This window comes from Somniosus microcephalus, chromosome 2 (genome assembly GCF_052327205.1).
Source record: "Somniosus microcephalus isolate GS21.2 chromosome 2, FLI_Smic_1.0, whole genome shotgun sequence".
Taxonomy (NCBI): Eukaryota; Metazoa; Chordata; class Chondrichthyes; order Squaliformes; family Somniosidae; genus Somniosus; species Somniosus microcephalus.
Window position 1 is genome coordinate 275,305,604 of NC_140988.1, and position 144,179 is coordinate 275,449,782.

Consider the following 144,179-nt stretch of genomic DNA (forward strand, 5'->3'; position numbering starts at 1 on the left):
CGATGTGCGCATTCACATTCTGTGCTGGAAGTATGCCACCTACCATATTGGTAAAGGCTGAGGTATAGGCATTGAAGGCCCATGCCAGAAACAAGAGTTAGGCCCTTTGCATATGCAAATAGGGGATCTAACGCCGGTTTCAGGATCCCTTCACAAAATTGGGCTGCCCTGAATACATCCAGCGCTGGGCCTAACCAATTGTCCTTAAAAGACACCAACATAAAGGTAAGTTTTGAAGAAAATACTTACCTGAATGTGGATCTGAGGGAAGCAGGAGTGCCCCTTCTCCCTCCCAATGACCCCTTTCCCTCGTGATTGCCTGAAAAGGAATCTAATTTTTCATGAAAAATATCTTTTCAAGGTGATGGGGGCGGTGGGTTGGAGGAGGGCAGTAAAACCCTTGTCCTGGGAGGGCCCTGACATCCCCTGGTCGGATACCACAGCTGAACCTTCTGCCTCAGACACAATCGCTGGGGCCTAGATGTGTCCCTAGTGGCACTAGGACCCTAGGAAGGACAGAAGATCAGAGGGACCTTGGTGTGCATGTACATAGATCCCTGAAGGCAGCAGGACAGGTAGATAAGGTGGTTAAAAAGGCATATGGGATACTTGCCTTCATTAGCCGAGGCATAGAATATAAGAGCAGGGAGGTTATGATGGAGCTGTACAAAACGCTAGTTAGGCCACAGCTGCAATACTGTGTGCAGTTCTGGTCACCACACTATAGGAAGGATGTGATTGCATTGGAGAGGGTGCAGAGGAGATTCACCAGGATGTTACCTGGGCTGGAGCGTTTCAGCTACGAAGAAAGACTGGACAGGCTGGGGTTGTTTTCCTTAGAGCAGAGAAGGCTGAGGGGGACCTGATTGAGGTGTACAAAATTATGAGGGGCAGAGATAGGGTAGATAGAAAGGAACTCTTCCCCTTAGTAGAGGGGTCAATAACCAGGGGGCATAGTTTCAAGGTAAGGGTCAGGAGGCTTAGAGGGGATTTGAGGAAAAACTTTTTCACCCAGAGAGTGGTTGGAATCTGGAACTCACTGCCTGAAAGGGTGGTAGAGGCAGGAACCCTCACAACATTCAAGAAGCATTTGGATGAGCACTTGAAATGCCATAGCATACAAGGCTACGGACCAAGTGCTGGAAAATGGGATTTGAATAGATAGGGCTTGATGGCCGGCGCAGCCACAATGAGCCCAGTTCCAGGGAGCAGCGAGGAGGAGCCCGGTATAAAAACCGGCGAGAGCACCGAGGCCCGACCAGTTCCAGGGAGCAGTGAGGCGAGGAGGAGCCTGGTATAAAAACCAGAGCGAGCACTGAGGCCCGACCAGTTCCAGGGAGCAGCGAGGAGGAGCCCAGTATAAAAACCGGCGCGAGCACCGAGGCCCGACCAGTTCCAGGGAGCAGTGAGGCGAGGAGGAGCCCGGTATGAAAACCGGCGCGAGCACCAAGGCCCGACCAGTTCCAGGGAGCAGTGAGGCGAGGAGGAGCCCGGTATGAAAACCGGCGCGAGCACCGAGGCCCGACCAGTTCCAGGAGGCAGTGAGGTGCACCAACTCAGCAGCGGGGAGAGAGGTAAAAAGTAATCAGAGTGTGACGTCACCAGGGAGCAGGTAAGTGATTGGTTGGTGAGTATTTCTCTTCTTTAAACTTTAACTCTGTGGTTTATAGTTGCTAAGGTCTTTTCTGGTGTAGCGGGGACTGTAAACCATACAAGCACCTTAGAGTTTATCTTTAATTGGTGATAGTGAATTAATTTAATTTAATTAAAGGGTAAGTCATGTCAGGACAGCCCAGCCCCATGTTGTGCTCCTCTTGCTCTATGTGGGAATTCAGGGACGCTGCCTGTGTTCCTGATGACCATGTGTGCCAGAAATGCATCCAGCTGCAGCTACTAGCAGACCGCATTGCAGCGCTGGAGCTGCGGATGGATGGGCTTTGGAGCATTCACGATGCTGAGAGGGTCGTGGATAACACGTTTAGTGAGGTGATCACACCGCACGTAAGGGCTGCACAGGCAGAAGGGAAATGGGTGACCATCAGGCAGAGCAGTAGAGGCAGGCAGGTAGTGCAGGGGACCCCTGTGGCCAACCCCCTCTCCAACAGGTATACCGATTTGGATACTGTTGAGGGGGATGACTTACCAGAGGAAGGCAGTAGCAGCCAACTTCCTGGTACCAGGGGAGCTTCTGCTGCTCAGGAAGGGAGGAAAAAGAGTGGGAGAGCAATAGTGGTAGGGGATTCTATCGTAGGGGGAACAGATAGGCGTTTCTGTGGCCGTAGACGTGACTCCAGGATGGTTTGTTGCCTCCCTGGTGCCAGGGTCAAGGATGTCACTGAACGGCTGCAGGGCATTCTGAAGGGGGAGGGTGAACAGTCAGAGGTCGTGGTTCACATTGGGACCAATAACATGGGTAGGAAGAGGGATGAGGTCCTGCAGCAAGAATTTAGGGAGCTAGGTAGCAGATTAAAGAGCAGGACCTCAAAGGTTATAACCTCTGGATTACTCCTGGTGCCACGTGCTAGTGAGTATAGGAATAGGAGGAGAGAGCAGATGAATGCATGGCTAAAGAGTTGGTGCAGGAGGGAGGGCTTTAGTTTCCTGGATCACTGGGCCTGCTTCTGGGGAAGGTGGGACTTGTACAAGTCGGACGGGTTGCACCTGAACCAGAGCGGGACAAATATCCTTGCGGGGAGGTTTGCTAGCACTGTTCGGGGGGGTTTAAACTAAAATGGCAGGGGGTTGGGAACCTGAGCAGGGAGACAGAGGAAAGGGAAACAGGGATAAAAGCAAAAGATAGGAAGGAGAAAAACAAAAGTGGCAATCAGAGAAATCAACGGTTTAAATCAAACGTGGCCACAGTAAATAATAATTCTAATAGGTCTAGGAGCGTTAAAAAACAAGCCTGAGGGCTTTGTGTCTTAATGCGAGGAGCATATGTAATAAGGTGGATGAATTGGCTGCGCAAATAGAGGTAAACAAATATGATTTGGTTGGGATTACGGAAACGTGGCTCAAGGATGGCCAAGACTGGGAACTCAACATCCAGGGGTATTCGATATTCAGGAAAGATACGCAAAAAGGAAAGGGAGGTGGGGTAGCATTACTGGTTAAAGAAGATATTAATACAATTGTAATGAAGGATATTAGCTCTGATGATGTGGAATCTGTATGGGTAGAATTGAGAAATACTAAGGGGAAAAAAACATTAGTGGGAGTGGTATATAGACCTCCCAACAGTAAGGCGGAGGTTGGGGATGGCATGAAAAGGGAAATGAAAGAAGCATGCAATAAGGGCACAGCAGTCATCATGGGTGACTTTAATCTACATATAGATTGGGCCAACCAAATTAGTAACAATACTGTGGAGGAGGAATTCCTGGAGTGTTTACGGGATGGTTTCCTGAACCAATACGTCGAGGAACCAACCAGAGATCAGGCCATCTTAGACTGGGTATTATGTAACGAGAAAGGATTAATTAGCAAGCTTGTTGTACGAGGCCCCTTGGGTCGGAGCGATCATAATATGATCGAATTCTTCATTAAGATGGAGAATGAAGTAGCTGACTCAGAGACTAGGGTCCTCAATTTAAATAAAGGAAACTACGATGGTCTGAGGAGCGAGTTGGGTAGGATTGAGTGGGGAATGGCGCTCAAAGGGTTGACGGTGGATAGGCAATGGCAAACATTCAAAGACCGAATGGATGAACTACAGAATTTGTTCATCCCAGTTTGGCGTAAAAATAAAACAAAAAAGGTGACTCAACCGTGGCTAACAAGGGAAATTAGGGATAGCATAAGATCCAAGGAGACGACATATAAATTGGCCAGAAAAAGCAATAATCCTGAGGATTGGGAGCAGTTTAGGATTCAACAAAGGAGGACAAAGGGATTAATTAAGAAAGGGAAAATAGAATATGAGAGTAAGCTACCAGGGAACATAAAAACTGACTGTAAAAGCTTCTATAGATATGTGAAGAGAAAAAGATTGGTGAAGTCAAGCGTAGGTCCCTTGCAGTCAGAATCAGGGGAATTTATAATGGGAAACAAAGGAATGGCAGACCAACTAATTTCATACTTTGGTTCTGTCTTCACAAAGGAGGACACAAATAACCTCCTAGAGATGCCGGGGAACATAGGGTCTGATGAAAGGGTGGAACTGAAAGAAATCAGCATTTGTAGGGAAATGGTGTTAGGAAAATTGATGGGACTGAAGGCCGATTAATCCCCAGGGCCTGATAATCTACATCCTAGGGTACTTAAGGAAGTGGCCCTAGAAATAGTAGATGCATTGCTGGTCATCTTCCAGAACTCGATCGATCCTGGAATGGTACCCATGGATTGGAGGGTAGCTAATGTTACCCCACTATTCAAAAAAGGTGGTAGAGAAAAAGCGGGGAATTATAGACCCATAAGCCTGACATCGGTAGTGGGGAAAATGCTGGAGTCTATTATAAAAGATGTAATAGCAGAGCACTTGGAAAGCAGTGACAGGATCGGACAAAGTCAACATGGATTTACAAAAGGTAAATCATGCTTGACTAATCTACTGGAATTTTTTGAGGATGTAACTGGTAAAATAGATAAGGGAGAACCAGTGGATGTGGTGTATTTGGACTTTCAGAAGGCTTTCGATAAGGTCCCACATAAGAGATTAGCGTGCAAAATTAAGGCACATGGGATTGGGGGCAAGGTATTGACTTGGATAGAGAACTGTTTGGCGGACAGAAAGCAAAGAGTTGGAATAAATGGGGCGTTTTCCGAGTGGCAGGCAGTGACTGGTGGGGTACCGCAAGGATCGGTCTTAGGACCCCAGCTGTTCACAATATATATTAATGATCTGGATGAGGGAATTGGATGTAATATCTCCAAATTTGCAGACGACACAAAGCTGGGTGGGAGGGTAAGCTGTGAGGAGGATGTCATGAAACTCCAGTACAATTTGGACAGGTTGGGTGATTGGGCAGAAACTTGGCAAATGCAGTATAATGTGGATAAATGTGAGGTTATCCACTTTGGTGGCAAAAACAGGAGGGCAGATTATTATTTGAATGGCAATAGATTGGGAGAAGGGGAAGTGCAAAGAGTCCTGGGTGTTCTTGTGCACCATTCGCTGAAGGTAAGCATGCAGGTGCAGCAGGCAGCTAAGAAGGCAAATTGTATGTTGGCCTTCGTAGCAAGAGGGTTCGAGTACAGGAACAAGGTTGTCTTGCTACAGTTGTACAGGGCCTTGGTGAGACCGCACCTTGAGTATTGTGTGCAGTTTTGGTCGCCTTACCTGAGGAAGGACGTTCTTGCCATGGAAGGAGTGCAGCGAAGATTCACCAGGCTGATACCTGGGATGGCAGGAATGACGTATGAGGAGAGATTGTGTCGATTGGGCTTATACTCACTGGAGTTTAGAAGATTGAGAGGGGAGCTCATCGAAACCTATAAAATTCTGTCAGGCCTGGACAGACTAGATGCAGGAAGGATGTTTATGATGGACGGGGAGTCCAGAACCAGGGGTCATAGTCTAAGGATAAGGGGTAAGCCATTTAGGACTGAAATGAGGAGGAATTTCTTCACCCAGAGAGTGGCGAACCTGTGGAATTCTCTGCCACAGAGGGCGGTGGAGGCCAGTTCATTAAATATATTCAAGAAAGAGTTGGATATATTTCTTAAGGCTAAAGGGTTCAAGGGATATGGGGAGAAGGCAGGGACAGGGCACTGAATTTGGTTGATCAGCCATGATCTCATTGAATGGCGGAGCAGGCTCGAAGGGCCGAATGGCCTACTCCTGCTCCTATCTTCTATGGTCCGAAGGGCCTCTTTCTGTGTTGTATAAATCTATGACTCTATGGGGGAAAAATTCAGTATCGCCCCGTTTGGGGTGCGATTATCGGCCGGGCGCAAAGATTAGCACCTGGCGCTAATTATCGGCTCCGACTACAAACTTGGCTTTTATCGCCCCTGGAGGTGATTGGAGCGCTAAATCAGGTGCTTCACACCTGTCTTAAGGCGCAAAGGCTGAGAAGCGAGGCACTACCTCAGAGCACTGCCGGAGCTCATGTGATGTCAGTCAGCAATGGAACACAGACACAATGGCGCCGGCCAGTTCTTAAAGGGGAGGGTTCATCTTGCTCTCCATCCACATCCTACTCATTGCAGCCTTGAATCTCGGCCTGGAGAGACCTGTATATAAAATCTGCTGGAAAGAACAATGGAGAGTCCCAGGGAAAGAGCTCAGAGTGCAGCCCCCACAGTCTCTTCTAAATCGATACAAGGAAGGCCAAATCAAAATGAACCTGCAAAGTGCTGCTCGGTACCCAAAACTCCTTCACACAGCGTTGAATCTCTCCAGAAGTCTCTCTCTCTCAGAATGCGTGGTGCAAAAATGTCACCAACAAAAAAAGGCAGGAAGCGGTCGCCTTTAAATAGCGCTCCCCCAGTCCCTTCCTGACTGCAAAACACTTCCCTCAACCTGTCGTTGCTAGCGGCAGGCGGTAAGGCAGGGGGCGCCACTCAATATCCGGTCCGGGGCGCTACCGGGACATTGCATACTCGACTGACATCATGATCTGCCGGTGCAGGAGATCGTGGTGGTAGTGTTTAGCGCCGCCGCAAAATGTCTAGTTAATTTCGTGAGCAGCGCAAACATCGCTGCGCCCAGGCGCTAGTTGCTTTGCGCCCCATTAGTGCCCTCTTAAGGCACTAACGGGAGACGCAAACCAATTGAATTTTCCCCCCTATGATTCTATGGCGCAGCTGCCTGTCAATGCCAGGCAAATGAAAGGGCCACTTCTCAACCCCACAAACTTTGATGGAAGTCCAGGCAGATGCAGCTCGGCATCCATGCTTCTACCCAACTGCTTCACTAATACCCTTCAGGGAACCTTGTCTGGCTTACATGTGACTCTAGTCTACACTACTACAAGCTGTATAAACAATTGCTATGAAGCAGAAGAAGACACGCCATCACCTTCTCAGGGCAACTTTGAGCAATAAATGTGGTCTTGTCAGCAGACTGGAAACAAATTTTAAAAATACACAAGGGTCCCTTGTGCCCAGTGTTATTAAGGCATTGGATAATGTCAAATATATCAAATAATATATTCCTGTCATTAATGTGTAATTTCAATATTCATATCCATATTTGGACAGATATATTTGGTTCAAGCAAGGAAATTCCTGCATTGGCAGTGGAATGGCTCCCCAGCTCATCTCCTGATCGGACTGCCTGATTACTGCCTGACATATGATGGCAGTGGTATTAAAATCTAGCTCTGTATGTGAGCTTGCCACTGTGAGAAAGTGTAAGATCTGCTATCTATAATGGCTCTCCCCCCAATTAAGGAAATTCTATTTGACTGAGCAATGTTTGTTGATTTTTTTACATCTGCATTTCCTTTTGATGTTAGTCTGTCACGACAAGAAGTAATTCAAAGTGGGACAGCTTTGATTTAATTATGAATTATACCTTTTTATCTTCCATTGTGCCAGCTTGAACATCAAAGCAAAGAGAAACATATAATCAGACGTGTGTTCAATGTTCCTCAGTTTGCTACCTTGTACTATCATTTGAGTTGAGGGCTAATTGGGACTCTGAGCTTTATTTCTCATGCAAAGCTTTTCATCATGGAGTCGTTTTGAAATTTTACTGGAGAACTATTACAACTTTGTAACTTTCATTCTTTTGGAAAGATGGTGAAAGTTAAGTACCATATTTGGTGTTTACCTACCCTTTTAAATGCTTGCTTCTGTATATTTTATATGCCACAATAAATAGTATGAGTAACATTAGCCTGAACCATTTAGTTTGTCAGCGCAGTGTTTTTTGCTAATTCTGAGAGATATGGAAGGCAGGCCATACTACTTATGTGGATGTTTATAGGTATACGGGTTCATTGTTTACCCTTGGGCCTGCTTTCCCCCATACTTCAAGCATAAGGTCAAGTTTCAGTTCATAGCAAGTACAGGCTTGTCTGTAGAAGCTGACTTTTTATGTTGGGCATGAGTAAAGCATACTGGTAAGAAGTTTGAATTGTAGCTCGAGCATTATGCTTTTTTTTTGCTTTTTAACTGCTTATGCAATTAATGTGAAATATGCAAATGAACTGAAGAATTTGTTAATTCCAGCAATGCATTACTTTCTCCTATTTAAAGCTGGTGTTAAAGCACCAGAGGGAGCCAACACAATTCTATTGGTATGTGGAGCAGAGATATTACCTAAAGACTCAGCCTTTCAAAGAACTCTGGAGATTGGGAGTTAAATTAATTCTCTTGGATGTAGGATATTTGATGTTTTGGGTGCAAGATTTACAGGAATTAGTAAACCTTATGCAGCATGTGTCAGCCAAGTATCTTCTCAAACCCGTTAGAATACACCCAAACTTAAAATTATATAAATGTATGTAATTACTTCTGTACTTTCTCTTGTGCAACATGAACTACTTATCTTCCTCTTGTCATTTATTCATGCCTCCCATGAAACAGTGATTCAGCACGACATTGTACTCTCAGAACATCCAATAATTATTTACAACTATTTTATGTTTTTTATAATATCATGTTTAGTGACCGATGATATTTTATTTCAACAACACACACCAGGTGAAGGATACAACTCAACATTTAGTAAAATTATAGAAAAATACTGCAATTTTCTTGTGATTTTAATATGCCATCCAAAAATGATTGCCTTTAAAGATTATGAAAGCTAAGAAATAGAGGCCTAGAAATTCAGTATAGCCACTTTTGGGGCGGTAAAGTCAGGCGGCCGCTAAAGTTTGCGCCCGGCACAAAGTCACGCCCCCTTCGCCAATATTCAGTCGCAACGCCCCAAGAGGTTGCTGCTGCGCTAAAACAGGTGATGCACGACTATCTTTAGGCGCTAAGCCGGCGGTGCTGAGCGATACCACCGAGGCCGGGTGCAGCGCAGGTGCGGCGAGTTTTTGATTGACGGCAGACACTCTGGCGCCGGTCAGCTCTTAAAGGGGGAGGGTCGATTTGTTTGCCTGCCACGCCCTGCGCACTGCAGCCCTCAACCTAGGCCTGACCGCTTCAGCTTCACCTGTACAACGCCCAGGACTATGGAGAAGGCCAGGGAGAGAGCGCAGCGCTTCAGCGACGGTGACCTGAGGGTGCTGGTTGGCGGAGTGGAGCGCAGGTGCCATGTTTTGTACCCAGAAGGTGGCAAGAGGCCGCTGCCCAGCGCCTACCGGAAAGCCTGGAGGGAGGTGTCGAACAGGGTCTCTTCCAACAGCGTGGTTGCCAGGACTGCTGTGCAATGCCAGAAGAAGTTCAACGACCTCACTCGGGTTGTCAGGGTGAGTACCCTTTCCAGTGTCCTCCTCATCCTTGCATGTGCACCTCACATTATGGGCAAAGGGACCTGAAAGCCCTAATGGCCAGCCCTCATCCAGCAGCTATGGGACTAGCATGAAAATCACTTGCACATTCAGCACTTTACACACTGTCCAAGCTATTCGCCCATGGGAGGCAGTGCAGACAAGATCAGGGCTACACACTGTCCAAGCTATTCGACCATGGGAGGCAGTGCAGACAAGATCAGGGCTAAACACTGTCCAAGTTATTCGAGCATGGGAGGCAGTGCAGACAAGATCAGGGCTACACACTGTTCAAGCTATTCGAGCATGGGAGGCAGTGCAGACAAGATCAGGGCTACACACTGTCCAAGCTATTCGAGCATGGGAGGCAGTGCAGACAAGATCAGGGCTACACACTGTCCAAGCTATTCGCACATGGGAGGCAGTGCAGACAAGATCAGGGCTACACACTGTCCAAGCTATTCGAGCATGGGAGGCAGTGCAGACAAGATCAGGGCTACACACTGTCCAAGCTATTCGACCATGGGAGGCAGTGCAGACAAGATCAGGGCTACACACCGTCCAAGCTATTCGACCATGGGAGGCAGTGCAGACAAGATCAGGGCTACACACTGTACTTAGAGGCCATCCTTTCTCTTGCAGGCCAAGGTTGCGCACAACCGGCGCAACCAAACTGAGACCGGGGGAGGCCGTCCTGACATCAAAGAGCTCTCCGACCTCGACCAGCGTGTGGAGCGCATTATGGGAGGCCGGCTGATTGGTCCCGTCGCCACTGGAGATGCCGACCCTGTTCTGGGCACCAATGGTAAGGGCATGACCTTTTGGACCTCTCTCGTTCCACTTGCGCATCAGATCAGCATCCTTTGCCACTGTCCGACCAATGCGGTGAATGGCACCACTCATGCCTCCCTCGCTGCCGCCCTGTCCTCACTCTAAAGCTACTCTTGTGCCTTCCTGCTTTCAGATGGTGAATCGCTAGGTGAGGAGGCGGGCCCTCAAGCTGCCACTGTCAGCCCTTCGGAAGACGAGGAGGAGGAAGAGGAACCCGGCCCATCAGTGCCACCCTCAGCCGCGCCAGCCCATGCCGATGTAGGGGACACGTCTTCCCTGGAGGGGAGCCGGGGGGAAGGGTCGGAGGAGAGTGAAGCTCCGGGGCCCAGCGGCCTGCAGCAACGCGGGAGGGGTGGGGGAAGCTCGGCGGACTTCTCCCCAGAGGGTGAGTGCGGCCTCCAGTCCTGCGACGGTCAGCGCAGAGGAGGTGCGCCTCCTAGAGGAAATGGCCGTCCAGGCTGAGCGCAGGCACACTGAGCTCATGGCTGCAGTGGCACGGATGCCTGACTCCATAGAGTCACTGGCAAGGAGTGTGCAGGAATTCGGGTCAGCACAGGCCAGGAGTCTGCAACAATTCAGTGCAGCACAGGCCAGGAGTCTGGAACAATTCAATGCAGCACAGGCCAGGAGTGTGCAGGACATCAATGCAGCACAGGCCAGGAGTCTGCAGGACATCGCGGCAGCACAGTCGGCTTCTGGCCAAGTGCTCAGTCGTGCCGTCCATTCACTGGCTGGTGTATTGCGGACACAGACCAGGGCCACACGGGCACTAACTGCTGCCACCCTCGCTGGATCAGCCAGGCCTCGCCAGGGCACTCGCCGTGCAGCAGCAGCCCAGCAATCTGCCCTTCAGCTGGTTGCTGTGCATGCTGCACTGCTGGCCCGTGCGAGTGCCGATGTGTCAGGCGACCAGCGAGCACCTGCGATCTGCCAGGTTGCCACCATGGTTTTTTGGTTAAGTCCTGGTTGCCCTGCTCGGCTGAGGGCTTGTGGAGCGGCTACATTCATCTGCTGACATTGGCACAAGCCAGTCCCTGAGAGGGGGCCTAGAACCGACGTTCAATAAGCCGGCGACGGGCGGCCCTTGCACTTTGTGCCTCCCTCCTGTGCTGGTCCTCCTCCTCCTCCTCCTGCTCCTAATCCTCAGGTGGTCCTCCAATGTGTGGTGGCAGTGGCTGAGTCCTGCGGATAGCCAGGTTGTGCAGCATGCAGCAAACGACGACGAAATGGGAGACTCGCTCCGGCGAATACTGCAGTGCTCCCCCGGAACGATCGAGACAGCGGAACCGTTGCTTCAGGACGCCGATTGTTTGTTCGATGATGTTCCTGGTCGATTGATGGCTCTCGTTGTATCGCTCTTCAGCAGGGGTGCTGGGCGCACGGAGCGGGGTCATCAGCCAGGTACACAAAGGATAGCCTTTGTCCCCGATAAGCCATCCTCGTGGGTGAGGCTGGGCCTGGAACATGTCTGCCACAGAAGTCTGTCGGAGGATGAAGGCATCGTGGCTGCTGCCTGGAAAGCGGGCATTGACAGCTAGGATGAGCTGCCTGTGGTCACACACCAGCTGTACGTTCAGCGAATGGTAGCCCTTCTGGTTGCGGTAATCCTCGGCATTCTCCAGAGGTGCCCGCAAAGCCACATGCATACAGTCAATGGCGCCCTGCACCATGGGGAAGCCCGCGAATGCTGCAAAGCCCATTGCACGCTGTTGCTGCTTGGCAAGGGCCATGGAGAAGGAGATGAACTGATGTCTCCTTTTGAAAAGGGCATTGGTCACCTGGCGGATGCAGCAATGCACAGCGAACTGCGAGATGTTGGCAATGTCGCCAGTAGCGGCTTGGAAGGAGCCGGTGGCATAAAAGTTGAGAGCCACCGTCACCTTCACTGCCACCGACAGAGACGTCCTGCACCTCAGCTGTGGCTGCAGATCACCGGCAAGCAGCTGGCAGATATCTGTGACCACCTCCCTTCTGAATCGCAGCCTCCGAACACACTGCTCCTCAGACATCTGGAGATAGGAGAACTGCTGGCGGTATACCCTGGGTGGGTAAGGCCTCCTTTGCCGATGCCTGTTGCCCCCTCTCCGTCTAGCCAGGGCTGCCAGTCTCTCATGGCGCCTCTGAGCCCTTTGGATGTAATTGAGAAAGCCAGCGTTTACACCCATTGCAGCCCCCATAATATGCTGGCAAACAGTGAGATGTCAATGAAGGCAAAAACTTTTGGAAAGCTGTGGCCTGAAGCCAGAAGTACCTGTCCGAGTGTTGGGCCAAAGCAGAAAGCTATCTACCTTGGTCTCTCTCCAAAGATCCGTTTCGCAAGAAGGTGTGCTGCAAAATGGCAGCGTTTTATATTGCAGGATGAGTGCCCTTTAATTTGCGCCCCCCGCGCCCCGCATCGGCTGAGCACCGTTCCACTTCACAGTCGCTAGGGGCGCCAGGCGCACAATGGGGCGGCGCAACTGAAGTTCCGGTTGGGGGCGCACAAAGGGCGTTGCACGAGGAAATGACGTCATGATCTGCGCGCGCAGCTGAGCGCGCGCAAAGACTTTGCGCCGCCGCTAAATCTCTAGTGAAGTTGGGGCGAGGCGCAATTCGCACTTCGCCCAGGCGCAAGCCGCCTCGCGCCCGGAATCTACTCCTCCTAAGGCGCTAACGGCTGGCGCAACCAACTTAATTTCTAGGCCAAAGTATCATATCTGGGAATGTAAACATCCAATAATTTGCATTGAATGCAATGGCTTGCTGGGTGTAATAGCCATAGTAAATTTAATGACTTTAGTGTCGGAACATTTAAATTCTAAAAAGGTCCCATTTCTAAGTTTTCATCCAGTGCTTCGTTTGAAGATAACACAACAAAATATACTGAAGTATTACATAGAATTACATAGAAGATACAGCACAGAAACAGGCCATTCGGGTTAACTCGACTGTGCTAGTGTGAAACACCACATGAGTCTCCTTCCATTCCATCTAGCTCATCTCAGCCTTTCAGCAAATCTTTCTTTTCCCTTTTCTCTCATGTACTCATCTAGTTTCCTTTTGAAAGCATCTAACCACTCTCTGAGTAAAGACATTTCTCCTTATTTCCCTGTTGGATTTCTGAGTAACTATTTTGTATTTATGGTCTCTGGTTTTGGATTCTCCCACAAGTGGAAATATTCTCTCCACAGCTACGCTGTCCAATGTAGACTCATACTAATAAAATTATTAGTAGAATCATAGAATAGTACAGTACAAACAACATTTAGGCTTGGGCAGGTCAGAGGCTAGGTATTCTACAGCGAGTGTCTCACCTCCTGACTCCCCAAAGTCTTTCCACCATCTACAAGGCACAAGTCAGGAGTGTGATGGAATACTCTCCACTTGCCTGGAAGCACTGCAGCAACTCGCCAAGGCTTCTTTGGCAGCACCTCCCAAACCCACGACCTCAACCACCTAGAAGGACAAAGGCAGCAGGTGCATGGGAACACCACCACCTCCAATTTCCCCTCCAAGCCACACACCACCCTGACTTGGAAGTGTATCGCCGTTCCTTCATCGTCGCTGGGTCAAAATCCTGGAACTCCCTCCCTAACAGCACTGTGGGAGTGCCTTCACCACACGGACTGCAGCGGTTCAAGAAGGCGGCTCACCACCTTCTCAAGGGCAACTAGGGATGGGCAATAAATGCTGGCCTTGCCAGCGATACCCACATCCCATGAACGAATAAAAAAAAGAGGCCATTCGGCCCATCAAGTCTGTGCTGGCTCTTTCGAAGAGCAATCCAGTTAGTCCCACTCCCCTGCTCTTTCCCCATATTCCTGCAATTTTTTCTCCTTCAAATATTTATCCAATTCCCTTTTGAAGGGTACTATTGACACTGTATCCACTACCCTATCAGGCAGTGCATTCCAAATCCTAACCACTTGCGTAAAAAAGATTTTCCTCATCTCGCCTCTGGTTCTTTTGCCAATTACCTTAAATCTGTGCCCTCTGGTTATCGACCCTTCAGCCATTGGAAACAGTTTATTTTTATTTACTCTATCTAAACCCTTCATGATTTTAAACACCTCTTTCAAATCTCCTCTTAGCCTCCTCTGCTCTAAGGAGAACAACCTCAGCATCACTAGTCTATCCACAAAATTAGAGTAATTGTAGAACAACATTTCTTGCTGCAGTACTAGGAAACAATTGCTTTTCAGATCAAGGCTTTGACACACTTGAGCCTCCGCACCAAAGCTTTCATACAACCTTTATGAAGAGATAACTGGTTTGCTTTCATCAGCACCCATTTGTGTAACACATTTCCCTTGCAATTTGTATCAGGACAAAATTAATTCTCACTTGGAGAAACATGGGTTAATAAGGGACAGCCAGCATGGATTTGTTAAAGGCAAATTGTGTCTGACTAACCTGATTGAGTTTTTTAATGAAGTAACAGAGATGGTTGATGAAGGTACTGCAGTAGTTGTTGTATATATGGGCCAGAATTTTACAGGTGCTCAGAGGGTTTGGAGGTGGGTCCACTGTCAAAATCACAAAGATTGACCAGGTCGGTATCCCGCTGTAAACCTGCCTTCTTGTCAGTTTCCCAAGTGTCGGGTCTGTCATCCCTGAACAGACCCTGTCGCTTCTGTCATCTCAACCAGGGATCACAGTCTCCAAATAGGGGATTGACTATTTAGGATTGAGATGAGGAGAAATGTTTTCACTCAAAGTGTTGTGAATCTTTGGAATTCTCTAGTCCAGAGGGCTGTGGATGCTCAGTTGTTGAGTATATTCAAGACCGGTATCAATAGATTTTTGGATACTAAGGGAATCAAGGGATATGGGGATAGGGCGGGATGGTGGGGTTAAGGTAAATGTCCCAGTAAAGGATCCCCTTGGAATGAGTGACCATAACATGGTTGAATTCCATATTCAATTTGAGGGTGAGAAGGTTGGATCTCAAACAAGCGTGCTAAGCTTGAATAAAGGAGACTATGAAGGTATGAGAGCGGAATTGAGTAGAGTGGATTGGGAAAATAGATTAAAGGGTAAGACGATACATGATCAGTGGTGTATATTTAAGGAGTTATTTTACAACTTCCAAAAAATATATATTCCACTGAGAAGAAAAGGGTGTAAAAGAAAAGACAGCCATCCGTGGCTAAGTAAAGAAATTAAGGATAGTATTCGACTAAAAACGGGCATATAAGGTAGCCAAATCTAGTGGGAGGATAGAGGATTGGGAAAACTTTAAAAGACAGCAAAAAATAACAAAAAGATTGATTAAGAAAGGGAAGATAGATTATGAAAGTAAATTAGCAAAAAATATAAAAACAGATAGTAAGAGTTTTTATAGTTATATAAAAAGAAAAAGGGTGGCTAAAGTAAATGTTGGTCCCTTAGAGGATGGGACCGGGAAATTAATGGTGGGAAATATGGAGATGGCAAAAACACTGAATGAATATTTTACATCAGTCTTTACAGTAGAAGACACTAAGAATATCCCAACACTAGACAAACAGGGGGCTAAATGGGGGGGAGAAGCTAAACACAATCAAAATCACTAAGGAAGTGGTACTCGGTAAAATAATGGGACTCAAGGCAGATAAATCACCTGGACCTGATGGCTTACATCCTAGGGTCTTGAGGGAAGTGGCGGTAGGGATTGTGGATGCATTGGTAATAATTTTCCAAAACTCCCTGGACTCGGCAATGGTCCCGGCAGACTGGAAAACTGCTAATGTAACACCCTTATTTAAAAAGGGCAGTAGACAGAAGGCTGGAAGCTATAGACCGGTTAGCCTAACATCTGTGGTAGGTAAAATTTTGGAGTCCATTATTAAGGAGACAGTAACAGGACATTTGAATAATCATAATTTAATAGGACAAAGTCAGCATGGTTTTATGAAGGGGAAGTCATGTTTGACAAATTTGCTGGAGTTCTTTGAGGAAGTAACATATAGGGTGGATAAAGGGGAACCAGTGGATGTAGTGTATTTAGACTTCCAAAAGGCATTTGACAAGGTGCCACACAAAAGATTATTGCTTAAGATAAAAAATCACGGGATTGGGGGTAATATTCTGGCATGGATAGAGGATTGGCTATCTAACAGAAGGCAGAGAGTTGGGATAAATGGTTCATTCTCAGACTGGCAATCAGTAACTAGTGGTGTTCCGCAGGGGTCAGTGCTGGGTCCCCAACTCTTTACAATCTATATTAACGATTTGGAGGAGGGGACCGAGTGTAACATATCAAAATTTGCAGATGATACTAAGATGGGGGGGAAAGTAGTGAGTGAGGAGGACATAAAAAACCTTCAGGGGGACATAGACAGGCGAAGTAAGTGGGCAGAGATTTGGCAGATGGAATACAATACTGGAAAGTGTGAGGTTATACACTTTGGCAGGAAAAATCGTAGAGCAAGTTATTATCTTAATGGCAAGAAACTGGAAAGTACTGAAGTACAAAGGGATCTGGGGGTCCTGGTGCACGAAACTCAAAAGGTTAGTATGCAGGTGCAGCAAGTGATTAAGAAGGCCAATGGAATGTTGGCTTTCATTGCTAGGGGGATAGAATATAAAAATAGGGAGGTATTGCTTCAGTTGTACAAGGTATTGGTGAGACCGCACCTGGAATACTGCGTACAGTTTTGGTGTCCATACTTAAGAAAGGACATACTTGCTCTCGAGTCAGTACAAAGAAGGTTCACTCGGTTAATCCCGGGGATGAGGGGATGGACATATGAGGAGAGGTTGAGTAGATTGGGACTCTACTCATTGGAGTTCAGAAGAATGAGAGGCGATCTTATTGAAACATATAAGATTGTGAAGGGGTTGGATCGGGTGGATGCAGGGAAGATGTTCCCGATGATGGGTGAAACTAGAACTAGGGGGCATAGTCTTAGAATAAGGGGCTGCTCTTTCAAAACTGAGATGAGGAGGAACTACTTCACTCAGAGGGTGGTAGGTCCATGGAATATGCTGCCCAAAAAACTGTAGAAGCTACATCATTACATAAATTTAAAACAGAAATAGACAGTTTCCTAGAAGTAAAGGGAATTAAGGGTTACGGGTGTAAAGTCTGTGTGTTGTATAGCGAATTAATACACAGACTACAAAAGTAAACTTTAACAGGACTTTACTATTCGAAGGTCAGGGCGAATCTGCCCAATCACTCATTACACAGCACTTATATACCGGTGTGGTCACCACCGGTATTACAGTATACAGCAGCCAAAATAAAGTAGTGCAACACCTAAAATAGTTCTCTTAAAGGTGGACGGTTACATACAATAGTTCTTTTAAAGGTAGAACGGTTACATACACAACAATCCTCCCTTTTTAGCTTACAACATACTTATTCCCCATTAAACATAACATATATCCAACTTCATGTAAAACAGTTCACAGATGTAGTCTCTGCGGGAAAACAGTTCACAGATTCAGTCTCTGCGGGAAAACAGTTCACAGATTCAGTCTCTGCGGAAACAGTTCACAGATTCAGTCTCTGTGGAGGCGTCTCCTGTGCTTCCTGACTCGGTCCGGACAACGCCTCGGTGTTGTAACAGTTCCCTGTGGTGTAGTCGGTTCACGTTGCTGGAGTGACTCATCCAATAGTCCTTCAATGGACTTAACAGCTTGAACTTCCGTCACTTCTGAACCAGCATTGCTGACTTCTAAAAGCTTGAGTACCTTGGAAAGTTTTTCTACTTCCGAACTGATTTGGCTCCGTTCGGAGGGACCACGTGTGTGATCTGGCAGGTGATAATGGTTCAGATGGTCATCTTCTGCTTCGACTTTTCCTTTTCTGCTTCTTGGAGACTCTCTGGGCTCCACTGTCAGCTGCCAGCTGCATGCACATTTCCTCCTTCTCTTCCTCCTTTTTCCGTAGTAGCGCCACCATCTCCCGGTGTTCCTTAGACTTTTTGTGATTCTTCATGGTTTCTGCACTTTGGGAGTTTTCATCACAAGCTGGGCAGAACAGGTCATCGTAATATTCGGTGTCATCCAACAGGTCATGGTAATATTCGGTGTCGTCCTGAGCTAGGCCAGGGAGAGGGTCTTCTATTTCCTCCATACCCAGCTGGACGTTAGCCAGCTTTTGTTCCAAATCCAGACATTTTTCCTGAAGAGACTTCTTCATGTGTTCAGCTTCATCCAGCTTTTTCTGGGCTTTCTGCAAGTCTTTTACTAATGACATCATTTGTGATTTCAATACTTCAACTTCATTCGGAGATTGATTGATCGGACTATTCAATCCCTCTACTGGAGCAGCTGTTTCAGCCTTCTGTTGTTCTACATTGACGTGAGTCAGCGTACTTTTGGCATCCACGGGCTGCTCTGCTGCAGTCTTCTCAGTCTGTGTTGTCACCTCAGCTATTTCAATAACTTTTGAGAGCTCCGAAACCCTTTCCTTTGAAGATTGAAGCTCGTGTTCAAGTTTTTCCCATTTCAGAGTCTTGTCCCTCAGCATATGAAGGAGTTGACTGACCGTTAACCCTTCTGACATCAGACGTTTCCCAGTATCGTCATCCTGTGTTTTTGACGGATAGGCTGCAGGGCTGTTGGTAACCTTGCACTGGGGTCCCTTTGCTGCTTCTAATTCTCCATCATCTGCAGCTTCCACCATTCGAATTTCAACAAATGAATCGTTCAGTGGTGCTGCACCCAACTTCAGTAGGAGCTCGGAATTCATGGCAACCAAATCAGCCTTTTCTGCCTGCAACCTGCTAACAAGTGCCTTCAGTTGCTGAACATCTTGCTCCACCAGATTAGGGCACGCCCCTTCAGAACCCGAATCAGCTTTGATTCGTTTGGCCTCCTCGTGCAGACGGTTTGTGTGCTCCTGCTCCATTTTCTCCATCAGCTGCTTCTGTTGTCTTTCCAGATTCTCCCACTCTGTATCAAAGAACTTTTTTGTTGCATTCATCTCTTGCTCAAGACGGCGAATCATTTGTTCTAATTGTTGTTGTAGTTTGAATTGGAGTTGAGTTCGAGCCCGGTGTCCCTCAGAAGTGTGCATGTCTGTAGGCTGGACAGACTCAGAATTCTCTGTCAAACTATGTTGTTGTTGCTCAGTGGAATTCTGTTCTGAAACTTTGTTCTCCTCTAAAGCATAAGCATTTATGCACTCCTTCATTTTTCCAACATTAGTCTGCAAGTCCATTTTAGCCTTGTCTTTTGCACATGGGTTGGTCTTACCATCATCAGTTCCAGAGTCTGGGCTGATTATCTTCACCGAGTTCTCACTCTTTATGGTTTTTAGGAAGTGCCAGTCCATATTTATTTTCCTGATCCACTCCCGTCCCAGAAGTGGTGGACCCCCCTGAGGCAGTACATATAAGTCCATTCCTTGGTGTTCTTTGCCCTTGTCTCTCACCTTGACTTTTATCTTTCCGATGGGGTATACTCTTTGCCCCGTGTATGTCTGCAATACAATCTTGGTATCTCTCAAGGGAATATGTGAGAATAGCCTCTTGTAGTCCTTTCGGTTTATGACTGTTAGGGCTGATCCTGTGTCCAATTTCATTTTCACTTGGACTCCGGCTATTTTGAGTGTGACCCAGATAATTTGTAGGTCAACTTCCTTACTCGCATTGTGAATTCTCAGACTATCCAGTTCTTGGCTGTTGGAGTCTGAATCCGAATTCTGTTCATCTGAACTCTTCTCAGTCACCTTGTGTACCTTGCTGTGCTTTTCCTGCGGTGACTTTTTTTTGTTGCTGGTCTTCTTTCCTGACCGGCATACTTTAGCTATGTGACCAATCTTGTCACATTTTCTACATTCCTGGTTTTTACACCAGCATTGGTTCTGGTCGTGTGTTGTCTTCCCACAACGATAACATTTCGTTGTACCCGAAGTCATTTGATTCACGCTGAGTACCGCTGCCTTCAGCTGCATTTCCGCCGTGCCTCTCGCTGCGGCTTCGTGCGATGCTGCAATAAGGACAGCCTTATCAAGTGTAAGATCGTTTTCTTCAAGCAGTCGCTTTTGTGTTCCTTCCTTCGACAACCCGCACACGAACTTGTCTCTCAATGCCTCTGTCAGATTTTCCCCAAACTGACAGTATTTCGCTAGTCTACGTAGTTCAACCAAATATTCCACGTTGCTTTCCTCTTTCCGTTGCGTTCTTGCATAAAATTTGAATCGTTCCACCAACATCAGTGGTGTGGGGTTCAAATGATCCTTCAGGACAGCAACAATATTAGCAAACGTCTGATCCGTCGGTTTAGCCGGTGATAGAAGATACTTCAATAGCCCGTATGTCTTCGCCCTCATTGAGTTTAATAAGGTTAGAGCTTTATCATCATCTGCTATTTTATTGGCCTCACAATATATCTCGATGCGTTCTACATACGTGGCCCAATCTTCTACCTCGGAATCGAAATCGTTGATGTTACCACGCTTAGGCATCTTCACAATCTTTCTAAGAAACAACAATGAAGTTTTCCTTTAACTTTTTTTTTCTAAAATGGCAGTTTCCCGCGCTGATCTTCTTCCTCGCCCACTTTCAAGATGGCGGTTTCGCGCTTGTCTTCTTCCCCGCCTCACTGGCGGCTTCCCGCGTTTCTTCCTCTGGTGGGAGGGGTAAGCTTTGCCCTCGGGCGACGACTGCTGGTTTACGGGGTTTGCAGCCTGCGCGCCGGCTTCAGTTTATTCTGAAGCGCGCGCGAGAACAGCCGATCGCGTTCCCTTTTTCGGCAGGGGCAACCGGCGCTGGGGACAACCAGTTGGCGTCGGACAGCTCCAGCTCCCGGTCCTTCACGGCAGCCGCTGTAAGCCGCTGGCCGGAACCTCGCTCGGCCCCGCTCCCCCCTCGCTCGGGCTCTGTCTCTCCCGCTCGCCGGCACGGTCTCGCTCGCTCTCTCTCTCGGGCTCCGTCTCTCCCGCTCGCTCGGCTCTCCCAGACCTCCCGCAGTCCGGTCCTTTCCTCCCCCGGCTGCGGCCGAGTCCCTCACGGTTTATTTATTTATTTATTGCCTCCGCGCCTTATGATCCCGGTCACAGCGCCTCGCGGCCTCGGTAGGTGCCCGGCCTTTTACCCGCTGCGTTCCCGCTTGTAGTCCGGTCTCTCACACCGGCTGCGTTCCCTGCACCGCGGCTGCCGTGCCCTACGCTGCCCCAGTCTCAGCGCCTCTGGCCCCGACTTCTGTCCGGCTCCTTTCCCCCGACCGTGGTCGAGCTCACCGCCCTTATCCTCCGTTTCTTTTTAATTTTTCCCCCTACTCACAGTCAACGTGGCCGACTTGCTTCTCGTGGCTGATCGACTCACTCACTACCGTGACAGAAGGGACGATCACTGCCTGTTGTTGATGGAAGGCCTCGTGTCAGAATTCTTCCTTCTTCCTTGCTCTGCAGACTCGAGTCTTCTCTCAGCAGAACGACGAGGGCGGATGCCTCTTCTCGATGCTTGTTAACTGCTTCGGATGTATCGCTGCCGCAGGGTAAGATCGAACTCGTCGCCACTGTAAAGTCTGTGTGTTGTATAGCGAATTAATACACAGACTACAAAAGTAAACTTTAACAGGACTTTACTATTCGAAGGTCAGGGCGAATCTGCCCAATCACTCATTACACAGCACTTATATACCGGTGTGGTCACCACCGGTATTACAGTATACAGCAGCCAAAATAAAGTAGTGCAACACCTAAAATAGTTCTCTTAAAGGTGGACGGTTACATACACAACAACGGGGAGCGGGCAGGAATTTGGACATGAGTCTAGGTTCGGATCGGTCATGGCTCTGTGGGTAGCGGAGCGGGCCCAGGGGCCGTGTAGCCTGATCCTGCTCCTATTTCATGTGTCTAATTCTGTTAGATGCAGGAGATGGTTCTGTGATAGTGGATTGGCAGTTAGGATCAGATCAGCCATGATCTTATTGAATGGCGGAGCAGGCTCGAGGGGCCGATTGGCCTACTCCTGCTCCTATTTCTTATGTTCTTATGTTCTAAGGTAGAAGATCAGCCATGATCTTATTGAATGGCGGAGCAGGCTCGAAGGGCCAAATGACCTACTCTTGCTCCTATTTCTTATGTTATTATGCTCTTTTTAAAAATAATTTGCTAACAAACTGGAGGGGAAATGAGCTGAAATGATTTCACACAGAGGGTTATGATGATCTGGAAGACTCTACCTTAAAGGGTGGTGGAATCAGATTCCAGAGGAACTTTCAAGAGGCAATTGGACATGTACTTGAAGAGAATTAATTTTCAGGGTTATGGGGAAAATGTTCTGGCGTGAGACTAAGTTGAACAGCTCTTTCAAAGCTCCGACCAAGGCACGATGGACCTAATGGCCCCCTTTTGTGCTGTAAGTTTCTATGGGGGATAAATTGGTGATCGCCAGCAAAGCAGTTGGTGTCACCGAAATGGCTGCAGCGCTAATCGACCTAAATTGTTGTGGGAGGCATGGAGGTAGGTGGTGCAGCACTAATCTTAGGTGCAATGCCATCCTGGTGGTGTTGCACGTGGGATCCGGGACAGATTTGTAGTCCTGATGCGGCGTTGCTGCTTCCCCTTACGTCTGTGTGCAAGGCAGTGAAGCTCGCAATGCATTGTGGGCAGTGAGTAGCTCTGAAATTTAAAGGGACCATGCACATTGAAGCAAGACAAAATAAAATACACTGATTCAATACATTTTTCAGCTCTTTCTGTCTTTTTACAAATATTCAATATTTAAAAGAAGCCCCAAATGTGATTATTCAGCTCTTAAAGCTGAATTAACTTACTAAACTGAACAAATGGGAAAGTGCCTCAGCACTAACACAAATGGCTCAGCAAGCCAGGGGAGGGGCACTCAGGGTCTCGCACGCAGCACTCCAGCTTTGTGCAGGGGGGTCAACACTGCAAGACTGACCCTCTACCCACAGGGGCCAGGAGACCCTCCAGTAAGAATAATGGGGACCACATCACGGAGGCCGTCACTGCCAGCAGTGTCTCCCCCCACCACCTGGCTCCGGTGCCCAAAGAAGCTTCAGGACCTCAGACCAGTGGTCAAGGTCAGTGAATGCATCTTCAAAAGCCGTCTCCTACCAACTGCACCATTAGCTTCACCCACTACTCAATGCTGGGCCCCCAATCACTCACCTACCAACAATCTGCACCAATGATGAGACACATCTACCATTACTAGCATCACCTCACCCCCTTGGAGGAGACAGTGCAGGCCATTCTTGGCTGCGGCATGGCTGAGCCCTTGGCCAGTAGCGGGGCTGAAAGGATACAAGATGCGGGTATCCTCGTACGTTATCCTCCTTCTGGCATGCACCTCTAGTTTTCCTGCCCTCCTGTCAGCACAACTCCACCCTTGTGCCTTCCTCATTTCACACTCCCAAGAAATGCAGGCTGCCCAACCAGTGGGACTGCAGGCGAATGATTCCATCCTGGGTATCCCAGCCACAAAGGAGCTGTCTGGGATGCATCCTTCCATCTGATTCCTCCTCTCCAGCTTCCTCCTCTTCTGCATCTTCCTCTTCTGAGTCTTCATCTTCTGCATCTTTCTCTTCCCCCTGCAAGCAAATGTGAAATTGCAGCATAAAATGCTGAAATACTCTGTTGGTCAGGCAGCATGTCGACCTGTGATGTGAACTCCATAGATGTAGCATGACCTGCTGAGTATTCGCAGCACATTCTATCTTCTCAAAGGCGTTCACTTACCATCTGAGCCCTTGCAAGCATCCAGCAGCACTCCCAAAACACTTAAAAAACTTTTCACATATATTGCAGCAAGCCACCACGTCAATAAAATCCAAAAAAACAAGGCCAAACTCTTCCATTCAATCTTACCTGATTGATGTGTGTGTCCCTTTAACAGCTGCAGACATCGCCCCTGTCAGCATCTGTCAGCCTGCTTGCACGCTAGGTTAACCTGGAGTGCTTAGGGCCCAGCACTGAATTGAGCGCTTGGGTCGAAGTTCACATAGGTGACGTTAAGTTGGCATTGCACGCCGACTGATGCCACCACACCGTCATTTATTTTACAGGGCGCTGCTGGTTACCAGCAGTGCAAAGGGGCCCACAAATATGGAGGCCGTCGCGGAGACCGCCTCCAGCTGGCGCAAGAGCGGCGGCCGCCATTTTTTTGAAAATCGCTGGTGCTAACAGGTGGCGGTAAGTATATGAATTTCTCACCCTATGATTCTATAACCAATACCACCAATATAGAATAACTATTCAGTCATCTCATTGCCGTTTGTGGAATGTTGCAGAGGCAGAATGGCTGCCACATTTGCTAATCTGGTAGCAGTTACATTAACTTCAAAAGTGACACAATTATATGAAGAGTTTTGAGGCATTTTGACCTGGTAAAGTTGCATATTAATTCAAGTATTTTTTGTATGAGGTGCTACATGTTGGTGAACATTAGACTCCTCTAATTCACTCTGCAACAGTTGTCACATGACCATTTGGCATGGTGACCCCCACGTAGCAAAATTATTTCAGAACTACCCTGAATGATGCTTGGCTGCAGGATGGTCACTTAGCTCTCAATTGTCCATGTGCTCTCCAAACCTCTTTCACCTCAGCACTACTTCTCCAAAATCAGTGACACTTCTGGTGCACTCCCAACACAATGTTGGCAGGGGCCTCCAAAAAGGGCCAAAAACTAGATTTGGACCTAATGTTTCTGGCCTTCTAATGGGACTTCCCGGATGGCTTTCTGGGGGTGGACGCTCCACCCACGCCCCCCCCCTCCCCACCCACCACATAACAAAGTAATTGCCGTAAGATGGAGCGAGACTAGGCTCAGGAGTAGAGACTTCCTACATTGAGAGTTCCTGCTTTCCTGGCCCGCAGAGAGGTTCAGTGTCAAATCAGTAGAGATACACCAAATGACAGAAGTGGGACCCACTTGGAAATCCAGGCTGTGATTACAGCCTGGGCCTCCAAAGAATAATTCAAAAATGTTTTCATTAAGATCTTTGTCACTAGAAGGTGGCCCTGGAGTTGTCACGCATTTGATAAATGGTGATGCACAGATGTGAGTAATGGACTTCTCTACTTTTGCCTTCAGACTTTGCAGCGTGAATGTCGTACCTTCTAATGACTGGAGAATACATTGGTGCTCAGATAGCACCATTCTTTTAAATACAGGGTCCATATGGTCCAGGTATCAGAACTCTGCAGCTGAGGATGGACATGAATCTGGCCAACAAGTTCCTGCTTCTTCTGTTCCTCAACCACTTGCTCCTGATGACTCATGTTCACCCTGTCCACTGCTTCAAATTGTTTATCTAAATTCTCTGAGCTGACTTTACTTCCACTGGTGCTTACTACAGGTGGAGTGAGTGATGTTGAATTCTGTGATGTACCATCGGAGCCTGCAGCTTTATCATTGGAACGCCTGCTGATGGAAAATATTCGTAAGAATGGTGCCTGAAATGCATCCCTAAAACAGAGTGTAACTTGCTAAAATGTATTATGTATGTGTTGCAATGTACATCAGTGATTGAGCAGTGAGTGTAGGAAGAGTAACAAGGAAAATATGATACTTGCCCTAAGCTTTATGGAGGTCTCCAGCTTCACATGGCGCTTTATATTTGCAGATCCCACCATGTCCAGCATGGCTTGTTCATATTGACTGACGGGTCTAAAATGAGGAGCCCTCTCCAATTCTGGTGTGCTTCCTTCTGTTATGTGCCGCTTTGTAAGTGGAGAAGTAGTGCTGAGATGTTAGAGGTTTGAAGAGCACATGGACGAGTGAGAGCTAAGTGACCATCCTGCATCCCAGTTTGGCTGCATTATTCAGGGTAGTTCTCTAGTAATTTTTGCTATGTGGGGTGATCACCATTCCAAATGGTTATGTGACAACTGTTGCAGAGTGAGTTAGTGGCACCACCTGTTGAATTATGGCCATGCCTGTGGAGCCTCAGTCAGGGTGTAACAGGATGTTTAGCAGTCTGAAGGTATAATTATTGTTTCAGTGTTTTGTTTTGTTTTAATGTAAATGTTTAAAGCCCAAGCCAACTAACTGATCACATATGGCATGTCTCTTAGCAATAATTTATGTTGTAATAAATAAGTAATTTATTATTCAATGTAATTAATGATAACTGGATCGTTACGAGAATGTATTAAAAATATCTATCCCTTTTGTCCTTTTTTTGAGCTAACCACTACCTTTCAAAATGTTTTAGTATAATTGTTTTAAAATTAGTGTAACTGTTTCAAAAATGGATTGCTGGAGTCTTATTCTCATAAATATAAACTCTGGAACAATTGTTATGACAGCACAATTGTATATTGACTATTTATTAATTGAGATATATTTGGGTTAAACAATATTTAATGGAACTAAAATATGGCTATATATTTCTCATGTTGTTTTCAACATGTTGAAGGTTATAAGAAGATAAGACATGTAAAAGAACTGCTTTGCAAATCTTAGTCTTTTTTTATTCCGGTCTAAGTCAATAATGTGACACTGGCCCATCAATTAATAATGAGTATTTCCAGACAAACTGAAATAGTTTGGGCAGAAAAGGAGGGAAAACATTAAAGAACATTATGAATCAACCTGCGAGGCAAAGCAAGTGCATCTACCCCATCCATCTTAATCAGGATTGTGCGAGTTATGCCTTTATCTCAGTCTGCCAATTTACTACTATACATGTAAGTCCAATGTCACCTGAAATGACTGAGAGTTTTAGCTGAAACCATGATTAAACAGTGCATCATCTTGTCCTTTTACTCACTGCGGCTCATTGAGTTTGCCTTTATTGGGGAATGTCAGGTGGAGAGTGGAAATAGAAGCAATAAGTGGAACATGCATGATAACCTAGCATAAATTACTGCATCAACAAAAGAGACACTAATACTAAACTGTATTTGGCCAAACTTATTCCAGTTGAAGGTAAAACCAGAATCAACTTGGTGATCCCAGTATATGTGTGTGTGTTTGTAAAACAAATCCAATTAACGCTGCCAGCAATACCTAAAGTGACATTTCCATTTTTTGTTTGGCAAGTTTACTACTGATGTCAGGAGGCATTTCTTCACACAGTGATTAACAACTGGAATATTTTTCACGGTAGGAGAATGGTAGGAAAAATCTCTGGGTTCATTCAAGGGGTGGTTAAATGCTGTGATGAGCATCACAAGTTTCTCTGAAAAGATGGGCTACATGAGTACTGTAAAAATGGGTGCCCAATCACAAACTGTGCTAGTGTATAAGGCTTGCAGGTCATTCAAAGCTGCATTAAGGTGTGATATATGCACTGGATATTACAATCAATGGCCTCAGTAGATTTCAAAAGAATTCTTTAGTCTCAATGTCGGCAATCACACTACCACAACTGAAAACTGAACCGAATGACCTCAAACCACACTAAACTTGGATGTAATGCGACTCCTGTGGGAGCCACCTTTAATGAACTTTGAGAACACCTTTTGTGGCTTTGTGGCATTTCTATTCCACTCAGAGTTTGAGCATTGTGCACACAGTGGTCAAGGCAAGTATAGCAATTCAGAATGGTCTAAATACCTGCGCTGTTTCCTGAATCTTTGCAGTAATACTGCTTCCATGCACTGAAATGCAATACCCTGCCATTTCTGTTTTATAAACATGATTATACAAGTATATTCCAGAAATGTACCTTTTCATAGTGAAGTAATTTGCAAATAGAAAAAAAGCAACATTAAGTAAATAAAGAAAAGTCCATTAAAAATTGACCAAAAGGAAAGGAAACAGTTTTACTCTCTCTTTCCCTTCCCTTCTGGTACTGTTAACCAAACTTACAGTGCACAACATTACAATGGAGTCAATAACCATTTATTCTATCTCAACTTCTATTTGCAGCTTTATAATTTTGCATTTTTCCCTGGCAGTCCCTTACCCCGTTTCTCTTTCCCCATTTCACATTGTTCTAAACGAGACATGCTGCAATATTAAAATAGTGTGGTAAATGGCAAGTGGTAAAATAATATAATTAATGTGTACAGTGCAAACCAAATTTTACATCACGAAGTAGAGCAAAAGCATTTTTTGCAATATGCAAATCAAATAGAATTCAGGAACATATAAAACTTAGTTCTGAGGCAACAGAATACACAAAGTACATCTTGTATATGAACATTGACACATATACATGTGTTGCAAACTACAGAGCTAATTAGCACGTGATTTTATGCAGCTAGCTCACCATCTCCCATTCTATGTTCGTAATCTTCCAAAAATACTAAACGAAACAAACTGCAGTTCATGTGCAAAATGCTCTCTATATATAGTCCTATTGTTCTGCCAGGATCACGGTGAAACACACCTCAGTCATCCCTTAGTAAAATAATAGCATTTTCTGCTTTAACTGCTCGCATATCTGACCATACACTTGGAATTATGCTAGCGTCAGTAAATTATGCCTCTCCCTTTAAAAAGTATTGAATTTTCAAGAGTTTACAATGACATACATATTTTGTGATACCCTTGTATATTTGAATTGCCCTTTCTCCACTTCCATCAGGAGTCCACAGCCATCTTCTTGGCAGTTTTGAGTGGGAAATGGTAAATACTGTCAACACAATTTCAAAATGTTTCATTTTGCATTGCTTTAAAACTGTCCAATAAACCCAGGACAGAGAGCAAATGTTTTTGGCACAGCTGAATACATGTCTTGCATTGCCTAAGATTAGGTCGCAGCTTATTGGCTGCTTATTGATCACTTTTTATTATTCAGGGAAATGATTGCGGGGCCCTGATCAACAATTTTGTTCAAAGCCCTGTTTTTTCTTTTTTGCTGTTAGTTATTGAAATACTATATGTAAGAGAACCTAGCTACATTTGTATCTTCAAACACACTTACTGTAGTTCACATGAAGGGCATCAGATAAGACATTCCTGGACGCAAAAAGAGTTCCAAATATTTACTTAGCACGATGAAACTGTGAAAATGTATAATGGATAGTATCACCACTGACTTTTGTTATAATCGATGTTCCATTGGGAAAATTACTTATTATCATTCATCTTTTCAAGATCATTTTTCTTAGTGCTATTTTAGGATTTTTATTTTTAAAAATCTTAATTAACGCTAAATTACTCTGCAGTACTAAGCTCTAATGTGATATACATGTTCAGCTTAAATATTTCAGAGGGACAGTGTTACGAGAAACAAAACAGTACACAATATACTTTGAAGAACTGCATTAAAAGTCACAACCACTTTTCTCCACACAAGCTATATAATAAAAGAATCAAAACTCACATGTGCAGGCAGTACAACGATGCAAAGTGTTGTACTACTGGTGCATGGTGCCGTAAACATAGGGGAATCGCTCAATCACCCATGTTTCTAAGCTGTTGACCTCAGCCACTGAATTCAACTACAAACTTGAATTGTGATTTGAAGGTATGCTGAAATAAAGAAGTCAAAAGTATCTAGAGTGAAAAGTGTAAAAGAAACCCCAAAAATGAAACACTGTCCCTGGAGGTTTTAATGCTTTCTCCCTTTTAAGTGGAGGGAAGTTTATTGCATCTCTGTAGGTTAAGCTTGTCTGGCCCCGAGTTGAAACTGACCTACCACAAAATAATTCATAAGACTGGTTAAATTACATTTTATTATTTTTAGTCACCGCCGCGATCTGGTGTAAAAATGGTGGCCGCCATTCTAGCGCCCTTCTGTGGCATGGGACACGGCAGCTGCCATTTTGGTGAGGGCCTTAGCACTGCAGCACTGGCCCTGGAAATGTAAATTAAAAGAGGGTGATGTTAGTCGACATGCAACAACAACTTAACGTTACCTCAGCGAACTTGGACTTTAGCACTGAGTTCAGCACTGGGTCCTAAGCTTGCCATGAAAACCCAGCGTCCAGCAGAATGACAGAGTCGCTGTCAGCACCTCTTAAAGGGACGCACACATCTTTCAGGTAAATTTGCATTTAAGCTTTTAGACTGGATTTTTATTATTTTATTGAAGTAGTAGCTTGGTGCAATACATGTTAAAAGGATTTTAAGTGTGCAGGAAGTGCTGCTGGATGCTTGCAATGCATCAGATGGTAAAGGAAGGCCTCGAAGAAGACAGAAAATGCTGGAAATACTCAGCAGGTCATAGATACATAGAAACATAGAAGATAGGAGCAGGAGTAGGCCATTCGGCCCTTCGAGCCTGCTCCGCCATTCAATGAGATCATGGCTGATCATCCAAATTCAGTACCCTGTCCCTGCCTTCTCCCCATATCCCTTGATCCCTTTAGCCTCAAGAAATATATCCAACTCTTTCTTGAATATATTTAATGAACTGGCCTCCACCGCCCTCTGTGGCAGAGAATTCCACAGGTTCACCACTCTCTGGGTGAAGAAGTTCCTCCTCATTTCAATCCTAAATGGCTTACCCCTTACCCTTAGACTATGACCCCTGGTTCTGGACTCCCCGGCCATCCGAAACATCCTTCCTGCATCTAGTCTGTCCAGACCTGACAGAATTTTATAGGTTTCGATGAGATCCCCTCTCAATCTTCTAAACTCCAGTGAGTATAAGCCCAATCGACACAATCTCTCCTCATACGTCATTCCTGCCATCCCAGGTATCAGCCTGGTGAATCTTCGCTGCACTCCTTCCATGGCAAGAACGTCCTTCCTCAGGTAAGGTGACCAAAACTGCACACAATACTCAAGGTGCAGTCTCACCAAGGCCCTGGACAACTGTAGCAAGACATCCTTGTTCCTGTACTCGAACCCTCTTGCTACGAAGGCCAGCATACCATTTGCCTTCTTAACCGCCTGCTGCACCTGCATGCTTACCTTCAGCGACTGGTGCACAATAACACCCAGGTCTCTTTGCACTTCCCCTTCTCCCAATCTATTGCCATTCAAATAATAATCTGCCCTCCTGTTTTTGCCACCAAAGTGGATAACCTCACATTTATCCACATTATAGTGCATTTACTATGTTTCTGCCCAATCACCCAACCTGTCCAAATCGTACTGGAGTTTCACGACATCCTCCTCACAGCTTACCCTCCCACCCAGCTTTGTGTCGTCTGCAAATTTGGAGATATTACATCCAATTCCCTCATCCAGATCATTAATATATATTGTGAACAGCTGGGGTCCTAGGACCGATCCTTGCGGTACCCCACTAGTCACTGCCTGCCACTCGGAAAACGACCCGTTTATTCCAACTCTTTGCTTTCTGTCCACCAACCAGTTCTCTATCCAAGTCAATACCTTGCCCCCAATTCCATGTGCCTTAATTTTGCACGCTAATCTCTTATGTGGGACCTTATCGAAAGCCTTCTGAAAGTCCAAATACACCACATCCACTGGTTCTCCCTTATCTATTTTACCAGTTACATCCTCAAAAAATTCCAGTAGATTAGTCAAGAATGATTTATCTTTTGTAAATCCATGTTGACTTTGTCCGATCCTGTCACTGCTTTCCAAGTGCTCTGCTATTACATTTTTTATAATAGACTCCAGCATTTTCCCCACTACCGCTGTCAGGCTTACGGGTCTAAAATTCCCCGCTTTTTCTCTACCACCTTTTTTGAATAGTGGGGTAACATTAGCTACCCTCCAATCCATGGGTACCATTCCAGAATCGATCGAGTTCTGGAAGATGACCAGCAATGCATCTACTATCTCTAGGGCCACTTCCTTAAGTACCCTGGGAAGTAGACCATCAGGCCCTGGGGATTTATCAGCCTTCAGTCCCATCAATTTTCCTAACACCATTTCCCTACAAATACTGATTTCTTTCAGTTCCTCCCTTTCATCAGACCCTATGTTCCCCGACATCTCTGGGAGGTTATTTGTGTCCTCCTTTGTGAAGACAGAACCAAAGTATGTATTTAGTTGGTCAGGCAACATCCGTGGAGAGAGAGACAGAGTTCACATCTCAGGTCGAGATGCTGCCTGACTTGCTGAGTATTTCCAGCATCTTATACTTTTATTTCAGATTTACAGTAAACAGAAGAGGAGTAAGCAAAAGAGGAAGAAGCAGAAGAGGAGGAAGCAGAAGGAAGGATGCAACCCAGACAACCCTTTTCTGGCTGGGATATCTGGGATGTTATCATCTGCCTGCGGTATCAATGACCACAAGCATAATTCCCCTTTCAACATATTGGGCAGGATTTTCATTCAGGAGTCGGGTGGGAGGCGGAACTACAACTTTCGGAGTTGTAGACCCGCCTCCATCGAGATGCAGCCAATCCACACGATTTTAACTTGATTGATCTTGTTGCTCCTGCCCAGCGGGCTCAGCCGGCCAATTAAGGGCCACCCGGCAACAGGTGATGTAACAGACTGAAATTTCATCTGTCAAGAGGTTTTGACAGAAGAAATATCAGCGTTTCACAGCTGTTTGAAGCTGTCAAACAATGACAGTCTTACTTCTAACATGAGTCCTTCTCCACAGACTCAGTTAGAAATCTCTCCTGCACAAAAAGCTGCAGGCTGTCACTTTTGACAGATTGCAGCCATTCTGCTTTTTGTGCCAGTGAGATGAGGGACTCCCAAAACCTAAAGGAAGGAAGGCTGGAAAGGTAAGAAAAGGTATGTAAAACTTCTTTAATCACTTTACACACACCAAACACACTTACCTTTGCACTCATGCACACATCACTCACCTGAACACCAACATCTTGACCCCTCCAAGTCCTTCAACCCGACAGCCCGCCTCCTCTAACTTGACGTGGTTTGGAGCCATCGGGAATCCCACACTTCAACCTCAAAAATAGGGATGAGGCTAAAAACTGCCTGTTAACTACCTGTTACCAGGCAGTTAATTGGCACTAATCCCTTCCCGCCTTGGGTAGGCGGGTCCCAGTGCGGGGCAGGTATCCGCCTCCTTTGAAACTGGCATGGAGTCTGGTTTGGGTGCGGGATGGGGTCGGGACCCCTGATTTCAGGAATTTAACCCCCCCCCCATGCCTCCAATCCCGACTCCACAGCCCAATGAAAATCCTGCCCCTTACCTTCACTCTATTACTGACCATCACAGCATCCTCTTGGCCACATTGCTGAAATAAAAGCCAGAACAAAGCAAACTTTCCAATCGAACTTTATACACCTATTCATCCAATATGACATCAAGGAATTAACTAATCACCCTTATACATTCCATTCGTGACTGTCTTGTGTGTGCCTTTGCCTATCCTACTGATGTCACGCAGTGCTACCCCAGTGGCTGCAGCATGGCTGGTGGAAGGCTACTGACTTTCAGTGGGGGACACTGCAAATGGCCTTGCTGGTCGACCTTGAGGAGCTGGTGGCTGAGAGTGTGAAATCAAGTGACAGTGTTTCTTCTTCTTCTTCTTCTTCTTCTTCTTCTTCACTCTCCTCTCTCTCTTCTTGGTCAACCACTGGCTGGGCAGGCTGCATTTCTTGGGTGTGTGAAATGAGGAAGGCACAAGGGTGGAATTGTCATGAGGGGAAGGCGGGAAAGCAAGAGGTGCATACGAGAAGGAGGATAACGTATGAGGATACCCGCATCTTATATTCTTTCAGCTCTGCCACTTGCCAAGGGCTCAGCCATGCCCCTGCCAAGAATGGCCAACACCATCTCTTCCAAGAGGGTGAGGTGAAGCTAGGAATGAGAAATGTGCCTCGTGATTCGTACAAATTGTTGGTAGGTGTGTGATTGAGGGGGGGGGGAAGTCATGCATTGAAAAGTGTGTGAGGCTAATGATGCAGTTGGTAGGAGATGGCTTTTGAAGATGCATTCACTGACCTTGACCACAGGACAGGAAGCTTCTTTGGGCACTGGAGTCAGGTGGTGGGGGCAACACTTCTGGCAGTGACGGCCTTGGTGATCTGGTCCCACATCATGCTTTCTGGCGGGCCTCCTGGCCGCAGTGCGTAGAGGACCTCTCTTGCAGTGTTGACCCCCTGCACAAAGCTGGAGTGCTGCGTGTGAGACCCTGGATGCCCCTTCCCTGGCTTGCTGAGCCATTTGTGTTAGTGCTGAAGCAATTTCTGATTCTTTTTAGGTGTGGAAGGCAATTCAGCTTTAAGAGCTGAAGACTCCCACTGGGGAATTCTTTTTAATACCAATATTTATTTCAGAAGGCAGTTGAATGTAAGGGCTAAAAGCTGCATATTTTTACATAATTTTTATTTTGATCACTTCAGAAGACATTGCCCTTTTAAGAAAACAACAATGCATTGCCCTTTTACGATCCCACAGTGCTTTGCAAAATCTCAACGACGCTTGGGCACATTGGGGCCTGATGCCAGGATGAACGCCACCAGGAGAGTGTTACACAGTGAGTTTAGTGCTGGGCTAATAATCATTGGTCCCCAGTGCCAATTTTTCAGTCCTGCTAGCACCACTATTTTCGGCGGCCATTAATCCCCAGCTGTGGTGGCACCGGCAGCTTTCCTGGTGGCCACGAATATCTAGGCCATTAATTTTAACTTCCCTTTGAGGGAAATACAATGGGGATCTGTGGGGCTGGGCTTGCCTGACTGTATTTCAACTAAAATAAGAGTGAAGACTGGTAAAAATGTAATTTTGTTATTTTATTTCTTGTTTAAATATCAAGCATGTATGTCAGCCCTTCTCCTAGTGATGCCTCCCCTTTAAGCAAAGGAAGATGAATATATTCCAGTAGGGTTCGGCTTGCCTAGTCCCACAAATCCACTGACCAACTTAAATAGGGCACAAGGTTAGCAAATTCTCTTCTCATTTCACTCACGATGAAGACATGCCAACCAAATTCAGTGAAGTCAAAGCCACCATCAATCAAGTCCCAGATGAAAAGGTTGCGGTGGGCCATATTAAAATGACTGAAGAGGAACGAGTGGGTAATAGTCACCTGGCTGTTGATTTCTATGTGTCATTGCTCAAGATTAACTGGCAGAAGTTTTGTGCCCTGTACATCACTAGGAGCATGGACCAAGCTGCATTACCTCCATTCAACACCATTGGCCCAGATTTTCCGATCGGAGGCTTCCTGCGTGCGGAGGCCTCCGATCTGGAAAAATTCTGCGGACTTACCTGAGGGCTTCCGAGGTGCGTATACTTCTGTTCCTGGGCCTCTCCAACTCGAAATGTGCAGGGCCCACGTATTCCAGAGGCACATGCGGTTTGCAGCGTCCCTGGGGTCGCGTGGGCCATGGGGAGCCAATAGAAAGGTAGACCTGTCAAATATATGAATGGAGATCACCCCCAAAACACTGTAAAACATTAAATAAAGTGTTTTTAAAAATCACATTTTTAAAATGAGTTGAAATTACAATATATTAAGTATTTTAAACAAAAATTTAATTTACCATTTGTCAATACTTTAGCCCCAGTTTTAACCACCTGCACCTGACTATAGTGGAGTGTGTGTGTGTGTGGGGGGCGTGGGGGGTGGGGGATGGGGGTGTTAAAATAGGACCAGAGTACTTACCTGCCGCACTCTTGCCAGCTGCTATTTTAACTCCTGACTTTCAGGAGATGTGTGACAGGCGAGGGCCTGATAAATATTCCAAAGTCGGGGTCTGATGACATCATTTTGATTTTGATGTAATTTTGACTCCAGGCCGCTTGACTCTTGCTGAGTGCCGAACACATTGGGGAAAGCTGATGGCAGATGGATCCAGTGCCAGAAGAGGCCCAACGAGGTAAATATTTTAAAATTAATAATGGTTTCCTTTGGGCCAGGAAGAGCAAGAGTGCTCCTCTAGGTCCCACAAGTAAACTATGGACTTCCTCTTCTCTGACTGCAAACGCTTCTCTCCCCTCTTCCGATTATTTAACTTAATGCCGGGGACCGTTCGCTTGGCTCCCTGACAGTGGTCCCAGCCACCCAAAATCTAGCTGCTGTCCAATGACCTCAATCGTTATTCCTGCCAGGTTCAAGTGGGAGTCAGTGAAAATCTAGATAATTCATATCACTGGATAATCTGTATCTAGTAGCTTCCTCAAAGATTGCCAGTAGATTTGCGAATTGGTCATATTGTTTCCAACAACCTGTTGACTACTCCTTATGGTCTCTACACACTTTGCATGATCATTGATAGTGCCCTCTAAATCGCCTTTCATCATTTCCCCATCTATTGTTAATCTAACTGGCCTATAATTTCCTAGTTCATGTTTAATTTTTTTGTTGAAAATTGGGATAACATTTATTGATCTCCAGTCCTTAGATAGAATTTCCAAAAAATATTAACCATAGCCTTAGTTATTTATTTCTCTTTCAGTTTATTGACTGGAATGTCCAGCATTTTCTGCTTTTAGAATTCTCAGTTTAATTTTTTTTCCAGCTTTACCTGTTTCCTTGATCATTCCTTTTACTGTAGTAGGTTTTACTGTGTTTGTCAACCTCAGTGAGCAAACCACCAACAACTACCCATTCCAAAAAAAAACTTTCCATAACATTTAGTGACATGCATAGAAATATGTATTACAACAAGCCATTTGGCCCAACCAGTCCATTTTGGCGTTTACCCTCCACACGAGCAAATAGTCCTAATCACAATTACCCAATCTGTTCCCATATCCATTTATTGTTTTTTCCTTCATGCACCTATCCAATCTAATCTTGAATGTTGACATAAGTTCTGCCTCAACCATTAACCCTGGAAATGAATTCCACAGCCTCACAACTCTCGGTATAAAGTTGTTTTTCATGTTCTCTGTTATAAATCTCATACATTTAATCTTGTATCTATGTTGTACGCTCTCTTAAGCTAATATTCTTCCTAATTTGTGGAGTCTAATATTGCACACAGTATTAAGGTCTTATTAAGGTTTTATATTCGGTACATTTTGTAATAAAACCTAGGTTTCCATTTACTTTTTTGCTGTCTTATCAACCTGAAGTGCTGCCTTTAATGTCCTATGAGCCTGTACTCATAAATACCTCTGCTCTTCCACATCACTGCGCCTATTTTCATCAGAGTATAATGACTGCTGTTACTTTTCTACAAAATGTATCACCTCACTAACTCACACTGAATTCCATCTGTCACTTTTTAGCCTATTCCACCATCTTATCAATATACCTTTACAATCTCCTATTTTGGTATCATCTACAAATTTTAACACGATTCCCTCTAGGCCTATTTCCAAATCACTGATACACACAATGAACAGGATTAGCCCCAGAACTGAAGCCACCACAACCCACTTCCAATCACTCTGAAAAAACTGGCCTCAACTCTTACCCTCTGTTTTCTCTTTTCTAAACAATGTTGGATTCGGTTTGCTATCCTCCTCGTAATTCCATACTTCTTCAGTTTCTATAGTAATCTCTCATGTGGTACCTTGTCAAAGGCTTTCCTAAAGATCATATACACTACATCCACTGCATTTCCTCCATCTATCAGCGCCTCAAAGATTTCTATGAGGTTTGTCAAGCACAATTGTCCTTTTTGAAAACTGTGCTGACTATTTCTATTTTCTCTTTATCTAGATAAGTGGTGATTTAATTAGAGACTCTAAAATGTGTCCTACCACAGATGTTAAGCTAACTTGGCCTGTAATTACCTGGATTATCACTGAGTCTCTTTTTAAAAATATGTACTACATTGGCCACTCTCCTGTTTTCTGGCACACATCCAAAGTCAACAGAGCCCCAAAATATAATTTCTAGGACCTGTGCAATTTCCTCCTTCATCTCCCTCAGAATCCAAGGATGTTTGGGCCCTGGAGCTTTGTCTTCCTTTTTTAAAATTCATTCATGGGATGTGGGCATTGTTGGCAAGACCTGCATTTATTGCCCATCCTTAATTGCCCGTGTGAAGGTGGTGGTTTGCCACCTTCTTGAACCGCTGCAGTCCAAGAGGTGAAGGTGAAGGTTTTTTCTCATGGTTTGATACAGCTGAGTGGCTTGCTAGGCCATTTCAGAGGGCAGTTAAGAGTCAACCACATTGCTGTGGTTTGGAGTCACATATAAGCCAGACCAGGTAAGGATGGCAGGTTTCCTTCCCTAAAGGACATTAGTGAACCAAATGGGTTTTTATGACAACCCAGTAGTTACATCGTCACCATTACTGATACTAGCTTTTTAGTCCAAATTTATTTAATTAACTGAATTTAAATTCCCGAGCTGCTGTGGGGAATTTGAACTCACATCTCTGGATCATTAGGTCAGGCCTCTGGATTACTAGTTCAGTAACATAACCATTATGCTACCATTCTGCTTCATCATAATATTGCTCATCTCGCTCTCAGCCACGTCAGGATTCACTTTCTCTCCCATAACCTTCTCTTTAGTAAAGACCAATGCAGAGTACCTATTAAATACCACCACCATTTATTGATCAACATCCACAAATTGACAAGCCCCTCCTCTCAAGGGTCCCCCTTCACTTTTAACAATTCTCTTTTCAACAGAGATAATTGTAAAATACTATTCCTTTTGATGTTTTTTCCCTCATACTCCCTCTTAGCTTTCCTTATCCTGTTATTTTTAGCATATTTTTAAAGAAAAAGCTAGTAAGAAGTATTTCAAGCTGACATACACCAGAATGCCTAAGCCAGAACAAAGCAAGGCTTTCAGTCTGTGGAGCCAGGTTGAAATGTGGCAGATGAGTGCTTTCCAACACACAAGTGGAGAAAAATGAATCGTTGTGTAAACAGTGCACGTTGCTGCCAGCTGAGGTATAGATTTTATATAGTTTGTGGCTTCGACCAGTTCACAAGTTGCTCATTGGTTATGTGGCCAATGATATAATATTGTGATATAAAAATAATATCATGATGACAGCTAGTTACAGCCTATAACATTATTATATTATTATGCAGTAACTAGATTAACATAATTCTTACAAAATCTGTTTGTAACCTATAATAATTTTCTTTATTTTTTGTGGATGCCATACGTCACATTGATTCCCTTATTGCAAGTTGCAATAACATTTATAGGTGGAATTAACTGCAGTCCAATCTCTTTAACATTGACATTTCCATACAGTACAGAAACAAAACTGTTATCTCTATTTACACAATTTTTTAAAATTATTTATTCACGGGATGTAGGTGTCATTGGCTGGGCCAATATTTATTGCCCATCCCTAACTGGCCTTGAGAAGGTGGTGGTGAACCGCCTTCTTAAACCGCTGCAGTCCATGTGGTGAAGGTACTCCCACAGTGCTTTTAGGGAGGGAGTTCCAGGATTTTGACCAGTGGTGATGATGAAGGAATGGTGATATACTTCTAAGTCAGGATGGTGTGTGACTTGGAGGTGAACCTGCAGGTGGTGGTGTTACAATGCGCTGGCTGCCCTTGTCCTTCTAGGTGGTAGAGGTCATGGGTTTGGGAGGTGCTGTTGAAGAAGCCTTGGTGAGTTGCTGCAGTGCATCTTGTAGATGGTACACACTGCAGCCGCGGGGTGCCGGTAGTGCGGGGAGTGAATGTTTAAGGTGGCGGATGGGGTGCCAATCAAGCGGGATGCTTTATCCTGGATGGTGTCAGGCTTCTTCAGTGTTGTTGGAGCTGCACTTATCCAGGCAAGTGGAGAGTATTCCATCACGCTCCTGACTTGTGCCTTGTAGATGTGGAAAGGCTTTGGGGAGTCAATACCATTGAATGTCAAGGGGAGGTGGCTAGACTCTCTCATGTTGGAGATGGTCATTACCTGGCACTTGTGTGGCATGAATGTTACTTGCCACTTATCAGCCCGAGCCTGAATGTTGTCCAGGTCTTGCTGCATGCGGGCACAGATTGCTTCATTATCTGAGGAATTGCGAATGGAACTGAACACTGTGCAATCATCAACGAAAATCCCCACTGCTGATCTTATGATGGAGGCAAGGTCATTGATGAAGCAGCTGAAGATGGTCGGGCCTAGGACACTGTCCTGAGGAACTCCTGCAGCGATGTCCTGGGGCTGAGATGATTGGCCTCCAATAACCACAACCTTCTTCCGTTGTGCTAGGTATGACTCCTGCCAGTGGAGATTTTTCCCCCTGATTCTCATTGACTTCAGTTTTACTAGGGCTCCTTGATGCCACATTCGGTCAAATGCTGCCTTGATGTCAAGGGCAGTCACTCTCACCTCACCTCTGGAATTCAGCTCTTTTGTCCATGTTTGGACCAAGGCTGTAATGAGGTCTGGAGCCGAGTGGTCTTGACAGAACCCAAACTGAGCATCAGTCAGCTGGTTATTGGTGAGTACGTGCTGCTTGATAGCACTGTCGATGACCCGTTCCTTCACTTTGCTGATAATCGAGATTAGGCTGATGGGGCGGTAATTGGCCAGATTGGATTTGTCCTGCTTTTTGCAGACATGACATAGCTGGGCAATTTTCTACTTTGATGGGTACATGCCAGTGTTGTAGCTGTACTGGAACAGCTTGGCTAGAGGTGCGGCTAGTTCTGGAGTACAAGTCTTCAGCACTACAGCCAGGATGTTGTTGGGGCCCATAGCCATATGCAGTGCACTCAGCCATTTCTTGATATCACGTGGAGTGAATTTTACTGGCTGAAGACTAGCTTCTGTGATGGTGGGGACCTCAGGAGGAGGCCAAGATGGATCATCTACTTGGTTCTTCTGGCTGAAGATGGTTGCAAATGCTTCAGACTTGTGTTTTGCACTGGCGTGCTGGGCTCCGCCATCATTGAGGATGGGGATGTTCATTGAGCCTCCTCCTCCCATTAGTTGTTTAATTGTCCGCCACCATTTATGACTGGATGGCAGGACTGCAGAGCTTTGATCTGATCCATTGGTTGTAGGATCGCTTAGCTCTGTATATAGCGTGCTGCTTCTGTGGTTTCAGTAAGGAAAATTGACAAGAGTCATGTAGAGCAGGAGGGCTAACAATGAGTGTTAAATTAGGTCAGAAGGACTTATGTGCTTATGTTGGCTGAGGTGGTCGTGCCACAAACCCACTACCTATACAAAACCCTGGTTAGACCACAGCTGGAGTACTGTGAACAGTTCTGGGCACCACACCGTAGGAAGGATATATTGACCTTGGAGGGAGTACAGCATAGGTTTACCAGAATGATACCTGGACTTCAAGGGTTAAGTTACGAGATGAGATTACACAAATTAGGGTTCTATTCCCTGAAATTTAGAAGGTTAAGGGGTGATCTGATCGAAGTTTTCAAGATATTAAGGGGAACAGATAGGGTAGATAGAGAGAAGCTATTTCCACTGGTTGGGGATTCTAGGACTAGGGGGCATAGTCTAAAAATTAGAGCCAGACGTTTCAGGAGTGAAATTAGGAAACACTTCTGTAAAGTCTGTGGGTTGTGCAGTAAATAAATACACAGACTTTTGAAGTACAAACAAACAGGTCTTTACTATTCAGAGGTCAGGGCGAATCTGCCCCAGTTATCCTGTCACAACACTTATATACTGGTGTGGTCACTGTCGGTATTACAGTATACAGAAGCCAAACAAGTAGTGCCACACTTAAAGTAGTTCCCTTAAAGGTGAACGGTTACATACAATAATTTCCTTAAGGGTAGACGGGTACATACACTACAATCCTCCCTTTTTAGCTTTCAACATACTGAGTCCATAGTGGACATACATTATCACATATATATATACAGATTTATTTAAGACAGTTCATAGATTCAGTCTTTCGGGAGGTTTCTGGATTCTGTCCGGGTAACGCCGCAGTGGTGTCGTCATTCCAAGCGGGCTAGTAGGTGTTTCTGGTAAAGTTGAATCGGCTCGAAGCACAGTGTCAGGTTCCTCTGACTCCAGAACTACCAGATCGGACGTAGGTGTTCTGGGTAACTCAGTCTCAACCTTATCTGGGTAAGGTGGTGAAGTCGGGGGCCCATTTGTGGCGGACCCTATGATCTGGTCAACATGGCGCCTTATTATATTGTCTCCAATGTCCACAGTGTACATCAACGGGCCTAGCCTTTTTCCAATCGTTCCAGGCTGCCATTTCTCAGTACGATAGTCCCGGGCCAAAACTCGTTGACCGGTCTGGAAGGATCTAGTGGCCCTTTCGTTCATGCCCTGGAATTGCCGGTTCTCTACGTCCCTTCTGACGTTTGGTTTGAGTAAATCCAGCCGACATCGTAGGCGTCTATTACAAAACATCATCGCGGGAGTTTGATTCGTGACCGCATGGGTTGCATTTCGGTATGCCAACAAAAAACTATCCACCTTATGCTGTAAACTTATGTCTTCATTACTCATGGCCTTTACGGCCTTCTTGAAGGTCTGGACAAACCTTTCAGCCAATCCATTGGAGGTGGGATGGTATGGGGCTGACGTGTAATGTTTAACCCCATTGCTCTTTAAGAATTTCTTAAATTCCTCAGATACAAATTGCGGTCCATTGTCAGAACAGATCTGTTCTGGCAGGCCATTCCGAGCAAACATAGTCCTTAACACCGTGATGGTTTTTTCCGTCGTGGTGGTGGTCATCTTAATTACTTCTGGCCACTTGGAGTGGGCATCTACCGCTATTAGGAACATCGAGTCCATAAATGGACCAGCAAAGTCGATGTGTACTCTTTGCCAGGGAGATGAGGGCCACTCCCATGGGTGCAGAGGAGCCTGTGGTGGCGCATTCTGAACCCTCTGACATCCTAGGCAGTTCTTCGTGATCTCCTCTATGTCTCTATCAATGCCTGGCCACCACACAAACGCTCTTGCTAGATTTTTCATCTTTACTCCCCCCAGATGTCCTTCGTGCAGCTCCTTTAGCACCTTCTTTTGGAGTTTGGGTGGAATCACCACTCTAGATCCACACATCAGGGTCCCTCGACACACTGACAGTTGTTCTTTCCTCTGTGCAAATGCTTGCAGTGTTGGTTCGCTCTGTGCTGGCCATCCCTCCACCGTTACATCATAGACTCGTGAAAGAGTCGGGTCATTCCTTGTCTCATTCTCAATCATTGAGTTTGTTATCAGTAGACACTCCACTATGGATGAGTGGAACAACTCTACTGGGTCCACTATACTCGCTTCTTCTACCATCGGCAATGGCAAGCGTGACAACCCATCAGCATTCCCATGCTGTTTAGACCTTTTGTACTCAATTTCGTATTGGTGTGCCCCAAGTAACACGGACCACCTTTGTAACCTTTGTGCTGTCATGGTGGAAACGGCCTTATTTGGGTTGAATATGGACACCAACGGCTGGTGGTCTGTCAGCAATGTGAACTTTTTACATTGTAGGTAATGGTTGAATTTCTTCACGCCCCACACAAGACTGAGGGCCTCCCTATCTATTTGGGCGTAATTTCGCTCCGCGGGTGTCAATGATCGGGACGCGAAAGCCACTGGCCTTTCCGAGCCATTTGGTAGCCTATGCGAGAGTACTGCCCCAATTCCGTACGGGGAAGCATCGCAAGCTAGACGAAGGGGTAATGCTGGGTTGAAATGAGCCAACACTTCTTCGGAGGTAATCAACTCCTTGCTTCTGTGAAAAGCCTTTTTGCATTCCTCACTCCACTTCCATGGTGTTTCTTTCCGCAACAGATCATTCAGCGGATGCAGTACCGTGGATAAATTTGGCAGAAACTTGTGATTGTAATTAATCAACCCCAAGAATGATCTTAACTGTGATACGTTTCCTGGGGCGGGGGCCTTCACAACCGCTTCTATCTTTTCGGGTGACTTATGTAGTCCCTCTCGGTCAATGACATGACCGCAGTATGAGATCCGTTTTTGGAAGAACTCACACTTCTTGCGATTAACCCGAAGGCCATACTCCTTCAGCCTGGTGAGTACCAGTTTCAAATTCGTGAGGTGTTCTTCCTCATCTTTTCCCGTGATTAAAATGTCATCTAAGTAGCACTGCGTGCTTGGAATTCCTTGTAACACCTGTTCCATGGCCCTCTGCCAAATTGCTGGCGCCGAAGCTACCCCAAAGACCAGTCTATTGTAGCGATACAAGCCTCTGTGAGTGTTGATAGTGAGGTACTGGCGTGACTCTTCCTCGACCTCCATCTGTAGATATGCTTGAGCCAGATCTATTTTCGTGAAATGTTTCCCTCCAGCCAACGAAGCAAAGATATCTTCAAACCGCGGAAGCGGGTATTGTACCGTGTGAAGCACCGGATTCACAGTAATCTTGAAATCTCCGCAGATACGGACCTTCCCCGGTCCCCCAGGCTTATTACTCGGTGAGGACTTCATGACAGGAACAATGGGCGTGGCCCACTCACTCCAGTCCACTTTTGACAGAACCCCTGATCGTTCAAGTTCTTCCAGTTCTGCCTCCACCGCTGGTCGTATTGCGTAAGGAACTGATCTGGCCTTAAAAAACTTTGGGCTTGCATTTTCTGCAATCTTGACCTTTGCTTTAATACCTCGCAGCGTTCCCAGTCCTTGCTGGAATACCTCCTTAGCTTCGTCCAATATTCTGGACAACCGTTCAGGTTTGACATCCTCTTTTTCGGAATCCACCGTCATGGTGTTTAGGGACTGCCAGTCCAATTTTATTTTTCGGATCCACTCCCGTCCCAGGAGTGGTGGTCCTCCCTCAGGCAATACATACAGGTCCAACCGGTGATGATCTTTATCCTTGTATCTCACCTTGACTTCTATCATTCCGATGGGGAATACTTTGTGCCCCGTGTATGTCTGTAGTACTAGTTCCGTATCCCGTAGTGGAATATGCTTGAAAAATTTCTTATAGTCATGCTTATTCATGACCGTCAACGCCGATCCGGTGTCCACTTCCATTTTTACTTGGACCTTTGCAATCTGTAGCGTTATCCAGATAGTTTGTCGGTCAGCTTCATTGCTCACGTTGTGGATTCTCAGACTGTCCAGTCCTTTGCATTTGGAGTGTGAGTCCGACTTCTGTTCCTTCAGACTCTTCCTAGTCGCCTCTTGTACCTTTCTGTACCATTTTTGTGAGGACTCGTTATAGTTGTACGTCGTTCCTGACCGGCACACTTTAGCTATGTGCCTGATCTTGCCACATTTCCGGCATTCTTGGTTTTTACCCCAGCAACGCTTCTGGTCGTGTGTTGTCTTCCCACAACGATAGCATTTCGTAGTCCTCGAGGTGATGTAGTCCACCCCTAGTGCCACCGCCTTCCGCTGCATTACCGCCGTTCCTTTTGCTGCGGCTTCGTATGATGCAGCTATAAGGACAGCCCTGTCAAGTGTGAGGTTGTTCTCTTCCAGTAGTCGCTTTTGCGTCCCTTCTTTGGACAATCCACATACGAACTTGTCTCGCAGTGCCTCTGTCAGATTCCCTCCGAACTGGCAGTGTTTCGCTAGCCTCCGCAGTTCGACCAAGTATTCCGCGTTGCTTTCGTCTTTCTTCTGCGTTCTCGCATAGAATCTGAATCGTTCAGCCAGCTTCAACGGTGTGGGGTTCAAGTGATCCTTCAGCACCGCTATTATATCCTCGAAAGTCTGATCCGCCGGTTTAGCTGGAGAGAGAAGATGTTTGAACAACCCGAATGTTTTCGCACCCATCATGTTAAGTAAGGTTACAGCTTTTTCCTCCTTAGCTATTTTGTTAGCCTTACGATGTATCTCAATATGTTCCACGTACGTGGGCCAGTCTTCTATTTCGGAGTTAAAATCGTTGCTGTCCCCAAGCTTAGGCATCTTCCTTTCTTTGGGTACAACACAAATATTTCTTTAAATTCTTATGTATTTTTTTTTTTCTAAGATGGCGGCTTTTCCCGCGAATTTGGCGGTTTCCCGCTCTTCCTTTCTCTCCCCGCCCACTTCAATGGCGGTTTCCCGCTTCTGTCGGCTCCTCCGCCTAATGGCGGCTTCCCGCGTTTCTTCCTGGTGGAAGGGGTACGCTTTCCCCGCAGCGGACAGGTTCAGCCGCTGGGCTGGCTCTCGCACAGCTCCCCTTACTCGGCTCTGTCTTTTCCTCCCGCCCGCACGGCTCTACCGGCGCTGGGTACACCCCGTTAACGGAGGACAGTTCAGCCGCTGGACTGGCTCTCGCGCAGTCTCTCTCTCCCCGTGCTCGGCTCTGTCTCTCCCTCTCCCGCACGTTCGGTTCAACGGCTCTGGGTACTCCGTAGGTGGAGAACAGTTCAGCCGCTGGACTGGCTCTCGTGCAGTCTCTCTCCCCGTTCTCGGCTCCTGTTCGCTCTCCCACTCCCGCACGTTCAGTTTTGCCGGCTCTGAGTACCCCGTTGGTGGAGAACAGCTCAGCCGCTGGACTGGCTCCTCGCAGTCTCTCACTCCGCACCCGGCTCTCACCTGCACGGTTCCCGTTCGCCTCCCCAGCCCTCTCGCAGACCGGTGTTTCCCTCCCCGGCTGCGGCTGGGTTTCTCCTCCCGCGCCTACTCGCAGGTTCAGCGCTTCGTGGCTGCGGTCGCTGCCCGGATTTTTCCCGCCGATCACGGTCCGGCTGTCACCCGACGCCGTTGGACCCGACTTTTGGCCGGTACAGCTCCCCCTCGACCGAGGTCGAGTGCTCTGCCCTTCTCCTCCGGACACTTCTACCCTTTCCCCTACTCACAGTCTCTTCGGCCGCCTTGTTTCTTGCTGGTCGGCTCACTCCACACCGTGGTAGCAGGGTAATCAGTGCCTGTTGCTGATGAAGCTTTTGTTGCTAGTCTTCCAGCTTCTGTAAAGTACCACACTTTCTGTTGTTGTAGCCTCGTGTTTTCTTTTGGTAGCACGATGAGGGCGGTTGCCTCTCTTCGACGCTCTTTGTTACTTTGCTATTCTTGCCGCAGGGTACGATCGGACTCGTCGCCACTGTAAAGTCTGTGGGTTGTGCAGTAAATAAATACACAGACTTTTGAAGTACAAACAAACAGGTCTTTACTATTCAGAGGTCAGGGCGAATCTGCCCCAGTTATCCTGTCACAACACTTATATACTGGTGTGGTCACTGTCGGTATTACAGTATACAGAAGCCAAACAAGTAGTGCCACACTTAAAGTAGTTCCCTTAAAGGTGAACGGTTACATACAATAATTTCCTTAAGGGTAGACGGGTACATACACTACAACTTCTACACACAAAGGGTGGTAGAAGTTTGGAACCCTCTTCTACAAATGGCAATTGATGCTAGATCAATTGTTAATTTTAAATCGGAGAATGATAGCTTTCTGTTATACAAAGATATTAAGGGATATGGGCCAAAGTATATGGAGTTAGGTCGCAGATCAGCCATGATCGCACTGAATGGCAGTGCAGGCTTGAGGGGCTGAATGGCCTATTCCTGTTCCTATGTTCCTAGGTTCCTACCCTTGCCATTGATTCCATCCCCCTGCGTGGCCATTGTCTCCCATTGAACCAACCTGTTTGCCACCTCAGCATTCTATTCTCCCCAAAATGAGCTTATGATCCCATATCCTCTCCACCACAAGGACCACCTGCTTCTACCTTCATAACATCACCCGCCTCCATCCCTCATTCACCCCATCTGCTACTGAAACTCACATCCATGCTTTCGTCACCTCCAGACTTGACTATTCCAGCCCTCTCCTGGCTGGCCTCCCATTCTCCATGCTTTGTAAACATCATATCATCCAAAACACTGCTGACCCTATTCTATCCTGCATGAAGTCCCACTCACCTATCATCCCTGTTCTTGCTGAACTACATTGGCTCCCAGTCCCCCAATACATCCAATTCAAAATGAACATCCTTATGTTTAAATTCCTTCATGGCCTCACCCCTCCCTACCTCTGTAACCTCCTTCAGCCCTACAACCCCCTTCTAGAACTCTCCATTTGTCTATATCTGGCCTCTGTGCATCCGCCAATCCCTTCATCCCACCATTATCAGTTGTACCTTCAGCCATGATCTGGAATTGCCTTCCTAAATCCCCTCTGTCTCTGTACCTCCCTTGTCTCCTTTAAAAACCTCCTTAAAACCCACCTCTTTCACCAAGCTTTTGGACATATTTCCTTCTCTGACTCAGCATCCATTTTTGCCTGATTAAAGCTCTGTGAAGCACCTTGGGAATTTTTTCTACATTAAAAGTGCTATATAAATGCTTTGGAAATGCTGATGTTCTAGTACCATGATTCAGATTGGGTTAGGCAGGCTGCCATCAGAAGTCGGATTGGGCCAGAAGAATGACATCAGTACAATTGGATCGGTTGTGAATTTGTAAAATCTTCATTGGGCCTTTCCACTAAGTTTTGCTCACCCTAATATATACTATTGTCAATTTTCCTACTTATGTGTCAATTTAGGTCTTGGAGAAGCCTGAAAGGAAATGTTTTGAATGTGAGACATGATTGGTCAAATTTCTGCCATTACTGCTGTCGAATTTAGACTTCACTTTTTCAATGGTCATTTTGATCGGCTGGTAATAAAATATTGAAATAATCACGTAAGAAAGCTTTTACTGTTCAGGTACAGCAAACTTCCTAAATAGTTGAGTTAGAATCTTTGTGTGGGGAAAATCCTAGAAACATCAATTTGTTTGTAATGACATCACAGTAAAGGCAGTTTACACATTGGAAGTTCCTTTTGATGACTCTGGGTAATTCATGGATAATTGATGGAGAAGACAAGAGGACAGAAGGGTGCAACATCATCTTAAATCACTGGGGTATAGTTAAGCTGAAAAAAATATGACTTGCTTATATGCAAAATTGCTATTAGGCATTAATGACATAGAAACAAATGAGAATATCTATGTATGAATCAGACCTACCCTTGTGGAAATTACTCTTACCCTGCCTGCCTTTAAGTAAGTTAGATATTACATTTCCTTAAACTGACAGATACATCTTCTTTTAAGGGGATATTGCAGCTTTAAATTTATTGAAAACATGCTCCAGAGCTGACCTGAGCAATGACTGCTTTAGGGAAGATAGACAATTTACAGCCTTGACTATTTTAATCCTTAAAGCAAGTATAAAATACATCATGATTTTCACTAATCCCCAATACATGTTTAATTTAAGCTGTGTCAGTTTGACAAAAATATGAAATAGCAGTGCCGAGCGCTTAAGGCTTTTTCCCTAATTTGACAAGTCCTACTACAGCTGTCTCCATAAATATGACAATAAATTTCTAAATCTCCAGAGAGCTGGTAAATACACATGGATGCACTTAACTGCTGGTGAGCAACAAAAAATGGGCCTGCAGGAAACTGCTGCACTAATGTAGCCTTTGATTAATCTCTAATTACAGTTTTGTCATCTTAGCAGGGAGGCAAAACTATATCAGTTCCTCAATGGACAAGTGGTTTCCAGCACCTAGCAACCAGCAGTTCTTTCATATTAGGTGCCGAGAACTCACTGCTGCTACATCGAAGGTGGTTCTGGATCACCGGTTTGTTATTTATAGATCACAGTTTAAAAGCTGCCTTCATCACAGCAGATAAATTAGCAGCTTAATAAGCTGCCTCAAACGAAAAAAACATAGTGTGATGCGGTGCATGAACTATGAAATTAAAATACAGCTCGTAAGAAATCATTTTTGTAACCTCGTCAAACACAAGTCTTGATTTATGTGTTAACTCAATTTTGATTTATAAGGAAAGCAATAAATGAAACAAACAAAAGGTTTGTTTTATTAGAGAATGCTTGGGCTTCCGAGGAACATTTCTGTAATGCAGATGATTATTTGTGTTTTTCTACTTCCAACATGCATCAAAGTCATGTTGGCAAATAATGTAGAGTGTTCGCCTTTGTTACTTCAGGATGAAAATGTTGTGCTGTCAATAATACGTGAGAAATAACAAGGATTGGTTATTTTTTAGCCTATGAGAAATCCTTATGCTGATGATTTCATTTAGCTACTAATGCACAACATTAGACCAGCACAGTAGCACTCGTGGACTTGTGCATGGTACAGCAATACAGCCACACAGTTGCTATGAAGTAAAGTAAAAGTGGGCTTTATTTTCTCCTCATTTGTACAAAGGGTTAATCAATGTATTTTTGTAGTTTTTAACAACTACTAGTGAAAAATGGTGGACAAGAGCGAATTTGATAGGACCAATTTCACAGAACTTCATTTCATCGCAAGGAATGCTGACCAATCACAATGCACTTGTCGTAATGTTCCAGTCACACTTCTCAAGGAACTAATGGGCCCCTTAACCAATATAAATGATAAAAGTTTTTAGAAAAATTCTCTGCAGCATATACAAAATTTTGGCAAAATGACACAGCGTCAAAATGGAAAGGCGCATTTCACTGACTCAGTCTTGGAGGTATTTAATGATTGTGTTACTGATGAATGGGACAACCTTTTTTGGTGTGGCAAGGTGCCCAAAACTGTGATTGGGAGACAAAAGGGACAGTTTTTGTCCCTGTATTTGGCAAGAATGGGGTTATCATGCAGGGAAAATGACAGTGTACTAATTACTGCCTCATTACCGCTGTCGATCCGGACATCACCATCCAGTCCTGCAAATGGGCGTCAATAGCACCTGCCTGTTTCAGGCGGTCATCTAATTAACGTATGCAAATGTGGGTACTATGACATATATAAGACCCCGATGCAATTTTCAGCTACCAATGGGCAGGCTGCTTAAAAACACAGAAGAGAGCACCTCCAAGGTCCACAAAAGATTTCTGTCTCTCTCCGGGATTGCATTACTCCCCCGGACCACCCCCCCCCCCCCGCACCCCCCCTGGCTCCATCCCGAGCCAACCTACCATCCGTCTCTGCGTAAGAACCTGTTTGGTGCCCGCAGCTTGCCGGCAGCCCCATGATCTTTGGAAAGAGAATCACATCAAACTGACAGGATGCAATGAATGCTGAATCTAGAATAAATCAAGTTTGACAATGGATTTATAAACCCTTTCTGGCATAAGTTCAATGACAAATTAGCTTTATGTAGTGAGGTTTTCTGCATAAGGCACACATGTGTCAGGTCACATGATTAATTTATCATATGAGGAGGTAACTGTAAAGACCATAAAAAGGTGAATATGTTATTTTCCAGCGCTTCAGTTTCTGCGAGATGTATAGAGGAGAGTCTCGCATCAGGCCAGTAAATGGGAGAGTTCAGGGGGATTTTCCTGCCCCCTATCTTTGGACTGACCTTTCATGGTTGATGGCCAAGTGGAGAGTCCTACGGGTAAAGTATCATTTTAATTATTTTTTCTGTTAGCTGAATCAAAAGAAAAGAGATAATTTCCCCATTTAGGTCAATATTTCTTTCCAACTTACCTGGGCTACTTCACTTTTCCTCTTGTTGAAATATAAGTTAGGTGGTGGGGTGGAGGCGGGGGGGGGATTTTCAATTTAGGCCTAAACCAGGTGCAAAGTCAGTGATGCACTTAAGGCCCCGCCCAAGCCCACAGTCAGGAAGCCTGAACCATTTTGAACCATTTTGAATTTACTGATAAACTGCAGGTGTCAATGGATGCTCCGCGGCAGCTCGCCAGTTTCGGATAGCGAAAAATTGGCTGGCTTCTGCACAGAAGTGGCCAGCAGGGCCTGCTGTGTTTTATTCATAATGCCTTGTGCTTTTATGTAGATGCAGTTCTGTCAGTTTGACGATCTTACTCTTTTTAATGGTTCCTCCTTCTTTATTACTTTCTTGTTTCTTATTTCTTTTTGTGTTTCTACACTCCTTGCCTCTTTAGCGTTCCTGTCTGATCGCTCGCAGTAGATTTAAACTTTCACCACTTGGCGGTAAATTTGATATTGTGGGTCCCCCTGGCCGATTTTCCATTACAATGAAAATGAAGCTCTGGTGGGGACTATAATAGGTAGCCAATCCGCATTGCCGAGTTTACTGCCAGTGGTGACAGTTAAAATCTCTCCCACCTCCCCCCGCCACCCCCAATCCTGTTTCACTCCCCTATCCCACTGCCATATTATTTTAAATCCAGCAAATACATTGGTTACAATTCTTTTCACATGAATACCATCCCTCTTGTACAGGTTGCTTCTCTCTCAGTATCCCAGGAATCTGAACTCTTCCCTCCTGCGCCATCTCTCCATGCGCTTAGCATTCTTATAGAATCATACAGCACAGAAGGAGGCCATTCAGCCCATTGTGCCTTTTTTGGCTCTTTGAACGAGCTATCCAATTAGCCCTGCTCCCCTGCTCTTTCCCCAATAGAATGATAATTTCTACACTGAGCAGCATGTAGTACGAGGATTAATCCTGAGATGACTATTCTTGTGTTCCTGATTTTTAATCTGTCTCCTAATTCCTGGAATACTCTGCACCACCTCAATTCTATTCCAACTTTAACCATGACTTATGGCTTCTCCCCTTCTCTTTCCAACCTTCTTCTGTACGTGCCCCTTATATCCCTTACTCTGGCACTTGGGAGTCAACACACTATTTGGGACACTCAGTTTTCTGAAAAAACACCTTTTAGTCCTCTCGCTATAGAATCCTCTATTATTACAGTGTTTCTTTACTTCACTTCCCCCCGCACCGGCAGAACAGTTCAGATCCAGCACTGTGTTCTGATGGCAGGTCTCCACCTTAAATGAAAGCTCCCTCTGCTCCCCTCCCAGCAGTCACTGATCAGTTTGAGTGCAGACTGTTGTACTGCAATGAGATCCCTCGTTAATGGCTCTCTGGAGTTTTTTTCAAGCGTGCTGAAGCTGGCATTATCATGTCATGGCGTGTGGACTCCAATGTCTCAACATGGTCAACAGAAGCATTCCTCACTGAGGCTCCAACTGTGCTCACTAAATCTGTGCCTGTGTTCTCCTTTGCTGAAGCCACTGGTGCTATATGCTGTTCAGTGGTAAACTGCTGAGCAGACAGCTCTTGCTGTATGACATTGCCCAACTGGGTTGTTGAATTTGCAACTGTGGCAAAGTGAGTTAGCAAGTGATCTGCAAACAAGCAAGTTCCCGGTGTGCTGTTCAAACTCATGAACCATCCTTTCCCTCCATTTTGCCTTGAAATTCACATTGTCTGGTGGTTATTTAGATTGTGCAGCAGCATTAATGTGAGTACTTTCCAACTGGCCACTCAGTTGTGCATTAGTTTTTCTTTATTTTATCTGGTCACGTACTGCTGTTTGTGGGACCTTGCTATGTGCAAATTGGCTGCCGTGTTTCCTACATTACAACAGTTTCAACACTTCAAAAGTACTTCATTGGCTGTAAAGTACTTTGCAACGTCCTGAAGTTGTGAAAAGAGCTATATAAATGCAAGTCTTTCATAGATTTATAGAATCTTACGGCACAGAAGGAGGCCATTCGGCCCGTCCCGCCTGGGCCGACTCTTTGCAAGAGTTGTCCAATTTAGTCCCACATCCCAGCTTTTTCCCTATAACCCTGCAAATACGTACTCTTCAAGTACATGTCCACTTGTCTTTTAAAAGTTCGTATGGAATTTGATTCCACCACCCTTTCAGGCAGTGCATTCAAGATCATAACAACTCTTTGTGTGAAGACATTTCACATAATTTCCAGTTTAGCTCTTTTGCCAATTCTTTAAATCTATCATCTCTGGTTACTAATGCATTTGCCAGAGGAAACTGTTTCTCCCAACTTTCTCCATCAAAACCCCTCATCATTTTGAATACCTCTATTAGGTCTCCCCTTAACCAGAAATTTGTAAAGGTTTAGTATGACTGCCTTTTTGTATTCAATGCTCCTATTTACAAAGCCAAGTATCCCATATGCTTTCTTAATTAACTGTCTTCTCAATTTGCCCTGCCACTTTCAAAGATTTGTGAATATGCACCCCCAGGTTTATATTCTTGCACCCCCCTCAAAATAGTACCATTTAGATTATACTGCCTCTCCATGTTGTTTTTCCCAAAGTGCATCATTTCACACTTATCTACATTAAATTGCATCTGCCATGTGTGGGCCCGTTTCACCAGTCTCTCTATGTCCTCCTGAAGTCTGCTACTATCATGCTCACTATTTACTATGTTTCCAAGTTTTGTATAGTCCGCAAACTTTGAAATTGTACTCCTTATACTCAAGTCCAGTTCATTTGTATATAACAAGGAAAACAATGGTCCTAATACCGACCTGGGGGACCCCACTGCATATTTCCTTGCATATCAAAATAACAGCCATGAATCTCTGGTTGCTGCTTGCCACTTTTGACAAACACCCCCACTTAATGTGACATTGCAGTATTTTTTCCAACCTATATGCTGTAGTACGAACATACCAAAAATAACTGGCAGGAAAGACCTACTAGTCCATCCAGCCTGACCCATATAATTGTGATGTCTTATGCATCACCATGCATACATTCCCCACCCCACCCCACCATGTAATCTTGGTAGACTTTTGCAAGATTGATGCCAATGGGTCAATAATTATGACACTGAAAAGGAGCTCAATCTTTTTTATATCAAAGTAAAGCTGTAACCTTGCTTCATTTGGATGGATTTTGCTCCCCGTCAATAAAAACAGATGTTTAGGGTTCCCTCTTGGACAGAAAGGAGCAAAGAAGAAATCAACATCATCCAGCTGGTATAACAACTCTCCCTGACCATCACATAGTGACAGTAATAGTGGCTGTGGGGATTTCATGGAATAGACTTCCCATTATTCCCAGCTAAAAGATGATATACAGAAAAGTGGAGATAAACAGGAAGGAAAAAATGAATTTGAAAGAATTCTGCCTCTTGTTTTGTAAACCTTAGATCTCTGCTGTTATTCTCCTTTTCTCTTTATTGCAACTCGCTATTCTGAACAGTTACAGTTTCTCACAGTGCTACCAGATGATTTATTAAGAGAATTTCTGAGTGACTACATGGAGTCTTTCTAAATTAGGTGCCCCTGCAGTTGGCAATTTAGAATAAATTAATCAATACCTATGTCAATAGCGAAGGTAGTTGTCTTTTATTAGTGTCAGGGATTTATTAGAAAGGTGAAGTTAAAGACTGGAAAGAACATTTGACATTGAGGATTCGGGTCACTGGAAGGGTCACTCCAACACTAAACAGTAAATCTGTTGCATTGCTATACAATTGATTTTTCAATCCTCCAACATGATTCTTACTTTGAGTAATGTGAATGTACTCTGAATGTCAGTTGCTTTGGAATACAGGCTTTATGATCTTGATGCATTTTACTATGAAACATTACAGGACAACCTGACAGCACCTTACCAAAAATGCTCAGACTTTCTATTGATTTTATGGTCACACAGTTTCAAACCTCAATAAAAGGCTGGCAAGGAACTTGCTAGATTTTTAAATGATTTTGCTACAGTAATATTCCCTAGCAAAGTTACATCAGGATTTAGAAGTAAAGGGTAAGGCTAAAAGAATAAGTCCCTTTTCCAAAATGTGAGTATTGTCTAATAAAAATAGCTTGAGACATTTTAAGGGAATTTTATTGGACCAAAATTAAAACGGTAACAATACAATTTTTGATTATTTGCAATTATATTTTGAGCATAGTAATATTCTTTAGTTTTGAATATTTTAATTGGTTCTACTTTATAACATCCACAATTAGAAATTTACAAAAAATCTTGTTTTGTGATATATATGAAAAGAAAAAAAATTGAAATTTGAAAAAGCTATGGAATTTGGGATTGATAAGATGGTTCCAGCGCAGCAGCATTCGAACCATTGTGCATCCGGTGCTGTAGAGCTACAAACTGACCTCAGCCCATAATGCGAGGTCAGCTGATTTAAATATTTATACAGAGCTCTCATTGCAGAGGTCATGAGTGTGGGTTATTGTGAGCTAGCAGCTGTTAAAGCTCCAGCTGGGTTTTCAAGAAAAAAAATGCCTTAGGCAGAATGGCTCAATTCACAGATCGAACATTGGAGGCCATGGGGGGAATTTTATTCCCTAAAAACAGATGCGTTGGGGTCGGGTGGGAGATCAAAAAGTTAAAAATCTGCCCACTTCCGGTTTAAACAGAGGCGGTACAAGGGGCAGGCAGCCAAACCGCTCCCAGGATTGGGTTGATACTTTAAATATTATTATGAGGCTGTGTGCCTTTAGGTGATCCAACATTTTAAATTTAACTGTGGGCAGGTGGGTTTCTCAGACCTTGTGGAACCCGTCAGCTAATGGAAGGCAAGAACTACTGGATCCAGGAGGTAAGTGCCTTTCCACTTACCTGCTGTATCCTTCTTACCTGCGTTCTTGCCTCACCAACTCCCCATGATCGAACACCCCCCAACCCTTCTGATCTCCCCCCCCCTCAATCTCCCCCCGACACCTCCAACCCCCTCCACCCCACAAGGCCTCCGATCCCCACCGAGGCTTCCGATCCTCCCCCTGGCCTCCGATTCCCCCTCAGATTGATCTCTGAACCACCCCCTCTGATCGCCGATCTCCCTTCCGATCTCTGATCTGCAGCGCCCGAAATCCCTCCAACCTCCAGCCCCCAACCCCTCTGAAGATCCTCCAGTCCCCGACCTCACTGACAATCTGCAGCCCCTGAACCCTCCGAAGATTCCCGGGCTTCCAAAATCCCTGCCTTGATCCCTCTCCCTCCTCTCTATGGCCTGGTGCCGCAGGCCTAACCGTTCAGCAGACAGGCAGCCTCTCCATCTATGGGCGGGAAACAAAGATTCAAAAGTATTTATTGATAATGCTCTTGTTAAGCACCTTGGGATCTTTTATTACATTAAAGGTGCTATATAAATGCAAGTTGTTGCTGTGAACAGTGCTATCAAGCATGAATTACTCAGCAACAACAACTTGTATTTATATAGCACCTTTAACATAGTAAAACATCCCAAGACACTTCACAGAAGTGTTATAAGACAAAATTTTTTTGACACCGAGCCACATAAGGAGAAGTTAGGGCAGGTGACCAAAAGCTTGGTCAAAGAGGTAGGTTTTAAGGAGCATCTTACAGGAGGAAAGAGAGGTAGAGGCGGAAAGTTGTAGGCAGGGAATTTCAGAGCTCAGGGCCTAGATTATGACAGTGATTCCACTTCAAAAGTACTTCATTGACTGTAAAGCGCTTTGAGACATCCGGTGGTCATGAAAGGCGCTATATAAATGCAAGTCTTTCTTTAGGCAGCTGAAGGCACGGCCACCAATAGTTGAGCGATTGAAATTAGGGATGCTCAAGAGGGCAGAATTAGAGGAGCGCAGATATCTCGGGGGGATTGTGGGGCTGGAGGAGATTACAGAGATAGGGAGGGGTGAGGCCATGGAGGGATTTGAAATCAAGGATGAGAATTTTGAAATCGAGGTGTTGCTTAACCGGGAACCAATGTAGTTCAGCGAGTACAGGGGTGATGGGTGAACAGGACTTGGTGCGAGTTAGGACATGGGCAGCCGAGTTTTGGAACACCTCAAGTTTACATAGGGTAGAACATGGGAGGCCAGCCAGGAGTGCATTGGAATAGTCAAATCTAGAGGCAACAAAGGCATGGATGAGGGTTTCAGCAGCAGATGAGCTGAGGTAGGCCGGACACTGGCGATGTTACAGAGTTGGAAATAGGCAGTCTTAGTTATGGCACGGATATGTGGTCAGAAGCACATTCAGGGTCAAATATGACATCAAGTTTGCGATCAGAGTTTGTGGTGGAGACCAAAGAAAATGGCATTAGTCTTCCCAATATTTAATTGGAGAAAATTTCTGCTCATCCAGTACTGGATGTCGGACAAGCAGTCTGACAATTTAGAGACCGTGGAAGGGTCGAGAGAAGTGGTGGTGAGGCAGAGCTGGGTGCCGTCAGCGTACGTGTGGAAACTGATGCTGTGTTTTCGGATGATGTCACCAAGGGCCAGCATATAGATGAGAAATAGGAGTGTGCCAAGGATAGATCCTTGGGGGACACCGGAGGTAATGATGCGGGAGTGGGAAGCGAAGCCATTGCAGGTAATTCTCTGGCTACGATTAGATAAATAAGAATGGAACTAGGAGAGTGCAGTCCCACCCAGCTGGATGACGGTGGAGAGACATTGGAGGAGGATGGAGTGGTCAACCATGTCAAAGGCTGCAGACAAGTCAAGAAGGATGAGGAGGGATAGTTTACCTTTGTCACAGTCAAAAAATATCATTTGCGACTGTGATGAGAGCCATTCGGTACGGTGGCAGGGGCGGAAACTTGATTGGAGGGATTCAAACATGGAGTTGTGGGAGAGATGGGCACGGATTTGAAGGCGACAACACGTTTAAGGACTTTGGAGAGGAAAGGGAGGTAGGAGATGGGGCGGTAATTTGCAAGGACGGAGGGGTCAAGGTTTTTTTTGAGGAGGGGGTAATGACAGCAGATTTGAAGGAGAGGGGGACAGTAGTTGAGGAGAGAGAACCGTTAACAATGTCAGCTAACATGGGAGCTAGGAAAGGAAGTTGGGTGGTCAGCAGTTTGGTGGGAATAAGGTTGAGGGAGCAGGAAGTAAATCTTATGGACAAGATGAGCATGGAGAGGTCGTGAGGGGAGATCAGAGAGAAAATGTAGAAAGATGCTAGTTCAGGGCTAGGGCGGGGGGAATCTTAATAGACGTTTGGCCCCGTGGGCTAGGAGAAGGAAGGGAAGTGGCAGAGGCAGCTGAACAGATGGTCTCAATCTTAGAAATCTCAAAGAAGTCCATGAGCTCCTCGCACTTGCTGTTGAATGTGAGGGTGGAGGAGAGGGGTTTAAGAAGACGGTTAGCAGTGGAGAATAGAAGCCAGGGTTTATCTGTGCATTCCAGAATAACCCTGGAATAGTGAGCAATTTTGGCAGATGAGAGCAGAACCCGATAATGCTTTATGTGGTCCAGCCAGATCTGGCGGTGATTGGCTAAACCAGTTGTCCGCCATATCCGTTCACGTCTGCGTCCCTTGGACTTAAGGGGGTGAAGTTGAGGGCCGTGCCGGGGGAACAGCCAGGGTGAGAGAGAGTAACTGTTTTAATAGGGACTAGGGTATCAAAGGTGGTGGTGAGGGTGTGATTGAGCAGATCGGTAGTTGCAGAAATGTCATGGTGAATGGAGGGCCAAAGGCTGGACAGTTGGGATTTCATAAGTGCAGTTGTAAGAGAGTTGGGAGAGAGCTTTTTCCAGGGGTGGACACAGAAGGCAGTAGGGTTGGGGGGGGTTGGGGAAGGGGGATGTGGAAGGAGAGCGATACGAGCAAGTGGTCAGAGATGGCCTTATCTGTGATTGACACAATGGGAGTAGCAAGACCACGAGAGATGGCAAGATCGATGGGGCGGCCGTGCCTGTGGGTTGGGGAGTTTACATGGAGGGAGAGATTACGGGAGGATAGGAGGGTAGTGAACTCAGAGGAGAGAGAGCATGAAGAATTGAGATGGAGGTTGAAATCAATGAGAATGAGAAATCGCTCGGTGCAGAGGCTGAGGGAGCAAATCAGTGAAGATATTCGGTGATAACATTTTTATGGTACTTGGGTGGGCAATAGAGAATGAGAATTTTAAATGAGAGGTGAGAGGGGTGGGATAAAAACTCTATAGATATGTGAAGAGAAAAAGATTGGTGAAGTCAAGCGTAGGTCTCTTGCAGTCATAATCAGGGGAATTTATAATGGGGAACAAAGAAATGGATGACCAATTAAATACATACTTTGGTTCTGTCTTCACAAAGGAGGACACAAATAACCTCTCAGAGAGGTCGGGGAACATCGGGTCTAATGAGAGGGGGGAAGTGAATGAAATCAGTATTTGTAGGGAAATGGTGTTAGGAAAATTGACGGGATTGAAGACCGATAAATCCCCTGGGCCTGATAATCTACATCCTAGGATACTTAAGGAAGTGGCCCTAGAAATAGTAGATGCATTGCTGGTCATCTTCCAAAATTCTATACACTCTGGCACAGTTCCCATGGATTGGAGGGTAGCTAATGTAACCCCACTATTTAAAAAAGGTGGTAGAGAGAAAACGGGGTATTATAGACCGGTAAGCCTGACATCGGTAGTGGGGAAAATGCTGGAGTCCATTATAAAAGATGTAATAGCAGAGCACTTGGAAAACAGTGACAGGATCAGACAAAGTCAATATGGATTTACAAAAGGTAAATCATGCTTGACTAACCTACTGGAATTTTTTGAGGATGTAACTGGTAGAATGGATACAGAACCAGTGGATGTGGTGTATTTGGACTTTCAGAAGGCTTTTGATAAGGTCCCGCATAAGAGATTAGCGTGCAAAGTTAAAGCACATGGGATTGGGGGTAAGGTACTGACTTGGATAGAGAACTAGTTGGCAGACAGGAAGCAAAGAGTTGGAATAAACGGGTCTTTTTCCGAGTGGCAGGCAGTGACTAGTGGGGTACCGCAGGGATCGGTGCTAGGACCCCAGCTATTCACTGATATACCTATCAATTCGTCCAATAAAAAGCGACGAGTTAGGAACGTAACTAAAGGTTTTTATTGACTAAATAACAGAGCCCACCCTCGTGGGTGATCGGGTCCAACAAGGAGGAATACCAGCCAGTCGACTACCTTTATACCTGGGCAGGTAGGTGGAGCCATGGGCGGAGTCGGAGGTGGTCAGCCCAGGTATAACAGCGCGACAAGAGGCGACCTCGTATCGTGATACAACAGTGATAACGGTGATAACAATACAACAGTGATAACTATAGTGTAACGATAAAAGTGGTTTACCACATTCACCCCTTGTTTAGATTTGAGTCCGGCGGGGTGAAGTGTACTACCAGTTCTGGTATGTCAGTCTGTCCGGAGGCCTCGTAAGCCTCTCCGATCGTCGCAGCGGCGGTGCTGCATTATCCGGTGTTAGTGCTGGTGTCTGCGTGGTCGGCGAAGGCTCGTGGGGTTCCGGCATGCCGTCTACCTGGGCTGGAATTGGGGGGGTGGTGGGGGGGGGTAAAGGTGGTGTCTCCGGAGTGCCCGAGGGTGCGAGGTCTCGTAAGGAGACAGTGTCCTCCCGCCCGTCTGGGTAAGCCACGTAGGCGTACTGGGGGTTGGCGTGCAGGAGGTTCACCCTCTCGACCAGGGGGTCTGTTTTATGGGCCCTCACGTGCTTTCGCAGCAAGACGGGCCCCGGAGAGGTCAGCCAGGTTGGTAGAGTGGTTCCCGTAGTCGACTTCCTGGGGAAAACAAACATTCGTTCATGGGGGGTGGCGTTAACGGCAGTGCAAAGTAGTGACCGGATGGAGTGCAGCGCTGTCGGGAGGACTTCCTGCCAGCGGGAGGTTGGGAGGCCCTTAGACTTTAAGGCTAAGAGGACGGCCTTCCATACCGTCGCGTTCTCTCTTTCCACCTGGCCGTTCCCTCGGGGGTTGTAGCTGGTGGTCCTACTTGCTGCAATACCTCTCGCTAGTAGGAACTGACGGAGTTCCTCGCTCATGAAAGAGGAGCCCCGGTCACTATGTATATAGTTTGGGAACCCGAACAAGGCGAAGAGGTCGTTCAGGCATTTAATGACCGTGGTACTGGTCATGTCTGGGCAGGGGAAGGCAAAGGGGAAACGGGAGTACTCATCAACAATGTTGAGGAAGTACACGTTATGGTCAGAGGACGGGAGGGGCCCCTTAAAGTCGATGCTCAGGCGCTCGAAGGGGCGGGTGGCCTTGATCAGGCTTGCTCTGTCCGGCCTAAAGAAGTGCGGTTTGCACTCGGCACAGGTCTGGCAGTTCCTGGTTATGGTCCTGACCTCCTCGATGGAGTAGGGCAGGTTGCGGGCCTTAATGAAGTGGTAAAGTCTGGTGACCCCGGGGTGGCAGAGGTCGTTGTGGAGGGTCTGAAGTCTATCACTTTGCGCGCTGGCGCATGTAATTCGTGACAGAGCATCGGGGGGTTCGTTCAGCTTACCTGGCCGGTACAAGATATCATAATCGTAGGTGGAGAGCTCGATTCTCCACCTCAAGATCTTGTCATTCTTGATTTTGCCCCTCAGCTTGTTATTAAACATAAAAGCGACCGAACGTTGGTCGGTAAGGAGGGTAAATCGTTTGCCTGCCAGGTAGTGCCTCCAGCGTCGTACCGCCTCCACAATCGCCTGGGCCTCCTTCTCGACCGACGAGTGTCGGATCTCAGGGCCCTGTAGGGTCCTTGAGAAGAAGGCCACCGGTCTCCCCTCCTGGTTAAGGGTGGCGGCTAGGGCGAAGTCGGATGCATCGCTCTCGACTTGGAAGGGGATGGACTCATCCACTGCGTGCATAGTGGCCTTGGCAATGTCTCCCTTAATGAGGGAGAAGGCTGCGCACGCTTCCTCCGTAAGGGGGAAGGATGTGGACTTCATGAGGGGTCTGGCTTTGTCCGCATAATTGGGCACCCATTGGGCATAGTAGGCGAAGAGCCCCAGGGTTCTCTTAAGTGCCTTAGGGCAGTGGGGGAGGGGTAGCTCCATGAGGGGGCGCATTCTTTCGGGGTCGGGGCCGATGAGTCCGTTCTCTACTACACAGCCAAGGATGGCAAGGCGCGAGGTGTTAAACACACATTTCTCCTTATTGTAGGTGAGGTTCAGCCGTTGGGCTGTACGGAGGAATTTCTCCAGATTCACGTCGTGGTCCTGCCGGTCGCGGCCGCAGATGGTGACGTTATCTAGGTAGGGGAATGTGGCCTGCAGTCCGTTCTGGTCAACCATCCGGTCCATCTCCCTTTGGAAGACCGAGACCCCGTTGGTGACACCGAAGGGGACCCTAAGGAAGTGGTATAGGCGCCCATTCGCCTCGAAGGCGGTGTACTGGCGGTCCTCGGGGTGGATAGGGAGTTGGTGGTAGGCCGACTTAAGGTCGATGGTCGAGAATACGCGGTATTGTGCAATCTGATTGACCATGTCAGATATGCGGGGAAGGGGGTATGCGTCCAGCTGGGTGTATCTGTTTATGGTCTGGCTGTAGTCGATGACCAGGCGATTTTTATCGCCGGTCTTAACGACCACGACCTGGGCACGCCAGGGGCTGTTGCTCCCCTCGATGATGCCCTCCTTCAGGAGACGCTGCACCTCAGAGCTAATGAAAGCTCTGTCCCCAGCGCTGTACCGCCTGCTCTTGGTAGCGACGGGTTTGCAGTCGGGGGTGAGGTTAGCGAACAGGGAAGGTGGCGGCACCTTGAGGGTGGATAGGCTGCAGGTGTTACGCGGTGGGCGGTTTAACCTTCGCTGGTTGTCGACTGTGAGTGGGGGGAGGGGTCCACCGTATGCTAGGGTTACACTTTGGAGGTGGGATTGGAAGTCCAGCCCTAGTAGGACGGCAGCGCAGAGCTGGGGGAGGACGAGGAGTTTAAAGTTTTTATACTCTGTACCCTTAACCGACAAGGTCACAGCACAGTAGCCACTAATGTCCGTGGCGTGGGACCTCGATGCCATCGAGATTCGGTTGCGCGTTGGCAGGACAGGGAGGGAGTAGTGGCTCACCGTGTCTGGGTGGATGAAGCTCTCCGTGCTTCCGCTGTCGAACAGGCAGGTCGTGGCGTGGCCGTTTACTTTGATGTCCATCATCGACTTGGACAGGTGGTGTGGGCGGGCTTGATCCAGAGTGACGGAGGCTAGCGTGTAGGTAAGCGAGTCGTTGTCGTCTGCGGGCGAGGCGGTCGTCGGGTCCGGGGGCCCGGTGGCAGTCGGGCGTGGTGGGTAAAATGGCGTCTCCCACGAGGTAGGACAAAATGGCGGAGAAGATGGCTGCCCCCATAACTCACATGAGGCACTATTGGGGTCGGTTGCCTTGATCAAAGATGGCCGCCCCCATGACTCACGTGTGGGGATACTGGCCTCAGTTGCCGTGAAAGAAGATGGCCGCCCCCACAGTTCGCATGAGGCACTGCTGGCCTCTGAAGATCCGCTCCTGCAGGCCTTAGAGAAGTGGCCTTTCTTCCTGCAGGTTGCGCAGGTAGAGTTCCTGGCTGGGCAGCGCGACCTCGGGTGCTTCTCCTGGCCGCAAAAGAAGCAGCCGGCGGCCCGATCGCGGGTGCCCGATGTCGGAGCCGGTACCGGGGGTGGCGGGCCCGGTCGGGTCCGGGACGCCGACGCTGAGGTAGGTCCCGGGGGCGGCGCTGCGAAGGGTATTGCGGTAGGGGTCGGGCCCGAGTCCCAGGGTCGCGAGCAGTACCTGGAAAACGCCTCCTGGTCCTGATGGGCCACCTCCAGGGAGAGAGCGAGGGCTTCAGCTTTGTCCAGGTCGAGGTCTTTAGCTTCAAGCAGTCTTTGCCGTGAGTAGTCGGACCGTAGGCCTTTCACAAAGGCATCGCGGATATTATCTTCCGTATTTTCAACAGCCGTCACCGCTTTAAAGTCACAGTTCCTGCCGAGTGCTCTTAGCGCCCGTAAAAATTCAGCTACAGACTCTCCTGGCTGTTGCGGGCGGGATCTTAGGAGGTGCCTGGTGTACATGTAATTTACCGGGCTGCGGTACTGCTGTTTCAGTAGGTTGATAGCGGCCTCGTACGTAGTCGTGTCCTGGATGAGTGCGTATACTCTCGGGCTCGCTTGGGCGTTCAGAAGTCTTAGTTTGGATCTCTGCGGGGCGCCGGATTCTTCCAGGTAGGATTCGAAGCAGTCCAGCCAGTGTTTGAAGTTGAGGGCTGCGTTTGCTGCCTGTGGGTTTAGATCCAGGTACGGTGGTTTGAGGGCTTGCAGCCAAGCCGGCTGGTGTGGCTGTGCTTCTGGGAGGGCTTCTGGCTGGCCAGTAGTAGACATCTTTAAAATTTAGTCAATAAAATTGATATACCTATCAATTCGTCCAATAAAAAGCGACGAGTTAGGAACGTAACTAAAGGTTTTTATTGACTAAATAACAGAGCCCACCCTCGTGGGTGATCGGGTCCAACAAGGAGGAATACCAGCCAGTCGACTACCTTTATACCTGGGCAGGTAGGTGGAGCCATGGGCGGAGTCGGAGGTGGTCAGCCCAGGTATAACAGCGCGACAAGAGGCGACCTCGTATCGTGATACAACAGTGATAACGGTGATAACAATACAACAGTGATAACTATAGTGTAACGATAAAAGTGGTTTACCACATTCACAATATATGTTAATGATCTAGACGAGGGAACTAGATGTAATATCTCCAAGTTTGCAGATGACACAAAGCTGGGTGGGCATGTGTGCTGTGAGGAGGATGCAGAGGAGCTCCAGTATGATTTGGACAGGTTGGGTGATTGGGCAGATGCATGGCAGATGCAGTATAATGTGGATAAATGCGAGGTTATCCACTTTGGTGGCAAAAACAGGAAGGCAGATTTTTATCTGAACGGCAATAGATTGGGAGAAGGGGAAGTGCAATGAGACCTGGGTGTCCTTGTGCACCAATTGCTGAAGGTAAGCATGCAGGTGCAGCAGGCGGTTAAGAAGGCAAATGGTATGTTGGCCTTCATAGCGAGAGGATTCGAGTACAGGAGCAAGGATGCCTTGCTGCAGTTGTACAGGGCCTTGGTGAGACCACACCTTGAGTATTGTGTGCAGTTTTGGTCGCCTTGTCTGAGGAAGGATGGTCTTGCCATGGAGGGAGTGCGGCGAAGTTTCACCAGACTGATACCTGGGATGGCAGGAATGACATACGAGGAGAGATTGGGTCGATTGGGCTTATATTCGCTGGAGTTTAGAAGAATGAGAGGGGATCTCATTGAAACTTATAAAATTCTAACAGGACTAGACAGACTAGATGCAGGAAGGATGTTCCCAATGGCGGGGGAGTCCAGAACCAGGGGTCACAGTCTAACGATAAGGGGTAAGTTGTTTAGGACTGAGATGAGGAGGAATTTCTTCACCCAGAGAGTGGTGAACCTGTGGAATTCTTTACCACAGAAGGCAGTTGAGGCCAATTCATTAAATATATTGAAGAAGGAGTTAGATATATTTCTTAAGGCTAAAGGGATCAAGGGCTATGGGGAGAAAGCAGGGACAGGATACTGAATTTGGATGATCAGCCATGATCTCATTAAATGGCAGAGCAGGCTCGAGGGGCCGAATGGCCTACTCATGCTCCTATCTTCTATGTTTCTATGTTTCTATGAATAAGGTGAGATTCTCAAAGGAGGAGAGAGTTCCGACGGAGTAGTGGGACAGACTAAGTTGTGATTTGGTGATGAGAACCACACCGCCAGCATGGCATTCTGAGCGGTGCAACTGGTGGAAGCTATAGCCAGGCATTGTTGTTATTCATCAATAAGTTGCTTGATAATGATCAGTTTGGGTTCCACCGGGACCACTCATCTCCAGACCTCATTATAGCCTTGGTCCAAAATATGGACACAAGGGCTGAATTCAAGAGGGGAGGTAAGAGTGTCTACCCTTGACATCAAGGCAGCATTCGACCAACTGTGACACCAAGGAGCCTGAGTAAAATTGAAGTCAATAGGGTTTAAGGAGAAAACTCTCCACTGGTTGTAATCGTGCTTACCACAAAGGAAGATGTTTGTGGTTTTTGGAGGTGATTCATCTCAACCCAAGGGTATCACTGCAGGAGTTCCTCAGGGCAACATCTTGGGCCCAACTGTCTTCAGCTGCTTCATCAATGACCTACTCTACATCATAAGGTCAGAAGTGGGGCTGTTTGCGATGATTGCACAGTGTTCAGTTCCATTTGCAATTCTTCCGATAATGAAGCAGTCCGTGTGCGCATACAACAAGTCCTAGACATCATCCTGGCTTGGGCTGATAAGTGGCAAGTAACATTCACCCCAGAAAAGTGACAGGCAATGACTATCTCCAACAAGACCTCTTAGCACTCAATGGCATTACCATCGCTGAGTCCTTCGCCATCAATATCCTGGGGGTCACCATTGATCAGAAACTCAACTGGACCAGCCACATAAATGCCGTTGCTCCTAACCAAGACCTTGTAATATAAAGATGAATCTATTTTAATAATTTCTTATTTTTTACTTCCTAATCCTTAGTTCCTGGGTGCCAGTATGCTGGGAACTGTGTAATCTATCCCCTACTGCCACCAGAACTACAGTCTGTGCTTTTGTAGAGGAGGTAGGACTGACTGGTTATTATTCCAATGAAGTTGCCACATACTACTACCTGCAGTAAGTCAAACACTTTGTTGATGTCTCCAGTGGAAGACATTCTTTAAAAGTGGCACAAAATGACACATCAGCTATCCATTTCAGCTACCTGATAGTCAACTTACACTTTCCTTCATACCTGCTGCTCCTCCAGTCTTTAGCCACACTTGTCTTTTTAAAGGCTGCACTCACATTTCCAAGCATCCCCAGCAAAGTACTTTCATTTTACAAGGGATTTGTGTTGCAGAACCATCAATGGACACTTAAATAAGCTGACCCAGCAAATTCTGCCAGGGTCAGCGCTGCAGAACATCAGCAGTGCAAGTCCCCGGTCAATGGTGCAAAGTGGGCATAACTGACCCCCTGTAATTTCCGGGTTCTGATGTCTGCTTAACACGCCTGTATTATTCCCTACTTCTACTTATGTTTCCTATCAATCAGAATATGTCTTTTAGACCCCCTGCAGATTTTGGTCAAATACTGTACAGAGTTCTATTGCCCCTGTTTTTTTTTAATATTTGTTCATGGGAAGTGGGCATCGCTAGCAAGACCAGCATTTATTGCCCATCCCTAATTGCTATTAAGAAGGTGGTGGTGAGTCGCCTTCATGACCTGCAGAGGGCAGTTAAGAGTCAACCACATTGTTGTGCGTCTGGAGTCACATATAGGCCAGGCCAGGTAAGGACGGCAGATTTCCTTCCCTAACAGACATTAGTGAACCAGATGGGTTTTTACAACAATCTGATTACTGATACTAGCTTTTTATTCCAGACTTATTTAACTGAATTTAAATTCCCCAGCTGGCATGGTGAGATTTAAACTCATGTCTCTGCATCATTAGTCCAGGATTACTAGTGCAGTAATATTACCACTATGCTACCATACCCTTATAAGCAGGAACTCCTTGTCCTCTGACCTGGTACTGGAATTAGGAAACTGATGCTAATTAACCAGTAACATATACACTAATGTGTATTCATCACCACCTATTTAACCTTCATCAAAAATATTGCAATCTACTCAAAGCACAACAGCTTTCTTCTAGAATAACAGCCAGGGAATTTGTTACTTCGCATTCATTGCTGAATGACTCAACCCAGGGATTTATCAGTATCTCTCCATTTTAGAAAATGTGTCAGGACTAAAACTGAAACAAAAAAGCTGCTGCCCCTTCAGTTTAAAAACTGAATCAAAACAGATGTTAACTTCATCTTTATTTGTTGCCTATGAGTAATGATCAACTTAGTTATACAGCAGGGGAAGGTGTGAGTTGGATTCCAATGTAATGAATGCAAATGCATTACATAACCAAGTTCATATAAACGTAGCGGTCATAGAAGGGTTGACAACGTATTTCTATTAAAATATTAGATGTATTGAACCGTAGGTGGTGTTAGGTACCACATCACATTTATATATATTTTTTCTGTAGACATAGCATCTGCATATTTGGGAAATGGAAACTTTTGTGTTTAATGTAATCATATGGTAGACTATTGGTATCCTGATCGCTACGTGCATATGTTTGATCATACCCGAGAGCCTGAGAGACCAGGCAGTGACATAGCATTTTTGCGATCCTCCAACTGTGGCATTGGAGGAACCTGCAAACTTTACAGAACAGTGCATCAAATGTAGGTAGAGTGGTGCTCAGGAAATCACCCCTGGGTAATTGGATGATCCATTTGTCAAAACATTTACAACTGCTGTGATTTTCCCTGTTCCTGGTAAGTCACAGTATCTTGCAGTTGTTTTTCGCAACAGGCAGAACAGCTGGAATCAGTGACAATATTCTTAAATCTTCTGCTACCATTTACAAACCTCTGTACGTGCCTTCTTGGAGAGTCTGAGCTTCCATGTGCTCTGCTCCCTTGTTAGGCTTAGGAAGAGATTGAGGGTGAACTTGGTCTTCAGCAGTAACACAAAACAAGCAATAAGGAAACAGCAGCCCGTTTTACAACCCGCCCAATTTTCTTTTCGATTGACTTCAATGGAGAAGAAAATCGGGTGGGGGGGGGGTGTAAAATAGGCTGCTGATCCACTATAGCTTATTTTGCGCTACTGCCAAAGACCAATTCACCCCATTCAGAGCCTTGTCCCTCAGGTAGGTTCTGTAATGGAAGCTTGGCTCCATTGTGTCACAAATCGGAACATTTGTTTTTTCTGGGAAGATTTTTCTTTTCTTCTCTTTGGGCATAAAGGATTAACTGGCCAGGCACATAGAGAAAATTGGTCATGGAGGATTGCACATTGGCAATAGAGCCCACCCAATTTTCTGTTCATTTAAATGAATAGGTAGAAAATTGGGTGGTCTCTGTTTCTAGTGTGGGATCTTACCTGGACGACATTCCTTTATGCACTGCGCCTTTGCATCTTTATATCCAATTCTTTACATTGAACTGCAAAAAGAAGGAAAACGGTCCCCTTTTTCAGATAAACAGGCCAATGTGATTATGCAGGGTGGTTATGGGCAAATGTATTGTCAAAGGACTTTATTTTCTCTCTGTGGGAAGAAAAATAAAGGGCCTGATAATGAACTAGCCTCTGATTGGATGGCACCATGGCATTGGGTGTAGGTGACTTGCATTGTCTGGTGTTGAATGTGAGGCCTGCTATGCTCTTGTAGTGCATGATGCAGTATAATGCAATACACTAGCCTCATTAAGACTTGAAGGTTATGGCTTGCAATGCAGTCTCAGTGCCTGAATTGGGTGTGCATGCTGACATGCTAGGCTTGTTCAACTATGTAGTAAATGTACAGCCAAGAATAATAGAGATAATCATATGGAATATAAAAAGTCAAAAAAGGAAATTGGAAGTGCTGAAAAGGAAAAGGAAAATGACAAACAGATAATGTAACAGGAAATAGTGAGGGCTTTTATAAGCCTAATTGTGGAGGATAAGGGTGTGAAAGAGAAATTAAATTGATATTTTGCATTAACTTTTAAAAATGGTGGTGGAAGTGAGAACATAAATACATTAGAGGAGAATATAGAACAATTGACAGAGCAAATCGTAGAAAAAGAAATGGTTCCAAAACTTAACAAAACTCATGTTGAAAGAAGTCATAGAAAAAATAGCATAGGCTCTGGACACAATTTTTCATCCTCCTTAAATATGCAAATAGTGCAATCAGACTGGAGAGTAGCTGATGTAACATCCTTACTCAAGAAAAGAGAGAAGGATAAACTGGATAACTATACACCAGTCAATCTAATGCCAACTCTTAGCATCCATATTTCAAGTTAAAATGAGAAACCAGCACAGATTTTACAAGTTTTTTGAAGAAGTAATTGATTGGGTCGATAAAGGGAAAGTAGCAGATGCTGTGCATATGGATTTTCAGAAGGTGTTTGGTAAGGCGTCCCATAAGAAAAATGAGAAAGATTCGGGCATATGGGATAAGAAGAAATGTAACAACAGGGATAAAAAGTGGATTGGAAATAAAGAGGGTAAATTGAATATATATATGATTTGGACTTGGAATATTTCTGCCATCCTAGAACAGATAGATCTAAGAGAACTAGCCCCTAGTTACATTTTCTAGGGTAACTCATAGACGTTAGAATGAGAACGAATGCAGCTCATCACAACTATGGAAGCAGCGAATAGCAGCCTAAAGCTATAGATGAATAAGAACCCAAAACTGCAAGGAGTAAAAGAAGAATAAAGTACTCAGGAAACATAAATTCAATAGTAACATAGTAACATTAGGAACAACAGTAGACTATTCAGCCCCTTGGGCCTGCTCTACCATTCAATTAGATCATGTCTGATCTGTACCTCAACTCCACTTTCTGGCCTTTGCTCCTTATCCCTTGATACTCTTACCTAACAGAAATTGTTCTTAATATTGAAAGCTACAATTGACCCAGTTTCCACAGCTTTTTGGGGGAGAGAGTTTCAGATTTCGACTACTCTGTGTGAAAAACTTCTTCCTGATTTCCCTCCTGAACGGCCTGGTTCTAATTTTAAGATTATGTCCCCTTGTTCTTGATTGTCACACCAAAAGCAATAATTTCTTCGTATCTACACTATCAAATCATTTTAACATTTTAAACACCTCAATCAGATCACCCCTCAATTTTCTGTACTCAAGCGAATACAATCCAAATCTATGCAAACTGTTCCCTTAATTTAACCCTCTAAGCCTTGGTATCATTCTGTTGAATGAATGTTGCACCCCCTCCAAGGTAAAAATATCTTTCCTGAGGTGTGGTGCCCAAAATTGAAAATGTACTTGCATTGAAATCTTAATAATGCTTCACACAGAAAATCCATCCAACATACCCTTGCTGCAGGATGTAAGTTCAGTTACTGACACGCCAGTAGGAATCTAGGATGGCTACATCGATGCGATCAATATATTTGTGAATGCAGAATTTCAGTGAAATTGGGCAGCTGTGTCATGCACCTGTTGCTTTTCAGTGGGGAAGGAGTTGAAAATGCTGCCCAATGCATCAGTTATCTATTTGATTAATCTATCTTGGGCAATAAATTAACTGAGACTGCAGATGATGTCTATACTAATCTGGAAGGAGGTAGAGGCACAAAATTTGAGGGAGGTGATGATCTTAACTGCCACTGGTGGATGAAGCTTGGCTACAGGTCTCCTTACACCATAATACACAACTCTGAAAATCCGTCCAACATGACCTAACTGCATGATGCACGTTCCATTATAAATACACAGGATGGCAGTAAGATGACCACATGAATACATTTGAAATATGCTGCAGTGTGGCGAAATTGGACAGCATGAAGGTTTATTCAAAACTCATTTGTACGAGTCTCCTGTGCAAACACCTGCTCAAGTGCTTTGTTCACTTGACCAAGAAAAAAATTGTGTAAATTCCTCCCAATAGCTACGGTGGCTGTGATGGGCCTAGAGAAAGGGATTATAATCATGACTGGTACCCTGCCAGAAAATTGAAGCTCAGAAAAAATCAATTCCTTTGGGAAAGCATCTGAGAAGATCTATTTTCCCCTGGTGTCTTTCCACTGTCCCATCACTGCTCCCCTCTTGGCCCCTCTCCCTTCACCAGTAGACAAAGTTGCCAGCACGCCACAGGAAGCCAGCAGCTCTTATATGGCTGCTGGGACTGAACTTCCATCCAGTATTTCCCCAGAAATTCTGGTGTGTCATGCGCAAAGTGCGTAGACCACCAGAAAAATATTCAAATGAGATGACCTCCATTATCTGTTGAGGTGTGTCATTGCTGCATTGGTGGGCAGAGTGCCTGAACAGCACCAGCACCAATGGTCCTCATGAACTTGAAATTAAGACAGAAATGCTGGAAATTCACAGCCAGTAAGTTAAATTCTAAAAGAGAAAGCATGACTAACATCTCAGATTGGGCAATTCGTAGAACTGGTGGAGAGCAGCAAGGGAGCCATGAATATAAATGGGTAGATATGATAATCTATCTGACTGTTGTGCACTTGCAGTATTTTCTGTGTTTATTTCAGACTTGCAGCCCTCTCACTTTTTCTTTTTATCAACATTATAGGGCTGATTTTCTGAACATATGTTCATGGAGCCATACTCACTGCCACTCATATATGGGAAATCGTGATAGAGCTGCCCGAAATTTTCCATCTATTAACTTTTAATAGCCGTAAAATGACGGGCAGCGTGTCAGTAATTTCCCATATATGTGCGGCCTTCAGGAAAAGCTCCTTGCTCATAGCTGCATTCATTAAATTGGTGACTAAGAGTGTTTCCAAGTATATTGACAATAGAAAAAATGCTTTAGAGTGTATTTAACTCCTGGGTGGAAGCTGGGGTGGGTGAGGGAGCCTAAGGCCTTCCTGCTCGGCAGGCTCGGTGGGAGGCCTTAGCCGATTTTATCAGCCGGGCCTCAGTTACATCCAACCGGCCAGCCACCTGTTCAAAACAGGTGGAAAGAAGCAGTTGGGCGAGTTTGGGCAGGTCAGAATCGTGGGGCCCGGAGGAGGGCCGCTGGCAGGAAGCTAAGCCGCGGGGGAGTGATTGGGTCCATTTCGCGAGTGGGAAGGGGGTGAGAGAGCATGAGGCATCAGAGACCCGGACTTTCCCTGTGGAGCACTCCTGCTCCTCCTGAGCCTTCTCAGGAAAATTTTTGACTTACCTTAGAGGGCCTCCTCCTCTTCTTCGCCCCGCTTTACTGAGTGGGTGACTGCCACAAGTGCCCCCCTTAATAGGCCGTTAAAATGCCATTGAGGTCTTAATGGAACCCTGAATTATATGTATTCATGAGGTGCCTGTCTGCTTCTGGCATGTGCCTTGGCCACCTAAAATAAGTGCGTGGTTAACATAGTGGCCAGCAGAAATCCAAGGGGAACAGGTCGATAAATAATCCCAGGCCATTTTAACTGCACGATATCTGAACAGATGGCTTGGGTTAAAAGTCCCCCTTTTATGTTTCCACTTATGCATTCTATCCTTAAGGGTAATTTTAACTTTTGGCAGGGGCAGACAATTGGTGGTAGTGGATCGACCACCCTTTTTACACCTTGTCCAATTTTTCTTTTGAATGACTTCAATCAAAAGGACTATTGGGCAGGTGCATAATGTTTTCAGCCCCCGTCGAAAGTAAAAATTACTCCTATTTCTTTCATTTTCACATTTCCATCCTTTTATATGCGCCTGTGTTATGAACTTTCACTAGTGAAGTGGCAAGTCAAGCAACCAGCTCACCAGCTCCAATACCATACCACTGTTGGGCTGGATGGCAGGAAGTGCATGAGAAGGGCCTGGTTATAATTCATTGGATGATTTCCCATCACTTTCTGTGAGGACGTACCTGGTGTCAACTCTGCACAATTACTGTGGCAATAAGAGCAGGTCAGAGGCTAGGTATTCTGCGGCGAGTGTCTCACCTCCTGACTCCCCAAAGCCTTTCCACCATCTACAAGGCACAAGTAAGGAGTGTGATGGAATACTCTCCACTTGCCTGGATGAGTGCAGCTCCAACAACACTCAAGAAGCTCGACACCATCCAGGCCAAAGCAGCTCACTTGATTGGCACCCCATCCACCACCTTAAACGTTCACTCCCTCCACCAGCAGCGTACCGTGGCTGCAGTGTGTACCATCTACAAGATGCACTGCAGCAACTCACCAAGGCTTCTTCGGCAGCACCTCCCAAACCCGCGACCTCGTCCACCTAGAAGGACAAGGACAGCAGGCGCATGGGAACACCACCACCTTCAAGTTCCCCTCCAAGTCGCACACCATCCTGACTTGGAAGTATATCACCGATCCTTCATTGTCGCTGGGTCAAAATCCTGGAACTCCCTACCTAACAGCACTGTGGGAGTACCTTCACCACATGGACTGCAATGGTTCAAGAAGGCGGCTCACCACCACCTTCTCAAGGGCAATTAGGGATGGGCAATAAATGCTGGCCTTGCCAGCGACGGCCACATCCCATGAACGAAAAGAAAAAAACCTCTTCTGCCCTCCAAACTCCAACTCCTGACACCATGGTCAAGGTTTGGAATTTGCTATGCGCAATATCAGGAAGGAATGGTGAGACCACTGCCTATTACCTGATAGCACTATATGTTGAAACACGAGCTCACCACACCACGGAGCTGCTAGTTGCAGACATTTCTGTTAATCTGCTGTACAAATTCAGCAAAATGAGTGGAGAATTCTCTTTGCAGGTGGTGTGCAACAGAAAAATGTAGGTAGATTTTTAAAGCCACTACATGCTTTCAGAACCCAAAAGGTTAAAATGGGTAGAAACTGCAGGATGTCTAGGTTTGTTCAGTTCAATACATTTATTCTAATCAAAATAGTCATCATGACTGGTGCTTGTGAGCAATAAACCAAAGACAATTGTAAATTTGTATCAGACAAAAAATCTATAGATTTCTGGCACCACAACAACTGTTGGTGTACTGCACCCGAAGCAGTGACAACTGCCTCGACATGAGATAAATTATAGAATAAAATGAAAAATGGATCCTTAAGGGTTTGAATTGTCCAAAAATATAGATACCGGACATTTAAACTTCCTGTCTAACTGACAAGACATAAAAGCCACAGCAATGCTTGTGCTAGCTCAGCGAAAGGGATCACCTCTTTTTGTCCTAGCTGACTGCAGACGCACAGAAGCTCAGGCTAGTGAATGGCGCAGGTAAAGCCGCAGCTAAGGGGTCTCAATCAGATAAACTGACGTCTGTGACAGATAGCTCTCTTTAAGCTGGAGCCATTAAACCTGCTCTCCTTTCTCACGGGAATGATGCACAACTTCTACAGTATCTCTAATGCAGCTGCTAAGACGCAGTTCAAGACTCTTTCACATTCTGAAACAGGATCACGGTTACACTGAAAAGCTGGAGTCTCTAATAGCTTTGAGTCTGTGGTTGACTTCCCTTATCATTGGAGCTATTAGACCAAAATCAAGCACTGCATTATTATTAGACTACAAACAATTATTCACTCCTCTTGCTTTTACATATTTCATTTTTTAATAGCTTCCTTTTCCTCTGGATGCTTTAGTATTCAAATAATAATAGTAACTATAATATAAAAAATGTTGCGGCTAGTGATTCCCCCAGGGTCCCTGCTGATGCAGAAGACAGAATCTGTATAACTTCAAGACTTGAACCAAAACTGATTATTGATATTCAGGCCTGTCATTCTCACAGTGAGTATTGTGTATCAGTTGCAGCAAAGGTTGGCGCCAACCTTCTTCTTTTATGCACCACTAACCAGAATTAATTGCAAATCAATCGAACAAAGTACAACTGATCGGTAAACCAATTAGTAATTTTAGCTGTTCATCCTGTCTTTGTTTACTTGGAGAGTTCAGCATGTTTTTTCAGAGCCACTTTTTAAGAATTTATTTTATTTTTCCTCTTCTCAATATTAATTCCCTTCTGAACATAAGCCATGCCGACAATTTGATATTGCTCTTTAATAATCATCCTAACTGCCTGGTACTCTTCTTATTCAGTATATTGTTTAGCTGCTGAAGAAATGTAAATTCTCTTTGTAAAGTAAAATGAATGGACAAGGGGAAATGCAAATATTGTGTTGTTGATGTTATACCTAATACTGTAGTGGTTTAAGTCTCTGAGCTTTTAAAACAAAATATTATTTGTACAATAATTATTTTAATCTCCTGCTCCCTAGTAATTTCAAATAATTATTTATTAGTTGTATTAGTTCTACCATTTATTATGTTTTAATATTTAGGTGCATAATTTAGGTGATATGGTTAATATTTTGTTGATATTCTGAAATGCAGATTGACAGAACTCAATTTGCCATTCCTAGTTTAGGGGAAGGAGGAGGGCCAGTAATGTAATGTATTGTTATGGACTGCAGAGAAAGAAAGGCCTTTGTTTCTTCAAAACTTTGTGATTAAGTTGATTTTATATTTCTGGACAGTTCAAATTACAGATTTACTGACATTAATGTCACTTGCTACAAAAAATAAATTAAATAAATAAACGGAATCAAAATACAAAGATAAACATGGCAAAGTGAATAAATAACATGATTTTGAAAGGAAAATGAGTGCATGCATGTGTAAAGTTCATCTCTTATTGTAATTTTATTCTTGTTTCAAATCCTCTCAATTCTGAATTGAGTGACTGCAACAGCAGTGCCTTTTCTTACCAGCTGATACAAGTTAACAGTTTCTCCTGCACTTTGGGCTGGTCTAATTAAGACCAATGGGATTTGTGGAATGCACGAATGGTGTCTCAAATAGCACCGTTGTTTAGGTGTTGGTTATATCAGCTTATTCTTGTCCTACAAACAATTTAGGCCAAATTGCAAACAGTTCTTGTGTTTAAAAAAAAGTAGCCATTTGAAAGTGTTTTACATGCGAATTCTACTTTATTCAAAGGGTAATAATTGTGGTGTATTAATCAGTGAAAACACATCAAATAGTTTCCCTTGTTTAAGCAAGTTAAGAATTGAAAATCTTTACAACTTGATAATATTTGCCATAACATTACAGATTTTATTTTGGGAAACATGTTAATTTAGTGCAAGATACAGAAGAAAATCAAAATTCCAAGGCTAGTTTGTTACTTGAAAAGCCTTTATTAATGTAATGGGCCAGGACAATGGTTTTTTTGACAAAATGAAGAAAATTCCATCATCATAACCAGTTATTTGAACAATAATACTGACTATACATCAGTTATACCTGTAATTACTCTTTTTCATCCACCATTTCTTTATTTATTTCTTGTGAAAACTAACTTTTCAGTGAGCAATCTGTCTATATATTTGTAATAACCAATCTTCACTTCATTGATCCTCAATCAAGTAATGTTTTTCAAGATATCTTTGTTAAAAAAAAATTAAGATAGCATATTATTGTACTTGTGAATATAAATATTAAAGACACATACATAAATCATAACCAATGTTATTTGCTGTATCTAATGACAGTTTGCATACCTGGCTATTGTAGTTACAGGACACGTTGGGTGATCTTTGATTTACTGAAAGACCTTCTAATGACTGCATATTAAACCAGTTAAATTATGTCCAGCACTTAAAAAGTTTGACAAGTTCAAGCTTAATGTAGTGTATGGATGAGGCCAGTTGGAATTGCCAATAAAATGAAGACATGGTTCCTCTTGCAATTATTTATTGTTTGTTTATGTGGAAAATAAACTTAGAGCAGATTCATAGACTCAATTGGCACATGGCCACTAGAAACGTATTCCCTGCATTTATCAAATTGCCACTTGCTTGCGTTCTGCTCCCTTTACACCAATACATGACTCAAAGGCACTTAAGAGGGGCATACTCTTTAACCCCATCAAGAAACCCAAAACAACTCATTTACTCTTTTAACTATCGCTACTCTGTCAAGAGTTTTGTCAGCCTTTTCATTGTAATAAAGATCCCGCTTCCCTTTCCCCAGCTGCCACCTCTTGTGCTGAAGTGATAATTGTTTAGCTATGTTGCCCAGTCGCCTGTGTATAGGCAAAGCAAACTCACCACCAGGAGACCACCTATTTCAGCAGTTGTTAAATGGCAAAGAGGATTAAAGTGGAGCCAAGACCTCTCCTGCATCTTCACAAACTGGAGCCAAACAAATTCTTTGGAGACTAAATACTTCACGGAGAGCTGGATTCAAATGAAAATCCTCAGATGTGCCGATCTTGTCATGTTTTATTTGATTGGTGACAAAGACACTAACCAGTGCTACAGCAGATATTTAATTGGCTGTAATTCTTCTGCCTGATTTTGATTAGTAAAGCATTTATTACAATAACATTACAAATAATAAGCACGCGGCAGGTAGTTTTTGGAAAATCTGTGACATGTTTAAATCACAAATAGAAACCAAATCCCTAAAGCAATTAACATGTATACCTCCTCTTGTACTTAGCATTAGCTTGTTATTTGCCTTAATGTTCATCCATCTTTATAATGTTCTTGGTGCCTGGCACATTTTATTAAGTTATTTATAATGTTGTTTTGCTGTGGATTGCCAAAATGCATTGCACCCAATTTTTGGGATGTGTTTATGACATTAGAATTATGAGGTATTATCATCATTACTCTTTAAAAAATCACTTAAAAGAACAATTATTAACTTCCTTTTATTTTGTTTTTGAGTGACATTAAACAGGTTCCTTTGTGATATCATCATAGAACAACTGAGAGAGAGTGGTGGAATACAGAGACATTATTTATAGATATTGGCAAGGTGTAAGCCATGAGTCCTCTATCCTTATGGGTTCTATGGTAGAGGTGGTAGTGAAATTGCTTTTGTCTCAAAAGATGGAAGAATGCCTGTTTTTCTCTTTAATTAATGACCTGTTGACAAAATCTCATTATCAGAACTTACACATTTCAAAGCCTCCATTCCTTGATTTCATTAGCAGGTCATTAATTAAAAGAGAAGAACAGGCACTGTGCCATTTTTCTTGAAAAAAATGATTTCACCATGAGGAGTTGATCTATATTAATGTATCGCATTGCTCCCAAATCAGTTTTTTTATAGCTAGCACATTACAATAATTATTAAAAACTAAAGTTCCAGGGCACACAGCGGTAAGGGGCTGGGGCATCAACCACTGTTTGAGAGAATGGTGGGCAGAGTTGAGAGAATGGTGGGCACAGCTTTAGTCCTGCAATGTATCAAGTTCTTGATCTCAGTTGTATTGTTGTTGGGTGGTGCGGAACAATATCAGAATCAGAATAGGTGCAACACCTGAATTGACGCACGACTGCGATTTTGGACGTTGCCGCTCTCCATACTGCCCTCTCCTAACCATGTGTGGAAGAATGTGCATGCAGCAGATCTACAGAGATGCTGTCAGCACTTCTTAAAGGGGCACACACATCTTTCACGTAAGTTACAATTCAGCTTTTAGACTGCTTTTTTTTACATTTTATTGGAGTAGTGCCTTGGTGCAATACATTAAAAAAGTTGCTAACGTGTGCAGGGAGTGCTGTTGAATGCTTGCAAGGCTTTGGATGTTAAAGGAAGGCCTCCGAGAACACCACTTACTCACAGTTCTGGAGATGCTAGTTGCAGTCCCCCTTGGGCTGTAGCATCACATGGAGATGAAGCAGAGGCAGCAAAGGGGACAAGCTGCTTGCAGAGGGAAGGGGAAGAAGCAGGAGGAAGCAGAAGAGGAGGAAGTGGAAGAAGGAGGCAACCCAGGGCCAAATCATCCACCTGTGGTAACAAAACCCTAATTTCCCTTTCAACATTTGTCCCACAGCTTACCCTCTCTCTGTTACTGACCAGTGTCCTCTTGGTCATAATGTGGAAATAAAAGCCATCACAAAACAAACTTTCCATTCCAACTTTATCCATACATGCATCCAATATTACATCAAAAAATCAACTAATCACTCTTGTGCATTCCCTTAGGGACTGTGCTGTGTTTGCCTTTGCCTATCCTACTGATGTGACGCAGTGCTACCCCAGTGGCTGCAGCATGGCTGGTGGAAGGCTGCTGACTTTCAGTGGGGGACACTGCAAATGGCCTTGCAGGATGACCTCGAGGAGCTGGTGACAGAGAGTGTGAATTTTCTTTTTTCTTCTTCTTTCTTCTTTTTTCTTTTTCTTTTTTCTTCTCCTTCTTCCTTCTTCCTTCTTCTTTCTTCTTCTTCTTCTTCCCTGCCCCGCCCTTGCCTGCCCCTGCCAAGAATGGCCAGCACTGTCTCCTCCAAGGGGATGAGGTGAGGCTAGGAATTGGAGGCGTGCCTCATGTTTGGTACAGATTATTGGTAGGTGAGTGATGGGGGTGTGGGGGGTGGGTGGGTTGTGCATTGAGCAGTGTGTGAGGCTAGTGGTGCAGTTGGTAGGAGACGGCTTTTCAAGATGCATTCACTGACAGTGACCACTTGTTTGAGGTCATAAAACTTCTTTGGGCACTGGAGCCAGATGGAGGCGACAGCCTTGGTGATCTGGTCCCACGTCGTTCTCCTGGCCCTGTGGGTAGAGGGCCTCTCTAGCAGTGTTGATCCCCTGAGCAAAGCTGGAGTGCTGCGTGCAAGACCCTGAGTGCCCCTTCCCTGGCTTGCTGAGCCATTTGTGTTAGTGCTGAAGCACTTTTCCCATTTTTTTAGGTGCAGAAGCCAATTCAGCTTTAAGAGCTGAAGACTCCCATTGAGACTTATTTTTAATGTTTATATTTTTTTTGAAAGGCAGTAAGGGCTGAAAATGCATTTTTTCACTTGATTTTAATTTTTATTAGTTTTGATCGCATTGCCCCTTTAATTCATAGCCCTTTTAATTGCCCACAATTCATTGCGAGCTCCACAAACTGACCCCAGAAGCTGTAAGAAGCTGGAATGCTGCTCCTGGATGGGAACTTCACATCGGAGGTCTCCACTAACACCACCAGAGAGCCATTTCTGTTAGTGCTGAAGCACTTTTACCCCATGCAGAAGGCAGTCCAGCTTTTAAGGGCTAGAGATTGCCTATTTTTGAATGATTTTTAATTTTTTTTCATAAGGCAGTTCACTGTTAAGGGCTCGAAACTGCTTTCAAAACTGTCAGCCCTGCTTTAAGAAAATGCAGCGTCACTACAGCGATGTGACTTTAGGCCTCCTGCTGAGTGCACAGCCTGTCAGCAGTGCGATAGTCACTGGGTTGTACGCTAATTGATTAAGGTAGTGTGGTTGATGTTGTGTACATGGACTTTCAAAAGGCGTTTGATAAAGTACCACATAATAGAATTATTAGCAAAATTGAAGCCTATGGGATTAAAGGGGCAGTGGCAGCATGAATAGATAATTGGCTAAGAGACAGAAAGCAGAGTAGTGGTGAATGTTTTTTTTTCAGACTGGAGGGAAGTTTACAGTGTTGCCTCGTGTTTGGTACAGATTATTGGTAGGTGAGTGATGGAGGGGCTGGGGATGGGTGGGTCGTGCATTGAGCAATGTGTTTTTGTCTGGTTCTCTCTCCGCAGGTAAAAGAAAGAAAGGCTTGCATTTATCGAGTGCCTTTCATGACCTCAGGACATTCCAAAGTGCTTTACAGCCAATTAAATACTTTTGAAATGTAGTCACTGTTTTACTGCAGAAAATGCAGCAGCTAATTAGTGCATAGCTAGGTCCCACAAACAGCAATATGATAAAGACCAGGTAATCTGTTTTAGTGATGTTGGTTAAGGGATAAATATTGGCCAAGACACCATATACTGTCCCCCCTCTCTTTCAAAAACTGCTATCATCACCCGCTCCTCAAAAAAAACACCCTCGACCCCTCTGCCCTTGCAAACTACCACCACACTGAACACTTCTAGCCTGCAACAAAATACAAAACATACATTATTTATATGGGAAACATAATGGTGCCAAAATTCCTGGGACCCTGCTCTGCCAGAGTAAAACTGGCAGAACGGAACTCCCACCCACACTTGGCCCAGGCTGGAGACCCCAGGAGTAAAATTTGACATTGGCGGGGAGGCAAAATGAGCGGTAGCCAGCGGGGTGTACAACAGGCAGCCGATCCACTGCCATCCATTTTGTGTCTCCGCCAAAGTTGAAATCCCCTCCATTCCACATCCCAGGCATAGGGTCATTTGCATATTCAGGCAGGCCTCCGGATTTTGCGAGGCTATAGCCTGATATCAGTAGTAGGGAAAATGCTAGAATCTATTATTAGGTACGTGGTAGCAGAGCCCTTCAAAAATCATAATATGATCGGGCAAAGTCAACATGGATTTATGAAAGAGAAATCATGTTTGACAAATCTGTTGGAGTTTTTTGAGATTATGACTACCAGGGTAGATAAGGTGGAACCAGTGGATGTAGTGTATTTGGATTTTTAGAAAGCATTCAATAAGGTGTCCCACAAGAGGTTATTATACAAAATTAGGGCTCATGGGATTGGGGGTAATATCTATATCAATGACTTGGATGAGGGGAAGGAGTGTAATGTATCTGTGTTTGCTGAGGATACAAAGTTAGGTGGGAAAGTAAGCTGTGAGGAGGACACAAAAAGGCTGCAAAGGGATATAGAGAGGTTAAGTGAGTGGGCAATAACATGGCAGGTGGAATATAATGTGGAGAAGTGTGAAGGTCTCCACTTTGGTAGGAAAAATAGAAAACCAGAATATTTTTTAAATGGTGAGAGACTGGGAAATGTTGGTGTTCAGAGGGACCTGGGTGTCATTGTACACGAATCACAGAAAGTTAACATGCAGGTACAGCAAGCAATTAGGAAAGCAAATGGCATATTGACCTTTATTACAAAGAGATTGGAGTATCAGAGGAAAGAAGTCTTACTACAATTATATAAGACCTTGGTGAGACCACACTTGGAGTACTGTGTACAGTTTTGGTCTCCTTACCTAAGGAAGGATATACTTGCCTTAGAGGGAGTGCAACAAAGATTCACTAGACTGTTTCCTGGGTTGAGGGGATTGTCCTATGAGGAGAGATTGATTAGACTAGACCTATATTCCCTAGAGTTTAGAAGAATGAGAGGTGATCTCATTGAAACATATAAAATTCTTAAAGGGTTAATGCTGGGAGGATGTTCCCCCTGGCTGGGGAGTCTAGAACTAGGGGTTACAGTCTCAGAATAAGGGGTTGTCCACTTAGGACTGAGATGAGGAGAAATTTCTTCACTCATAGGGTTGTAAATCTTTGTAATTCTCTACCCCAGAGAGCTGTGAATGCTCAGTCAATGAGTATATTCAAGACAAAGCTCAATAGATTTTTGGATACTAAACAAATCAAGGGATACATGAATAGTGCAGGAAGGTGGAGTTGAGGTTAAAGATCAGCCATGATCTCATTGAATGGTGAACAGGCTCGAAGGACTGAATGGACTTCTCCTGCTCCTATTTCTTATGTTCTTATTAGCAGTTCCCACCCCAACCTATTCCGATCTTCTAAGATAGAGCAGTACCTTGTCATTAACTTTCAAGTCTCCTGAGGCCCAAATGGGGCAATTTTTAAAAAAGTAGTTGGCTCCTACTGCAGCCATTCTGATGCTTGAGAAGGTAACCGACCCCCTCTGAATTACTATCTTATTTTAGTGAAGATTTGGAGCCTTTAGAAGATCTCACAGGGACTTGTGAAAGGTCTCAACTGTTGAGACTTCCGCTGAGGCCATTCAACTGTGTAAAGGGAGGAATTTCCAGAGTAGCCTAGGAATTCCCACCCAACACAGACACTTGATGATGTGGGTGTGGGCGGAAGATTCACCCATGCCTACCCGACCAGAATTTAAAGGTCTAGTTTGAATGGCGTGGAATCCCGGCAGAGCCAGGTTCCAGCTTATATTCTAGGCACCTTTGAGTGTAAATGGGAAATACATCCTCTCCCAACCCAGGAATTTTGAGGCCAATTAGCTTAGAAGATTATTTACTTTTTCATTAAAGCGTTTGAGAGTCGTAAGCACATGGTTGAGAAATATCACAGAGCCTGCAATCAATGTTCTGATTTTAACTCCAGGTGGGTTTTGTGCAGGGCAAATTGCGAAATGAACTCGCTGCAGAAAATTTGAGACCTGGGCTATTTTAACTCCTGGGCCTCATTTTAATTTGTCTGGTGGTTTTCCCACCCAATTTGCTGAGATACGGGAATACCACCAATTTTCGGAATGTAATTTCCGCAGGTCTGCAGAGGCCTATTTAACGCGGCAATGCAGGTCTTAAGGGAAGGTTGCTGTCCCTTCTGGCTGATTTGGTTGTTTGAGTAGTCGAGGAAGAAGCTGTGGTAGAATGACTCAAAGGCATGCCCCAAAATTTAAAGCCTCCCACAGAGATCCACTGTTTCCAACCAGTGGGAGGAGGATCCCTAAACGTGATGTGCACCCGGCCTGGAGAGAGATTATCAAGATCGTGAGTTCCAGGAGTATCACCCCTAGAACCTGGGCCCAGTGCAGGAAGCACTTCAAAGACCGCATAAGAGTAGCAAGGGTGTGTACCAACGTTCCCTTTAAGCTGCACGGCCACACAGCGCTCTGAAGGTCCTGCGCAGCCGGTGAACCAGCTTTTAAATATAAAAACTGCGCATGCGCGGAATTTTGAATGGCCCGCGCAGTCTGTTAAAGGGGCCGCGCAGGCCAAAAAATAATTAAAAGGAGCATTGGTAGGTACAGCTGTTGATTTCTTCATCTCGCTGCGTGACACCTGGCAACAGTCCTTTCTCCCCTCCTCAGCACACTGAACAATTCTCTCCGCTCCATTACATACTTCACCAACAAGCACAAGGGCACACTACATCACCTCTTTTAAAAAATTATTTCATGGGATGTGGCAAGGCCAGCATTTATTGCCCATCCCTAGTTGCCCTTGAGAAGGTGGTGGTGAGCAGCCTTCTTGAACCGCTGCAGTCCGTGTGGTGAAGGTACCCCCACAGGTTCTTATTCTCATTTCAAACACACATTCACCTCTTGTTCGCCCCCTTCACAGCAGCCACTAGCAGCATTCTCTGCTCACTTGGCAGCCTTTGTAGCAACTTCTCTCATTACTCATTTCTCACTTCAGACCACAAATGCTTGGGCTGGAATTTTCTTTACCTGGGCGGGTCCGGTGCGGCCAGTGTCCGTGGCGGGTTGTGACCCCAATGCTGACTCCATCCCGCTGTTGAAAATGAACTTACCTTAATGGGGCCTATTAAGCCCACCCAGTGTGATGGAGCGGGTCTGGTGACATCATTCATGACGCGTTTTCAGCTGGGATCTTTAAAGAGACCATGGCCACATTACATTTGAAGTTTAATCTAACAAAGTGGGTGTTGAATCTTTACTCTACGATAATATAATTACATTTATATATGAGTGACAAAGAAATATTTACATTAAATTATCATTAAGTAATATGATGCCATCTACAAATGCAATCAAGAACATAATTAAAAAAGTACATTACTGTAATTGGGAAATTATTGGTGCTTTAGTCACAAATTGATAGACTTTTGTATCAGTAACAAGTACAAATAAAAGATGTGTGTGTATAGGTAATGCATAAAATTAAGCAGATTTTAAATGTAATTGTAAAGGGGTGGATTTACAATCTTATGCAAGTTCAGCGGAAGAGCTGCGGAAACCCTGACAAACAGTGTAAGTGGTGCTTATTTGTTTCTGGGATTTCTGCAGCTCTTCTGTTGACGTTAACAATGGACAAGTGAGAGAACCTCCACAGAAATTCACTCCCAGTCTCAGACTGAAAAATTAAATTAGTTATATTCAGGGACTGAAAGCAAATTGAACCAGTGGAATGAGTGATGAGAATGAAATTGTTACGGTTGATGACTTGATTTAATCTGTAACTAGACAATCACAGTATACTGTGAGAAAAACCTGACCAGAAACAACACAAAAAATTGTATTTAAATGGTATATATCATTTTTTATAGTGCAGATCAATTCACAGCAATTACTGTTCTGTTGGAAAGCAACAGCCGAGAATGGCCAGTGAAAAATGAATTTCCCTCACCATCCAGGGTAGGAGGGGAGCCTTCAGCACTCACATCCCTTCAGGAATTTCTGAATTAACATTTAACAGTAGCTTTTCAAGTAGAACAGAATCTCCATCAATCTGTTAGCTGATGTAATCAACATGTTTTTATTTTGGTTTGTTTTCCATGCTGTCAAGTAATCAGCTGGAGCAATGGCCACAGAACTCCCGCCTCAGGTTGACAGACGTGCTTCCCGAGCTGTGTGAATCCCGTGGCCATGCTGGGAATGTTAATAAGTAAGTGAAAAAAGGCTCTTAAGAGCCTGTAAACTACCTGATAATCCTTTCAATTGGGTCCCCCGCCACTGCCGGTCGGGTCGGCTCCGCGATGACAGACATGCCTGAGGGAAAGGCGCATGGGAGCGAGATGACAGCAGGTTCCCGACCTGCTGTGAAAAATAACAACTTTCCCACCTGACCCACCACTGATCTCGTCTGCTACCACCCCGGAAAATTAAGCCCTTGCTTTCCATTCAACACCTCCCCATGGTGCGTGCACCTTGCTTCTTCTCCCTCTCAGCATATGCACAAGCAGAAGCCCTACAAATCTGCACTCTCCTTTGTAGTAGCCACTCACTAACTCACATCCTCTTTCTCTGGCAGAACAAATCAGCAACATAAGGAACAGTAGCCTTCTACCAGCTTTGCTCAGGCCACTAGGGGAGAGCTTGGTAGTAGTGGTTCAGATCGTAAACCATTTTTTAAGAAAGGCACTATGGCTTGATATTTGGGCGAGAAATGAATTGAAGGCAATGTGTTTGGTATTATATTTATCACCTATTCACATTTTGCATTTTAGTTTGCAGTTTCAACAACAACAACAACTTGTATTAAAAGAGTGCCTTTAACATAGTAAAATGTCCCAAGGCACTTCACAGGAGCGTTATAAAACAATATTTGGCACCGAGTTACACAAGGAGATATTAGGACAGATGAGAGGTGGGTTTTAAGCAGCGTCTTAAAGGAAGAAAGAGAGGTAGAGAGGCGGAGAGGTTTTGGGAGGCAATTCCAGAGCTTAGGGCCTTGGATGCTGAAGGCACAGCCACTAATTGTGAGGGTGCCGGTTAGTTCCCTCAGTAACCCCTAGACGGCACCTTCACTTGTTTTTTTCCCTTTGCTAATTGTTACTAGTTTCTCCTGTGTTTATTACTTAACTGCCTTTTATCAGGTTTATTGGTTTCACCTGTTTTTGCTTGTATTTAAGTTCTGTGGTTTCTTCCCTCTGTGCTCAGTCTTGACAAGCCATTTGCCTAGTGGTAGCTTGTCTTGAGCTCCTATGTTTGTAACTGTTTACCTGTGTGATTCTAGTAAAGTACTTTTATTTAAGACTGCATACCTGCTTCTCGCCTCATCTGTCTGCACTTGGGTCCAGAACCAGCCTCGTCCTGACAGCAAGACTGAGCCAGTATGGACCCAGCAGTGATGGATGAATTTTGTTCTATTCTCTCCCATCAAGGTGCTTTCCTCGGCCGCCTTGAGCAACTTCTCCAAAGCATTTCGGACACGGTAAATACGTGGACTCAGACCATTCAACACCCAGCCGCTGTGGCTTCTGCTCAGGATGTTCCTCCTCAGTCAGTTCCTTTGGGTACTACCCCACCGGTCGCCGGCCTCCAGACTCACCGAGAGCCTCGCCTACCCGCGCCAGAGCGCTATGCCGGTCATCCGGGCAAGTGTCGCGGCTTCTTGACCCAGTGCTTCCTAGGTTTTGAACTCCAACCCTCCATGTTCCTATCACCCCGCTCTAAGGTAGCGTTCATCATATCACTACTCTCGGGAAAAGCTCTCGCCTGGGCTACCACTATCTGGGAGCAGCAATCTTTCGTCTGCTCAGACATTCTCCTTTTCGCCGAAGAGATGAGCAAAGTCTTTGACCATCCTGTGAGTGGACGGGAGGCAGCTAAGAGACTTTTGAATCTCCGCCAGGGCAACTGCAGCATAGCCGACTTCGCCATTGAGTTCCGCACACTCGCTGCGGAAAGCCGCTGGAACACCGAGGCCCTTCTCTCCACGTTTCTTCATGGCCTTTCCGAATCTATCAAAGATGAACTGGCGTCCAGAGAGGTTCCGGAGGACCTTGACATGCTCATCTCCCTTGCCATCAGAGTGGATAACCGCCTCCGGGAGCATGGTAGAGAGAGGAGATTCACTACTTCCACAGAGGTGAGATCTTCCGGTGTTTCGAATCTGACCAAGAGTTTCCAAGTACCCCCGAGTCCACCTCTTAGCACCGAAGAGGAACCTATGCAACTCGGCAGAACTCGGCTCTCCCAGTTTGAGAGACAGAGGAGATTGAGAGAGGGGCATTGTCTTTACTGTGGCCTGTCTGGCCATCTCAGAGCCACATGCCCTGAGCTTCAGGAAAAAGCCAGGAGGATTGGGAAAATACTGACAGATCAAATCCCTTCTCCTACCCCTTCTGTCTTCCAAACCCTGCTTCCCGCTCGTCTCTCTTGGGAGGGACAACAGTACAACCTCCAGGCGTTTGTTGACTCCGGGGCCGCTGGCTGTTTTATCGATGCCACCCTTGTGCGCAGCCTGAAAATTCCTTTCTCCCGTCTTGACAAGCGTTTACAAGTCACCGCCCTCGATGGCAGGCCCCTTGGTTCTGGGTGCATTCATCATATCACTGGAGTATCACATGTCCAAGTAGGGGAGAGACATCAAGAGTTGCTGCAGTTTCACCTTATCGATTCACCTGAGCTCCCTCTCGTTCTTGGACATCCGTGGCTCTCCCTTCACAACCCTCACATTGACTGGACTACTGGGACTGTGCTGGAATGGGGTCCTTCATGTCTAGCCAACTGTCTTAATGTCTTCCCTAGTCTGCCCCGTCCTTCCTCTCCCGAGCCAGCTGATCAGCTGGACCTTGCTCATGTGCCCCCTGAATATTCGGACCTCCATGCTGTGTTTAGTAAGAGGCGGTCCACTACACTCCCCCCACACCGGTCCTACGACTGTGCCATTGATCTCCTGCCTGGCACTAGCCCCCCTTGGGGTCGGCTCTACTCTCTCTCTGGCCCTGAGAATGTTTCCATTGAAGAATACATCAAGGAAGCCCTCGCTGCAGGTTTCATTCGCCCTTCCACCTCCCCAGCGGGTGCTGGCTTCTTTTTCGTAAAGAAGAAGGATGGTGGTCTCAGGCCTTGCATAGACTATCAGGGGCTTAACAAAATTACCATTAAGAACCGCTATCCTCTCCCTTTGATGTCTTCAGCGTTTGAGCAGCTGCAGGGAGCTACCATCTTCTCCAAACTTGACCTCCGCAACGCGTACAACCTGGTCCGCATTAGGGAGGGGGATGAATGGAAGACTGCCTTTATCACCCCTAGTGGTCACTGGGAATACCTCGTCATGCCCTTTGGTCTCACTAACGCTCCTGCTGTCTTCCAAGCTCTGGTCAATGACGTGCTCCGGGACCTGCTGAACCAGTTTGAGTTTGTTTATTTGGATGACATTCTCATCTTCTCAAAGTCCCCCCAGCAGCATGTCCAACACGTCAGACGGGTGCTGCAGAGGCTCTTGGAGAACTGTCTCTTTGTCAAATCCGAGAAATGTGAATTCCACGTCTCTAAGGTCACCTTCCTGGGCTACGTCATCTCCTGTGGAAGCGTCCAGATGGATCCTAGCAAGGTTCAAGCCGTCTTGAACTGGCCGCGTCCCACGTCGGTTAAGCAGGTTCAGCAGTTCCTGGGATTCGCCAACTTTTACAGACGCTTCATCCGCAACTTCAGCTCCATTGCCGCCTCCCTCTCCGCATTGACCAAGGGCTCGTCTTTACGGTTCAGTTGGTCTTCTGAAGCGGAGCGGGCCTTCCAGGAGCTCAAACAACACTTCACCTCTGCTCCCATTCTGGTACATCCTGACCCCACCCTGCCCTTTATCGTAGAGGTGGATGCCTCGGATATTGGAGTCGGGGCTGTCCTGTCCCAGCGCTCCACTAAGGACCAAAAGCTACATCCCTGTGCCTTCTTTTCCCGTCGCCTGAAGCCAGCAGAGAGTAACTACGATGTCGGCAACAGGGAGCTCTTGGCAGTTAAGTTGGCCGTGGAGGAGTGGAGACACTGGTTGGAAGGAGCAGAGCATCCTTTTGTCGTCTGGGCCGACCATAAAAACCTGACATATATCCAGGACGCCAAGCGCCTCACCCCTCGGCAGGCCAGGTGGGCTCTCTTCTTTAACCGGGTCAACTTTCTCCTGTCTTACTGCCCAGGGTCTAAGAACCTCAAACCGGATGCCCTTTCTCGCCAGTTTGACCCCTCGGAAAAGGACCGGACCCCGGAACCTATCATCCCCAGTTCCTGCATCGTTGCTCCCGTCGCATGGGAGATTGAGACTGTGGTGCTACGGGCCCAATGTCAGGAGGCTGACCCTGGAGGAGGCCCTCCTCATAGCCTTTATGTTCCCAGTCAGGTGCGTGCCCAGGTCCTTCAATGGGGCACACTTCTCGATTGACTGGTCATCCTGGGATCCGTTGGACTCTCGAGTTCCTTAAGAGGAGGTTCTGGTGGCCTTCTATTGAAGCCGACACCCGGGCCTTTGTCTCCGCTTGTCCTGTCTGTGCCCAGAACAAGACATCCCAACAACCTCCGCTTGATCTCCTGCATCCCTTGCCGATCCCCAGCCGTCCCTGGTCTCATATCGCCCTGGATTTCATCACCGGGCTACCTCCATCTGAAGGATTCACTACCATCCTAGTTGTGGTCGATCGCTTTTCCAAGGCAGCTCACTTCGTCCCTCTTGTCAAGCTTCCCTCTGCCAGAGAGACTTGTTTTTTTCCCTTTGCTAATTGTTACTAGTTTCTCCTGTGTTTATTACTTAACTGCCTTTTATCAGGTTTATTGGTTTCACCTGTTTTTGCTTGTATTTAAGTTCTGTGGTTTCTTCCCTCTGTGCTCAGTCTTGACAAGCCGTTTGCCTAGTGGTAGCTTGTCTTGAGCTCCTATGTTTGTAACTGTTTACCTGTGTGATTCTAGTAAAGTACTTTTATTTAAGACTGCATATCTGCTTCTCGCCTCGTCTGTCTGCACTTGGGTCCAGAACCAGCCGCGCCCCAACACTAATGGTGGAACGATTAAAATCAAAGATGCAAAAGAGGCCAGAATTAAAGGAGTGCAGGTATCTCGGAGGGTTGTGGGGCTGGAGGAGATTACAAAGATAGGGAGGGGTGACGCCATGGAGGGATTTGTAAACAAGGTTGAGAATTTTTTAATCGAGGCGTTGCTTAATGGGGAGCCAATGTAGGTCAGCGAGCTCAGGGGTGATGGGAGAACGGGACTTTGTGCAAGTTTTTTTTTATTCATTCATGGGATCTGGGAGTCGCTGGCAGCATTTATTGCTCATCCCTAATTGCCCTTTAGAATGTGGTGGTGAGCCGCCTCCTTGAACTGCTGCAGTCCGTGTGGTGAAGGCACTCCTACAGCTGTTAGGTAGGGTGTTCCAGGATTTTGACCCAGCAACGATGAAGGAACGGCAATATACTTCCAAGTCAGGATGGTGTGTGACTTGGAGAGAAACTTGGAGGTGATGATGTTCCCATGCACCTGCTGCCCTGGTCCTTCTAGGTGGTAGACGTTGCGGGTTTGGGAGGTCCCACCGAAGAGGCCTTGGCGAGTTGCTGTAGTGCACTTTGTAGATGGTATACACTGCAGCCACAGTACGCCAGTGGTGGAGGGAGTGAATGTATAAGGTGGTGGATGGAGTGACAATCAAGCGGGCTGCTTTGTCCTGGATGGTGTCTAGCTTCTTGCATGTTGTTGGATGCTGCACTCATCCAGGCAAGTGGAAAGTATTCCATCACACTCCTGACTTCTGCCTTGTAGATGGTGGAAAGGCTGTGGAGAGTCAGGAGGTGAGACACTTGCCGCAAAATACCTTGCCTCTGACCTGCCTTTGTTGCCACAGTATTTATGTGGCTGGTCCAGTTAAGTTTCTGGTCAATGGTGACCCCCAGGATATTGATGGCGGGGGATTTGGCGATGGTAATGCCGTTGAAAGTCAAGGGGCGGTGGTTAGACTTTTGCTTGTTGGAGATAGTCATTGCCTGGCACTTCTGTGGCGCGAATGTTAACTGCCACTTATAAGCCCAAGCCTGATTGTCGTCCAGATCTTGTTGCATGCGGGCATGGAATGCTTCATTATCTGAGGAGTTGTGAATGGCTCTGAACACTGTGCAGTCATCAGCGGACATCCCCATTTCTGACCTTATGTTGGAGGGAAGGTCATTGATGAAGCAGCTGAAGATGGTTGGGCCTAGGACACTGTCCTGAGGAACTCCTGCAGCGATGTCCTGGGTCTGTGATGATTGACCTCCAATCACCACAACCATCTTCCTTTGTGCTAGGTATGACTCCAGCAAGTGGAGAGTTTTCCCCCTGATTCCAATTGACTTCAGTTTTACTAGGGCTCCTTGATGCCAGACTCGGTCAAATGCTGCCTTAATGTCAAGGGCAGTCACTCTCACCTCACCTCTGGAATTCAGCTCTTTTGTCCATGTTTGGGCCAGGGCTGTAGTGAGGTCTGGAGCCGAGTGGTCCTGGCGGAACCCAAACTGGGCATCAGTGAGCAGGTTATTGGTGATTAAGTGCTGCTTGATAGCACTGTCGATGACACCTTCCATCACTTTGCTGATGATTGAGAGTAGACTGATGGGGTGCTAATTGGCTGGATTGAATTTGTCCTGCTTTTTGTAGACAGGACATACCTGGGCAGTTTTCCACATTGTTGGATAGAGTTAGGATGGGGGCAGCTGAGTTTTGGATGACCTCAAGTTTATGGAGGGTGGAACGTGGGAGGCCAACCAGGCGTGTGTTGGAAGAGCCAAGTCTCGAGGTAACAAGGGCATGGATGAGGATTTCAGCAGCCGATGAGCTGAGGTGTGGGCAAAGTCGGGCAATGTTACGGAGATGGAAAAGGCGGTCTTAGTGATGGTGCAGATATCTGGTCGGAAGCTCATTTTGGGGTCAAATGTGACACTAAGTTTGCGAATAATCTGGTTCAGCCACAGACAGTTGGCAGGGAGAGGGATGGAGTCGGTGGCTGGAGAACAGAGTTTGTGGTGGGGACCGAAAACAATGGCTTCGGTCTTCCCAATATTTAGTTGGAGGAAATTTCTGCTCATCCAGTACTGAATGTCAGTCACGCAGTCTGAAAATTTAGTGACAGTGGAGGGGTCGAGAGAGGTGGTGGTGAGGTAGAGCTGGGTGTCGTCAGCGTATATATGGAAACTGACGCTGTGTTTTCGGATGATGTCACTGAAGGGAAGCTTGTAGATGAGAAATAGGAGGATGCCAAGGATAGATCCTTGGGGTTTCTGAGTTTCTATTGTCAGTATGGTCTTGAAATAAAAGTTGGCTGAATGGTTTCAATGTTATTTAAGGCAGGATTAAGGGAGTGTTTTTTTCTCAGGATGTCGGCATCACTGGACCCCTATTTCAATTTATTATTGAAGTACCCACTTGTTTCTGATGGCTGCATTTGCCACAAGAGTCAGCTCTGAGTTTAAATAGTGGTCGGAAGCATCCTGTTATGAACGGAGTGGTCAATCAATTTCCTCTATTCTAACAGCTCATGCATCTTATTCCTGATGGGTGTGTTGGGCTAAAATCGTGACCTAAATTTTCAGTGAGTAAAGTGTTTTACTATAGTGCTCAGTTAGTTAAGTGGCAAAGGTTGTGGTGCTACAACTGGCCTTTGTGCCCTGATTTAAGGAGGCAAAATTTAGCCAGGGTTCCCACTCCTGATTGCTATCTGGTGACTACTGCTGGAAAGTGTGCATGGGCCCATAGATTTAGCTATGGGGCTTCCCACAGTTGAATAGCCTGCCAAAATTTACTACCCAGGCTCAAAAAGGAAGAATTGCAACTTTGATGATGTACTGAAGGTGGAACTATACCCTAGCAAAGGGCAGCACATTCAGCAGACAAAAAATTACATGTGTGGAGCATTACAGTTTCTCTAATTGATAGGGAGCATTTTTTTAACGTATTTCCTGGAGTCCACAGCACAGAAACAGGTAATTTGGCCCAAAAGTTCTATGCCGACGTTTATGCCTCCTCCCACCCCTCTTCAACTAACCCTATCAGCATATCCGACTATTCCGTTCTCCCTCATGTGCTTATCTAGCTTCCCCTTAAATGCATCTATGCTATTCGCCTCAACTACTCCTTGTGGTTTTTGCAGCTCGGGCTGGTGCCTTAGGAACCTGAAGTTTCCGAGTATGCTCTGGCAGTGGGGCAGCACAAACTGCGATATTCCAACAGTAGTAATAGGGGATTCTATTGTAAGGGGAATAGATAGGCGTTTCTGCGGCCGCAAACGAGACTCCAGAATGGTGTGTTGCCTCCCTGGTGCAAGGGTCACGGATGTCTCAGAGCGGCTGCAGAACATCTTGGAAGGGGAGGGTGAACAGCCAGTTGTCGTGGTGCATATAGGCACCAACGATATAGGTAAAAAGCGGGATGAGGTCCTAAAAGCGGAATATAGGGAGTTAGGAGGTAAATTTAAAAATAGGACCTCAAAGGTAGTGATCTCAGGATTGCTACCAGTGCCACGTGCTAGTCAGAGTAGAAATAGAGGGATATTTCAGATGAATACGTGGCTAGAGGAATGGTGCAACGGGGAGGGATTCAAGTTCCTGGGACATTGGAACTGGTTCTGGGGGAGGTGGGACCAGTTCAAACCGGATGGTTTGCACCTGGGCAGGGCTGGAACCGATGTCCTAGGGGGAGTGTTTGCTAGTGCTCTGGGGGAGAGTTTAAACTAAAATGGCAGGGGGTTGGGAACCTGAGCAGGGAGACAGAGGAAAGGGAAACAAGGATAAAAGCAAAAGATAGAAAGGAGAAAAACAAAAGTGGCAGTCAGAGAAATCAACGGTTTAAATCAAACGTGGCCACAGTAAATAATAATTCTAATAGGTCTAAGAGTGTTAAAAAAACAAGCCTGAAGGCTTTGTGTCTTAATGCGAGGAGCATATGTAATAAGGTGGATGAATTGGCTGCGCAAATAGAGGTAAACAAATATGATTTGGTTGGGATTACGGAAATGTGGCTCAAGGATGGCCAAGGCTGGGAACTCAACATCCAGGAGTATTCGATATTCAGGAAAGATAGGCAAAAAGGAAAGGGAGGTGGGGCAGCATTACTAGTTAAAGAAGGGATTAACACAATTGTAATGAAGGATATTAGCTCTGATGATGTGGAATCTGTATGGGTAGTATTGAGAAATACTAAGGGGCATAAAACGTTAGTAGCAGTGGTATATAGACCTCTAAACAGTAAGGCGGAGGTTGGGGATGGCATTAAAAGGGAAATTAAAGAAGCGTGCAAGAAGGGCACAGCAGTCATCATGGGTGACTTTAATCTACATATAGATTGGGCTAACCAAATTAGTAACAATACTGTGGAGGAGGAATTCCTGGAGTGTTTATGGGATGGTTTCCTGGACCAATATGTCGAGGAACCAACCAGAGATCAGGCCATCTTAGACTGGGTATTATGTAACGAGAAAGGATTAATTAGCAATCTTGTTGTACGAGGCCCCTTGGGTCGGAGCGATCATAATATGATCGAATTCTTCATTAAGATGGAGAATGAAGTAGTTGACTCAGAGACTAGGGTTTAAATTTAAATAAAGGAAACTACGATGGTCTGAGGAACGAGTTGGATAGGATTGATTGGGGAATGTCACTCAAAGGTTGACGGTGGATAGGCAATGGCAAACATTCAAAGACCGAATGGATGAACTACAGAATTTGTTCATCCCAGTTTGGCATAAAAATAAAACAAAAAAGGTGACTCAACCGTGGCTAACAAGGGAAATTAGGGATAGCATAAGATCCAAGGAGAGGACTTATAAATTGGCCAGAAAAAGCAATAATCCTGAGGATTGAGAGCAGTTTAGGATTCAACAAAGGAGGACAAAGGGATTAATTAAGAAGGGGAAAATAGAATATGAGAGTAAGCTTGCAGGGAACATAAAAACTGACTGTAAAAGCTTTTATAGATATGTGAAGAGAAAAAGATTGGTGAAGTCAAATGTAGGTCCCTTGCAGTCAGAATCAGGGGAATTTATAATGGGGAAAAAAGAAATGGCAGACCATATTTTGGTCTGTCTTCACAAAGGAGGACACAAATAACCTCCCATAGGGTCTGATGAAAGGGTGGAATGGAAAGAAATCAATATTTGTAGGGAAATGGTGTTAGGAAAATTGATGGGACTGAAGGCCGATAAATCCCCAGGGCCTGATAATCTACATCCTAGGGTACTTCAGGAAGTGGCCCTAGAAATAGTAGATGCAATGCTGGTCATCTTCCAGAACTCGATAGACTCTGGACCAGTACCCATGGATTGGAGGGTAGCTAATGTTACCTCGCTATTCAAAAGAGGTGGTAGAGAAAAAGCGGGGAATTATAGACCGGTAAGCCTGACATCAGTAGTGGGGAAAATGCTAGATTCCATTCTAAAAGATGTAATAGCAGAGCACTTGGAAAGCAGTGAAAGGATCGGACAAAGTCAACATGGATTTACAAAAGGTAAATCATGCTTGACTAATCTACTGGAATTTTTTGAGGATGTATCATATATATTAATGATCTGGACGAGGGAATTGGATGTAATATCTCCAAATTTGCAGATGACACAAAGCTGGGTGGGAGGGTATGCTGTGAGGAGGATTTCGTGAAACTCCAGTGAGATTTGGACAGGTTGGGTGATTGGGCAGAAACATGGCAAATGCACTATAATGTGGATAAATGTGAGGTTATCCACTTTGGTGGCAAAAACAAGAAGGCAGATTATTATTTGAATGGCAATAGATTGGGAGAAGGGGAAGTGCAAAGAGACCTGGGTGTTCTTGTGCACCAGTCGCTGAAGGTAAGCATGCAGGTGCAGCAGGCGGTTAAGAAGGCAAATGGTATGTTGGCCTTCGTAGCGAGAGGGTTCGAGTACAGGAACAAGGATGTCTTGCTGCAGTTGTACAGGGCCTTGGTGAGACCGCACCTTGAGTATTGTGTGCAGTTTTGGTCGCCTTATCTGAGGAAGGACGTTCTTGCCATGGAAGGAGTGCAGCGAAGATTCACCAGGCTGATACCTGGGATGGCAGGAATGATGTATGAGGAGAGATTGTGTCGATTGGGCTTATACTCAATGGAGTTTAGAAGATTGCGAGGGAATCTCATCGAAACCTATAAAATTCTGTCAGGCCTGGACAGACTAGATGCAGGAAGGATGTTTCTGATGGCCGAGGAGTCCAGAACTAGGGGTCATAGTCTAAGGATAAGGGGTAAGCCATTTAGGACTGAAATGAGGAGGAATTTCTTCACCCAGAGAGTGGTGAACCTGTGGAATTCTCTGCCACAGCGGGCGGTGGAGGCCAGTTCATTAAATATATTCAAGAAGGAGTTGGATATATTTCTTAAGGCTAAAGGGATCAAGGGATATGGGGAGAAGACAGGGACAGGGTACTGAATTTGGATGATCAGCCATGATCTCTTTGAATGGCGGAGCAGGCTCGAGGGGCGAAATGGCCTACTCCTGCTCCTATCTTCTATGTTTCTATGTAACATACACTGGCCAAGGGCAAGGTTCATTGTCACTGCGTGTACTTGGAAAAGTTAGACCATCATATTTACTCCATACTCAACTAGCCGAGAAATTGCATGAAGGCTGTTTTGGACATATAGGGAATAAATATGGGAAGCCATCTGAGGATTCAAGTGTTAAGTTTTTGAAAAGCCCAAAAAAACCACAAAAGGCATTTGCTTGAGTGAAAAGGGAGATGTTTTGATAATTAAAATAATGCTGACGGCAGTGTTCCGTTGCTGCCGTTATTATCATCAGAGGCCCTGCACACTTGGCATAGAGTTCATTACAAAAGACAGGTCAGGAGCTCTGTGGAAGTAGAAGAGGGTCTCCAGGATTGTACCCAAGTGATTTTCAGCAGGTATACAGTGATAACCCCCGTGCTGGTACTGTTCATGGATTGCAATTCAGTAACACCTGTGTGGGAAGTCAGGGATGTAAAGTCTGTGTGTTATATTGCGAATTATTACACAGACTACAAGAGTAAACTTTAACAGGACTTTACTATTCGAAGGTCAGGGCGAATCTGCCCAATAACTCATTACACAGCACTTATATACCGGTGTGGTCACCACCAGTATTACAGTATACAGCAGCCAAGAAAAAGTAGTGCAACCCCTAAAATAGTTCTCTTAAAGGTAGAACGTTACATACACTACAATCCTCCCTTTTTAGCTTACAATATACCTATTCCCCATTAAACATAACATCATAACATATATCCAACTTCATGTAAAAACAGTTCACAGATGCAGTCTCTGCGGAAAACAGTTCACAGATTCAGTCTCTGCGGAAGCGCCTCCTGCGCTTCCTGACTCGGTCCGGATAACGCCTCGGTGGTGTAGTAGGTTCACGTTGCTGGGGTGGCTCATCTAATAGTCCCTCACTAGACTTAACAGCTTGAACTTCCGTAACTTCAGAACCAGTCTTGCTGACTTCTAAAGGATCGAGTACCTTGGGAAGTTTTTCTACTTCCAAACGGATTTGACTCAGTTCGGAAGGACCACGTGCGTGACCTGGTAGAGGTGATAATGGTTCAGATGGGTCATCATCTTCTGCTTCGTCTTTTCCTTTTCTGCTTCTTGGAGACTCTCTGGGCTCCACTGTCAGCTGCCAGCTGCATGCACAGTTCCTCCTTCTCTTCCTCCTTTTTCCGTAGTAGCGCCACCATCTCCCGGTGTTCCTTAGACCTTTTGTGATTCTTCATGGTTTTTGCACTTTGGGAGTTTTCATCACAAGCTGGGCAGAACAGGTCATCGTAATATTCGGTGTCGTCCAACAGGTCATGGTAATATTCGGTGTCGTCCTGAGCTAGGCCAGCGAGAGGGTTTTCTATTTCCTCCATACCCAGCTGGACGTTAGCCAGCTTTTGTTCCAAATCCAGACATCTTTCCTGAAGAGACTTCTTCATGCGTTCAGCTTCATCCAGCTTTTTCTGGGCTTTCTGCAAGTCTTTTACTAATGACATCATTTGTGATTTCAATACTTCAACTTCATTCGGAGATTGATTGATCGGACTATTCAATCCCTCTACTGGAGCAGCTGTTTCAGCATTCTGTTGTTCTACATTGACGTGAGTCAGCGTACTTTTGGCATCCAAGGGCTGCTCTGCTGCAGTCTTCTCAGTCTGTGTTGCAACCTCAGCTATTTCAATAACTTTTGAGAGCTCCGAACCCCTTTCCTTTGAAGATTGAAGCTCGTGTTCAAGTTCTTCCCATTTCAGAGTCTTGTCCCTCAGCATATGAAGGAGTTGGCTGACCGTTAACTCTTCTGACATCAGACGTTTCCCAGTATCGTCATCCTGTGTTTTTGACGGCTAGGCTACAGGGCTGTTTGTAACCTTGCACTGGGGCCCCTTTGCTGCTTTTAATTCTCCATCATCTGCAGCCTCCACCATTCGAATTTCAACAAATGAATCGTCCAGTGATGCTGCACCCAACTTCAGTAGGAGCTCGGAATTCATGGCAACCAAATCAGCCTTTTCTGCCTGCAACCTGCTAACAAGCGCCTTCAGTTGCTGAACATCTTGCTCCACCAGATTAGAGCACGCACCTTCAGAACCCGAATCAGCTTTGATTCGTTTGGCCTCCTCGCGCAGACGGTTTGTGTGCTCCTGCTCCATTTTCTCCATCAGCTGCTTCTGTTGTCTTTCCAGATTCTCCCACTCTGTGTCAAAGAACTTTTTTGTTGCATTCATCTCTTGCTCAAGACGGCGAATCATTTGTTCTAATTGCTGTTGTAGTTTGAAATGGAGTTGAGTTCGAGCCCGGTGTTCCTCAGAAATGTGCATGTCTGTAGACTGGACAGACTCAGAATTCTCTGTCAAACTATGTTGTTGTTGTTCAGTGGAATTCTGTTCTGAAACTTTGTTCTCCTCTGAAGCATAAGCATTTATGCACTCCTTCGTTTTTCCAACATTAGTCTGCAAGTCCATTTTAGCCTTGTCTTTTGCACATGGGTTGGTCTTACCATCATCAGTTCCAGAGTCTGAGCTGATTGTCTTCACCGAGTTCTCACTCTTTATGGCTTTTAGGAAGTGCCAGTCCATATTTATTTTCTTGATCCACTCCCGTCCCAGAAGTGGTGGACCCCCCTCAGGTAGTACATATAAGTCCATTCCTTGGTGTTCTTTGCCCTTGTCTCTCACCTTGACTTTTATCTTTCCGATGGGGTATACTCTTTGCCCCGTGTATGTCTGCAATACAATCTTGGTATCTCTCAAGGGAATATGTGAGAATAGCCTCTTGTAGTCCTTTCGGTTTATGACTGTTAGGGCTGATCCTGTGTCCATTTCCATTTTCACTTGGACTCCGGCTATTTTGAGCGTTACCCAGATAATTTGTAGGTCAGCTTCCTTACTCGCATTGTGAATTCTCAGACTACCCAGTTCCTGGCTGTTGGAGTCTGAATCCGAATTCTGTTCATTTGAATTCTTCTCAGCCACCTTGTGTACCTTGCTGTACTTTTCCTGCGGTGACTTTTTTTTGTTGCTGGTCTTCTTTCCTGACCGGCATACTTTAGCTATGTGACCAAGCTTGCCACATTTTCTACATTCCTGGGTTTTAAACCAGCATTGGTTCTGGTCGTGTGTTGTCTTCCCACAACGATAACATTTCGTTGTACCCGAAGTCATTTGATCCACGCTGAGTACCGCTGCCTTCAGCTGCATTTCCGCAGTGCCTCTCGCTGCGGCTTCGTGCGATGCTGCAATAAGGACAGCCTTATCAAGTGTAAGATCGTTCTCTTCGAGCAGTCGCTTTTGTATTCCTTCCTTCAACAACCCGCACACGAACTTGTCTCTCAATGCCTCTGTCAGATTTTCCCCAAACTGACAGTATTTCGCTAGTCTACGCAGTTCAACCAAGTATTCCGCGTTGCTTTCCTCTTTCCGTTGCGTTCTCGCATAAAATTTGAATCGTTCCGCCAACATCAGCGGTGTGGGGTTCAAATGGTCCTTCAGGACAGCAACAATATTAGCGAAAGTCTGATCTGCCGGTTTAGCTGGTGATAGAAGATGCTTCAATAGCCCGTATGTCTTCGCCCCCATTGAGTTTAGTAAGGTTAGAGCTTTATCATCATCTGCTATTTTATTGGCCTCACAATAAATCTCGATGCGTTCTACATACGTGGCCCAATCTTCCACCTCGGAATCGAAGTCGTTGATGTTACCATGCTTAGGCATCTTCACTATCTTTCTGAGAAACAACAACGAATTTGTTCGTTACTTTTTTTTTTCAAAAATGGCGGTTTCCCACGCTTGTCTTCTTCCCCGCCCACTTTCAAAATGGCGGTTTCCCGCTCCTGTCTTCTTCCCCGCCTACTGGCGGCTTCCCGCGTTTCTTCCCCTGGCGGGAGGGGTAAGCTTTGCCCTCGGGCGACGACCGCTGGCTTTCGGGGTTCGCAGCCTGCGCGCCGGCTTCAGTTTATTCCGAAGCGCGAGAACAGCTGATTGCGCTCCTTGTTCCCTTCTCTCGGCAGGGCACCCGGGCGCTGGGGACAACCAGTTGGCGGCGAACAGTTCCAGCTCCCGATCCTTTATGGAAGCTGCTGTAAGCCGCTGGACGGAGTCTCGCTCGGTCTCCCTCGCACGGTCCCGTTCCCCCCTCGCTCGGGCTCTGTCTCTCCCGCTCGCTCGGGCTCTGTCTCTCCCTCAGCAGCTTTCAATCGCGCCTCCCAGCCCTCTCGCAGTCCGGTCCTTTCCTCCCCCGGCTGCGGCTGAGTTCTCCGCGGCGCGCCGGCTTCAGTTTATTCTGAAGCTCTCCTGCTCGCTCGGGCTCTGTCTCTCCCTCAGCGGCTTCCAATCGCGCCTCCCAGCCCTCTCGCAGTCCGGTCCTTTCCTCCCCCGGCTGCGGCTGAGTTCTCCGTGGTTTGAATGATTTATTATTATCTCCCGCGCCTTACGATCCCGGTCACAGCGCCTCGCGGCCTCGGTAGCTGCCCGGCCTTTTTCACCGGTCGCGGTCGAGCTGTCTCACGACGCTGTCACGTCTCCCAGCCCGCTTGTAGCCCGGTCTCTCACACCGGCTGCGTTCCGCTTGTAGCCCGGTCTCTCACACCGGCTGCGTTCCCGCTTGTACCGCGGCTTCCGTGCCCTACGCTGCCCCAGTCTCAGCGCCTCTGGCCCCGACTTCTGTCCGGCTCCTTTCCCCTGGCCGTGGTCGAGTTCACCGCCCTTGTCCTCCGTTTATTTTTATTTTTCCCCCCTACTCACAGTCAACGTGGCCGACTTGCTTCTCGTGGCTGATCGGCGCACTCACCACCGTGACAGAAGGGACGATCACTGCCTGTTGCTGATGGAAGGCTCTGTGTCAGAATTCTTTCTTCTTCCTTGCTCTGCAGACTCGAGTCTTCTCTCAGCAGAACGACGAGGGCGGATGCCTCTTCTCGACGCTCGTTAACTGCTTCGGATGTATCGCTGCCGCAGGGTAAGATCGAACTCGTCGCCACTGTAAAGTCTGTGTGTTATATTGCGAATTATTACACAGACTACAAGAGTAAACTTTAACAGGACTTTACTATTCGAAGGTCAGGGCGAATCTGCCCAATAACTCATTACACAGCACTTATACACCGGTGTGGTCACCACCGGTATTACAGTATACAGCAGCCAAGAAAAAGTAGTGCAACCCCTAAAATAGTTCTCTTAAAGGTAGAACGTTACATACACTACAAGGGACTCTTTCGGTGTCCAGGGCAAACACATGTGCAAGAAGTGTCTCCAGCTGCAGCTACTCGAAATCCGCGTTTCGGAGCTGGAGCTGTGGCTGGAGTCACTATGGAGCATCCGCGAAGCTGAGATCTTCGTGGATAGCATGTTTAATGAGGTGGTCACAACACAGATAAAGAGTGCACAGGCAGGCAGGGAATCGGTGACCGCCAGACAGAGTAAAAGAACTAGGAAGGTAGTGCAGGAGTCCCCTCGGTCCATCTCCCTCTCCAACAGATTTTCCGATTTGGATACTGATGGAGGAGATGGTTTCTCAGGGGAATGCAGCAAGAGCCAAGTCCGTGGCACTACGAGTGGCTCAGCTGCACAGGAGGGGAGAAAAAATAGTGGGAGAGCAATAGTGATAGGGGATTGTATCGTAAGGGGAACAGATAGATGTTTCTGTGGCCACAGACATGACTCCAGGATGGTATGTTGCCTCCCTGGTGCCAGGGTCAAGGATGTCACTGAACAGCTGCAGGGCATTCTGTAGGGGGAGGGTGAACAGTCAGAGGTCGTGGTTCACATTGGTACCAACAACATGGGTAGAAAGAGGGATGAGGTCCTGAAACAAGAATTTAGGGAGCTAGGTAGCAGATTAAAAAGCAGGACTTCAAAGATTGTAACTCTGGATTACTCCCAGTGCCACGTGCTAGTGAGTATAGGAATAGGAAGATAGACCAGATGAATGCGTGGCTAAAGAGTTGGTGCAGGAGGGAGGGCTTTAATTTCCTGGATCACTGGGTCTGCTTCTGGGGAAGATGGGACCTGTACAAGTCGGACAGGTTGCACCTGAACCGGAACGGGACCAACATCCTTGCGGGGAGGTTTGCTAGTGCTGCTGGGGGGGGTTTAAACTAACTTGGCAGGGGGATGGGATACAGAGTGGAGCACAGCCAAATATGCACAGCCAAGTACAGAAGAAAAAACAAGTCAGCCTGGAAGGCAGAGTAAATATGTAACGGCACAAGGGAGTATGGCAAGACTGGATGGCATTCATTTTAATGCAAGGAGTCTGGCGAGTAAGGCAGATGAATTGAAGGTGTTGATGAACACATGGGAGTATGATATTGTTGCTATCACAGAGACATGGTTGAGGGAGGGACAGGACAGGCAGCTCAATATTCCGGGGTATAGAATCTTCAGGCGAGACAGAGGGGGGTGTAAAAGAGGAGGAGGTGTCGCAATATTAATCAAGGAGTCAATTACTGCTGTAAGGAGGGACGATATCATAGCAGGTTCCTCTAATGACGCCATATGGGTAGAACTTAAAAACAAAAAGGGCAAACAAGCACTTTGCTGGGAGTGTACTATAGGCCCCCAAACAGTCAGGGGGAGATAGAGGAACAGCTATGTAGGCAAATCTCAGAGAAGTGTAGAAATAATAGGGTAATAATAGTAGGGGATTTCAACTTCCTGAATATTAACTGGGATAGTCAGAGTGTGAAAAGCTTAGAGGGTGCGGAATTCTTAAAGTGCATCCAGGAGAGCTTTTTGAGCCAGCATGTTGAAAGTCCTACAAGAGAGGGGGCGGTACTGGACCTAATTCTAGGGAATGTAGCAGGGCAAGTGTCAGTAGGAAAGCATTTTGGTAACAATGACCATAATTCAGTGAAATTTAAGGTAGTCATGGAAAAGGACAAAGATGGAGCTGAAGAGATCGCAAAGTCTCTGTTTGAAGAATGGACTCAGTCGAGAATATTTTTGTGGACTTTATGGGATTTTTCTGAGGGTGTTTTCCCTGTGGTGGGATCGCCCTGTGCAGATGCGTGGGGGACTGGTTTGTTAAAACTCCAGAGAACGCATGGCAGGTGGCTGTGACAAAAGAACTGTCAGTCATCTGGAATGTATGGGTTCGCCTGACAGTCCTGGGAAAAGGAAGGGGGCCATTGACGAAGGGGCTAAGGACCCTGAGGCACCTATTGAACTTGAACCTATTAGAAAGCCATTCTAATATGCAAAAGCACTTCTCACCTCCATCTCAGAAGAGAAGCAGAACAATGAAACCACTAGTCTCAGGCAGTCGAAGAAGAGTCAGTTTTTTCCAACACAAAGACCGAAGATATGTCCCAGACATAGGGCCATTAATCCAATCACGGAATACTCATGGGTCCGATGATGACCCATCACTGATTAAGCACCAGAGTGCTTAGAAACAAAAGGATTTTAAAGGTTGGCGGGAAAGATAGGGGTAGCCAGACTCCTATAAAGATAGATCCTTTTCCACCATTCTCTCTCTCTCTCGCTCGCGCTCCACCAAGATCGACCTAATAAGAAGTACCAGAGGAAGAAGCCGCTGAGCGGAGCGATCGAGACCGACTGTGTGTGGTGGTAAGCATGGTCTCGAGTGTCCCAAGCCGGTAACCCAATATCCCAGGCGAGTTGGGTGAGCTGTAAGGGCTCAGAGTTTTTCTCAGAAGTGAAGTTTTTGGGCTATTCCGGGCTGGAAGCTTCATTTGGTTCAGCCAGGCGAAGGGGTTTATGCGACTGGGTAATTCGTTGGTAGGGGTGCAGTTAGAGTCCAACATAGCAACAAGGGAATTACTGCATGTTATCGTCCCCAGTTGTGTACTGTATGTATGTTGTTTGTAACCTGGATCTTATTCTCCACAGAGACAGTGGGCGCGATTTTCATTGAGCCGTAGAGTCGGGCTTGGAGGCGTGCGGGGGGTTAAATTCGCAAAAACTGGCGGGCGGGACCCCCACCGCCTGGTTCCCGACTCTGAGCAATTTTAACTCAGGCGTGTCTGATGGTCCCGACTCCGTCCCGCATCCAACAGGCGGGACTGGTCGTTAAGGCCCTTAATAACCACTAAATGGCCTCTATAATCCTATTTTAACAGGCCCTTGCAAATTTAACCCTTTCCCCTCGTAAAACACGCCTGGTGGGAAACACGAATGTGAAACTTGGCGGGAGCACCATTGGATTGCTGACTTTCAACTGCAGGTCAACAATTAAAGAGGAGATTTGATCAGCCATCATTTGCAGGTGGCAGGACTTAGTGGTCTCAGGTCTGGGGCAACTTTTAGAAGGCTTAATCACACCTGTGGAAGGCTGGAGCCTCACACCCATCTCCAGTGTGACCTCCTGGGAAACCCTTCTCGCCACCTTCACTCAGTGCTTCCTCAACGGAGGCATATACCAGAAGCATGGGAGACATTTATTTCCTTCCCATCTGGGCATTAGAGGAGCTCGAGCACCAGCCGTGGCACCAGCAGAACCAGGAACAACAGCAGCACCAGCAAAAGCAGCAGCAGCAGGAGCTCCAGGCTGCTGCTCACCTGCCTGAGGCTGCACAGGCCAGAAGGGGCCAGCACCTGGAAGCCCGTCAGCGCATGAGATACCCCCCAAACAGGGTCTACAGACGCAGCGTCACCTATGTCAACATATCTGAGCAGCAGTGCCAAATGCGGCTCCAACTTTTGCGAGAGGTAGTGACTGACATCTGCACAATGCTACAGCAAGACCTGCTGCCCAGAGGACCAGGTGGACAAGCATTACCAGTGGCCATCAAAGTCACCACCGCACTCAACTTTTTTGCCTCAGGCTCATTCCAGGGATCAGCAGTAGACATCAGCGGCAGCTCCCAGGCGGCCGCACTCGCTTGTATCACGCAGGTAACCGATGCCCTCTTTGCCCTCGCGCACAATCACATCCATATCACCAAGGATCAAGCAAGTGTCATGGCGCGAGCGGTTGGATTAGCTCATTTGGCAGGCTTTCCAAGGGTGCAGAGCGTCGTTGACTGCACACATGTGGCCCTTAAGGCACCCCATCGCAATCCAGATATTTTTGCCAACCGCAAGGGCTTCCACTCTCTTAATGTTCAGCTGGTGTGTGACCACAAGAAGGAAATTTTGCATGTTTGTGCCATGTACCCTGGCAGTTGCCATGACTCCTTCATACTGCGCCAGTCTAGTGTGCCTCCACCATTCAGTCCACCAGACCAACTTAACGGATGGCTACTTGGAGACAAGGGCTATCCCCTGAGGACGTGGCTAATGACGCCGTTGAGAAGACGATCCAACGAAGCTGAGGAGAGCTACAACTCCAGCCACATGTCCACCAGAGCCATAATCGAGCAAACCATCGGTTTGCTGAAGATGCACTTCAGATGCCTAGACAGATCAGTATTCAGCAGCCAGGGTCTCCAGAATCGTCGTGGTTTGCTTTGCACTTCACAACATGGCACAGCATCATGGCTTGCAGATTCCTGAGGACCAAGTGGCTCCTCACATATCCTTCTCAGATGAGGAGGAGGAGGAGCAGGAGGAGGAGGAGGAGGGGAGCAAAAACGAACATCCTGCAAAGGCCCATCAACCAGCGGCAGCATTACGCGGGAACATTGCTGCCCGGGATGCAAGGAACGTACTCATCCTGGCCAGATTTGCTTAGCTTTGTCAATCAAATACTTTTGCCTCGCAGCTTCTTACCAGAGCATTGACAATGGTCAAGAACCAGAGGATTCCTAGCATTCCAACCACCATACTGACAGTTGCAAGTCTTCCTAAGGCCTCAATGTGGAAGTCCCAATAGCGAAATGACAGACGCCACAACTGCAACAGTTGCCATCAGAACTTTTATGTACAATTACGACATGATGGCATTTTTATGCTAAACACAAAATTCCACCCAAGTGACTACCCTTGTGACTGCTTGTGCTTTATCTTCCACTTACTTGTGCTCCTACGTAGTGCTTTCCCTGTGGCTTCAGCAGATGTGGAGGCCCCTTGCTCACTTTGTTGCTGCTCATGTCTCGACACCTTTGGCGGGCGTCCTCTGGGGTTGCAAGCCTGTGAGGGCTCGTCAACAGTCTGCTGCTCCTGCAGCTGTGCAGGGGTTGAGACGTCTATCTCACTTGGGTGTGGACTCTGGTGGGGCTCTGATCGATGGCTCTGCAGTGACATGGAAGTGTGAGCGCTTGGAGAGGAGCCCCCAATTCCTTGAGGTATGCCACTAACCTCCCTCTCATGGGTCAGTTCCCCCTCAGGTGCAAGTGGCTGGAGAGCACCTTGCTGCGCATCAGCAGGGCCATGGGGACCGGTATCTGCAATGGCAGTCCTACTCAGAAGGACTTCCATGAAGGTCTGGTTTCTCTGTTCAATAGATGCCCATCGCTCCTCAAGAGATGTCATTCTATTCTGAACAATGACCATGTTTTCCATACCCTGGCGACTAAGCTCCTCCATGGCTGTAGCCCTCCTCTGCTCTACCGTAGCCATCCTCTCCTGTACGGTAGCCAGCCTTACCACGGAGGTAGCAATTGTTTCCACGGAGGTAGCCATCCTTTCCGTGGTGATGCGTTCATGCGCCAATGACTCCACAAAGGCTCTGCTCATGTTCACTATGGACTCCTCCATTCGCACCACACTCGCAGCGACCCTAAGACAAAACCTGCTAGAGACTCCTGCATCTCTGCCTGGATTTCCATCACTTCTGATCTTATGGATGGACCCAGAGGCAGAGGGTCGACATGCTGCTGAACCGAGCTGGCAGAGTCCTGCGCCCTCCGACTAGGACTCTCCAATGCTCTCCCTGTCTCCACAATCTGCTGATGCTCACTTGTGAGCTGTGATACACCAGGTGACAACATTACTCTATGTCCCGAAGGTCCCACCGAGGTGTGAGTGTCTGCGCTGGTGCTGGGTGTGCTGAATTCTGCTGACGCTGCGCTCTCAGAGGTTGCAGCTTCCTCTGAGGAGTCTGGCTGCTCAGTCTCTTCTTCCTGGCTAGGGGAGACGGATGCTTCTGATGGTCCTGTGGGGGAGTAAAGGAAAGAGTCAGAGATGTGATGCAAAGGCTACATGCACATAGCTTTTTGCAGATGCTCATAAGTGCATCTGTTACAACTTCACAATCATTAGCAGTGACTCATGCAATGTCAAAGAGAGAGATGGGAAACTTTTCTGTCACCAGCTTGCTGTGTTGCACCCGTCTGTCCATCCCCCACGCGCGAATCATCCTCAATGCCCATGATTTCCAGGACGGCCTTCTCCCAGGGAGTCAGGTGGGCTAATGAGGCTATTGTGGTGGAGCCACTGAATGACTCTGGGCAACTGTGCATAATTCCCTTTAACGATGTTCCAACACCAGCCTAAGCCTGTACCATTGTGTTAGACATTACTTTGTTTTGTATATAGTGTGTGTATGCAGGGGGCGTGGCCCCTTTAAGAGCGCGGGCAAACGCGATGATGTCACATCGCAAACCACTTGACTGCCCAGGCAGTCCTCATGGAATCTCCATCTTGTTAAGACCTGTTTTCGTGGCTCTCCTGTATCAATCTCATCAAACTGTTTGAACTCGTTTAGTCTTACATTAAAGACCTGTTTGATTGATCTCCTGAGTCGACCTCAGTTATTAGTTAGGAATTCGTCAATTCCTACATTGGTGACCCCGTTTTTTGTGAACGTTTTTCACAAAAAGGACACAGCATGGAGGCCAACGCCGTTTCACTGAAGCTACCGCAGTTCTGGGAGCAGCAAGCGACCTCGTGGTTCATTCAGGTCGAGGCCCAATTCGCCCTGAAGGACATCGCTGCAGATCAGACCAAATATCTCTAAGTGGTCTCTGCACTCGACAGCTCTACCGCCTCGCGGATCGTCAGCCTCCTTGAGAACCCTCCAACGGAGCACAAGTATGAAACCCTCAAGACGCGGTTGCTGCAAGTTTTCGGGCTCACTAAAGCGGAGCGCACCCGTCGATTGCTCGCTGTGCCCGGGCTCGGGGACTCCAAGCCTTCAGAGTTAATGAGCCAAATACTCACACTCCTGGGCTCCGAACCGGAATGCTTCCTATTCCGTGAAATATTCCTCAGCCAGCTATCGGAACAGGTGCAAGGCGCCCTGGCTAGATCCGAAGTTGAGGACTGCGCAGCACTCGCGGCAGAGGCAGACAAAATTTTCGCGGTTACTCAGCATTACTGCGCGGCCACAAGATGCCCATCCCCCACAGACGCCACCCCAGCTTGTCAGCCTACTGGGCTGTGTTTCTACCACGCGCAGTTCGGCGCGACAGCGAGACGTTGCCGCCCTCCCTGCAGCTTCCCCCCCAAAAAAAACAACTACGACCACCGAGGAACGGGTCTAACGGGCGCCCCGCGGCCACGATGGTGATCGGCAACGCGGGCAAGTTGCTGTTTATCACCGATACTCTCTCCGGTCATCGTTTTCTGTGCGACACCGGGGCACAGTGCAGCATATTACCCGCGTCCGCCCTCGATGTGCAGACCGGGATTCACGGCCTCGCCCTTGAAGCGGCCAATGGCGGAGCAATTCGGACCTTTGGCAGACGGCGGGTGCAGTTGTGTTTCGGGGGCCAATGTTTTTACTGGGAGTTTGTGATGGCCAAGGTTTCGCAACCCATTCTCGGCGCGGATTTCCTGTGCGCCAACAGCCTCCTGGTTGATGTGAGGAACCGACGGTTGATCAACGCGGCAACTTTTCATTCTATCCCTTGTTACCGCAGTAACACTATGTCGTGCACCGTCGCCTGTGCTTTTCCGGCTCCGGATGAGTTCGCTCGCCTGCTCGGCGAATTCCCCGACCTGACAAGACCCACGTTCTCCTCCACAGCCACGAAACATGGTGTGGAACACCACATCACCACCAACGGCCCCCTGGTCTACGCGCGGGCCCGGCGCCTGGAACCTGGCAAGCTGGCGGTCGCAAAAGCGGAGTTCGCGACCATGGAGCGGTTAGGGATTATTCGCCGGTCGAATAGTCCCTGGTCTTCACCCCTCCACATCGTCCCGAAACCTGGCAGTGGATGGCGGCCATGTGGCGACTATCGACGCCACCACTCCTGAGCGGTACCCGATCCCCCACATCCAGGATTTCTCCGCCCATTTGACAGGGAACACTGTCTTCTCGAAAGTCGACCTCGTCCGGGGCTACCACCAGGTCCCCATTCATCCCCAAGACTTCCAGAAGACTGCAGTCATCACCCCATTCGGCCTTTTCGAGTTTTTAAGAATGCCGTTTGGGTTAAAGAACGCCGCCCAGGCTTTCCAACACCTGATGGACTCCGTGCTGCAGGACCTCAAGTTCCTCTTCGTCTACCTGGACGATATTCTCATTGCCAATCCCACTAAAGAAGAACACATCTGTCACCTTCGCACCCTTTTTCGACGTCTCAGCCAACACGGCCTGATTATCAACCCGGCCAAGTGTCAGTTTGGCCTGCAACAAATTGATTTCCTGGGGCATCGCATCACTTCAGAGGGAGCGGTTCCTTTACAAGCGAAGGTAGAGACAGTGATGTCCTTTCCACACCCGCAAACCATTAAGGCCCTGCAGGAATTCCTAGGCATGGTAAACTTTTACCACCATATCGTGCCTAAGGCAGCACTACTCATGCAGCCGCTGTACGAGGCCCTCAAGGGCAAGACTGGTAAAGATACGGTAGACTGGACGGTTGACATGGCCCGGGCGTTCGCTGACACCAAAAGTGCCTTGGCCAATGCGACTATGCTGGCACACCCGCTGCCAGGAGCCACCATCGCCCTCACCACCGACGCGTCAGACTACCCAATCGGCGCCGTGCAAGAGCAGTGGGTGAATGGGACGTGGCAGCCATTGGCATTCTTCAGCCGTCAACTACGGCGGAACGAGAGAGCGTATAGCACGTTCGACCGGGAGTTGCTCGCTCTTTTTCTGGCCATCTGCCATTTTCACTTCCTCCTGGAAGGATGTCCCTTCACCGCCTTCGTGGACCATAAGCCGCTCACCTTCGCCATGGCCAAGATCACCGAACCGTGGTCATCCCGACAGCAACGTCAACTGACCTACATATCCGAGTTCACCACGGATATACAGCACGTGGCCGGTAAGGACAACCTGGTGGCCGACTGCCTCTCCCGCACGACCATCAATACGGTTCATTTAGGCATTGATTACGCCCTCATGGCAGCGGATCAAGCCTCGGACCCAGAAGTCCAGGCCTACAGAACCACCGTCACTGGCCTCCAGTTGGCCGACGTCAAGTTCCATGCGGCAGGTACCACGCTCTTGTGTGGTGTCTCCGTACGGGACCCTCGCCCTGTTGTACCGGCCATCTGGTGCCGCAAAGTGTTCGACGCCATACGTGGGTTGTCACACCCAGGAATGAAGGCTTCTCAGATGCTGATGTCAGCGAAATTCGTATGGCATGGCATGCACAAGGATGTCCGCGACTGGACCAACACCTGCGTGGTCTGCCAAAAGGCCAAGGTAAAGCGCCACATCAAAGCTCCGTTGGCCACCTTCACAGTTCCGGAGCGATGGTTTGACCATGTCAATGTGGGCCTGGTGGGTCCACTCCCACCCTCCCATGGTTTTTCACACATCCTGACCATGGTTGACCGCACCACCAGATGGCCAGAGGCGGTTCCCCTATCATCCACTACTTCGGCGGACGTGGCCAGGGTGTTCATTTCCACCTGGGTCGCCCGTTTCGGAGTGCCCGCTGATATTTCTTCAGACAGGGGACCACAGTTTTCCTCAGAACTCTGGAATGCAGTGGCCCAAGGACTCGGTGTCAAATTACACCGCACCACAGCCTACCACCCACAGGCGAATGGTCTCTGTGAACGTTTCCACCGGTCACTGAACGCCGCCCTGAGGGCCAGCCGGACGCTGGATGGGCAGACAAGCTACCGTGGGTCCTGTTGGGCCTTCGCACGGCCCCCAAAGAAGACCTTCACTCTGGTGTACGGTCAACCGCTGCGAGTCCCAAGGGATTTCCTACCAGAATCGACGAAGCTGTGGTCCGCATCTGACCAGCTTACTAGTCACCAAGAGGCGGCCAGATGTTTCGCGCCGGTGCCCACTTCGCACCACGGGCTGCAGAGTTCGCACGTTCCAACGGAGCTTCACAAGGCAGAATACATCTTTATTCGCCACAATGCTCATAGGGATCCACTCAAGGCCCCATATACTGGTCCCTTCCGCGTGTTGGAGGCATGGGACAAAACCTTCAAGGTAGATGTCGATGGTAAACCGGACCACATTTCAGTCGATCGATTAAAGCCGGCACATCTGGACCTCGACCGCCCCGTCAAGACAGCACAACCGCCGAGACGAGGTCGGCCACCCATCACCGTTACGGCAGACCAAGCGCAACCGCCCGCCAGACCGCCAGCCACCCAGCAGCCTCCACCTCAGGAGTACAGGAGTCGTTCCGACAGGCTCATCAGACCCCCTCACCGTTTGACTTTGTCTGTTAAAACGAATTCTGGGGTGGCGCATGTGGCGGAGCCACTGAATGATTCTGGGCAACTGTATATAATTCCCTTTAACGATGTTCTAACACCAGCCTAAGCCTGTACCATGGTGTTAGACATTACTTTGTTTTGTATATAGTGTTTGTGTGCATGGGGCTTGGCCCCTTTAAGAGCACCGGAAAACGCGGGCAAACGCGATGACGTCACATCGCAAACCACGTGACTGCCCAGGGAGTCCTCGTGGAATCTCCATCTTGTTAAGACCTGTTTTCGTGGATCTCCTGTATCGATCTCATCAAACTGTTTGAACTCGTTTAGTCTTACATTAAAGACCTGTTTGATTGATCTCCTGAGTCGACCTCAGTTATTAGTTAGGAATTCGTCAATTCCTACACTTTCCCTCCTCCTGTCCTGGCTCGTTCTTTCTTGTTGTGAACTCTCATTTCCTGCAATGAGGGAGACAAGTGGAGGTTGAGTGAGAATGAAGGAGTGAGTGTAGAGATTGCATAGCATAGATACTTAGAAGGAGACAAAGACGGAGTGAGGTTCCTCCCTGTGTGTTGTCAGTTGTGTTCAAAGCATCAGAGTGATAGGGATTGTGAGGACTGCATGGTGGAATAGTTATGTGAATGTGAGCATAGAGAGAGAGGGAATGGGTAAGGGTGCCTGGATGTTGTAATGATATCAGCAAATAGTGATGTTATTTGCCTGTTCGATTATGATGCCTTAATAGCATGATTGCAGGTATTGATTGCTTGTGCCTGACCAGCAGAGGTCATGTGACCAGACAAGCAGGCTGAGAGTTTTTAGTTTCACTTTAGCTGCAGCTCAAGCATGGTGTGTCCTGAAAAGCTGTATGAATTCTTGAACAAACCTTAGATTAAAAGTTATTCTCTTTTATATAAATGTCTCCTCATTGTACCCACAAAGAAATCAATACAGATGTCAGTGTCAAGTGAGATGTGGAGGAAGAGATTGCTAAAGCTGAGTGCTGGTGAGGAAAGGCAATGGGGATCAGACTGAGGATGATGGGAAATTCATACTCACTTTTCCAGTGCGCTGATGGTCATGAAATCTTTTCCTGCACTGTGTCCAGGTTCTGCGGGTGACTCCCAAGGGGTTGACCTCCTCAGCCACCTGCATCCACACAGCCTTGGCCTGAGTGGGAGGCCTCTTCCTCCCTGATGAAGGGAAGAACACCTCTTTGTTGGCCCTAGCCCCATCGACTAATGCCTGCAGTGCCGCCTCGTCAAAACGAGGAGCTGATCTTGCCCTCCCGCTTGTCATCTTGCCTGCAGGTCCCTCTGACACCAAATGGAGAAAGCTTGGAAGCCTGCAGAAGAAGCAAGGCTTGCTGTGGACCTTAAATGCAGCAGCGATGATGACGTCATCGGAGGGGACTTTCAGTCATGAAAAACCCATTTGCAAAGGCTTCCCACATGTTGGAAATCAATTGGCCAATTGAGTTAAAATTTCATCAATCTCCCACATCCATTTAGATTCATGTGGGAAACACGAAATTCGTATAACACAACAACAGCCCGCACCTGAGTTAAAATCCAGCTGTGATTTCGTTTAGTAGTGCATGTTTTAGCTAGTGTATGTTAGACCAAATGAATATAAGTCTGATTTTTCACCGAAGCATTCCTGTCCGTGACTTATTCCATTTACACTGTGAATAATAATTCCCGGGTATAGAACTTTCGTAAGGTGGGGGCGATTTGAACCGTTCGTCTAGCAATTGGGCTAGGATCAAAACCGCTTACATCTCTTGGCGACCGCGGGCCGGACCTGGGTTATAGGAGTGTAAATCAGTCATGGACAGCGCTTCTAGTGAAAGGTCCCAAATGGAGGAAAGGATTTCTTCATATGTGTTTAAGAAGGTTAACATCACTAAGAAGTGGGTGCTAGGCTTGTTGTGTGCTGAGCGTCCGGTGGACGCAGCGACGGAATGGACAGAGGGCAAGGAGCATAGGCGCAGCATTGAAAAGGCGATATGACTCGTCTGTCTACAAAGACAAGTCCAACTGCTAGATAAGCAGGTTGCAAAGTTAGAGGCAGAGTTCAGGGTGTCCAAGGCACAGTCTGGCACAAGGGCTGTAGTAGGGAGCAGGTTATGCACGGAGCTAAGTGATGAGAAGCAGGGAAGAATAAGCCAGGAGGAAACCTTCCGTAACCATAAGGAGTTCCTGCAATGCCAGGTAACTGAGGCAAAGGGGAACGAGAGGGTGGTTAGGGAGGAGAACGCTTGCTTGTCGAGTGAGGCAAAGGTGCTGGGAGAGCAGTTGAAGGATATTCAGGTGGCATACAGAGTCGCCAGCACTGGAGGGTTAGATACGGGTAATCATTGTCCTTGCCAGGAGCAGATCTGGAATTTGACCGATGCTCTATCTAATGCCAAAGGGATGGTCTGCTTGGTAGCTCCAGGAATGGCCTGGGTAGATGAGGAAGAGCAGGAGGGAGATAAGGAGGACTGTGAAGCAGAGGAGGACGCTCGGCCACCGCCCGAAGTGCCTGGACCAGGACCCATGTGTCCTGTCCGGCAGCGGAAATACGGTGCGCCCGTAGACGGTCAAGAGCAAGGAGTACTGCAGAGTGACTTCGTGGTCCCGTATATGACCCCCCAGCTGCAGGCAATGGTCTCTAACCTGACCAAACTGAGCAGGTAGGGGGAAATCAATAATTGTAACGAAGCTGAGACAGCCAAATTACTTTTATTTTCCCTGGATAGTAGGTTGTACCAGTCACTCTCAGCAGGTAGCAAGAGGGGGCAGGGTACGTTAGAGGGGAGAAAGGATGACATCCTAGAGGCTATGGGCCTCAATGATGGAAGTCCCTTCTCCCGAGTGGAAAGGACACTGCAATCAGCTGGGGAGGCACCACAGGCTTTCACGGACAGGCTTTGGTCCATCTACCGGAGTGCTTGTGCAGGGGTGCCCAACCGGTCACTGCTGCAGGGGGAGCCTAGGGCTCATTGGCTGAGGACCCTGGTGGCGAACAGCCTGCCCAGGATCAAGGCCAAAGCAGAGGGGTGGTTCGATTTCAGGGATCCCCAGACCACAGAAGAGAGTGTGATCCGGCAGTTAACTCTCTCTTTTAAGAATGGTAGGGGGAGGATGACAAAACAAAGGGCAGAGTACACGAGTTAAAGTCTAGTGGAGGCAACGTTAGAAGAGAGTGGCGCCAGGAAGGGGGTAGCTCAGGGAAGAAGCAGGGTTGTTATGGGTGTAGTGTATGTGCCTTTAAGAGCCCCAGGTGTGCTGTAATGCCGGTAATGGCCACTCGGGCTATATAAGCCTGTATATTGTGTATATCCGCTAGAACCCCCCCCCAGTCTTTGCTTAGTAAACACCTATGAACCAACTCCTGTCTTCAGTGTCTTTATCAACACACGGACACTACAGTGGCGACGAAGTGGAAACGGACTTACCTGCAATTCGGCAGCACCTCAAGGACATCGATTCCTCGGGCGTCCAGAAGACTCAAGAAAGTGAGAGAAGCTGTGGTTTCACCATCTGGCCAAGCTGGTGGCAGGTACTGCGCTAATCCTTCCTGGGCATCAGGCTGGGGCTCCAGCGGCTGGCTCTACAGCTGAAACAGGCAGCAAAATCAGAGGCAAGCAATAACAGACTGGGAGGGAGCACTCGGGAGATGGCCGGCACGGCAAGCAGGTCAGCATTCAGACCTGAAGAGAAAGTCCGGCGGGAACGAGTCTCCAACTGTAAATAAATAAAACATTTAAAAAAAAGAACGGAAACCGCGGGAAACAGCGTTGTCATCGGCAGCAGCGGCGGGAAAGCGCGGGAAGCACCATATCTTTGCTGCAGAAAAGAAAGAAAAGCACGGGAAGCGCCATATCTTTTCTGAAATGCCTAAGTCTGGCAATATTGATGCTTTTGATAGTGAAATAGAGGATTGGACCACATATGTGGAAAGAGTAGAGGTATATTGCACTGCAAATGGAATAGAAGATGAAAAAAAAACTTCAGTACTGCTGAACCTAATGGGCGCAAAGGCATACGGGCTGTTACAAAATTTAATCACTCCAGCCAAACCAAAGGACAAGAATTTTAAAGAAATTGTTGATACCCTGCAGGAGCACTTAAACCCAACACCGCTGCTGATAGCGGAACGATTCAAATTCTTCCAGAGAAATCAACACAAGAATGAAAGTAACGCTGATTACCTAACCGAATTAAGAAAGCTATCAATGTACTGCCAATTCGGGGCAGGACTAGCAGATTATCTTCGAGACAAATTCGTTTGCGGTCTCTTAAGTGAAGGAACACAAAAAAGGCTGCTTTCTGAAAAAGATTTAACATTGGACAAGGCTTTCAGTATGGCTGTATCATACGAAGCAGCAGCAAGAGGAGCTGCAGAGATACAACAAAAGACACAGGACTTCGGCACCCATGAAATGACACAAGGTTTCGAAAGATGTTATCGCTGCGGCAGATCCACCCATAACCAGAAGGACTGCTGGTTCAAGGACAAAGCATGCAGGCAATGCGGAAAGATTGGACACATTGCACGGGTATGCCGATCTGGACAAAATAAATCCACAGACAGAAAAAAAAAATCAATAAAGGAAAGTACAGGAAGGTACAAATGATGACGGACAGTAGCTCCGAAGACCAGAAGAGTGATAGCGACTCCGAAAACAAGAGACTAAGCTGTCTCAAATTACATAATGTACTTGCCAAAGATGATTACCAAACCATTTGGGTTACCCTCACGATAGCAGGGTCCCCTGTTAAAATGGAGCTAGATACAGGATCAGCTCTGACCGTCATAAATCGATGGGATTACGAGAGGCTATTTTCGCATAACCTCTAAAAGACACATCCATTATCTTAAAAACATATACAGGGCAGAAAGTATACCCCAAAGGAAAAATAAGGGTGCCTGTTGTATACAACGGCAAAGAAATACAAAAGTTGTATTTATACATTCTACAAGATGGTGGTCCACCGTTGTTGGGACGTGAATGGGTCAGAAAGATACGTTTAGACTGGCACTCCATTCAGGCACTGACGGTGACCAGTAAGAAAATAAACAATGATGACATCATACCTGAACGATTAAAAGACATCTTGGCCAACACCAAAGAAGTGTTTCAAGAGAAACTAGGAACCTTGAAAGGCATCACCACCTCAATAAAAGTGGAAGATGCAGCAATTCCCAAATTTTTTAAGGCAAGTCCGGCGCCATACGCAATTCGTCCAGCAGTCGAGGCAGAGCTGGAGAATTTGGAAAAGGCAGGCGTATTATCCAAAATAGATTGGAGCGAGTGGGCAACACCCATCGTTCCAGTCATGAAAAAAGCATTGAATAATGATAAATCTGAAGAACAGAGAAAAATTCGCATCTGTGGAGACTTCAAGGTGACTGTAAACCCGGTCCTTCACACAGTACAGTATCCTCTTCCGAGGCTAGAAGATATTTTCGCCTCACTATCCGGAGGGAAACGTTTCACCAAAATTGACTTGGCACAGGCATATCTACAGATGGAGGTTGAGGAGGCCTTTAAAAAGTATCTCACGATAAACACACACAAAGGCCTGTACCAGTACAATCGACTGGTTTTTGGAGTAGCATCAGCTCCAGCTATCTGGCAAAGAGCTATGGAGCAAGTCTGCAAGGGATTCCAGGGACTCAATGCTACCTAGATGACATCCTTGTAACAGGAGAAAATGACAACGAGCACCTTGCCAATTTGGAGCAGGTGCTCACTAGGCTGAAAGAACGGGGCCTACGAGCAAATCGCCCCAAGTGCGAATTTTTCCAAAGTCAGATATCATATTGTGGACACATAATTAATAAGGAAGGGTTGCATAAGTCACCTGAAAAAATTGAAGCGGTCATAAAAGCCCCAGCACCTGAAAATGTCTCACAATTAAGGCCGTTCCTGGGATTAATAAATTGCTATCATAAATTTTTACTGAACTTATCAACTCTTCTACACCCTCTTAATGAACTTCTACAAACAGGAGTGATTTGGAAATGGAACGAAGACTGTAAACGTGCCTTCCGTAAATGCAAAGACTTAATCACATCCGAAGAAGTTTTGGCTCATTACAACCCATCACTGCCAATCAGACTGGCGTGCGATGCATCCCCTCACGGCATAGGAGCAGTATTATCCCATAAATTCCCTGATGGCTCAGAACGGCCGATAGCTTTTGCGTCACGCTCATTAAACTCAGCTGAGCGTAACTATACCCAAATCGACAGGGAAGCACTCAGCCTGGTATGGGGAGTGAAGAAATTCAACCATTACCTACACGGACAAAAATTTACCTTGTTGACTGACCATCAACCCCTCATCTCCATATTCAACCCTAAAAAGAGTGTTCCCATTATGACAGCGCAAAGGCTACAGAGGTGGTCCCTTTTTCTAGGGGCACACCAATACAACATAGAATACAAAGGATCAAAACAGCATGGGAATGCTGACGGTTTATCGCGCCTACCGTTGCCAACGGTAGAAGAGGCACCTACAGTAGACCCAGTAGAGATGTTCCACTCTACCATAGTGGAATGTCTACCAGTAACAAATTCTGCCATTGAAAGGGAGACGAGAAATGACCCGACTCTCTCACGGGTCTACGATTTAACAGTGAAGGGACGGCCAGCACATGGCGAACCACTGTTGCCAGCATTCTCGCAAAGAAGAGAACAGCTGTCAGTGTGCCGAGGAACCTTGATGTGTGGATCCAGAGTGGTGATTCCACCCAAACTCCAGGATAAAGTGCTAAAGGAGCTTCACGAGGGGCATCTGGGTGGAGTGAAAATGAAGAACCTAGCTAGGGCGTTTGTATGGTGGCCAGGTGTCGATGGAGACATCGAAGAAATGACCAAGAGCTGCCTAGGATGCCAGAAGGTCCAAAACGCTCCACCACAAGCCCCTCTACATCCATGGGAGTGGCCCTCATCTCCCTGGCAAAGGGTGCACATCGACTTTGCTGGTCCATTTATGGACTCAATGTTCTTAATCGCGGTTGATGCACACTCCAAGTGGCCGGAGGTAATAAAGATGTCCTCCACCACCACGGAAAAAACCATCACAGTATTAAGGACCATATTTGCCAGGAATGGGCTGCCGGAACAGATATGTTCTGATAATGGACCGCAATTTGTGTCCGAAGAATTCAGAAAGTTCTTAAAAATCAATGGGGTTAAGCACTACACGTCCGCCCCATACCATCCCGCCACCAATGGATTGGCTGAAAGGTTTGTCCAGACCTTCAAGAAGGCCATAAAGGCCATGGGTAATGAAGACATAAAACTTCAGCACAAGGTGGATAACTTCTTATTCGCATACAGGAATGCAACACATATGGTTACCAACCAAACTCCCGCCATGATGTTCTTCAATAGAAACCTAAGATGCCGGCTGGATTTGGTCAAGCCCAACATCAGAAGGGACGTGGAGAACCGGCAGTTTCAAGGCATGAATGAAAGACCAACTAGAGCCTTCCAGATAGGTCAACAAGTTTTGGCCCGGGACTACCGTACCGAGAAATGGCAGCCTGGAACTATCTGCACACGACTAGGACCACTGATGTATACCGTGGACATCGGAGAAAGCATAATAAGGCGCCATGCTGACCAAATCATAAAGTCATCCGAAAAAGGACAACCTACACCACAACTCTATACGTCTAACGATGAAGTAGAGATACCCATATCTACCTCCGATCCGGTGATACTGGAATCCGATGAACCCGACACTGGCATTCAAGCCGAATCAGCCTTGCCAAAAGAACCTACTACACCACCAGAAACTACTACACCCCCGAGGCGTTATCCGGACTGAGTCAGGAAGCCTCCTGAGAGACTGACTTATAATTAATTAACTACAGCAATGTGTATATTATTTTTCTTATAACATATAATTAATAATTACTTAAAATATGATGTACTTGTTAGCTAAAAGGGGAGGAATTGTAGTGTATGTGCCTTTAAGAGCCCCATATGTGCTGTAATGCCGGTAATGGCCACTCGGGCTATATAAGCCTGTATATTGTGTTATATCCGTTAGAACCCCCCCCCAGACTTTGCTTAGTAAACACCTATGAACCAACTCCTGTCTTCAGTGTCTTTATCAACACACGGACACTACAATGGGTGCGGGATTAAAGGGCACTGGAGGAAAGACTGCCCAGTCTCTGACAAAATGAGCGGGAAAGGGGATCCTCCAGCACCAGTGCAGAAAGCTGCAGCTGTGGCAGGAAGCAGCACTGATCCATTTGCAGTATTAGTGGCTGCTCTCCGCGCAGTCTTTCCGGCAGGGCAGGGTAGGGTGGACGCGGCAGCGGGCAGCGTACTCCCATCCACCCTGAACAATCCCGACCCATGACTAGGGGCTTCTCAGCCCGTTTACCTGTGCCCACTAAGTTATGATGCTTGAAAGAGACCATACATGAAGATGGGGGTGGAGAAGGTGCAAGGGACCTATCTGCTGGACACTGGAGCTTCAAGCACCATTGTCTATGTGGATAACCCGACCACATCACCTCTATCGAGCGGGATCCCATATAACTTAGTAGGGTTCACCGGGAATGAACAGGCTGGGTCTTTCTCCATCCTGTTAGCTATCGATCTGGGTACACTCCATACGGAGTGGAAATGTGACCTGATGCGGTGGGAGCGGGAGGGAATAGGCATTTTGGGGGCAGACTTCATACTGGCCCACAAGATATTGGTGGGTTTCTGGAATCACTGTCTTTGGGGGCAGTATGCACGGGAAAGCAGAAGGAGGTGATAGTTATACCAGGGAAGCAAGGCAAGGGAACCGTGCGTACGATGTAGCCCAAGGGTAGTTATGACCTTGAACTTTTGGTCACTTCTACCTCGGCGGCGTACATAGCGGATGTGCGAGCCAACCTCGCGGCATTCGCTACACACAAGCACGACTGTGGGAAGGTAATAGGGGTGGAAGTCAGAGTAGTAGGAGACCCCGTGGCCCGACCACAGAAACAGTACAACTTCCCCAGAGAGGCAGAGGCGGATTTAGAGACGGCATTGGGATCACTGGTTGAGCAGCGTGTGTTGAGACCCATAGCGAACCATGTGAACTCTCCGATTCGGCCGGTTAGGAAACCGGACAATTCGTGGAGAGCCATTGTGGATGATCAAGTTCTTAACAAGAACATCCCAGCCTGTGCCCCTACCGTCGCAGCCGTAGCCGACCTGATCGGGATTATCCCAGCATCCGCGAAAACATTCACAGTGCTGGACATTTCGAACGGATTCTGGTCTGTCCCTCTCAAAAGGGAGGACCAGTATAAGTTTGCATTCACTTTCAAGGGTCAGCAGTACACATGGACCTGCCTTCCCCAAGGGTTTCACAACAGTCCTTCTATTTTCCACCAATGTATGGTCAACTGTTTAAAAGGATTTAGCGGACCGCAGCAGCTTGTGCAGTACGTGGACGACCTGCTTTTGTTCTCCAACATGTGGGTGGAGCATGGCCCCCTGCTGGCTGAGCTGCTGAGTCTGTTAAAGGAAGCTGGATTCAAGGTTAATCCCAAGAAAGCACAGATCGGCCAGCAGGAAGTAAAATTCCTCGGGCTGACCGTACGTGCTGGGGAGAGGGCCATCGATGAGGCGAGGAGGAAGGCGGTACAGGAGCTACCAGCCCCGACCACAGTAACGGGGGCAAGATCCTTCCTGGGACTCACAGGGTACTGCAGGGGTTTCATAGAGGACTATGCCGCTACGGCAGCTCCTCTACTCCAGCTCCTCCACAAGCGAGTGGGCTGGGAGTGGGATGAGGATCTCTTGGCAGCTTTTAGTCATCTGAAGAGAGATCTGCAGACCGCACCGGCTTTAGGAGCGATTGATGGGGGAAAGGAGTTCTTTTTGGAGGTAGCTGCCACAGGGGACAGTTTGAGCGCAGTGCTGCTCCAGGAGCGGCATGGCAAGCTGAGGCCTGTGGTATACTCATCAAGAATCCTCACAGATGTAGAGAGGGGGTACTCCAATTGTGAGAGGCACCTGCTTGCCACACATTGGGCCGTGAGGAGATCACAAATCTTCACAGGGGCGTCCCTGATAACTCTCTTAACCCATCATACGCCCACTCAGATGCTTCTGGATGGGAGGATAAAGGACGGCACGGTTATATAAAATTGATGTACTCGTGGTCTATGTGGTTTGGTTCTTCTTTCTGTCCCATGAATTGTAATGTGACTCCAGGAGGACATGCTCAGAGTTAAAGACCTATTTCATTTTGCTGTTTTTTCTCTCTCTTCCCTCCTGTTTTTGATTACTGTGGAAAAAGAATCTGGTGATACTGCAGGTCCGGTCACATGATTCAATTTATCATTTTAATTTTTACAGCAGAAAACTGGCAACATACAGTACTTGGTTCTACACCACACGGCATAACTTTCATCTTCAAAGTGCACTGGAAATCATGCCCAGAAAACAAATTTCCGCAAGCAAAAACAATTTTAAATGAAATTTCATGACCTGGCATATAATATAAATGATAAAAAAACTAATGGAATTTAAGGAAGCAGTTTAATCTCAGGATCCAGATTACTGCTTTCACAGTTTACGATACCATTTAACCATTTAAGTGGATTACTGATTTATATGGTACTTACTACTATCCATTATTGTCGATTGGGTAGGTGCAGTAATTGCAAACTTTAATTACTATCAAGTGGTTGATATTATTACACCTTTTTACCTGTGTCTCTCATAACTCCTCAGCCATTCCTATGTCACCTTTAGTAATAATGTAGCTCTTGAATGACAGTCGTGTGGTTTTACAGTACTGATGTGCTGTAGTAGAAAGCAGGTATAATTGCTTCCTGTACTATATCATTAACAACATCAGAACTTTTCTCTCCAATTTTTGTCTCCTCTCCTGGAGGCAGTGATTCATACTGGAGGCCCAGTACATCAATTAAGTGGGTATGACTCATCTGTGAGTTTGGGCAATGAATGTAGTCAAGCTATTCAACGTTGAAGTGTATCAGAGTAAACCCAACCTTTTTCTTTCACCTAATGTTCACATGCACACAAACATACACTTCTAGGGGAAATCACTTCATAGCCATCAGGAGCAGAAACCCTAGTGGTTCCTCCCATCTTTAGCCCAAGGATGCTAAGGCAAATTGTTAGACTGCTGCTTACCCCAACTAAGATTGGTTGGTGCAGCAAATACCAACATTTAAACCAAAGCTGGGTTTTAGAGGGGGACAGACAACTAGAACAATTGTCCTAAGCCTAATGTGGTGAAGGGCCCTGCAGCAAATTTTGTGACGTTGGGTAAAGAGCGTTACCTCAGAATGTAGAGCCCCATACTTCACAGATAGAGTATGGTAGTACTTCTTCACGTTATGAAACAAAGTGATCTGTGTTTATGCCAGCTCAGTGTATGAGCAGACAAAATAAATAATGTAATTTGCAGATGCAAGCCACAGGATCAAATGGCAGAGAATACCAGAAAGCAATCAAAGATTGTGAGGCAGACATAGAGATTCAAAATATCCTCGACAATATATTCCAGTCCCGCGCTGAAGCAGTGGGACCCGAGCACAACAGGTTTGGTGTGAAATGTTGTCAGGCCCACATTGTAGGATTTCCCAAGGTCTGTCCTAATTCAACCCCTCCACCCCCCATCCCCCGCCCCCCTCCCCCAGCTTTTCAATTCATGGTAAACATGAAGCCCAGATTGAGTCTGGCCAAAGATGGGGAGAGGAGTGTTGAGACATTATAGAAACATAGAAAAATAGGAGCAGGAGTCGGCCATTCGGCCCTTCGAGCCTGCTCCACCATTCAATATTATCATGGCTGATCCTCTATCTCAATACCATACTCCAGCTCTCTCCCCATACCCCTCAATGCCTTTTGTGTCTAGAAATTTATCTATCTCCTTCTTAAATATATTCAGTGACTTGGCCTCCACAGCCTTCTGTGGTAGAGAATTCCGCAGGTTCACCACCCTCTGAGTGAAGAAATGTCTCCTCATCTCAGTCCTAAATATCCTACCCAATATCCTGAGACTGTGACCCCTCGTTCTAGATGCCCCAGCCAGGGGAAACATCATCCCTGCATCCAGTCTGTCTAGCCCTGTCAGAATTTTTTACGTTTCAATGGGATCCCCTCTCATTCTTCTAAACTCTAGTGAATACAGGCCTAGTCAATCCAATCTCTCCTCATACGACAGTCCTGCCATCCCAATAATCAGTCTGGTGAACCTTCGCTGCACTCCCTCTTTGGCAAGTTATAAGCATGTTATAAGCCCTGTAAGGTGTTTGAGCCAAGATTTAAAGGGACATAAACATAAGAAGTAGGAGCAGGATTAGGCCATATGGCCCCTCGGGCCTGCTCCGCCATTCAATAGGATCATGGCTGATCCGAACCTAGACTCATGTCCACTTCCCTGCCCGCTCCCCGTAACCCCTAATTCCCTTATCAACGAGGAAACTGTCTATCTCCGTTTTAAATTTATTTAATGTTGCAGCTTCCACAGGTAGCAAATTCCATAGATTTACTACCCTCTGAGTGAAGAAGTTGCTCCTCATCTCAGCTTTGAAAGGGCAGCCCCTCATTCTAAGTGTAGTGTATGTAACCGTTCTACCTTTAAGAGAACTATTGTATGTAACCGTCCACCTTTAAGAGAACTATTTTAGGTGTTGCACTACTTTATCTTGGCTGCTGTATACTGTAATACCGGTGGTGACCACACCGGTATATAAGTGCTGTGTAATGAGTTATTGGGCAGATTCGCCCTGACCTTCGAATAGTAAAGTCCTGTTAAAGTTTACTCTTGTAGTCTGTGTAGTAATTCGCAATATAACACACAGACTTTACAGTGGCGACGAGGTCGATCTTACCCTGCGGCAGCGATACATCCGAAGCAGTTAACGAGCGTCGAGAAGAGGCATCCGCCCTCGTCATTCTGCTGAGAGAAGACTCGAGTCTGCAGAGCAAGGAAGAAGGAAGAATTCTGACACGAAGCCTTCCATCAGCAACAGGCAGTGATCGTCCCTTCTATCACGTTGGTGAGTGAGCCGATCAGCCACGAGAAGCAAGTCGGCCACATTGACTGTGAGTAGGGGAGAAAATAAAAAGAAACGGAGGATATAAGGGCGGTGAACTCGACCACGGCCGGGGGAAAGGAGCCGGACAGAAGTCGGGGCCAGAGGCGCTGAGACTGGGGCAGCGTAGGGCACGGAAGCCGCGGTACAAGCGGGAACACAGCCGGTGTGAGAGACCGGGCTACAAGCGGAACGCAGCCGGTGTGAGAGACCGGGCTACAAGCGGGCTGGGAGACGCAACAGCGCCGTGAGACAGCTCAACCGCGACCGGTGAAAAAGGCCGGGCAGCTACCGAGGCCGCGAGGTGCTGCGACTGGGATCGTAAGGCGCGGGAGGTAATTAAAAAAAAAAATAAATAAATAAATAAAACCGCGGAGAAATCAGCCGCAGCCGGGGGAGGAAAGGACCGGACTGCGAGAGGGCTGGGAGGCAAGATTGAAAACCGCTGAGGGAGAGACAGAGCCCGAGCGAGCAGGAGAGCGAGGGAGACCGAGCGAGCGGGAGAGACAGAGCCCGAGCGAGGGGGGAACGGGACCGAGCGAGGGAGACCGAGCGAGATTTCCGCCCAGCGGCTTACAGCAGCTTTCCGTAAAGGACCAAGAGCTGGAACTGTCCGCCGCCAACTGGTTGTCCCCAGCGCCCGGTTGCCCCTGTCGAGAAAGGGAACAAGGAACGCAATCAGCTGTTCTCGCGCTTCAGAATAAACTGAAGCCGGCGCGCAGGCTGCGAACCCCGAAAGCCAGTGGTCGTCGCCCGAGGGCAAAGCTTACCCCTCCCGCCAGAGGAAGAAACGCGGGAAGCCGCCAGTTAGGCGGGGAAGAAGACAAGCGCGGGAAACCGTCATTCTCGGAGGCAGGGAAGAAGATAAGCGCGGGAAACCGCCATTTAAAAAAAAAAAGTTAAAGAAAAATTTCGTTGTTGTTTCTCAGAAAGATTGTGAAGATGCCTAAGCGTGGTAACATCAACGATTTCGATTCCGATGTGGAAGATTGGGCCACGTATGTAGAACGCATTGAGATATATTGTAAGGCCAATAAAATAGCAAATGAGGATAAAGCTCTAACCTTACTAAACTCAATGGGTGCGAAGACATACGGGTTATTGAAGCATCTTCTATCACCAGCTAAACCGGCGGATCAGACTTTCGCTAATATTGTTGCTGTCCTGAAGGATCATTTGAACCCCACACCGCTGATGTTAGCAGAACGGTTTAAATTTTATGCGAGAACGCAACTGAAAGAGGAAAGCAACGCGGAGTACTTGGTTGAACTGCGTAGACTAGCGAAATACTGTCAATTTGGGGAAAATCTGACAGAGGCACTGAGAGACAAGTTCGTGTGCGGGTTGTCGAAGGAAGGAACACAAAAGCGACTACTCGAAGAGAACGATCTTACACTTGATAAGGCTGTCCTTATTGCAGCATCGCACGAAGCCGCAGCGAGAGGCACTGCGGAAATGCAGCTGAAGGCAGCGGTACTCAGCGTGGATCAAATGGCTTCGGGTACAACGAAATGTTATCGTTGTGGGAAGACAACACACGATCAGAACCAATGCTGGTTTAAAACCTAGGAATGTAGAAAATGTGGCAAGCTTGGTCACATAGCTAAAGTATGCCGGTCAGGAAAGAAGACCAGCAACAAAAAAAAGTCACCGCAGGAAAAGTGCAGCAAGGTACATAAGGTGGCTGAGAAGAGTTCGGATGAACAGAATTCGGATTCAGACTCCAACAGCCAGGAACTGGGTAGTCTGAGAATTCACAATGCGAGTAAGGAAGCTGACCTACAAACTATCTGGGTCACGCTCAAAATAGCTGGAGTCCAAGTGAAAATGGAATTGGACACAGGATCAGCCCTAACAGTCATAAACCGAAGGGACTACAAGCGGCTATTCTCACATATTCCCTTGAGAGATACCAAGATTGTATTGCAGACATACACGGGGCGAAGAGTATACCCCATCGGAAAGATAAAAGTCAAGGTGAGACACAAGGGCAAAGAACACCAAGGAATGGACTTATATGTACTACCTGAGGGAGGTCCACCCCTTCTGGGACGGGAGTGGATCAGGAAAATAAATATGGACTGGCACTTCCTAAAAGCCATAACGAGTGAGAACTCGGTGAAGACAATCAGCTCAGACTCTGGAACTGATGATGGTAAGACCAGCCCATGTGCAAAAGACAAGTCTAAAATGGACTTGCAGACTAATGTTGGAAAAACGAAGGAGTGCATAAATGCTTATGCTTCAGAGGAGAACAAAGTTTCAGAACAGAATTCCACTGAACAACAACAACATAGTTTGACAGAGAATTCTGAGTCTGTCCAGTCTACAGACATGCACGTTTCTGAGGAACACCGGGCTCGAACTCAACTCCATTTCAAACTACAACAACAATTAGAACAAATGATTCGCCGTCTTGAGCAAGAGATGAATGCAACGAAAAAGTTCTTTGACACAGAGTGGGAGAATCTGGAAAGACAACAGAAGCAGCTGATGGAGAAAATGGAGCAGGAGCACACAAACCGTCTGCGCGAGGAGGCCAAACGAATCAAAGCTGATTCGGTTTCTGAAGGTGCGTGCTCTAATCTGGTGGAGCAAGATGTTCAGCAACTGAAGGCGCTTGTTAGCAGGTTGCAGGCAGAAAAGGCTGATTTGGTTGCCATGAATTCCGAGCTCCTACTGAAGTTGGGTGCAGCATCGCCGGACGATTCATTTGTTGAAATTCGAATGGTGGAGGCTGCGGATGATGGCGAATTAAAAGCAGCAAAGGAGCCCCAGTGCAAGGTTACAAACAGCCCTGCAGCTTATACGTCAAAAACACATGATGACGATACTGAGAAACGTCTGATGTCAGAAGAGTTAACGGTCAGCCAACTCCTTCATATGCTGAGGGACAAGACTCTGAAATGGGAAAAACTTGAACACGAGCTTCAATCTTCAAAGGAAAGGGGTTCGGAGCTCTCAAAAGTTATTGAAATAGCTGAGGTTGCAACACAGACTGAGAAGATTGCAGCAGAGCAGCCCTTGGATGCCAAAAGTACGCTGACTCACGTCAATGTAGAACAACAGAATGCTGAAACAGCTGCTCCAGTAGAGGGATTGAATAGTCCGATCAATCAATCTCCGAATGAAGTTGAAGTATTGAAATCACGAATGAGGTCATTAGTAAAAGACTTGCAGAAAGCCCAGAAAAAGCTGGATGAAGCTGAACACATGAAGAAGTCTCTTCAGGAGAGATGTCTGGATTTGGAACAAAAGCTGGCTAACGTCCAGCTGGGCATGGAGGAAATAGAAGACCCTCTCGCTGGCCTAGCTCAGGACGACACCGATTATTACCATGACCTGTGGGACGACACCGACTATAACGATGACCTGTTCTGCCCAGCTTGTGGGGAAATCTTCCAAAGTGCAAAAACCATGAAGAATCACGAAAAGTCTAAGAAACACCGGGAGAGGGTGGCGCTACTACGGCAACAGGAGGAAGAGGAGGAGGAACTGTGCATGCGGCTGGCAGTGGAGCCCCAGAGAGTCTCCAAGAAGCAGGAAAGGAAAAGACGAAGCAAAAGAAGATGACCCATCTGAACCATTATCACATCTACCAGGTCACGCACGTGGTCCCTCCGAACTGAGTCAAATCAGTTTGGAAGTAGAAAAACTTCCCAAGGTACTCAAACTTTTAGAAGTCAGCAATGCTGGTTCAGAAGTTACGAAAGTTCAAGCTGTTAAGTCCAGTAAAGGACTATTGGATGAGTCACCCCAGCAACGTGAACCGACTACACCACCGGGAACTGCTACACCACCGAGGCATTGTCCAGACTGAGTCAGGAAGCGCAGGAGGCGCCTCCGCAGAGTCTGAATCTGTGAACTGTTTTCCGCAGAGACTGAATCTGTGAACTGTTTCCCGCAGAGACTACATCTGTGAACTGTTTTTACATGAAGTTGGATATATGCTATGATGTTATGTTTAATGGGGAATACGTATATTGTAAGCTAAAAAGGGAGGATTGTAGTGTATGTAACCGTTCTACCTTTAAGAGAACTATTGTATGTAACCGTCCACCTTTAAGAGAACTATTTTAGGTGTTGCACTACTTTATCTTGGCTGCTGTATACTGTAATACCGGTGGTGACCACACCGGTATATAAGTGCTGTGTAATGAATTATTGGGCAGATTCGCCCTGACCTTCGAATAGTAAAGTCCTGTTAAAGTTTACTCTTGTGGTCTGTGCAGTAATTCGCAATATAACACACAGACTTTACACTAAGATTATGCCCCCTAGTTCTAGTGTCACCCATCAGTGGAAACATCCTCCCCGCATCCACCCGATCAAGCCCCCTCACAATCTTATATGTTTCGATAAGATTGCCTCTCATTCTTCTGAATTCCAATGAGTAGAGTCCCAACCTACTCAACCTTTCCTCATAAGTCAACCCCCTCATCTCCGGAATCAACCGAGTGAACCTTCTCTGAACTGCCTCGAGAGCAAGTATATCTTTTCTTAAATATGGAAACCAAAACTGCACGCAGTATTCCAGGTGTGGCCTCACCAGTACCCTGTATAACTGAAGCAAGACTTCCCTGCTTTTATACTCCATCCCCCTTGCAATAAAAGCCAAGATTCCATTGGCCTTCCTGGTCACCTGCTGCACCTGCATACTAACCTTCTGTGTTTCATGCACCAGGACCCCCAGATCCCTTTGTACTGTAGCACTTTGCAGTTTCTCTCCATTTAGATAATAACTTGCTCTTTGATTTTTTCTGCCAAAGTGCATAACCTCACACTTTCCAACATTATATTCCATCTGCCAAATTTCTGCCCACTCACTTAGCCTGTCTATGTCCTTTTGCAGGTTTTTTATGTCCTCCTCACTCACTGCTTTCCCTCCCATCTCTGTATCATCAGCAAACTTGGATATGTTGCACTTGGTCCCCTCCTCCAAATCGTTAATATAGATTGTAAAGACTTGGGGTCCCAGCAGTGACCCCTGCGGAACACCACTAGTTACTGATTGCCAACCCGAGAATGAAGCATTTATCCCAACTCTCTGTTTTCTGTTAGATAGCCAATCTTCCACCCATGCCAGTATATTACCCCCAATCCCGTGATTTTTTATCTTGTGCAGTAATCTTTTGTGTGGCACCTTGTCAAATGCCTTTTGGAAGTCCAAATACACCACATCCACTGGTTCCCCTTTATCTATCCTGTTTGTTACGTCCTCAAAGAATTCGAGCAAATTTGTCAAACATGACTTCCCCTTCATAAAACCATGCTGACTCTGTCCGATTAAATTATGCTTATCCAAATGTCCTGTTACTGCTTCCTTAATAATGGACTCCAACATTTTACCAACCACAGATGTTAGGCTAACTGGTCTATAGTTTCCAGCCTTTTGTCTACTTCACTTTTTAAATAAGGGCATTACATTTGCAGTTTTCCAATCTGCTGGGACCTTTCCTGAATCCAGGGAGTTTGGGAAAATTATCACCAATGCATCCGCAATCCCTACCGTTACTTCTCTCAAGACCCTAGGATGTAAGCCATCAGGTCCAGGGGATTTATCCACCTTAAGCCCCATTATCTTACCGAGTACCATCTCCTTAGTGATTTCCTCCCCCCCGATAGCCCCCTGTTTGTCCAGTGTTGGGATATTTTTAGTGTCCTCTACTGTAAAGACTGATACAAAATATTTGTTCAGCATTTTTGCCATCTCCATGTTCCCCACTATTAATTTCCCGGTCTCGTCCTCTAAGGGACCAACATTCACTTTAGCCACCCTTTTGCTTTTTATATAACTGTAGAAACTCTTGCTATCTGTTTTTATATTTTTTGCTAGTTTACTTTCATAATCTATCTTCCCTTTCTTAATTAATCTTTTAGTTATTCTTTGCTGGCTTTTAAATGCTTCCCAATCTTCTATCCTCCCACTAGATTTGGCTACTTTATATGCCCTTGTTTTCAGTCGGATACTATCCTTTATTACTTTACTTAGCCATGGATGGCTGTCTTTTCTTTTACGCCCCCTTTTCCTCAGTGGAATATATTTTTCTTGAAAGTTGTGAAATATCTCCTTGAATGTACACCACTGCTCATGTACCGTCTTACACCTTAATCTATTTTCCCAGTCCACTTTAGTCAACTCTGCTCTCATACCTTCACAGCCTCCTTTATTTAAGCTTAGTACGCTGGTTTGAGATCCAACTCTCTCACCCTCCAACTGAATTTGGAATTCAACCATGTTATGGTCACTCATTCCAAGGGGATCCTTTATTAAGACAATTTTTATTAATCCTGTCTCATTACACAGGACCAGATCTAAGATTGCCTGCCCCCTGGTTGGTTCAGTAACATACTGCTCAAGGAACCCGTCCCTAATGCACTCTATGAACTCTTCCTCAAGGCTGCCCTGCCCAATTTGATTTGTCCAGTCAATATGAAAGTTAAAATCCCCCATGATTATAGCTGTTCCCTTATTACAAGCCCCAACTATTTCCTCATTTATACTCTGACCAACAGAGTTGCAACTGTTAGGAGGCCTATAGACTATGCCCACTAGTGACTTTTTCCCCTTATTGTTCCTTATCTCCACCCAAACTGTTTCACTATCCTGATCCTTTGACCCAATATCATTTGCCAATATTTTAAATATGTTTTGTGACAATTTATTCCTGCTTTTACCCCCTTTACCTTTATTTTTATATATTCTTTCTCTCCCTGACACGCTCTGGTTTTTAATTCCCCCACTGCTAACTTGCTCTATTGCCTTCTCCGCTGACATTTTTATTTTTCGCTCTCTTGAAACCTCCCCCCAACTAATTAGTTTAAAGCCCTCTCTACAGCCCTAGTTATTCGATTCGCCAGGATTCTAGTCCCAGCACTGGCCAAGTGAAGCCCGTCCCAACGGAACAGCTCTCTCCTGTCCCAGTACTGGTGCCAGTGTCCCAAGAAGCAAAACCAATTTCTCCCACACCAGTCTTTGAGCCACGCATTTAACTCTCTGATTTTATTTACCCTAGCCAAATTTGCTCGTGGCTCAGGTAGTAATCCAGAGATTATTACCCTTGTGATTCTGCTTTTTAATTTGGCCCCTAGCTGCTCATATTCCCTCAGCAGAACCTCTTTCCTTGTCCTATCTATGTCGTTGGTACCAACATCGACCACGACAACTGCATCCTCCCCCTCCACTCCAAGTTTTTCTCCAGCCCAGAGGAGATGTCCTTAACCCTGGCACCGGGCAGGCAACACAGCCTTCGGGACTCTCGCTCTCGGCTGCAAAGAACCCTATCTATCCCCCTAACGATACTATCCCCTACCACTACAACATTTCTTTTTACTCCCCCCACTTGAATGGCCCCTTGTTCCATGGTGCTGTGGCCAGGTTGCTCATCCTCCCTGCAGTCCCCGTTCCCGTCCTCACAGGGAGTAAGAGCCTCGAACCTGTTTTTTAGAAAAAAAATTATTCATTGATGGGATGTGGGCGTCGCTGGCTGGGCCTGCATTTAGTGCCCATCCCTAATTGCCCTTGAGAAGATGGTGGTGAGCCGCCTTCTTGAACCACTGCAGTCCATATGGTGTAGGTACACCCACAATGCTGTTAGGAAGGGAGTTCCAGGATTTTGGCCCAGCGACAGTGAAGGATCAGCGATACAGGTCCAAGTCAGGATGGTGTGTGGCTTGGAGGGGATCTTGTAGGTGGTGATGTTCCCATGCATCTGCTGCCCTTGTCCTTCTAAGTGGTAGAGGTCGCGGGTTTGGAAGGTGCTGTTGAAGGAGCTTTGGCGAGTTGCTGCAGTGCATCTTGTAGATGGTACACACTGCAGCCACAGTGCGCCGGTGGTGGAGGGAGTGAATGTTGAAGGTGGTGGATGGAGTGCCAATCAAGCGGGCTGCTTTATCCTGAATGGTGTCGAGCTTCTTGAGTGTTGTTGGAGCTGCACTCATCCAGGCAAGTGGAGAGTATTCCATCACACTCCTGACTTGTGCCTTGTAGATGGTGGAAAGGCTTTGGGGGGTCAGGAGGTGAGACACTCGCCGCAGAATTGCCAGCCTCTGGCCTGCTATTGTAGCCACAGTATTTATATGGCTGGTCCAGTTCAGTTTCTGATCAATGGTAACCCCCAGGATGTTGATAGTGGGGGATTCAGTGATGGTAATGCCATTGAATGTCAAGGGGAGATGGTTAGAGTCTTGCTTTTTGGAGATGGTCATTGCCTGGCACTTGTGTGGTGCGAATGTTACTTGCCACTTGTCAGCCCAAGTCTGAATGTTGTCCAGGTCTTGCTGCATATGGACACGAACTGCGTCAGTATCTGCTGAGTCTCGAATGGTGCTGAACAGTGTGCAATCATCAGCGAACATCCCCACTTCTGACCTTATGATGGAGGGAAAGTCATTGATGAAACAGTTGAAGATGGTTGGGCCTGGGACACTGCCCTGAGGAACTCCTGCAGTGATGTCATGTGATTGAGATGAATGACCTCCAACAACCACAGCCAACTTCCTTTGTGCTAGGTATGATTCCAACCAATGGAGAGTTTTCCCCTTGATTCCCATTGACTTCCGTTTTGCTAGGGCTCCTTGATGCCACACTCGATCAAATGCTGCCTTGATGTCAAGGGCAGTCACTCTCACCTCACCTCTTGAATTCAGCTCTTTTGTCCATGTTTGGACCAAGGCTGTAATGAGGTCAGGAGCTGAGTGGCCCTGGCGGAACCCAAACTGGGCATCAGTTCACAGGTTATTTCTGAGTAAGTGCTGCTTGATAGCACTGTCGCCGACACCTTCCATCACTTTGCTGATGATTGAGAGTAGACTGATGGGACGGTAATTGGCCGGGTCGGTTTTGTCCTGCTTTTTGTAGACAGGACATACTTGGGCAATTTTCCACATTGCCGGGTAGATGCCAGTGTTGTAGCTGTACTGGAACAGCTTGGCTAGGGGCGCAGCTAGTTCTGGAGCACAAGTCCTCAGTACTATTGCCGGAATGTTGTCAGGGCCCATAGCCTTTGCAGTATCCAGTGTCTTCAGCCGTTTCTTGACATCACGTGGAGTGAATTGAATGGGCTGAAGACTGGCATCTGTGATGCTGGGAACCTCAGGAGGAGGCCGAGATGGATCATCCACTCGGCACTTTTGGCTGAAGATAGTTGTAAATGCTTCAGCCTTGTCTTTTGCACTCACGTGCTGGGCTCCACCATCATTGAGGATGGGGATATTTTTGGAGCCTCCTCCTCCTGTTAACTGTTTAATTGTCCACCACCACTCACGACTGGATGTGGCACGACTGCAGAGCTTTGATTTGATCCGATGTTTGTGAGATCGCTTAGCTCTGTCTATCGCATGTTGCTTCCATTGTTTGGCATGCAAGTAGTCCTGTGTTGTAGCCTCACCAGGTTGACACCTCATTTTTCGGTATGCCTGGTGCTGTTCCCGGCATGCTCGCCTGCACTCTTCGTTAAACCAGGGTTGATCTCCCAGCTTGATGGTAATGGTAGAGTGAGGGATATGCCAGGCCATGAGGTTACAGATTGTGGTTGAATACAATTCTGCTGCTGCTGATGGCCCACAGCGCCTCATGGATGCCCAGTTTTGAGTTGCCAGATCTGTTCGAAATCTGTCCCATTTAGCACGGTGGTAGTGCCACACAACACGATGGAGGGTATCCTCAACATGAAGACAGGACTTCGTCTCCACAAGGACTGTGCGGTGGTCACTTCCACCAATGCTGTCATGGACAGATGCATCTGCAACAGGTAGATTGGTGAGGATGAGATCAAGTAGGTTTTTCCCTCTTGTTGGTTCCCTCACCACCTGTCGCAGACCCAGTCTGGCAGCTTTGTCCTTTAGGACCCGGCCAGCTCGGTCAGTTGTGGTGCTACCGAGCCACTCTTGGTGATGGACATTGAAGTCCCCCACCCAGAGAACATTTTCTGCCCTTGCTACTCTCAGTGCTTCTTCCAATTGGTGTTCAACATGAAGGAGTACTGATTCATCAGCTGAGGGAGGGCGGTAGGTGGTAATTAGCAGGAGGTTTCCTTGCCCATATTTGACTTGATGCCATGAGGTCTCATGGGGTCCTGAGTCAATGTTGAGGACTCCCAGGGCTACTCCCTCCCGACTGTATACCACGGTGCCACCACCTCTGGTGGGTCTGTCCTGCCGGTGGGACAGGACATACCCAGGGATGGTGATGGTGGTGTCTGGGACATTGGTTGTAAGGTATGATTCGGTAATTATGACTATGTCAGGCTGTTGCTTGACTAGTCTGTGGGACAGCTCTCCCAATTTTGTCACAAGCCCCCAGATGTTGGTCAGGTGGACTTTGCAGGGTCGACAGGGCTGGGTTTGCCGTTGTCGTTGTCGTTTCCAGTGCCGAGGTCGATGCCGGGTGGTCCATCCGGTTTTATTCTTATTGTTTTTTGTAGCGGTTGTTTACAACTGAGTGGCTTGCTAGGCCATTAAGAGTCAACCACATTGCTGTGGGTCTGGAGTCACATGTAGGCCAGACCAGGTAAGGACAGCAGATTTCCTTCCCTAAAGGACATTAGTGAACCAGATGGGTTTTTGCAACAATCGACAATGGTATCATGGTCGCCATTACTAAGACTAACATTTAATTCCAGAATTAAATTGAATTGAATTTAAATTCCACCAGCTGCCGTGGTGGGATTTGAACCCATATCCTCAGAGCATTTGACTGAGCCTCTGGCTTACTAGTCTAGTGACATAACCACTACGCCACCGCCTCCCCTGTTGGACAAGAGCAAGGGCTGCGGCTCCTCCAACACTACCTCCTGGATCCCCGTACCTGCCTCACTCATAGTCACACCCTCCTGTCCCTGACCACGGACTACATCTGAATTAGCTAATCTAATTGGTGTGACTACTTCCTGGAACACAGAGCCCAGGTAACTCTCCCCCTCCCCGATGTGTCACCGTGTTTGAAGCTCGGACTCCAGCTCATCAACACGGAGCTGGAGTTCCTCGAGCAGCCAGCACTTACTGCAAAAGTGATCACTGTGAACATCAATGGTGTCCACCAGCTCCCACATATTGCAGCAGTAACACATCACCTGCTCTCCCATTCTATGTAATTAATTAAATTTTGTATTATTATTTTTAAATACCCTCTACCCCGACTCTAGATGATGAATATCACACCTCTATTTAATTGAACTTACCATGTTCACAGAAAGGTAAGTGGTCGAGAATAAAAATTGTTTCAGCCTTTCTGAAGGCTGCAGAATAATTTTAATGTATTTTCGGCCTTATAGGGAAAAAGAAGTTGCTGGCAAAAAAATACCAGGGAAAGTAAAACAAACATGGAGGCAGAAAATGGAGTTTGTGGTCCAGTGACGAAATGGTGCAGCGTTTTCTTTTTCATTCTCAGGGTGTGAGCGTTGTTGGCAAGGTCAGTTTTTATTGCTCATTCATGAACCACTGCAGTCCATGTGATGAAGGTGAAGGTGCTCCCACAATGCTGTTAGGTAGGGAGTTCCAGGATTCTGACCAAGCGACGATGAAGGAACAGCAATTTATGTGCAAGTCGAGTTGGCATGTGATTTGGAGAGGAACATGGAGGTGATGGTGTTCCCATTCACCTGCTGCCTTTAGCCTTCTAGTTGGCGGAGGTCGTGGGTTAGGGAAGTGCTATGAAGAAGCCTTGGTGATTCGCTGCAGTGCATCTTGTAGATAGTACACACTGCAGGCACAGTGCGCCAGAAGGAATAAGCGGGTGTGCCTCACAATCTTTTAATACTTTCTGGGATTCTCCACCATTAGATCCTGTGGCTTGCTTCTGCCATGCACACCATCGGTGGAATCTTACCTTCCAGGCTGAGTGCGAGGCGGGACTGCTGGTTTTCGGGTTCCAGTCCCACCCCCAGCGACGTCTGATGACCTGATGTTATTTTCTCCTGATTGGCCTTGTTAAACCCGCCCTGCGGGCTTGCCAGCCAATTAAGGGAAAGCCGGTGTCAGATGATGTCAGTTGATGATGCTTCATCTGCTGGGTTTCTTAAAGGCACATGCACCACACTTGTTTGACAGATGATTTGACCGTGTTTAACAGCATTGAGGTGCTGTCAAACACTGATAATCACTGTCAAAAGGTGAGCCCTTGCACCCAGGCCTACACAAACACCACAGCTTGTCACCTGCAGAAACATGTAAACACAATAAAAATTACTTTCATAACTTTTCCTTACCTCTGATACTCACCAGTGTCCCATTGAATCCTTTAAACTACTTCTGCAGCTGTCATATATACACAAAAATTACAATACACCCACATCATGCCTCACTTACCCTGGCAGGGTTCCCCGACATTGGGAAGCCCGCATCAGAAGGCTCAAAATGGGAAAAAGCCTCTAAACTGCCTGTTAACAGGCAGTTAAGTGGTTGTAATCCTCTTCCCGCCTCTAGGAGTCGGGACCCTGTGCAAATCGGGGACCCGACTCCTGAGAAGATTGATTGGAGGCGGGTTGGGAGCGGGTTTGGGACCCGCTCCCATTTTTTGTGATTTTCCTAGCAGTCCCGCCTCCAGATCCGTCTCCTCAGGTCTGATAAAATCCAACCCTATTTCTTTTGTCCACTCACAAACTGTAAGATTCGCAAAATTTCCACATTTCCCCAAGGTTATTATTAATAAAAGGGACCCTGCGTGGACATTTTAAAAAGGGTACGCAAAGATGGTGTCCGCACCTCGTGGCCGAAAGCCTGTAAGATTTTAAAAAGCTTGGACTCTGTGGCACAAGCAGCTTTTGGAGAAATTGAAACCTACCATGCAGTTTCTGTGAAGAAGGACTTTTGTATTTTGAAAAGCAGACAGTAGGACTTTGAATATGTATTAAGCCAAATCGGAGACAGATCAAAACCAGTTAGGCCGATACTTAAGGCCATCAAGCAGTTTGCAAAAATAATCGGAAACAGCTTAGGGAAGCCATTGAGGCTGGTCAGGCCGATTAAGATGCATTAATAACAATACAGCTCAGACACCAGGCCAGTAGATGCGATTAATGGCCATCTAAAAGCAGTTAGTTTAAATTGCTACCATTATTTAAACTAGCCCGCCAAGATTGGGACAATTAACTAACCTGATTTGGCGATCAGATAAGGGCCATCCGAAGGAGTATAACTGAAGGCCCCGGGTAGCAATCTCTCTCTTCTCTCTGCCTCTGGCTCTCGCTCCTGCTCCTCACCCTCGTGGCTGCTGCTCTTCCCCCATCCCGCGCTTACTGCCTGGCCACTGCCCATGCCTTTCCCCATCCCATCAGGAATGCCCGGCATCGCACCAGGCGGACACGGACAAACCAGGCCAGGCGGGGCGGGACGAGACGAGGTGAGGAGGCGAGACGAATTGGGAAGATGAATGGGAAGACGATTAAAGAAAAGCTTTGAATAATCGGGCCTTCAATCCAGCCGACCTGTGACTATCTTCATGCAAACTCCAACTGCCGCCTGAGGAAGAGGAACCATCATCCCTGCGAGGTAAAGTACCCAAGCAAAGACTTTAACCTTGGGGTACTGGTACCTGGACGACACCCTTGCAGCGCCCCGAGACCACGTGATGACGGCAGGCTCCAGCGAGCACAAAGAGCGAACCCCAAGCCCCACCGTTGTTTGAATTCAGCAGATTTTGATTGGTGAGCATGAATTCTGGCCCCTCATAGCTTAATCTAGTTAGGTATAGGGGGTGGGATAAGGATAAGGGGTTTGTTAAGATAGTTGTTTTCCCTTATTTTCTGTGTGTTCCCCATTCCCTGTATAAGTATAGTTATTTTGTATTTGCCTGTAATTTTATACCAGTAACTTCTCGTAAGACTGTGTTATTTTCTGTTTAATAAAATCTTGGTTTTCTTATATCCAAACCACCTGTCTACTCGAGTCTTTTCTGTATCGCCACCTGTACCTAAGTCCGGTGTCTAGAACCCAGGGGCGTGGGAGCAATTCGAACTGCTCACAAACAGTCAGGGGCATAACTAACTGGGCGCACGCGACAACCCCACCACCCCCTACACAAACTGTGCATTATGAACTGGCACATGCATAGATCACAGACACTGAGCCAAGCTGATAAGTGGCAAGTAACATTCGCGCCACACAAGTGCAAGGCAATGACTATCTCCAACAAGCAAGAGTCTAATCATCACCCCTTGACATTCAACGGCATTACCATTGCCGAATCCCCCACCATCAATATCCTAGGGGTCACTATTGACCAGAAACTTAACTGGACCAGCTGATGTAAGAAAACTACTAGGCACTTGGTCTAAGCATTAAACAAAGCTTTAATCAACTGTTTTAAAACATGGAGATCTAGTTGTGTCCTTCACTAGTTTCTGTAAAAGAATGTCCTGAGCAAGCTGGGCCCATGCCCGAGTATTTATACTCTGCCTGGACAGCGCCACCAGCAGGCCGCCCAATCTTATTTCATAAGCCATTTCCACATGAATGGCTGATTCATGTCACCAGCCACATAAATACTGTGGCTACAAGAGCAAGTCAGAGGCTGGGTATTCTGCAGTGAGTGTCTCACCTCCTGACTCCCCAAAGCCTTTCCACCATCTACAAGGAACAAGTCAGGAGTGTGATGGAATACACTCCACTTGCCTGGATGAGTGCAGCTCCAACAACACTCAAGAAGCTCGACACCATCCAGGACAAAGCAGCCCACTTGATTGGCACCCCATCCACCACCTTAAACATTCACTCCCTCCACCACCGGTGTACCATGGCTGCAGTGTGTACCATCTACAAGAAGCACTGCAGCAACTTAATAAGGCTTCTTCGGCAGCACCTCCCAAACCCGCGACCTCTTCTACCTAGAAGGTCAAGGGTAGTAGGCACATGAGAACACCATCACCTGCAAGTTCCCCTCCAAGTTACACACCATCCTGACTTGGAAATATATTGCCATTCCTTCATTGTCGCTGGGTCAAAATCCTGGAATTCCCTCCCTAAAATCACTGTGGGAGTACCTTCACCACAAGAACTGCAGTGGTTTAAGAAGGCGGCTCACCACCACCTTCTCAAGGGCAATTAGGGATGGGCAATAAATGCTGGCCTTACCAGCTACACCCACAACACAGGAACGAATAAAAAAAATAGCTGTGATACCAGTATGACGCACTTCTAAGCTGAGATGGAGCACACTCACATCTTTAAAAGTGTTCACACATAAAATCATTGTAACACAAGCTAGCAGTGTGGTTCACAGTCAATTACCAACACACAGGGTGAGCTGTAGGTTGGGCACATGTCTGTCACTGTATATGTGCTCTGTCAACTTACAACATTTGATGGCTATTTCTCTGCTTTGCATAACAAAATAGCAAATTATACAAAGGAACAGAACCAAACTGGAGGAGGGCTTAGAAATGAAGAGCCCCACATCTCCTTGGAGGGTTAACCGTGAAGATCTTGAATATAATTGCATGGAGGGAGGAGAAAAATGTGAAGACATAGGCCTCCCCCAAGTTCAGAGCTAGTATGATACAGATCCTATGTCCGGCTCATCTTCTTTCTTCCTCAAACACAATCATATAGACAACCAAAGAAACATCACACACAGTTAGTATCCTGTAAAGTGAGCCCTGTTTCAAAGTGTGCCTGGGACCCAGCATTCTAACACTTGCTCCATTTGTGTCATTGTAGATGTGGAAGATCAGCATAACAGCACTGTCAGAGGCTCAGATCAAGACAACAGCAACAACTTGCAACGTGACAGCACCTTGAATCCCTCTCACCAATGTTTGCAGGCATCAGTGCAGTTACACACATCCTGGAAGATGCAGTCAGTGAATTTGAGGAGGTCTCACTGGGTGAATCACAGTGAACAGGTGAGGAGAACCAGGTAGTGGTGGCAGATAAATAGCAGGAAGTTGGTGCCTGGATCACCATCTGGATGCCATCAGTAGTCCCCACACTACCACCATGCGCATTGTGCCTCAACTGAAGCATGCTCTTTAGGAGTGATGCTGATTCATGGCTCTATTTGGAATTTCCTTCTGTAAGGTTCTCAAAATTCCTACATCCCACCCCCCCCCAGGTTATTAATAAAAGGGACCCTGCATGGACAATTTAAAAAGGGTACCCAAAAGATGGCGTCCGCACCTCGTGACCAAAAGCCTGTAAGATTTTAAAAGCATGGACTCTGGAGCACAAATATGCAGCTTTGGGAAATCAAAACCTAAAATGCATTTCTGTGAAAAGGACTTTGTGTTTGAAAAGCCAGACAGCTAGGCAAACATTGAATATACATTACGTCAGATCAAAACAGATCAAAACCTGTTAGGCCTAAGCATAAGGCCATTAGTTTGTCCGCATAAATAATCGGAAACAGCTCAAGGGAGCCACCAACGCTGGACAGGCTGATTAAAATGACAATGCAGCCCAGACATCGGGCCATTAGGTGCAATAAACGGCCATCTAAAACCAGTTAACTTAGATTGGTATAATCATTTAAAACAGCCCACCAAAAGTAAAACAATGGACTGACCTGATTTGGCGCGCAGATAGGAGATGAAGGAACAGGTATAATTATAGGCCCTCAGTAGCAATCTCGCTCTTGCCCCTTACTCCTGCTCTCGTGGCTCCGGCCTCTTGGGCTGCTGCCACTCGTATTCATGCCCTGGTCTCGTGGTGGGTTCTCTTCTCGCTCCCCGTATTAATTTAACAACCAAGGACATCCATACCAATCGCGGAGAGGGGAACAAGACCCGAGTCCAAAGTCATACAGGACACACGGGCTACGAAAAAGGGGCAGACAAACCGAGACGAGATAAGGCGAGACGAAGAAAAAGGTAAGGACCCGACAAGAGCAGAGGAGGGCAGCAGAAGATGCATCTATAAAGACCGAGCGCCTAGTTATAAGCTGGCGCTTGGGGGAAGAAAATATATGTATGGACAGTGAGAATAAGTTGGCTAGTGATCACTGCGAATGAGCTGGCGTTAAACGCAGGTGTCCACGCCGCAACGAATATACCGGCGTTTGACGCTTGGGTAATAAAATCTAAGCAGTGAAGACTGCCAACTATCCCACTAACGCGACGTTACCGCCGATGACAGCCCGAGGGAGAAGAAGAAGAGAACCCATCGTGACGAGACGACGACGGTAGCTGAGGAGAGGAAAGGTGTGTCGTAGCAATAGCTCCAGCACCGCGCCTTGAGACCACGTGGCGATGGAGTACCCCAAAGGACAGCAGCCCAAACCTCAAAACTCGCAATTGTTAAAGCAACAGGCTGTGGATTGGTGAGCATGAATTCCTGGCCCCTCATAGCTTAATCTAGTTAGGTATATCGGGGTGGGATAAGGATGAGGGGATTGTTAATGTAGTTGTTTTTCCCTCGATGTGCTGTGTGTTCCCCATTCCCTGTATAAGTATATAAGTATAATTATTGTATTTGCCTGTAATTTTGTTATCAGTAATTTCTCATAAGACTGTGTTTTATTCTGTTGTTAATAAAATCATGTTTTTCTTACACCAAACCACTTGTCTACTCGATTTTCTGTATCGCCGCCTGTACCTAAGTCCGGTGTCTAGAACCTAGGGGTGTGGGAGCAATTCGAACCACTCACAGGCAGTCAGGGGAATAACTGACTGGGCGCACGCACCACACCCACCCCCTACAGAAAATGGCGACCACGGCAGGTCTCCGGCAACAGGGTTGTGATAGATTAGACAATGGTTCGGATGAGCAAACCATGATGGAGGAAAAGATTTCTGAAGATGTGTTTAGCAAGGTGACTATCACTAAGAAGTGGATCACCACTCTGTTAAGGGCTGGGCGTCTGGTAGATGCAGCAGCTAAGTGGACAGAGGGTAAGGAACACAAGAAGTCCTTAGAGAAGGCAGTATGGCTGATGTGTTTCAAAAAGCAGGTCCAGCTTTTGGACAGGCTCGTTGCAGCACAGGCAGCCAAGTTAAAGGAGTCAGCCCTGGAGATCCAGGATAAGGCTCTAGCAGGGGAGAAGTTATTGGTAGCATTGCAGGCCTTGAATCAGGAGAGAGTGTATTTAATGGGAGAACACAAGGCCCAGTTGAATACCTACGGTGCCAAGTCACCGAAGCCAAGGGAAATGATTTAAGGTTGCGGGAAAAGAACGCCCGCTTGGCAAGGCATGTTAGGGAACAAGAAGAGAAACTACAGGAGGTAAAGGCAGCTTACAAGCTAGTGAGCGAACAGGGGTTTGAGGAGGCAGACCACGGCCCCTGCAAAGAGCGGATAGAAAATCTGAGCCTGGCCCTCAGGAAGGCAAAAGGCATGGTATGCCTCATAAGCCCAAAGGCAGGTCGGGCGGATTTTATGGGGAACGAGGGGAGGACAGTTCCAAAGTCCAGGGACGACCCGGTTGAGGGACAGGAGGTCTCACGACCACCACCCGTAGCGCCAAGTTTCAGCGAGGTTTGGCAGCAAGGGGAGGTGGAGCCAGAGGTGGGAGCGGAGGTGGAGCAACCCCCGCCAGAGAGGTCGGAGCTGGGACTGATGTGCCCAGCACAGCATTGGAGGTTCAGCCCACCCGTCAATGGCGATGATGAGGGACCCCTCCAAAACCAGTTCGTATTA